Source organism: Cajanus cajan, chromosome 6 (genome assembly GCF_000230855.2).
Source record: "Cajanus cajan strain Asha chromosome 6, NIPB_CcT2T_4, whole genome shotgun sequence".
NCBI lineage: Eukaryota > Viridiplantae > Streptophyta > Magnoliopsida > Fabales > Fabaceae > Cajanus > Cajanus cajan.
Window position 1 is genome coordinate 2082489 of NC_138522.1, and position 144179 is coordinate 2226667.

The 144179-nt window shown below is 30.7% G+C and overlaps 13 protein-coding genes and 4 non-coding genes across 20 annotated transcripts; 8 read left to right on the forward strand and 9 right to left on the reverse strand.

The window, feature by feature from the left end:
* Positions 1–2252: 2252 nt before the first annotated feature.
* Positions 2253–4701, forward strand: LOC109796675 (putative mediator of RNA polymerase II transcription subunit 26c). Of its 2 annotated transcripts, none has more exons than XM_029270798.2 (9): positions 2253–3082; positions 3185–3253; positions 3347–3429; positions 3533–3600; positions 3695–3744; positions 3834–3867; positions 3955–4007; positions 4192–4279; positions 4377–4701. In XM_029270798.2, exons 1-9 carry the CDS (start codon positions 2672–2674, stop codon positions 4499–4501), a joined length of 981 nt encoding a protein of 326 aa, XP_029126631.1. In that variant the 5' UTR covers positions 2253–2671; the 3' UTR covers positions 4502–4701. The 2 variants fall into 2 exon arrangements, with proteins under 2 accessions (XP_029126631.1, XP_020212011.1); XM_020356422.3 differs by having other exon boundaries at positions 2260–3082; positions 3955–4073.
* A 17249-nt stretch (positions 4702–21950) lies between these two features.
* Positions 21951–26383, reverse strand: LOC109796744 (uncharacterized). The gene is made up of 3 exons (XM_020356519.3): positions 26010–26383; positions 23755–25360; positions 21951–23486 (listed from the first exon to the last, which is right to left on the reverse strand). Exons 1-3 carry the CDS (start codon positions 26311–26313, stop codon positions 22286–22288), a joined length of 3111 nt encoding a protein of 1036 aa, XP_020212108.2. The 5' UTR covers positions 26314–26383; the 3' UTR covers positions 21951–22285.
* A 5680-nt stretch (positions 26384–32063) lies between these two features.
* LOC109795685 (uncharacterized) lies at positions 32064–36835 on the reverse strand. The gene is made up of 3 exons (XM_020355180.3): positions 36421–36835; positions 34314–35874; positions 32064–34050 (listed from the first exon to the last, which is right to left on the reverse strand). Exons 1-3 carry the CDS (start codon positions 36746–36748, stop codon positions 32844–32846), a joined length of 3096 nt encoding a protein of 1031 aa, XP_020210769.2. The 5' UTR covers positions 36749–36835; the 3' UTR covers positions 32064–32843.
* A 2633-nt stretch (positions 36836–39468) lies between these two features.
* LOC109797371 (WAT1-related protein At5g64700) lies at positions 39469–53851 on the forward strand. 3 transcript variants are annotated; one of them, XM_020357392.3, is made up of 7 exons: positions 39491–40242; positions 40328–40396; positions 40477–40593; positions 42279–42534; positions 47803–47961; positions 48525–48676; positions 50451–53851. In XM_020357392.3, the coding sequence occupies exons 1-7, from the start codon at positions 40070–40072 to the stop codon at positions 50578–50580; spliced, it is 1056 nt and encodes a 351-aa protein (XP_020212981.2). In that variant the 5' UTR covers positions 39491–40069; the 3' UTR covers positions 50581–53851. The 3 variants fall into 3 exon arrangements, with proteins under 3 accessions (XP_082932620.1, XP_029126632.2, XP_020212981.2); XM_029270799.2 differs by lacking the exon at positions 47803–47961 and having other exon boundaries at positions 39485–40242; XM_083076494.1 differs by lacking the exons at positions 47803–47961; positions 48525–48676; positions 50451–53851 and adding an exon at positions 44336–47405 and having other exon boundaries at positions 39469–40242.
* A 10666-nt stretch (positions 53852–64517) lies between these two features.
* On the forward strand, positions 64518–69300 carry LOC109797334 (WAT1-related protein At5g64700). The gene is made up of 7 exons (XM_020357342.3): positions 64518–64860; positions 64954–65016; positions 65204–65320; positions 67951–68200; positions 68301–68459; positions 68614–68765; positions 68853–69300. Exons 1-7 carry the CDS (start codon positions 64688–64690, stop codon positions 68977–68979), a joined length of 1041 nt encoding a protein of 346 aa, XP_020212931.1. The 5' UTR covers positions 64518–64687; the 3' UTR covers positions 68980–69300.
* Positions 69301–70163: 863 nt separating this feature from the next.
* On the forward strand, positions 70164–76560 carry LOC109796651 (Chaperone DnaJ-domain superfamily protein). The gene is made up of 7 exons (XM_020356388.3): positions 70164–70689; positions 70971–71000; positions 72198–72296; positions 73604–73694; positions 74281–74581; positions 74683–74737; positions 76121–76560. The coding sequence occupies exons 1-7, from the start codon at positions 70564–70566 to the stop codon at positions 76193–76195; spliced, it is 777 nt and encodes a 258-aa protein (XP_020211977.1). The 5' UTR covers positions 70164–70563; the 3' UTR covers positions 76196–76560.
* An 812-nt stretch (positions 76561–77372) lies between these two features.
* LOC109796652 (uncharacterized) lies at positions 77373–78009 on the reverse strand. The gene has a single exon (XM_020356389.3). It carries the CDS (start codon positions 78007–78009, stop codon positions 77443–77445), a length of 567 nt encoding a protein of 188 aa, XP_020211978.1. The 3' UTR covers positions 77373–77442.
* A 3695-nt stretch (positions 78010–81704) lies between these two features.
* On the reverse strand, positions 81705–82686 carry LOC109797704 (uncharacterized). The gene is made up of 2 exons (XM_020357824.2): positions 82524–82686; positions 81705–82237 (listed from the first exon to the last, which is right to left on the reverse strand). Exons 1-2 carry the CDS (start codon positions 82605–82607, stop codon positions 81884–81886), a joined length of 438 nt encoding a protein of 145 aa, XP_020213413.1. The 5' UTR covers positions 82608–82686; the 3' UTR covers positions 81705–81883.
* Positions 82687–87611: 4925 nt separating this feature from the next.
* LOC109796748 (trihelix transcription factor DF1) lies at positions 87612–89826 on the reverse strand. The gene is made up of 2 exons (XM_020356522.3): positions 89454–89826; positions 87612–89339 (listed from the first exon to the last, which is right to left on the reverse strand). The coding sequence occupies exons 1-2, from the start codon at positions 89648–89650 to the stop codon at positions 88124–88126; spliced, it is 1413 nt and encodes a 470-aa protein (XP_020212111.1). The 5' UTR covers positions 89651–89826; the 3' UTR covers positions 87612–88123.
* A 2654-nt stretch (positions 89827–92480) lies between these two features.
* Positions 92481–95598, forward strand: LOC145958903 (uncharacterized). The gene has a single exon (XM_083076495.1). It carries the CDS (start codon positions 94931–94933, stop codon positions 95021–95023), a length of 93 nt encoding a protein of 30 aa, XP_082932621.1. The 5' UTR covers positions 92481–94930; the 3' UTR covers positions 95024–95598.
* TRNAC-GCA (transfer RNA cysteine (anticodon GCA)) lies at positions 93587–93657 on the reverse strand. Its single transcript has one exon. It is a non-coding gene; the product is annotated as a tRNA-Cys (tRNA).
* On the reverse strand, positions 94116–94187 carry TRNAT-GGU (transfer RNA threonine (anticodon GGU)). The gene has a single exon. It is a non-coding gene; the product is annotated as a tRNA-Thr (tRNA).
* TRNAY-GUA (transfer RNA tyrosine (anticodon GUA)) lies at positions 95089–95172 on the forward strand. The gene has a single exon. It is a non-coding gene; the product is annotated as a tRNA-Tyr (tRNA).
* Position 95599: 1 nt separating the features above from the next.
* TRNAD-GUC (transfer RNA aspartic acid (anticodon GUC)) lies at positions 95600–95673 on the forward strand. The gene has a single exon. It is a non-coding gene; the product is annotated as a tRNA-Asp (tRNA).
* Positions 95674–110904: 15231 nt separating this feature from the next.
* On the forward strand, positions 110905–114134 carry CARA (carbamoyl phosphate synthetase A). Its single transcript, XM_020358214.2, has 10 exons — positions 110905–111118; positions 111309–111441; positions 111527–111615; positions 111708–111768; positions 111874–111941; positions 112047–112175; positions 112265–112374; positions 112464–112811; positions 113350–113515; positions 113744–114134. Exons 1-10 carry the CDS (start codon positions 111001–111003, stop codon positions 113839–113841), a joined length of 1320 nt encoding a protein of 439 aa, XP_020213803.1. The 5' UTR covers positions 110905–111000; the 3' UTR covers positions 113842–114134.
* Positions 114135–116228: 2094 nt separating this feature from the next.
* On the reverse strand, positions 116229–119248 carry LOC109796015 (actin-7). The gene is made up of 5 exons (XM_020355615.3): positions 119047–119248; positions 117996–118066; positions 117503–117896; positions 116806–117419; positions 116229–116717 (listed from the first exon to the last, which is right to left on the reverse strand). The coding sequence occupies exons 2-5, from the start codon at positions 118053–118055 to the stop codon at positions 116652–116654; spliced, it is 1134 nt and encodes a 377-aa protein (XP_020211204.1). The 5' UTR covers positions 118056–118066; positions 119047–119248; the 3' UTR covers positions 116229–116651.
* A 21170-nt stretch (positions 119249–140418) lies between these two features.
* LOC109797550 (RING/U-box superfamily protein) lies at positions 140419–141406 on the reverse strand. The gene has a single exon (XM_020357615.3). The coding sequence runs from the start codon at positions 141355–141357 to the stop codon at positions 140668–140670; it is 690 nt and encodes a 229-aa protein (XP_020213204.1). The 5' UTR covers positions 141358–141406; the 3' UTR covers positions 140419–140667.
* Between the last annotated feature and the right edge of the window lie 2773 nt (positions 141407–144179).

Below are 144179 nucleotides of genomic sequence, written 5' to 3' on the forward strand. Positions count from 1 at the left end.
ATCAATTACATTGTCAAAATAATAATATCAGTAATAAAAAAAAAATAACTTCCTTACATACTTTGAAATCAAATTTATAACACACACCACACTTAAACCAAAATAAATAAAAAATATATAAATAAATTTCACATATGCCTCATAATCAAATTCATAGACAACAACTAATGATGTTTATGTCCACCTATATTACATGTGTTTGAGTTCAACAAATGAGAAACACATGTATTGTGCCAGAGATGCTTAACCAAATGAGGGACGACCAATTAGACAATTCGGAGTTAAATTGGATGAAATGTGGTGTATTGTGACAAATTCATAAAATTACACATAACTTACTCAAATGTCATTGTTGCTTATATATGTGCTCACCAAGATTACATGTCTTACATATACACATCCCCTTACATGTTGATACACATATCTAATGTGTACAAAGGATTATTTAGACAACCGTCCAATGAATAATATTAGTCATATTGTAATGAATCACAAATCTATCCCAATCCAAACAAGCAAAAATAAAAATAAAAAAAGGGTTGTCCAAAATCTTTGCATATAGACACATAAATGAATATGAGGAAACTTGATTAATCGAAAAGATGTTTCATGTATAAGAATTCAGGTCATACAAAAAGAAATTGTTCTTATTGTGTGGAAAATTTCAACCAACAACAATCATTTCCATAAAATATTCTATTATTTTTGTACCTTTCATTATGTTCTTCATGTTATTTTGATTTAAAGTCAATTTTAACAATTTCATGTGTTTTTTGAAATCTTAATTTTACTTACTATAATATATTATAAATATTTTTGAAAAATATTTTTATTTTCTTCTAATATATATTTGAACACACATGTTATACAATGTATTAATTATCATTAAAAAATAACACAATTATAATAAAAACAAATATATTGTAAAATAAAATTACAAATTTAAAATTTATTTATGTATTAATTAGTTTTAATAAAATATAAGTTAATAATTTAAATAAAAAACATTATATAAAAATAATAATATAAAAAATGAAATTGTGAAAAAAATTGCAATTGATAAATGGATTAGTGATTAACTAATTTCTTAATGCAGAAATAAAAAAATGAAAAATTTAATGTAAGAAATTGGTTAGTGAGAAACCAATTTTTCAATATAAAGAGTAATTGTAACATTGATAAATATATTTCAAGATATGATATTTTGGTAAAAAAAATTTATTTTGTAATATTATAATAAAAAAGTATTTGACATCGATTGTATCTTTTTTTTAATATTGGTTAATTCAAGTTTGAGTGAATCTTAATCTCTTAATCACTCTTTTCATGCTGTAGTGGATTGAAAATTCAAACTCGTTGCATTTGGTACTAGTTTGTTTTGTTTAAAATAAAAAAAATGAAATTCATGATTAATTACCTAAAAAGTAACAAAAATATTTAAAATTTGAAAAATTAAAAATCAACCAAGCAAACTTTTTATTTTATTACTCATGTATTGACAATTATGACTGAAAATGAAATGACAAATAATCAAATAACGTCTCCTATTATGTAGCAAAATAAGAGACATGTACTTATGTGCATCATGTAGTAAAATAGAAAATGGATCCTCTCAAATACGAAACATGCCCTTAAATGCATTAATTGTATCCCATTATTTGTAGTTGACAAATGCAAAGCACAATGCCAAATGCCACTTTAAAATGCGTAAATAAAATCAAGGGAAATGTCATTACATTATTACCCCTTCAAAGTTCAAACGATTCCAATAATTAAAAGTTAAGTGGACAACTCGACGAATCAATTAGATAGGACAAAATCGCTCCACCCTATTTCATCCTATTTTATTGATGGGTTAAAATAAATTAATTAGTTGAATCATCTAACTTTTACCATCACCATATAATCTTACTAACAACTCATTCATTTAAATGGTCTTGATTCAATTCTTTTAAGATAAATCTCAAATTCAAATTTTCTGTATAAAAAGTAATCAAGTGCAAAAAGATTAGAATATTATTAATTAAGATTAATATATGATTTAAAGAATTGAGAAATAACTGTGGCAGAGATTTTTTTAATTTATTTAATGATTTCAATTATGACATTTTTATCATTTGAGAAATAAATAAAAATGGTAATTGAAATAATTTAGAGAATAAAATAAAATAAAATATTATTTAGGATATTTGTAAAGAAAGATTTGATCCGATAGAAACGTGGCCTAAAGTGGGGAGGGGAGGGGCATGGTTGTATGTGTATGAGGTATCTGTTGATCTGTCATATCCCATAGCAAACAGTGTTTGGCTTTGGCAGCCAAGTAAGGAGCTGGTATTGGAACGTTACACCCTGTGCTGCGCCCATACCCTTCCTAATTACAATTAACAATACTAATCCAATTAAATTAATGGTAATTAAGGTTTTTCTTCCAGAATATACTCCTTCCTCATCCCCTTCTCCATTATCCACAACTTGCAACCCTTAATCAATTTCAATTCCACTCCCTTCAGATCTACGTCGTTTCGATCCACCCCTGCCGTTTCCGTTTAGATCCTCTCCTGTTACATTACAAACCACATCAAAAGATTCTTTCTCCACACAGAACAAACGCTTCTTAAGCTCCATTTATCCATTTTCCAAACCCTCTTCGCTCCTCGCGCGCGCTTCGGGTATGGATTTGGACGATTTCCGATCCATATTGGACACCGCGGGCGTCGACGTCTGGATGTTCATCGACGCCGCAATCGCCGTCGCCTCCGCCGACTCTGCCGCCGAATTGAGGCGTCGCCGAGACGGCATAGTCGAGCGCCTCTACGCCGCCACGGCACCGCCGCCGCGCTGCCGGAATTGCGACAACGGCCACCGCCTCAACGGCCACCAAGTCAACAAACAGATTAGCCCTAGCCCTAGCCCCGAACGACAACCGCAACATCGTGCCACCGCTTCCCCCGCCACGCCGCAGTCTGTCGACAACGACAACGCCGACGACGGCGGCGAGGATTTAGATCCTTACGGCGGCTTGTTCGACGACGAGCAGAAGAAGGTTCTGGAAATTAAAGAGCAACTCGAAGAGCCTGACCAGGTATTGTTCAATTCGACGAGTGTTTATTTTTAAATTTGAGATTGGAAGTTAAATTGGAAATAAATTTATGATTATGATTGCTTGTTTTGTTTTCCTTTGTAGTCTGAAGATTCCTTGGTGGAGTTGCTGCAAAACCTCGCGGACATGGATATTACATTTCAAGCGTTAAAGGTAAATTCTGTTTTGAAACGTTTTTTTTTTTCCCCTCTCCTTCTTTTATGGGTTGCTTAACGGTATTTGAATTTTTATCTCTGATTCCTGTAGGAGACTGACATCGGGAGACACGTGAATCGGTTACGGAAACATCCTTCTAACGACGTTCGGCGATTGGTGAAGCTGCTTGTCAGGTTTCGAAAGAGATATAATAATTTCGTGATTTTTTTTGTTGTTGCGGAAATTAATGTTGTCGTGTTGCGGGAGCTCGAGTTGATTTGTTTGTTAATTTTGCAGGAAGTGGAAGGAAATTGTGGATGAGTGGGTGAAGACGAATCGACAGGGAGGGAGCAACACTCTGATGGGTATTCTTAATTATTATTATTATTAAGGGATTTTGTGAGAAATTATTGAAGGGCATGTGAGATTGTTAATGGTAATTAATGATGATGTTGGCAGCTGATGGAGACTCGCCTGTGCAGAAAGCCACCCAAAATGGGCATCAGCAGGTTGAAGTTGAAGTCAAAGAAATGTTTTTCTTTGAAAGTTGAGGGAGGCTTGCTTGCTAATATTCATTCTTCTATTATTCTTTTTGCAGATTCCTGATTTCGCATACTCGCCAAATCCACACAGTGAGCATAGCATCTGATTCAAATCTTTTGGATACTGTTTGTTGTTTGCATTTGGTTTGATTCATATGCTGCTTTCGGCTGACGCAGATGGGAGCTCTGGCTCTGACCGGAACAACTCAGAAGTAGAACACAAACCCAAAGTAATTCCTCGCCCAAAACCCACGCCATCACCCTCAGTTTCCACCCCTGCTTCCGCCACTCAAAACGTACGGAAATTATTTTACAACCATTTTGGTGTCTCTGAAATATAAATGTGGTGCGGTGGGGTTTAAGTAAAAGGGGTGTCTTAAGTGGTCCTGACACAGTGTTGTTGAATGATTGCAGAGACAGAGAGAGAGCAATTTTGACGCGGATGCAAGGCTTGCTTCCGCGAGAAGGAGGCTTCAAGAGAACTACAAAGAGGCTGAAAATGGTGGATTTTTTGTTTCCGTAGTTTTCATTTTCCATCATGATACTTGTCTCGATATATATAACTGACGGTTAATTTGGTGTGTTTGTGGGGTGTATAGCCAAAAGGCAAAGAACGATTCAGGTGATGGACATCCATGAGTTACCAAAGTCAAAACCCAAGAATGCCTTCTTTGGGAAGAACAAAGGTGGTGGTGGTGGTGGTTCTCAGGGAAGGCACTGGTGAATGGTGATGATGCATATTTCCATTGTTCGTGCCACTTTGCTTGTAAAAAGGCTTGTGGGGGTTTCCGGATAAGTCAGTCCCAAACCCTGTTCATCATCATCCCTGTGGAATTTTCCTGCGCTCATAAACCTATTTTTTCTTCTTCCTTGTGGTTTTTATTTACTTAAATTAATAATAACCGAAGAAAAAACTCCTCAATATTTTTTCTTCTTGAAAGGGTACCCATCCAACCCGCGTTTGTCGGTTTGTTGAGGAGCACGTGATTTCAGGAAACAGGATAGGGATTGGACGGGGTAGGGCTAAAAAAGGTTTTTCGTCATAGATGCAAAACATCGTTTTCTGAGGGTCAAGTTTGAACTCTGGTGCATTAGGTTTAAAGGATGCATTACTCCATTAATTACATCTTAGCCTTTTTCTTGAAGAAAAAAAAGCAAACGGAAGTCAAGTAATGATCATACTTCATGATTTTACTCCGGGTGGGTGGGAATGTAGTTGCTGTGGGCAAGCTTAGGAAGTTGACACGATCACAAAACTTGGCCTCTCTTAATTATTGAGTTCGAATCCTTTGCCGTAAAAAATGTGTTTTATTTGGTGCAGCAAACCATGTATGACCCCTTTGTTTAATAGTTGAAACTCAACAAATGGACAAAAGTCATACGTTCCGGGGTACTTGTGTCAAAACAAAATTCTTGCACTGTTGGTCAAGTTACACAATTAGTCACATCCGAGTCATACGAAGTTACGTAACATGCTCCAATTCGACTTTCTGGTAGTTTTATTTTATTGCATGAAATATTGCACACTTTTACTGTGACAAAGTTGAATTTGGTGTCGAGGTGCGTGTTTGTTAAATTTTTATGACCAATAAACTATTTATTACATTAAATATTGCACACTTTTGCCAAAAATATCTTATATATTTTTAGTACGGCCTCTCTTTTGGGCTTAGTACTCTAATGTCGTTTTGGGCTTCTTGTTACACTTTTATTTTCATTAACGTTTTCCTTTGACAAAAAAAGGTAACATTTTCCAAAAATTACAGTTAAGCTTTAAATGTTACGTGTGTTGAGTCTTGAGTTGGCTGCTAGTACTAGTGAATAATTCATGCATTTACTATGTTAATAAATCATTTTTGCTTATAAAATAAGTCAATAATCCTTTGTTTTCTCTAGTCTTTTAAATTTTACTATTTAGTCTAATATAGTTTAAAGTATTTCATAATAATTTTAATACATATTATTTTAGTTTTTTTTTTTTAATCTTTATCATCTATTTTTAGAGAGGCGTAGGAAAAGTTTATCCAACTGTACAGACTAAATAGGGAAATTCATGCAATTAAAGGAACTAAGAAAACTTTTATGCTACTATAAGGATTAAAAGGAAAAAAATTGTATGCATAGGAACTAAAACATAAAGTTTATAGAATTATAGAGATAAAAAATAATTAAACTTAAAAAATTTAAATCTTAGGATTTAAGGAATTAAAATTGATGAACAGTAAGTTTACTTATTTTAAAATTAATCAATTCATTCCACAGTTGAAATTCATTTTAGGATAATGTTTTGTGATAAAATTACTTTTTATCAAATAAGATTTATTTTTTTTAAATATGAACTTGTATATCTTAACTGGTTTAGAATAAAAAATGTTCATGCATTATTTAAAAGGAAAGTTTTTATTTTCACATTGTTGTAATGTTAGAAAATTGCTAATAATTTTTTTCAAGAAATAAACATTTAATGGCAGTTAAATGGTTGATAAAATAATTTAATGGGGTTGTATTCATTGAGTAAAATAGTTTTATATTATTAAATAATTAATAATAATTATTGATGTGACTTTTTATTTATAAAATTTAATTACATACAATAAATGATGATTTGAGATTGGATGACTCGGTTTGTGCATCACTTATTTTCTTTAAATGCAATGTATAATTTTAATTAAGAATATTGCATTTTTGGAAATTAAGAATATTGCATTTTTGAAAATCACATAACCTAGAATATTTTAACTAGAATATTATTTTTGAGTATATTTTAAGAAAAATTGTTTAGTTATATTATAATATTCTTTAAAATATTATTTAAATTTTAAAATAATTTAAATAAAAAATAATTACTAAAAGAAATTACAAGTGTATTAAGATGTAATTTTTGATATATTTATGAGAATGGTATCTTCTCCCACCCTTAACATGTGAATAAAAATGTAAGAATCATGATAAAACAATATTCATGATAATAAACAATATCTAAGAATAATTTATTGAAACTCATAACAAGTAGAAGAATAATACGTTTTTGTTATGAAAATCAATACAAGACCATAAACTGTAATATAGAGACAATAGAGAGAAAGAAAAGAAGGTATAAATAGAAAAATATTTTTGTATTATTTTCAACAATAAGATAGTCTATTTATAAGCATAAATAGTTGCAAATAAAATAATAATATTAAGGTAAAATATAAACAATAACAATGGATAACTACCATTAAATATTCATAACACTCCCCTTGAATGTACATTGTTTGAGAATATGCCTCATTACAAAAATCTAGTGAAGGGAAAAATAGTATTATTTTTTAATAAAATATCATATACTGTCTTATTTAAAATCTTGCCAGAAAAGCTCAAGGATAAAATCATGATAAAAGGAAAAGAGTTCAGAATGTTCCCCCCTCATGCAGACAATCACGTTTAAGGAAAATAAAATCAATATTATTTATTAATTATTCAAAAATTGTACTTGTGAGTGACTTTGTAAAGAGATCTATTAGGTTCTCATAAGCAAACTTGTTGAATAACTACATCACCACTCCTTTGAAGATTGTAAGTTAAAAAGAACCAAGAGAAAATATGTTTTGCTCTATCTCCTTTAATGCATTTTTCTTTCAATCAAACAACAGATTCAACAATCTCTCATGCATAATATATCACCATATGTAAACAAATGCCTCGTTTGCGATTTATCATTATGAGGATTTGACAAAAAAAATCTTCTAAGATAATGAAAAATATTAATGACTTTGTTCCAATAATTTCACCTAAGTGAATAACTATATCTTACAAGTAAAATGATAACAAATTATATATCAAGTAATTTATAATCAACAAGATATATTAGTGTTTGTATAATACTAAAATATGTTACTTCAAAACCAAATAACACTTTATCCTTTTTTTGATATCTAAAAAGATTTTTGTGCATATCTAAAAACCTTACAATTATTGGAGTACACAACAAATGTGATTTATCCATATAAATATTTTTAAACATCGATCCTTGTCATATAAACTTATTAATGCACATAAAACTCCATAATTTAAATATTCAAAATTGTAATGATAAGCAAAACTTTGTTCGTTTTACATCCTTTAACTCGATCTCATCTTTATCAAATCTATAGCCTTTTGAATTTCTTCAAAAGTTTCAAAATGTTTATGTCATTTATACAAATAAAAATTACGATAAACTCAATTTTATATCTTTTCATAAAAATACATAAAAAATCATCGTTCTCTTAACATATATTTGTAAAAATTATTATACCACATCATCTATATTGTTAGTCCACCATGTGACTTAATTTGATTGAATAATTTTCTCAAGAGATTGTATCAATATTTTGGATATATTAAATCCTTCAAGGAGCTTTATATAAGCTTCACTATCAAGTGAGTCATGAAAATACTTGTAACATACATTAGAAGTAAATTAAGTTCTTTATGTATAACTTGACTAATTTAGTATAAAAAATACTTACATCCACTAAAAGTGAATGTCTATTTAAAATCAAGGTGAGATTTTTTTGTCAAAATCCTTGATTTTTAAGACATGTTTTATATCTCACAATTTCATCATCCTTATTTTATTTTTGCATAAGAACATTACACATGCAACTAGTTTTACATCTTTAAGTGTATCGACTACAAGTCCAAAATAATTCAACTAAACTATAGGTCCAAAAACCTTTTACTTTAACAAACAAGTTTAATTTTGCCTCAATTGAGTTTTTATATTATTTTTTTAATCATTTCTTTCTCAACAATCTTTGATAGATTGTGGTTCTTGATCCTTACTATTATTTATCATCTTTAGTACTACATTATATGCAAATATATCGTCAACGTTGGTTTTATTGTATTTTCATTTATGACATAATTTGAGATCTTTTTGTTTGAACAAATTTTAGGTACTCGAGTTCTTCTTGAACTTATTATTTATGTTAGAAAAATCTTTTGAACTTTCTATATCATTGATTTAACCACCTTGATTTTTAGCTTGTTTTCTAAATCAAGAATTTGTTATTTTTGGAACCAATAAGTTTATCACACTTCATGTGTATTTAAGACTTTTTACAATATTGTCCAACATGGGCATCAATTTTGTTGGAGCATTAACTATTGGTATACATGATTTAGCTATTCTTTTGGTTAAACTTTTGTAAATGAATTATTTTTTGAACTTTTGGTTCATATTGTTTAGTTTGAGGATCAATATTATAATTTATTCTAACTAATATTTTTTTTTCTAATTGCTTACTTTTTCTCCCTATTGTTGGAAAAAGTTATTTAAAATTAAAATTTGCATACCGAATTATAAATAGGATTTTTGTTGATAATTCAACATATTTTAATATAGATGTAAATTCATACTCAACGCATATTCTTAACCTTATTTGATGATTCATCTTGACATGTAGGTTAATAATTTAACACATTCAAAAGTTCTTAAATAAGAAATATAAAGTTGGTTACCAAAAATCAATTACAAATGGAAGAACTTATGATAACTTGTTGGTTTGATGCAAAATTATTACTATAAAATGTTAGATTATGTGTCCTTAAGTAGACATTGAAAGTGTTGATCTCATGGATAATAGTCTTGCAATTCATTTAGATGCTTAATAAATAATTTTGCAAGTCCATTTTATGTATGAACATGTGCTATAAGATGTTCAATATAAATTTCAATAGACATACAATACTCATTAAAAATAAGAGATGTAAATTCATTAACATTATCAAGATGAATCTTCTTAATTTGGAAATTAGGAAAATAAACCTTGTTAGATTAATTAAGGTAACAATCTCGCAAGCATCAAGTTGCAAATTGACAACAGACAAACATGTGACCATGTAGTTGATTCATCAATTAAAATCATTAGATATCTCAATGGTCTATATGGTGCATGTATTGATTTAGAAATATCACCTTGAATTCATTTTAAAAATATAAGAGTTTCCTTCCTAATTATCCGGGTGATATTAACTTCCACTGAAAACAATATAAGGACATAATAAATTAATATATTGATGAATCTTTTGACTCTTTAATAAGTGGCTAGATAAACTTTTAATTATTTTGTCATCACAATAAACTTTGGATGACCTTACTAGTCATGCAAAATAATAAATTTATTTTAATTTGTAAACTTCTTGTTTAGGAGAATATGTGTTTTAATTGTACTAATATATGTGCAACACAAACCATAGGAAAAATAACAATTTTTCCAACATGTATTTCTTATTCAAGTAAAATCTCATGATTTCAAGATATCTTACATTATCTTGAACTCAATAAGTTTCTACAATACTCAAAATAATATAATATGTAATCAACATGTAACCTTGTTTCTCTATGTAACAATATATTAACTCTTTAGGAGTCTTCAATTATTTTTGTAATGTCATATAACATTAAATTCTCACATTATTGAATATGAGAAGACAATAATCAATACATTTTACCATTCACTTTGGGGAATGAAATAGTTCTAGTTGAAATGGTCTCATACATACAAAAAATCTCCTTATTTTGTCTAGTCTTCGAGAGACAATAAATACTTAGGATATGCTACATTTTTCATATGCCAAAATTATTGTAAAAGTGACATTTCTATTTAAGTATCTTCAAATGACTATTTAATATAAAAAAAGTCCACTGATTTTTATACCATAACGATGTATATAATCTAAAAATAAATGTTTCACACAAAAAAATCATTTATAAGCCATATCTCAATAACACTTTACTTTATCATTGTGGGAAATGAATGACTTGGTATAAACTTATAATAAACATAAGAAAAACAAGTGATTTTTTTTTTTGTCTATAATGATTAATAACAAAATGATAAAATAATTTAAAAGATATAAAAATATATTTATGTTAAAAATAATGCTAAAAATTAGGAAAATTATTTTCCTTATAAATGTTGTATCGAAAAAAAATAATCATATTTTCTTTAAATTCTATTATTCTTGTACAAATCATAATCAAATTATAAATGTAAAATTCTAAGTGATATGTGTTGATCTCCATCAATTTAGTAATGATATAATAATAAACATATAAGATAACATATAACATCAATTCCATTAATTGGATTTGAAACCAGGCCCTTTAAGATTTAATAGCATAACACAAAGATTTGATCACATAACATGTCAATTATTTCAATCAATTCAGTTAGGAATGATATCAAGTTACAAATGTAAGAGACTCATTGGTTGATCAAGTGTTTATCACTAGGCCAAAAGTTATAGTTGATAGTCAGAGTGCAACATCATTGTTGGATCAAGTGTTTACCACAAGTGTCACGTGTCTCGATTGTGACTTGACCCACCTAGGTCTTCGTCACGGGACAATTGATGTGACACAACAAACAATCTCCCCTTCAACAATTGTTCCCGCTAGGAATCAAGCATGCGATCTTGACTCTAATACTAATTGTTGGATCAAGCGGTTACCATTAAGCCAAAAGCTATAGTTGATAGTCAAGATATAACTCTTTCTACTTAACCATAGCAACTAAGTGCCACGTGTCTTGATTGTGACTTGACCTATCTAGGCCTCCGTCACGGGACAATTGATACCACTTGACAAACACTTATAACCCCTTCATGAAATCACACATAAATCTAAAAAGGTTTATAGATCCCTTAACTATCTAAATTTCTTATAAGTGTCCCAAATTAACATCACAAATATGACCTTGTTAAAATCATTTCACTTCTAGTGGTATTCTCCCTTATATCGAAGAATCAAACATAATATAGTATATTTCTATCATATTTGTAACTTTATCTATCCTTTTCTTTTTCACTTTTTGTCTTATTTTCTCACTTCTGATGAGAAAAATTATTTTTTCATTTTCATTTTTGTACCATTTTTTCACTTATGGTGGGAAAAAATATTCTTAAAATTTCTCTATTGACAATGTCTTCTAAATCATTGCAAAATTGTTCATATAATTTATTTTCTTGATTTTGTCTTTAAGACCAATTGTATTTAAATAAAATTCACAATCATATGAAAAATATAAATATTCTATCAAATACATAATGTGAAGAATATGATTAGAGATAGAATGTGATTTTAGATAAAATTGCTAACCTTGAAATATGAATTCAAAAAATATGACTTTCTCCAAGAAATTCTTCACAACTTTCTCTTACAAGTTGTAACATAGATTGAGGAAAGACTATCGTACTGATAACGTGTTATGAAAATCAACATAAAGTCATAAATTGTAATATAGAAGCAATAGGGAAAAAGAAGAGAAGGTATAAAGAGAACAACATAAAAGAGAAAATATAGTGTTTTTGGTATTATTTCAAACAATGAGATAGCCTATTTATAGGTATAAATGGTTACAAATAACGTGTTAAGTCAAAAGACGATCTTAGATTCTTTAGCTAAAATGTTTTAATGATAACAAATACAAACACTTTATTTGAGAAAAGTTTTTTGAAATCACTCAATAAGACGAATGCTCTTTGTAAGACGAATGCATTAAGACGTCCTGATATCTTGATCTAACAAACAAAAATACTTCATCTGCAAGACATTTTCTCTAAATTAATATCATTAATGATGTTTGATAACTAAATCAATATTTATGTAAAATATTCCTTAACAGATCCAAGTAAAATAACTTTCATTGTACCTGCAATGACAAAAGAGAAGGAAGACATGTTTTACGTCAAAAAAAGACAAGCAAATCTCGTGAATCATGGAATTCTTTAGAAAAAGCTATTTTGAATTGACACACACATGACTTCACCTGCTCGATACCTAAAAGGTGATAAGTAGCTTTCTTGATCAAATGAGAAATGACTATTTGGTAAAAATATTTAAAGCACCAACTGACACTTCTCTCCATAAGGAATGAAAATTAAGTCAGACAAAGCAAGCCTGCGAGAGTTGCTCAAGGATTTGCAACGATCATCTTCATTGAATCCCTATAAAAGGAATTTTGAAATTTAGAAAGAAAAGAGAGATCAATTATTGTAAAAGAATATATTCTTTCATTTTGTTAAAAGTCTCTGCATTTAATTTGGTTATATCATGTCTTGATAGTAAGATAAAGCAACATAGTTACCCAACTTTTAACTTTTTTATATTGCTTTTAACTTGGAGAGGCTTGATTATACAAGAATACTTATTTGTTTAAGCTTGGAGAAACTTGACTATAAAAGAATACTTATTTGTTTGAGCCTAGAGAGGCTTGACTATAAAAGAATATTTATTTGTTCGAGCCTAAATATGCTTACTTGTAAAAGAATACTTGTTGGTTTGAGTTTGAAGAGGTTTGTTTGTAAAAGATTACTTGGTTGTTAAAGCTTGAAGAGACTTTGTGTTAAAAGAATATTTAGATAGTTGCTTGGATTTAAGATTAACACCTTGCATTAAGAATAACAACTTGAACAAAAATGGCTAACAAAATCAAGTTTATTCATAGAACAAGAGATTCTTAGGTGTGTGATTCAATTCAAGCTTCAAAAATGTTTTCCAACAGAGTTCAAAAACCAAAAATCATAAAACGGGTAATTAGACCAGATTAAGCATTAAAGGAATAATCAAACACAAGTAATGGAACTAAATATCATACAGATCTAAGAAGAAACAGAGTTAGTAGTTACAATGAATCCAATCTAAGAAAAACTAGCCGTTCATGGTGAGGGCCATAGCAAAAACAAAGAAGAAATTACACAATAAAAGAAGTGAAGACGGGCCCTTGTTCCCAATCAATCCAATCTTCAAATCTAATCTTCACGTTCTCTTGGAGTTTCTTTCTCTATTGGTGTCTCTCTCCCTCTTTCCTCTCTCTCTAATCCTTTATATATGTTTTGTCCAAAACAAGGGAAAGTTGGGATTTTTAACCGAAGGTTGCAACTTTGGATCCATGGCTACGGCTCTAGAATGTACTTCAAGACGAAGAAAACTCCATATCTATAGCTCTAAAATGGGGGTCGTAGCTTTGGGTGTCTAGATTGTCCAAAATGCTCTATTTCCCAAGGCTGGAGCTCTGGCTTCATGGCTGGAGCTCTGGCTTCATGGCTGAAGCTTCAACTTTCTAGAATACTTCTTTTTGGCTCAGGTTTTATGGATGCAGCTCTAGCGTTGGAGCTATAGGCTTAGATTTCTAACTTCATCAAAATCTACACAAAAGAGATATTTTTAGTCAAAGAACACTACACTCTTGCAACTTCTTAGATTAATTTGAATTTATCTATTTAGGGGGTCAAATGCAACCAAAATTAATTACATCATTCCCAAAAAGAATGTTAAATTAAAGATAAAAATATGTAATTTAGGCACTTATCAGGAAGTCAAAAAGCACTTAGGTTTAAGTCAGAAGTGACTTGGTAAAAGAATATTTGTATATTTGCATAAGATAATGAAACTTTGTTTAGTTGAATCAATAACTGGATGTAGTCTTGGTGGTTAAGACAAACACGTATAAAAATACTTTGTGTTTGATTTCTTATCTCTTTTTTTGCACTTCTTCACAAAGTTACTACTTCATTATTTTTGAAAAGTGTAGATTTTCGATGGACATTATTCAACCTTTCTAGTGTCTCTCTTTTTTCCACATAAGGTAATAATATTAAGATAAAATATAAATGATAATAATGAAACAACCATCATTAAATATTCATAACAATTTTTATGTTTAGATTTTTTTAGAAAAAACTTTTATTCCAAAAACAAACACAGTTTAGATAATTAAAAAATAGAGTCAAAGTTTCATTATAAATGTGTTTTATTTAGAAAACACACGAATATTATGTTAATAAAATTCTTATTCATTTAGAATTGCTATAAAACTTTTATTTTACTTTCTCTTTTAAACTTAACTAATAAGTTAAAATTACATATAATAAGAATCAACACTTACTTTTATGAAAAATATGACAACACCAATTATAACTCTCAAATTAAAATAAATAGCTTAGATTAAAATATTATAAATAAATTTACGACGTATCTTTATTATTATTGTCACCATCTTCTTCATTATTATCATCATTGCTATCGCCATAATTATCAACGTTGATGACAATGGTAGTGTAAGGGATAGTACAGGTGGTGATGTGAATAACATAACTTATGATTTTACATTGATCTACCATACTTTAATAGTAAAAATGATTTATTTTAAAGAAAATGTTATTTAATATAATGACCTAACTCCTATAAAGTGGAGATAAAGTGTAATAATGACCACTGATTGTAAAATTAATAATTAATAATATATTTAATTTTAGATTTTATTTTACAAAAAAATTATTTTATCACAAATCTTAATATAATTATGAAAATATGGATATTTTTTGTTTGCATAGTTGAAAATGATATAAACATACATAACGACTAATTAAATGTAATTACATAACCACAACATAAACATTAAACAATACTTCAATGCATAAAGGAACGTAAAAATGTATTGATCCCCATACCATAATCTTAATGCCTACTCCTTTCTTAAATAAAAATAACAATATTTTTTTTATCATATAAGTAAATCTCAACTAAATTTACTCTATTTAATACTATAATCTCCAAAATACTCCTTTATTTAATTGAGATTTTATTTTTCATGTTTCTTATTATTCTTAATATCAAATTTCAATGAAAGGTACTTTAAGAAATTTTTTTTTAAAAAAAAATATGTGCAATTAAATGATATTAATTAACTTTCTTAACTAACATGATTTTTTGTTGCTTTTATATGTATAACCCCATAGAATATATTAGAGTCAAAATAAGTTAATTCCCATTTTTCTTGGTGGCAAATAGCGGCTAAGCAAACATTAGCCAAAACCTTAAAGAAAGTAAAATAGTGATTTGATTCACAAATAAACAAATTAAACAAAGATAAATCATGGTGAGCAAAACAATTTGCTACTTGATTGACCTCCCTTAAAACATGAGACCAGAATTGCATCCTCACTACACCTTCCATCTATTGAATGGAATTAAAAATTTAGGCATATTGGTGATGATGATCACTACCATTGCAAAGAAGGTTGATCGCATACTTGGAGTTAGATTCCACAAAAAATATCGGTAAAACCTCTACTAGCTAATAACTTAATTTCCATCTTAATGGCTATCAACTCAACCATATTAATGGAGGACACATCAATCTTAGTAGAGAAACCAAATACAACAGTACCATGAGAATCCTTGAATACCCCACCACAAGTTGCATTACCAAGATGAATCATAGAAGTGTCATAGTTTAGTTTAATGAAACCTTCAAGAGAAGGAACCCAACTAATAGAGACATTGCTATCAACAACAAAATTTTGGGTCGGTAAAACCAAGGTGGCTTAGGGAACAAGTTGGATGTTTGAAACACCCTTTTTAATTATTTATTTTAAGGAATTCGCCATATTCACAAAATTGGAGAAAATGAACTCATTTTTATTCTTCCAAATGGTATTATAGGAAACTCCAAAGACTGTACACCAATTTTCCATAGAGTGATTTATTGAAGTCTTCAAATTAAAAAGCATCCACTCATACAATCCAAACTAAAGAAATTATTTGACAGATTTATGGAGTCTAAAGAGAACCAAATGTGTTTTATCAAGGAACATTGAAACAAACAATGTAAAATAGATTTAACATGGGAGTCGCATAAAAAATACACCTTTGAATTAGCCATTTGTCTCTGAAACCTAACCTGATCTACTAGCAAAACATTGCGAGTATATTTCCAAGAAAGAGCCTAATTCTTTTTGGGTCGTGCCATTTCCAAACAATTCTAAATAAGTGATCTTTCATTTCATGAACACCCAATTAAGACCTATAGGCAATAATAAATCTCCAAGCAAGCACATCATCAACATCAATAATGATAGGGACCTAAAGCGTAAATAATGCTACAAGTCGTAGGGGATAAAACAACTTGTAACTTTTCTATGTCCCATCTCCCATTCACATCAACAAAATCGGTAACCTTTGCTTGAGTATCACATTGATGGGAGGGAATCTGAGCTCTGGACAAAAGAGTTCCTTAAGAGGGAACCCAATCATCCACCCAAAATTTAGTAGAGCAACCATTTCCGACAAGTCTCACCAAACCATTACAAACATTATCCCAATTACTAGTGACCCCCTGCCAGAAATTGGATGCCCTAGCTTTCTTTTCTATCTTGGGAACCTGATCACCACCACACTTATATTTTGATTGAACAATAGATGCCCAAAGATCTGCCTTTTAATGATAAATTTCCAACCATCTTTAAGGAAGAAAGCTTTGTTGGTTGTTCTAGTTGACCTCAAACCAAAGTTACCAACCTCTTTAGGCTTACAAATTTGATCCCAGGCCACATGCAATATGGATTTTCTTAACTCTCTCGTTATCATCCCACACAAAGGGTCGAGATTTCTTGTTAATTGCATCACATATGGATACGGGAATAAGGGCTGATTGTATAATATGAGTTGGCAGTGCTTGTAGAGCTAATTTAGCGAGGGTAACTCTTCCAGCTATAGAAAACATATTGGTCTCTGCCATAAACTTAGTCTTTTGTTCACCTTGTCCGAAAGAAAACTAAAAGTTTGCTTGTTGACTTTATTATGTAGAATTGGAACCCTTAGATATTTACCAAGATCCTAGTGCATTGGAAACCACTTCTACTTTAAATATCATTCCTCACATTAGGGGTGTGCAAAAAATCCAAATTGATCCGAACCGATCTATAACCGATCCGATCCATATTGAAAAATCCGATCTATTTTGAAAAAAAATCCGAACCGAACCACTTTATAAAACCGGTTCAGTTATCCGATCCATTTTTACAAAGTGGATCGGTTCGGTTCGGTTTGGTTTTTTAAAAAAACCGATCCATATATGAGTAAAAAATGGATAACTGCACCGCACCGAACCGATCCAATTTAAAAAAAACCGATCCATATTTTAAGAAAACCAAACCGATCCACTTTATAAAAAATGGATCGGTTAACCGATCCACTTTTATAAAACGGTTCGGTTCGGTTTGGATCGGTTTTTTAAAAAAACCGATCCATGAACACCCCTACTTCACATGTTGGCAAACATTCTTAGAGAGAACAACTTTAAATCCAGTTGTGTGACCTCAACTTGGTTTGGTGTGGCTTTAGCAAACAAAAGAATATCATCAACAAAAGAAGGTAGGAAATAGGAGGGCCCCCTGTTTATTTGAATTGACTTCCACGCTTTTTTGTGAATCGCAAGGTGAACCAAATGAGTTAGGCATTCCAGGCAAAGCACAAAAAGATAGGGAGAGATTGGATTGCCTTGCCCCATTCGACAAGTGTTGCTACACTAACATATTAATCGTGAAAGAGAGTACATGCACCCAGTGACGAATCCAGAAATTTTAAATAGTGAGGACAATATTTATATACAAATTTTTAGTAATAAATATATAATTTTATATTTTTTGAAATAAAAATATATTTAATTATTCTCTACCAAATTTCATATTCTAAAAATATTGAATGGTTTTTTCATTTTCAACATCTTCAAAATTATTTTTCTTAATATAAGTAACAAAACAATTATTTAACCATTCATTTCTCTCATTAAAACTTTATCCATTACCTTTTGACTAAGTTTATTTAACTATAATTGACATGACATATCATGTAAACATACATATAAATTTGCTAATTCACAATTATTATATTTTTAAAAAAAGGAGTAAGTTGACAAGTTACATTTAGGTGCATTTTAAAAATATTATTGTTATAACTTGTTAATATACTCTTTTTAAAAGAGATGTATATTAACAAACATATACATTTGATAACTTACATCAATTTATTTTTAAGAAAAATTAAGTTAGCAAGTTACACTCAGATGTATTTTTTTAAAAGAAAAATATACTTCAAAAATAAATATTGATTTTAACTTTTTTTTTTACAACATAAAACACAAAAAGTTATGAAATACTTAATTTTTAACATGATAAATAATATATTTTATTATAATATATATTAATGAAATAATTGATATAATAAAATTTAGTAGGGACATTTGTCCCCACTTGATTGAACTTACATTCGTCCTGCATGCACGCATGTAGAGAAATATGTGAAAATCATGTTCCCTTTATATAATTAAAATTTCATTCCATTGTTCAAATTTTGAATAAAATGAATGAATTAATAAATAATAAGTTCATTTTAGAACATACTTATAATCTAGATTTAATAAGAGAAGAACAAATATACTAAATTAAATGTGATAAAATACATGGACAAAATTTGGATGCAATTTCATAGATGTTAATCTACAATTAAGATTAGAGTTTTATCTTGATAATAAAAAATTTATTAAATTTTAACATAGATCGAATTTTTTACTCAAATAATACTATTTAATAAAAAATTACCCAAATAGCAACTGTGCAAATTTATTTCCCCAATTAGCACCATTCACTATTCACGTTCAAAACGTGCCATTTTGATATCAGAACGGGCCGTTCTAGATTAAAAATAACACATGAAGAATGAACCAAAATGGGCCGTTCTGGATTCAAAATTAGCACATAAAAAGTGGAACTGGAACGGCCCGTTCTGAATCCGGAACGGGCCGTTTTGGCCTAAAAATAAATTTGTTTTGGTTCAATTTTCACTTATCAAATGCCAAAACTCAGAAACTACCATCAAATAATTAAATTTATTGAATATTAACATTATAAATATAACTAAATAAATTTATTAAAATTCAATACAATAATAAAAATCAATGGTAGCGAAAACTGATTATGTTGTTCTCTAATGTCCATCTCTATTTTAATCTTGTTGGACTTTGACCGACCCGCTAGGAAACTTGCCGCAATCACACCATATTACATTTAGTCTTACTGTAAATCTCCTAGCGGGTCATGCGAGCAAGGGATATAAACTTTCTAGAACTTGCCGCAATCATACCACATTTCATTTAGCCTTACTGTAAATCTCCCAGCGGGTCATGCGAGCAAGGGATATGAACTTTCTGGAACTTGCTGCAATCATACCACATTTCATTTAGCCTTATTGTAAATTTTCCATCGAGTCATGCGAGCAACATAATCAGTTTCCCAGCGGGTCGGCCAAAGTTCAGCAAGATTAAAACAGAGATGGATATTAGAGAACAACATAATTAGTTTCCGCCACCATTGATCTTTATTGCTGTATTAAATTTTAATAAATTTATTTAGTTATATTTATAATGTTAATATTCGATAAATTTAATTATTTGATGTTAGTTTCTGAGTTTTAGTATTTGATAAGTGAAAATTGAACCAATTTTTTTTTATGTTTAGGCCAGAACGGCCCGTTCTGGATTCAGAATGGGTCGTTCCGGTTCCACTTTTTATGTGCTAATTTTGAATCCGGAACGACCCATTCTGCCGTCATTCGTCATGTGTTATTTTTTAATCTGGAACGGCCCGTTCTGATATCAGAACGTCCCGTTCTGAACGTGAACAATGAATGGTGCTTGTTAGGGAAATAAATTTGCAAAGTTACTATTTCGGTAATTTTTTTTTAAAATAATATTATTTGAGTAAAAAACTCACATAGATCACCAACATAAAACTCTAATTTTAATTAGAAAATAATACGTACAATATCTATGAAAATTTTTGTCCAAAATACATTTGATTAAATTTCATTTCGTCTTATTTGTAAATCACTCAAACAATTCTATATAATGTTCATTTAATTTAGGTTTACTTCATATGTTTTTCAGCTTATACACAATATTTTCCAAATATTTCACTGTTTCAAACTTCTCATAAACCTTTCATTTTTAATCACATATAATTCTTGAAAAACACAAAAATAATAACGTTTTACGAGAATTGTTAAAAATAGATTCTTTGACATATTATTTTTAACACATTTATTTATATTGGTTAAAATTTATTAGAAATAAAAATTTATGAGTCTCAGATCTTATTAAATGAACTTCTTATGATTTATATTTTTAATAAATCTTAATCATACGAAAAATATATTATCTCCGTCCCACAATGACTCTAGTTTTAACATTTAAAAAATGTCTTAAAATAAACAATGCTATAATTTTCAAAATTAGTATTAATTATTTTTTCCTAATTTACTCCTTTATAAATTATTCAACCACTACAATTAAGTAATGTATTCATTGAAAAATTGAGTTATTTTAATAAAATTGTATAATAAATGATACATTTATTATTTAATATATATGTAGAAACTTTAAAATGTAATCATTGAAATGGAGGAAGTATTACAGAGTAAAAGAATTCTCTCTATATTTCATTTTATTTGACGTCTAAAGTTTTAACATAACACTTAATAAATATAATTAATATGTTTTTTTTTTTTTGGTTCGTCCCTGGAGTATCCACCGCCGACAGCAGTGACTAATCTCCTCGCTACGTTGGAGGCACATCAAAGGGTGGGATAGCTGGCCCCAAGATTTAACGCGGCTGCATACACAATATACTTTTAAACTTTTGGATTTTGACTAATAATTAAATAATACATTAATATTGGTTAAAAGTATAAAAAAATAAAAAAAAAGTTACATTAACATTGTAAAATGACAATCTAACTCACATAGGCTAAAAATTCTAAAACATCAAACAAAATGGAATATTGATGACACTGTCATTAGCTTAAATTTATTGAAAATCACAAAATTTTGATAAATTTATATCTCATTTAATGACTTTATCCCCTAATTTAGTGGTAAAAAAATTAAAATTTATTATCATTTTCAATAAATTTCACCGATAATAGAATGTTCTGCATTAATTGAGTATTGTAAACATTTTTCATGCTTCTTAATAAAAGGTCTATTTTTGGCTTGCCTCCCCTCTTATAAACTGCCTCTCTTCCTTTGAAGGAAAGTGTGCCTTCCTATATTAAGAGTTTGAAATATTTTCTAGAAATTTACTGGAAAATGTAGTAACACACTTCCCATGATTTCTAACGTAGCTTTTCAAAAAAAAAAGTTACTGCTTTTGTTGTTCAATTGTATGTAACCCTAAACAAAAAGAGAAACCCAAAATTAAGTGAAACATCAAAACGCCACCCTGTGGTTTACATGTTTTAGATAATGAGGCAAATTTGCCTGACCATTTGCAATTTTTCCAAGACTATAATATGCTCCACTTTGCCATAAACCTGACGCATTATTATTTAACTTTCCCTTCTTTAAATATGTAGTATAGCATTCTCATTAATATTGTAATATTATAATAAGTTATTTTCTATATGTTGAAATTTAAAAATGAAACAAGAAATTTCAGACTACATCTAAAAGACTCAACATCGGATGCAAATAATAACTAAAACAATTCTGACCATCTCGTTGATATAAAAAACCATGGCCAGCTAAAACTGCAATAATTCTCTGATATAAAGAATCGTCCCACTCCCACCGTCTCATAGTCTAACTGTTGAGTTGAGTGATGAGAATCCCAAATTTTATGGAATTGTGAGACCAGAAACTCCTCATTGTTGCATCTTTGACTCATCTTTTTTTAAGTCATCTAATATCCCATGAATCATCCTTTCCTTGTTCGGCATGACAGGGTCAGCAACAAATGAATAGTTCTTTTGAGATTTCGGCATCTCTTTGGAAAGAGTACCCCTATGAGATCTTGGTTTCTCTTTCGAAAGGGTACCCTCTGTTGACTCGGTGGATGAATCAAAAAGATCAGCCAGAAAAATGCCCGAAACGTCAACCATGTCTGACTTCTTAACACTATTATTTCCTTCCTTGTTGCTTTGCATCAACTCCTGACGTTGCAAAAGATAACTTTCTTGTCCATTACATTTTGACTTTCCTTGCTCTTCTGGGTGATTTAAATAAGAGCTGTCTCCTTCAGATTCAGAAGAATCATAATCTGAGACAATGGGTTCATAATGAGGACGCTTTGATGTATCCAGTTCTTTGGCTTTCTGACTTAATTTTGACTCCAGATTACTCTGGTTGTAATTGTTGACAGAAACAGGACCTAATTCCTCCCATGGAGATTCCATATTATTAACTTGGGAAGCTGAACCAGATAATTCACTATCTGAGTTCGAGGCTGCATGATCATTGGTTACTTGAGTTTTGAGATTAAAAGTTTCTCCTTCAGATGCACAAACAGCAGGAAGAGAAGGATAAATATAACTGGACTCTACTTTAACTTCCGGCATTATCCGTAGTAAGAATGCCAACTTTGAGTAACCAAGCTCCTGTAAATCAAGATGATAGCCATACCTATCAACAAACAATCTTGGGAAAGAACTGAAATTATATCCTTCTGGGTGTTCGCTCAATATCTCACTCACAAGTTTCTGACAATCATCTAATATATCATGCCTAAAACTCTCTGAATATGTAGTCTCAGTTGCAGTTGTAGAAACTCTAGTATGAGGAATACTCTGATTGTGTTTCTCCACATTATGTTCCGATGATTTGTCCATCTTGGACTGTGATGCTCTGCTCAGAGAGAGAGAACACAAGTCATTTGCACTATGAGATTGGCACATCAATGAGTTCTGAATTGGTTGAGTTAGCCTAAAAGGAAATATCAGGGAGGGCCTTTCCTCCAACCACTTTTTTTCTGATATTAACGATTCCACCAATTGAAGGATATCTTTTTCAGTGAGAGATCTAAAAACCAGGGGTCCATCCTTTTGTAATTTATGTGCCATATCCTCCCTGATACAAACAAAATGTAGAATAATGTTTTTAAGTAACTCTTAAACAAGTAGCTACATAATGATCATCATAAAATATCAAAATGGTCACACAACTTTCAACAGAAACTGTGATATAATTAATTTGTTGCACTGTTTTCCTATCTTTGGCAGTTGATGCTCGGATTAGAACAAGGAAATAATGAACATGTAGAGGTAAAAGTTGGTTATTATTCATCAAAATAGGTGAGTTTTTAAAAGATTTGTACAAAATTAGTGTGCACACTTACCTGTTTTTTGACTGGGAAACAATAAATAATCCTTTGAGCGTGAAAATAAAAGATTCCATGTCATTCCAAAAGGAACCACTAGAAAACAACTCAGGCTTTCGAGAACAAATGACATTCTGTTCCAGTTCTGATAACTTGGATTCTTCAAAATCACCAACACTCTGGACTGTCTGGTCTTGTTCAGATGAGTAAGAATCCTCAAAATGACTAACCACCTTGTTCTGTTGAGCACTTGAATCACCAGATTTTGCATTGCCTTTCCAAAATTGCCACAAGCTTCTGATCCTGTCAAAGAATGTTGGACCTTTCTGATAAGTTTCATCACTTCCAACAGGTTTTTTATCATCCAGAGAGTCATCAACTGTTAAAGAATATGGGCTGTGACAAACTTCATCAACCTCCTTTCTAGTTGGGTTCTCATATTCATTCGTTGCACTAAAAATTCCAGACTCATAATTTGCAGTACTAATGTCTTCCACTGCTATCTGATTATTTCCAGCAGAATGATTCCTTGAAGTCATGTATTTTACCTGAACTTTATGACTTGCATCTTCAGGCCCAATAACGTCATCATCAGATGAGTTTTTAGAACTGACTTTTAAGAAATCTGGCTTAGTTTTGGGAACTTGGTTGTCCTTGAGTTGTGATTGAATATTTGACAGTTGTTCAGTAGTCATATCTACAACCTTCCCACTACACACAGAAGATTTCTGCAACTCATTTGGAGGCTGAGGTGCACTTCTTTCAACCAATGAAAGTGATGATTTAGCATCTACATATTCTCCCATGTGTTTGACTTGTGAAGTGACCAGTTGGAATGAATTAGAATCCTCATCCATACTCCTTTCATGAGATGAGGCAGTTAACGGTGTCTCATATGCTTCTCTAATCTTATTTTTATCCTCACCATTTAGCTTTGGAGTTGCTGTAGATCCCTTCTCATCAATCCGAATAGCAGATAATACTGATTCTACAGCAGTTCCTGGGGATTCTGTGGGGACCAGACATACATGAAATTTACCTTCACGTAAATTCTTGAGTTTTACATGTGGCATTGATAATAGTAAGCGAGAAAATGTTTTATGTCCACAAAAGCTTCTACTGAAAGACACCTTACGTTTCTTCAATTCTGCACGAAGATCTACAATTGACATACCTTCTGGATGTGATCTCAATATATGCCAAATCTGTCTTTCAACTTCTTTTGTATCATTGTGTAAATCTAAGGAATGTTCATATATTTCCACTTTTTGTGAAGATGTGGACTGCTCATCAGCTGAGAACGGTTTTTCAAGAGCCACCTTATAATTTCCATACCAAGAACCAAGTAAACCATCAGGAGGATGGTTAAAATGTTTTCCAGAAAGATATTCCCCCTTTAATAATAAAGACCATTGCCATATTATAGTTGCTGCACTGCATAGAACTTCAGGAGCATTCTCCGATCTAGCAAGCAATATATTGTAATTACTCATTCTTAAACGGTGTAACATTCCTGCAAAGTCTCCATCACCAGATATCAGAAAGAGATGTGCAGGCGGAGGATTTTGAGTAACCCAATCCATAAGATCAACAAGAAGAAACCTATCGGCGCTGTTCTTTCCACCTGCAACAAAATACTTAAAAGATAATAAAATTTGAAAAGCTAAAGATGTATATGAATGAAACATAGAAGTACGAAGCCATATGGACTACGGATCACAAACACTTAAAATGATTTTCTGATTAACGAATTTTCACCAGAATATGTGAATCAAGCCCTACAACTACAACAAACGAAAACAATAATTCAAAACTGCAACCAGACAGACACACAGAAGCGAATATATTTCACCTTACTCTTTAGATTTTAGGATAGAGGCAGTTAAAAAACTAATTTTACTTATTTTTCAGAAAGTGAATTAAGAGTCCAACTCAACTTTAAAAAAAATTATTCCTCATTTATATATACTATAGTGATATCTCTATTTGATGTAAGAACTTTAACACAGTCTCATAATAAGTGGTCTGACAAGGCCAACAACAATCAATGTTCATTAAGTTAGGCTCTAATTTGCTCCAATAGTATCTTAAGAAGGTTTATGAGTGAAACTCAACTTTACAAAGGTGAGAATTACTGGCACTTGTTATGGGCATATCTTTAGTCTCTCCGGCACTTATCTCTAACCTTTGGTTGGAAGTAAATTAAAAAAAGGTAAATAATAATTGTAGATTTAAGTAAAATAAAGGGTGAAAGAGTAGAGACTAGAGAGAACCAGGAATATGGGTGAAATGAATGCCGGTGTGAGCAAGTGCGAGCTGGTTGGGTCTGGACAATTGCAGAACATCGCCGAAAGCATTGATTCGAAGAGGTCCCTTAATCCCATGGGCTCTGACAGCCTTGGTGATTGCTGGGGCCACATCCATGGCATCCATCCCCATCGGCACCTGGCAGTTCTCGAAATCCCACCACACCGAAACCTTCACATTTCGCGATTCACTGTAACATGATGACCACTGCCGCGCCTGAACCCCAACACCGAGCGCCAATAACTGCTTCTTTCGGAGAACGAGCCTCATCGCCAGATGGAAGGGTTTAGGACAAACTACAACCCTCCCTCATTTTCGATGAACCAAATATCCAACGCTTTTCTAAGAAAAGTAAAAATTGAAAATGTTTGGAGAGTATTGTTATTTTTTTTTAGTTCAGCTTGCCACATTAATTTATCTTACAATTAAAGAAATTAAAAATTATGAATCGATCGATATATTAATATATGAGTTAATCATTTATACATTAACAATTAATTATATATTTAATTGTATCATATTATTATAAACATATTTATTTTTAACAATGACATAACATAATTAAAGAATATAATTAGTTGATAGTGTAAAAAAAATTTATATTGACAATGTATAAGTAATTAAATTTTAATATAATAAATAACTTTGAGAAAATTTAAGAAAGACATGTTTTTAATTATTGTAAAATAAGTAAATGTTGATTTTATTTCTTGTAAAAAAAAATTATTATTTTTTTACACTTTTAAAATTAAAATTAATATTTTTGACCAAGTTTTTTTGTCAATTTGGACCGTGAGATTTACAAGTTCTGTTAGCTTTAATGTTGTACCCTTTTTATTGAATACATTTCCTTCTTTTACCTTTTTTTCTTGAGTTAATCATCTATATATTGTTAGTGTAAAATTTTTTTACACTAGTAACCAATTATATCTTTTAAGAGTTAATCACTTATGTACTGCTAGTGTAAATTTTTTTTACACTGACAACCAATCATATTTTTTAATAGTACTATATCAGTTGCTCATTTAATGAAATAAAAATAAAATAAAATAATTTAAAAAATATGATTGGTTGTCAATATAAAAAACTTTACACTGACAGTGTATGAATGATTAACTCATCTTTTAATTATGTCATGTCACGATTAAAAATAAATGTATTTACAGTGACATAGCACAATTAAAAGATATAATTAGTTATTATATAAAAAAAAATTATACCGGTAGGTGATTAACTCTTTTTTCTTCCCTCTGTCATTTATGTATGAGGCAATGGCCAAAGTCATTGTCATTGTGACGACTCCGAGGAATCCTCCAACGACATCGACTCCTTAGGCGCCTTCGCTGCATCAGCTGCATTGCAGCTATCATCTTCTTAGTAGCAAAAAAGGTTTTCAGGAAGAAGCACCTTATCTACCTTATATAGATCGCAAGGTGCTTATCAGTGTATATAACCCTATTGATGGTGGTGTTAATTTGTCCGATGGAGATGTTCACGACGTCCCCGTAACTAACCACGTTGAGTTCCACTTTCCCAGTGAGGCTTCTCATGGGGTTGGTGACCATGTCCAAGTTGTAGGTGAAGACGAATTCATCGGGGCTAGATTCAAGAAAAAAAAAAAAAAAAAAAACTGGATCACGATACACTACTAATTATACCCAATCATCCAAGAATTCATCTTTTTAATATATCTAAAACAAATATCATTTATCTATTTTTAAATGAATGTTAAAGATCAAAATTAGTGATTTTAAAATTGAAAATAAAAATAAAAATTAAACAAAAATATTTTATAATGAACAAAAATATTTTTTTTTATAAAGACTAAAATAATGATTTTTAAGCTTTAAAATGTTGAAAAACAAAAGTTTCTTATATAGGAACTAAAATTTAAACTATCATTTTATAGACTAAACATATTTAATTTAAATTAGATTTATAAAAATAATAATTAATTCTGTCAAATTCGATGAACCTCAAGTAAAATCAAATCATTAAATATTTACTAGTAAATTTCCTTTTAGAAAATGAAAACAATTTTAAAAAAATAAACCTTCAATTCATACATACATTTATGATTTTTTTTTAAATACAAAAAAAAAAAGTAATCCATATTTACTTTAAAAGAAAAGAATAATATTTTTCTTATAATAATTTGTTAATAAGTAGCTTATTTTTAAAGTCACATGCAATACTTTTTTTATGAGTAAAATGATAGATAGAAAATGACATAACTATTTATTTAGTGGTTAATTAAAATTGAGAAGTATCTAATTTAACTTAAGCTTTTATTTGTTAAATCGAGAACCAATAGGAATCCACAAAAAAAAAAAAATTCACATGAGTCTATGACATCAAAGTCTCCTTAGGTTCTGACCACCCAAAGTAGGATTTTATAGTGAAAGAAATATCGAACTTGCGTGATAAGAAACATAAGACAAAATTTTATATTATTTGTGTGAGACCTTCAGTCTTTCTCTTCTCTCCCTTTCAACATATCACTTACAGCCTTCCTTCTTCCTCTCATTCTTTCTCTCCCACTCACTTTGACTTGTTCATTCTCTTATCTTGGTGGACGTAGGAGTTGTGTGAAGGTGTGGGAATGAAGCTGAAGCGCGGACTCTTCCTCCTCCGTTCATCATTTTCTCCGTTCGTTTTCTCCTTTCTCCTTCCCGGAAGCTCGGATTTCTTCACCGAGGTAAGGGAAGTTAGTTTTCTTGCTGCGTTTTGGTTGAAATGGGTTTGAGAACTCATTGGGTTGTTAAAGATTGTCGGATTCTTGGCTGATTGGGTGAAATATTGAGTTTTGGGGACTTTGGGATTTTGAGAAAATTCTTGGTTTTTATTTGATTTATGGATGCATGTGCGAAAAGGCATGATTTTTGAGCTTCTGGTTGAAAATGGGACACTTTGCTGGGTTTGCATGTGCTTGGTATGTGATTTTTCGCAGGTTTTGATGAAATCTTCGAAGCAGGTAGGGGTTTCCGTTTGAATTCACGCCGGGCGCAGTTATTCGCGCTGGGCGCGACTTGAAATGGGTAATTTCTGGGTGAATCGCGCCGGGCTCGGGGAGAACCGAGCCGGGCGCAATAGACCTTTGTAGGTCTCTGGTTGAGAATTTCGCCGGGCGCGATTTTAAGGCGCCGGGCGCGCATTGGTTTTTCAGAATTTGACTTTGCAGTCTTCATGAAAGTTGTAGCCTTGGATGTTAGCTTTCCAATGGAGCTGGAATCACTCAAAAAGGAGTTTTAGAACTCTAGATATGGCTGTTTTAGTGAAGAGGGGTCGAGCTGCTAGCTTTGTTTATAGCTGTTGCGGTTTTTATCATTTTTAACATGGTAGATGAAGGAATTAAGACTTGGTATCTTCATGAGAGTTGTAGGAAATTTGATTATCTTTCATATGAGATAAGGATGAGCATGATAGGAGTAGTATAACTCCTGATGCGCTGTTTACTGTGATGGTTGCCATTTCACATTTAGTGATTTGGTTAAGTTAAAAGTTGTTTTAGGTGCTTAGGTGTATTCTTGTTGTTTGGGTGAGTAATTTGACAAGATAGATGAGTTGTAAACAAGATGGTTGGGTCGTATTAGGTGTTGATTATGTTGTTTTAAGCTGTTAGTGAATGATGATATTGATGTGCTGCGCTGAGCGCGACCCTTGTCGCGCTGGGCGTGAGACTCCTTGGGAGTCTCTGCCTCGAGTGCGCTGGGCGCAATTTGGTTTGCGTTGGGCGCGAGACCAAGGGAGGTCTCTGCCTGGCCTGCGTTGGGCGTAATCGGGTATTGCGCCAGACGCGAGAGAGCTTTGGACTCTCTGACTAAGTCTCGCCGGGCGCAGGCACGCTTGCGCCGGGCGCGCTGGCCCCTGGAGCCCTCTGGTTGTGCCACGCCAGGCGCGACCATGAGTGCGCCGGGCGCATATGAGGATGTGAAATTATATGTTGAATTGCTGATAATATTGTTTTATGCTGAACTAAGCCGAAATTGATGAATATGATGTGATGACTAGCTGAAATTGCTGTTTGAGGATGTTGAGCTGTGTTAGGTGTATATTGTTGTAAGATGCTTAGAAGTGTTGTAAGAGGATAGGCTGTACTATTAAGCTGAGCTGTGCTGAATGTTGTTTATGCTGATTAATGTTGCCAATGCCGTGTGATGAAAAGTTGTGTTGTGCGGTATGTTGTTAATGATGTAACACTGAGTTGTGATATGTGATGCTAATGCTAAACTTTATTGTTTGAGTTGAGCTGAATTATATGCTGATAGTTGTTGAATTATGCCGTAATTGCTGAGTTGAGATGTAATTGATAAATATGTTGTGCTGACTAGATGTAAATGCTGAAAAATGATGTTAAGCTGTAATAGATGTATCTCGTTATGCTGAGCTGGGCTGTTATTGATGATTATAAATGCTGACTTATAATATGGTTGTGCTCTAGAATGATGAGCCGAGTTGTGAGTAGTAAGCTGTGTTGAATACTACTTAGCTGTGCTGTATGCTGATTTTGGTGTTGTGTTGTGTTGTGAGCTATTTTGCTGTGCTGTTTATTGCTGAGCGGTATGTTGTGTTTAGCCACTATTGTGGTGCTGTTATAGCCGCTATGTCGGTGCTGTTAGCCACTATTGTGGTGCTGTTATAGCCGCTAAGTCGGTGCTGTTATAGCCACTAAGTCGGTGCTGTGCTCCGTGCTGATAGGAGCTGTCGTAGGCCGTAAGGCTAAGCTGTGGTAGGAGATCTCCGAGCTAATATGCGTGACGACGCATTGTGTGCTTACTACTATTTATCGATGTGTACTGTTGTTTACGGTTGTTATTGCTAATTGATGTTCGGATAGCGGTAGCTGTTTACTATTCTTAAATTTATATATTTGTATGTTGTTTCTTTTCACTAGCTCACCCTTGTTGTTTCCATGTGGTTTGGACTGCGATGATCATACTACGTATGGGAGCAGAGCAGGGATAGGTTGGTGGCTTATGGCAGGTCTGCAGCTGGCAGATAGAGCTTGATTCTTGTGGATGTTTTGGTGTTTTAGCTACTAGGTGTAGTAGCGATTGATGTATTTTGTACATTTGAATCTAGTCAGACTTGGGCCATGTACATATGTATATTCTAGACACTATATATATACACTTGTTCCTTTCTGTCCGGTTTTCAGGTGTACTGTGTAGTGTGTAGTGACCAGCCGGGTCGTTACAATTTGTGTCAGCACATGATAGATCATGTGTAATAATTTGAGTATATGTACAGTTATTGAGAGTAAAATAAATAAGAAGAATCTGAAAACCAAATAAGATTATTCTTTGTATTATTAGCATAGATTTATTATTAGTATATATTAACATATTGAAAAGTAGAATAAATATTTCAAGAAAAAATAAAGTGCTCAAATCAGACTAGTTTAATTTGATTTCAAAATACACAACCCAATATTGAGCTCAATAAAGATCATATCATAATATATTTAACCTGATTTAATTCGATTATCAATACCAATCTAACTTATTTAGTCCGAACTAGGGTCAGAGAGTCTTTAAAACTCGATTCATTTTAAAATGAAATAATGTAAATTATATCAATACTCCATAAAGTTACATGAAATTGCACATAACCCTCTTATCTTTTCAACGTTTACCACAATCTCATTTAAAATGCTTTTGGTTAAATTGTCCTTTTTGATTCTTCAATTTTTTTTAATATGCAATTATGATCCTTTTATTTTAAAAGATATATTTAGTCGCTTAATTTTAAAATATTAAATTCTGATCCTTTTGACAATTTGATATGAGTTAACAGTTAAATTTTAATGTAGACATGTGACATATAACCATTTAATCGAAAACAAATAAAATTGTTCTGGTGCTCTATAGTGATTAGTGAGAAGTAGCGCAAAATTATAATGTTGTATTGCATTCTCAATAGGTAATTTTTCATTCAATTAATAATTATAACTCTACGTTCTAGCAAAGTGCATTTTACAATAGAGAATCCAAATCCACCGAAAAAAAGAGTCACCGCTATGCCATATCATACAAACATTATTATTCAAATTGACTAATTTAAAAAAGTAGTACAACATTCTCATTAGATGATTTCTACAAGATTTTAAAAGTTAAAAGTTAAACGGGATACTTTAAACTACAAAATACAAATAATTGAATTATCAATAGTTGCAAATAAAACTTTAACTAAAAAAAGAATTAAGAATTGCGAGTCATCTTAAATTCCTTACCTGACAAAATGGTAGCGGAATTGCCCGTTGACCAGAAAAAGGAGGAAAGAAAACAAGAGGATACAGGCCCTTGAATGAATTAAGCAGATACCGTCTCGTACGGCTCATGCTCCTTTGAAAGTCTTATGACCCATTGACATACTATGTATGATCAGATATCAAGACAGCACGTAAAAAACCAATATTCAACAGTTCCAGTAGTTATATCATAAATGAATATTTAAACAGAGAATTTCCATAACTGCAACCTGGAACCAACTGAATCATCCTCAATTTAAATGCCAGTATCATGGCCACCTGAAACTGTAATTCATTTTTCTTTTGTTGGTTTGGATGAAGAGTTTGGACCTTCAGGGTATGTCATATCTAGAACCTGAGACCCAACAATGGTATTGCAATAAGCAAACCAGACCAGGCTGTTAACAGACGAAACTGCAATTCATCGTTATGAAGCACTAATCAAATCTAGTTGTACAGTTCCTATCCATGTAACCATGAATGATGAGAATCCCAGATTAATGGGATTCTAGGAGACCAGGACCTAGGTAAAGTTCACACAAGGAACTCCTCAGTTTTGCATTTTTGACTTATCTGCTTTCTTGAGGGAGTTGAGGCCATTTAATATCCCATCAACCAGTCTGTCTTTCTCAGGTAACAGTCCTGGGTCAGCAACAAATGAATAGTTCTTCTGAGATTTTTGCCTATAATTCCCTGCAGGGTCTATGGAAAGGGTACCCTGGATAGACTCGGTGGATGAATTTAAAATATCCGCCAAAGTATTCCTCGAGTCACCATAATTGTCCAACTTCGTGACACTATTCTCTCTTTCCTTACTGCTGTGCCACAAATCCAGAGCTTGCCAGAAAGAACTGTCTTGTTCATCACATTTTGGATTTCCTTGCTTTTCAGGTCGAATTAAATAAGAGCAATCTCCTTCAGATTCAGAAAACTCATAATCTGAGACAATAGGTTCATAAACAGGAACCTTTGATGTATTCTGTTTTTTGACTTTCTGACTTAATTTTGACTCCATATTACTCTGGTGGGAATTGTTGACAGAAGCACGATCTAATTCCTGCCATGGAGATTCCATGTTATCATCTTTTGGTGGTGAATCAGATAATTCACCATCTGAATTTGAGACTGCGTGAACAGAAGTTTCTTTAAAATTTTCAGTTTTGAGGATAGAAGTTTCCCCATCAGAAGCACTAACAGCAGGACTAGAAGGAAAAATATAAGTGGAATCTACTTTAACATCTGGCATTATCAGTAGTAAGGTTGCTAACTTTTTATAACCAAGCTTCTGTAAATTAAGATGATAACCATACCTATCAACAAACAGTCTTGGAAAAGAACTGATACGATATCCCTTTGGGTGTTCCCTCAATATCTCATTTACAAGTTTCTGACAATCTTCTAATATATCATTTCTAGACCTCTCAGTATACTTTATTTCGGAGGCAGTTGTGGAAACTCTAGTATGTGGAATACTCTGATTGTGTTTCTCCACATCATGTTCAAATGACTTTTGCAACTTGGACTGTGACAGTTTGCTCAGAAAGACAGATCTCAAGCCATTTGCACCATGGGATTGATCCATCAATGAGTTCTTCTGAACTGATTGAGTTAACCTAAAGGGAAATGCTTCAGAGGAGATCTCCACCAACCACTTTTTCTCTGCTGTTAACAATTCCACCAATTGAATGATATCTTTTCGAGTGAGAGATCTAAGAACGAGGGGTCCATCATTTTGTAATTTATGTGCCATATCCCCCCTGATTCAAGTAACATGTAGCAGAATGTTATGAAGTTACACTTCCAAAACAATCATCAATTCATTATAAAATAACAATAGGATCACACAATTTTCAGCAGAAATTTTATTATAGAATTAATTTGTTCCATTGTTTTCCTTTCTTTGGTAGCTGTGGTTCAGATTAGAACAAGGAATAAACAAACGTCAAAAGTTGGTTATCAATATCCATAGCAGAAGGGAATTCTTTTTAAAGATCTGTACAAGCCTATCATGCACACTAACCTGCTTTTTGACTGGGAAACAATAAGTGATCCTTTGGGCGTGAAAATAAAAGATTCCAAATCATTCCAAAAGGAGACACTAGAAAACAACTCAGGCTTCCCAGAATGAATAACATTCTGGTCTGGTTCTGATACCTTGGGTTCTTCAAAATGACTAACAGTCTGGTCCATTTCAGATAACTTAGAATCCTCCAAATGACTAACTACCTTGTTCTGATGAGCATCCAAATCATCAAACTTTGCGTTGCTTCTCCAAAATGGCCACCAACTTCTAATCCATCTAAAGAATGTTGGTCTTTTGTTATAAGTTTCAGCAATTCCGTCAACTCTTTCTTCAGACAGATTCTTATCAACTGGTGACGAATATGGGCTGCAACAAACTTCATCAGCCTTAGTTGGATTCTCACATTTGTTCTTTGCTTTAAAATTTCCCAAGTCATAATTTGCAATACCATTGTGTTCCACTGTTGTGTGATCATTTCCAGCACAGTGATTACCTGAAGTGGTATGTTTTTCTACAATTTTATGACTTGCATCCTCAGACTTAAAATTGTCATTGCCAGATGACTTTTTAGATCTAGTTTTTAAGGAACCAATCTTAGTTTTGGAAAATTTGTTTTCCTTGGATGGCGGTTGAATCTTAGGTATTTGTGCGTCAGCCACATCCGCAACCTTCTCACTAGCCAGAGAATATTTCTGCAACTCATTTTGAGGCTGAAATTCATGTCTTTCAACCGATGAAGGAAATGATGATTTACCATCCACATATTCTCCAATGGTTTTGCCTTGCGAAGGGACTGGTTGGAATGATTTTGAATCATCATTCATACTCCTTGCACGGAAAGTGGCATTTGAGGGAGTACCATCCGCATATCCCCCTCTCTCCTCATTCTTAACAGAAGATGATGTTAATGGGACAACACTGCTGTCAAAAGGTTCAGGGGACTCTGATGCAAGCAAAAATACTCGAAAATTACCACTCCCTAAAGGCTGGAGCTGTATGTGTGGAATTGATAATAGAAAACGTGAAAAGCTTCTAAATCCATATAAACTTTTATCCAAATGCTCATCACACTTTGCCAACTCTGCACGAAGATCTGTAATGGAGATCCCTTTTGGATGTGAACTCAATATATGCTTAACTTGCCGTACAAGTGACTTTGAAACTGCACCTGACTTTAAGTCTAAGGAAGGTTCATTGATCTCCACATTCTGTAAAGATGTAGATGGCTCAGCAGCGAGGAATGGGTTTTCAAGTGGCACCTTAAAGTTTCCATACCAAGAACCAAATGGACCATCAGGAGGATGGTTGAAATGTTTTCCAGAAAGGTTTTCTCCCTTAAGCAATGAAGACCATTGCCACATTATAGTTGCTGCACTAAAGAGAACACCAGAAGCCTTCTTTGGACTAGCAAGCAAGATATTGTAATTATTCATTCTTAACCAGTGTAATATGCAGGCAAAACTTCTATCACCAGATATCAGAAATAGATGTGCAGGTGGAGGATTTTGGGATACCCAAAACATGATTTCAACAAGAATGTTGCCACTATTCTTTCCACCTGTAATAAAGTACTTCAAATATTATGATTCAAAAAGCTAAAAAGTAGATGAATGACCATAGTAGAAAGCCCTAGAGCTATACGAGGCATAAATAATAGTTCATGAACTGTAAAACATTTACAGTGATTGTCGAGCTGCACATCCATTTTAAGATTATAAATTGATGAAATTTTATTACTCTAGCAATTATCAAGCCATGCAACAAATAACCAAATAATCAAGCCATGCAACAAATTTTATTACCAGGCACACAAAAGAAGGCAATAGCTTTGATCTTATTCCTGAGTCCTAATTGCCAAACACATTTAGAAAACTACTTTTATTTATAACCTTTCAAATAAAAACTTATCTTCAGCCTTTCAATTCTACACTCTAGCCTGCTCCTTGCACCACCCTCCACCATTTTAAAAACAGATTACCCTAAGCTTCGACACCAGCAAATTTGAATGAGGCAATGGAAAAGACCCAGTATAAGGTCTTAAAAAAAAGGGAAATGAGTGGTGCAATTAAAAGGAGCGAGTAAGGGAAGGGTTTAGAAGGAAAACCTTTAGGAACGTGGGTGAATTGAATGCCGGTGTTAGCGAGTGCGTCCCGGTTGGGCTTGGAGAGCATGAGAACATCGCCGAAAGCGGTAATGTGAAGCGGGCCTTTGATCCCGTTGGCCCTAAGGGCCTTGGTGATTGCGGGGGCAACCTTCGATGGGTCTACGCCGGCGGGAACGTCGCAGTTCTTGAAATCCCACCACACCGAAACCCTCACGTTTCGGGAGCAGTCAGGAGAAGATGACAGCTCGCACGCTCGGAGCCGAAGCAGAAGCGTGCGAGCTGGGGACGCTGAGAAATGCCAGAGGTGCCTGCGGAGAAGGAACCTCATTGCTCGCTTCGATTCACCACTCTGCACTCTGCACTCTGCACTCTGCACTCTGCAGGTAAAGAGAGTACTGAAACTAAAAACCCTTCAGATTTGGGTTTCGGAATAAAAGGGTTTAGGGTTTAGGGTTTCAATTTAACAAAATTAAAAATTAAATCGTAATTAGTCACTCATTTTAGTATAACTTTATTATTATAAATGAAATTCTAATTAGTTAAATGTTATTTTAGTTTCTAAGTTTTATTATAATTAAATAATTATGATTTAGATATTTATGTAATAAAATAAATAATTAAGTTACTAGATAGAATGACTTATATATTCGAATCATATTATAAAATTGATATTCGATATTGTGTTTTATTTTAAGTATTTTTTTCATCTTTTAATTGTGAATTTTTCTATTTCTTTTATTTTTTTATTAACATAATTTAGATTACATAATATATTTTTTTATCAATTCATGGCCATGTAAACTCAATTCTAATTACACTATTAAAGTATATGAGCTCAATTTTAATTACATCATTAAAATTAGTTGGTGGTTGAGAAAGAAGTAAAGATTGTAAAAATAAGGGATTTTCATGGCAATTATTTCTATAATTCTTATTTTTTTTATTAAAAAATCAATTTTAAATACTCCTACCGATCCTTATTACTCACTTCATATCTTTTTAATTGTTAATTTTTTAAGTAAAATTTGTCTCAATTTAATTGTCATTTTTATAAATTAAATAATTAATTTATTGTCAATTATATTTTACATCTCATTCGACTTTTATTAATTTACACATTGATAATTAATATACATTTATTTGAGAGTCAAAATAAAAGATTATAATAGAAAACCTTAAAATTATTTTATGAAAAAACAAAAAAAAATATTAAATTTCTTGGTTTATTTCCACGTGTTGTTTGGTTGCAACTAACAAAAAGAGAAAAAATAGAAAAGTTAATTGTTTGTTTTCGGTGAAATTTAATTTTGAGAAAAGAATATACATAATTTTTTAAATAGGACTTAGAATTTTTTAAAATTGTGTATTTTATCTTATTGAAATCAATAGCTTATTGCTCTTTGTATACCGGAAGAATATTATGAATAAATCAAGTCGTTTGTAAACTCTATAAACCCTAATGGGCCCGATAACTTGATATAAATACTAATACTAGAGAGAGGAGAGACATTAAACCGAATAGGAACAACAAGAAGATTGAAGACTTCTCGATATAATTACACACAAGAGTTGAGTCGAGAAGTTCTCGACTCATTACAAAGACTTGCATAACTTGATATTATAGGCATTAACACTAATGGATCCTCTTATGGGTCTGTTTGTTGGTCTAAACCCATTAAAGATAGTATAAATAAAGATGACTAGTGACAAAAAAGATACGTTTCATAATTGTCAAGATTGATTAGCATTGATCTCTCCATCGCTGAAAACTAACTTGAGCATTAGAGTATTTTTTTGCAAGTACCCCACTTTCTCCTTGGACATGTATAAAGAAGATGAATGTATGAGAGAAGCAGTAAAATTACAGAAGTACCCTCGATCAGGTACACTTTTTAACTTGAGGATACGAGAAAAGTTAACATCATAATTTATAATGTTTAGGACTTTAAGAATTTCGAGAGAAAAAAAAGTAGGAAAAAGATGGATTTTACAAAAAAATATAAAATAGTAAGGGTTTGAAGAAAAAATTAAGATTAAAAAGTGAAAAAGATTAAATTTGAAAAAGAAATTGAAGAAGAAATAAATTGCACAAACATAAATTAATTAAGAATTTGGAGAAGGAATTAAGATTAAGAAGTAAAAAGATTAAATTTGACAAAGAATATATGGAGAGAAAAAGTTTGCAAATAAACTCAAATTATTGGAATTGAAATAATGGTTAAAAAAAAACGTTGATCCGTGAACATTGCTAGGACTTAAAATACGTAGAATGTTTCCAAATCCTAACCATGCTTGTTATAATGCTTATAAATATTTATAAGAAATAATTCCAAACTACCGATTACTATAACAGATTTTGATCGTGGATAACTTTTGTTTTTATCTCTACTATTATTTTTTAAGGTCTCAATTCTTCAAATTTTTAAATCTTTCATCACAAATCTTGTCATATCAAAATTAATTAAAAAATAATATTCAAACACTTAATCAAAATAATACAAAGAATATCATCTTTCAAAACTTAGTGGAAGTGGTCCTAAAAAACCAATTTTTAATAATATAAAAAAAAATGTTAGTGTTAACAAAAGTTCCCTAATATTTATCTTTAACTAAATAAGAAAAAGATAAATACTATATTTTTTTTAAAAAGAATTAATTCAATATCAGTATTGAATTTTATTCGATGAAACTTTGGTTTATTCTTCTTAAAAGACCATATTTTAATACTATCAAAATGCTATGATGTTAATAGAGTTTATTTCTCTTGAAAGACTATTTTTTGATAATATGAAAAAGTTTTGATTTTAACACATGTTTCTCTTTTCCGACATGATAAGGGTGGAAATAACATATCAAAATTTCTTATATTAAGCACCAAAATTCGTTAGACCAAAGTAGCTCAATACTCGTCGTGATTCTTACTCCATATTTTGCAACTTCAATCTATTGAATCATTTAATTATAATCGATTGAAGTATATAATACAACGTATTTATGATATTCTACAACTTTAATGGTTTGGAATTTCTAAACAATTAATTGGATATTGAAATTACCCAATTAGAAAAACAATGACACCCATACATACATATATGATATAGAATTTATTTATTCTCATATTTTTTCATTCAAATTAAATAATTTTATAATATTATTTCTTTTTCCTCTTTTTTATTTTTCTTATACAAAACAACTCAAATTTTCATTTTATTCCTCACCTATTTCTCTCTATTTATTTAAGAAAGGGAAGCATAATTGGTTCATTGTGAATATCATTCAATCACTCATTGGAGTGGAATACCTGAAATTCGCACAAGGTGTTTGCAAAGAGTCGTCCCTTTTGAAAAGGTTGCAAGTTGTTCTTCTTATAAAAAACCAAAAGATGAGATGCTATAATAAAGATTTATTTAAAAATAAGAGTGCTCATAGAATAGATACACCACTGAGATTTCTAATCCAACTGTAACTTCATTAAAGCATAAAAATGTCCCCCACCTTAGTAATCATGCACCGTTTTCATTTTGGTGGATAGGATCATTGATCAACCAATTTGAAACTATATAAATATATATATGCACTTGATTAATGAAAATAAAGAGGTGCAATTGCAATATAATAGACCATATACATTTTCTTTTTTCAGTGTGAAATGAGTGAACTAAAGCCATATCTAGCAATGTTTATAATACAATTGATGTATTCAGGGCTTACCCTGTTGTCCAAGGCTGCGTTTAACGGGGGAATGAATACATACGTGTTTATCTTTTATAGACAACTTACTGGAACCCTTATTCTGGTCCCTCTGGCCTTGATACTTGAAAGGTATATGTTTTTCTTTCCTAGTGTTTTCTCTTGATATGCCATATATATAACTGAAACTGACATGTATTTTTATTATATGGTCCAGAAAAAGAGCAGTGCCAGTGCCACTTTCATTTTGGACCTTCTGCAAGATTTTTGTGTTTTCATTTTTTGGGTATTATTATTCATTGTGATTTCTCATACTAAGACAGTGAAGCTTAGGTCCATATATAATGTTAATGTGTTGTTTTTCAGAGTGAGTCTGAGTTTAAATATACAAGCTATTGCCCTTGCTTACACGTCTGCCACGTTGGCCGCAGCAATTGTTAATTCCCTTCCCGCATCTACCTTCTTCTTTGCTGTGCTTCTCAGGTAATTATTCTTTACTTTTTAAGCCTTTTAGGTGATGGCCACTAACTGATCATATATTATCAGATAGAGTCTGTTTCAATCATAAATGGAAAATTTATGATTTGGTTTAATGATATTTTTCTCCATTGCTACTAAATAATACAATTAGTTAAAAGTTATTGGATTTTATTTTAAATGTTTTTTAATCAGTTGACACCAAAAGTTCAACTTAAAGGAGACCAAGAATAAAAAGTTATGACTTATTAAAGAAAATTTAAGTTTTCACATATGTAAACATAAAATTTATATATAATTAAAAAATTTATGGATAAAATATTAATTATATACATTGACGATATAAGGTAATTTTATATTGTGATCCAATTATAAATAGTTATACAAATCATGTATAATGTGTTTATTTTCTTTTACATTAAGTATCCTAAAAGTTATACTAAAATGGCATTTTAATGGACTGTTACCGATAATGTATAATCATTGAATCTATTATATTAATTACAAAAATGATATATGAAAAGTTTAATGAGCATGCATGGTGAGTGCAAAGTTTTTACATCAACAATTAATAAAAGAAAATCTTTAGTATGATAATTATTATAAAAATTAATAAATTTATTGTACATAATAATTATTGATTAAACATAAAGCAAGGTTTGGAGCATGCTAATTATAATTCAAACATGTACAAAAGGGTAGTATTTTTATGTATCATACTATTTGTTATATATTTTGTTTGATATTTCAAAAAGTTAAGCATTTATTTCAGTTAAATTTTAAAAAATAATTTAGTGTTTATTCTAAAATTGTACTATTTTGACTTTGGTTTGAGGTAATTTTAGAAACTCTATTTTCGTTATAAATACTAGTAGGAAAAATTATTGTTCATAATTGGAAAACAGTGGGTAGTTACATTCTTATTGATTTAATTTTTTATGTGCACAATTTTTCTGAATTTTATCTTTTAATCAATACATTTGTGAAAGAAAATTATAATATAATGAATAAACAGAAACGTTTGAAAAATAAAGAATTGGAAATCAAGAAGAAATATGCACTTTATGTATTGTTATATACTTATATTTCATATAATATTTTACGAGAGTTCTATCTCACATCTTTTATATTTATTAGTAGAGTCGAGACATTCGTGTTTCTATTAAAAAAATAATAATAAATATATGTTGATCTGATGTTATGATTAGTCCATTAATTTTAAGATCTTGATTTTTATAAAAAAATATTTTTTTTTTTATTTTTTTAAAATAAAAGAGTATAATGATTAACAAATATGAAGATTAAGATGGTTATTAAAAGGAATATTCCTTTTATATATTAATATAGATATTTTAATTTTAAAAAATTATAGTTTTATTGTCTCCAAATTATTATTCGGAAGAATATATTATATTATATGTTGTATTATAGAGACTTGCACGTAAAGTAAATAAGTTCTTTAAGAATGTATTCAGTACTCACATATATCAAACTCTTGTGAGCATGCACAATGATATAGATTCGTAATAGATCATGATTGATAGTGATTCTCAACTGGACGGACGACACTCATCATTATTCCAATTTAGTTCCCCCTTCAACTCTATTACAATAATTTAGTCATGAATTTTGTGGTTATTGGTTAACTAATGGCAAATATGATTCTCAATTGCTTATGGTATATATTGCAGAATGGAGAAGGTAAATATAAGGACGAAATCTGGAATTAAAAAGATAGCAAGTGTATTACTGTGCCTGCTTGGTGTAGCGACCCTAACATTTTACAAGGGACCCCAGTTAAGGACTACGCATCACGTCTTATCCAGATACCACAATCACCAAAATCCACACCATCAAGATCATTTTTCATCTGGCAAAAGATGGATATTGGGTTCTTTACTCTTGTTCTTAAGCGTCATCATTTGGAGTTTTTGGCTTACAATTCAGGTAAGCCACTTATCGAAATATTTGTGTTATTCTAAATCATATAATTGGTATGAAATATTTATTCTCATGAATAATAGTTTGTTATGCTTTATTTTCTGTTGCGTATTTTACGCTTTCTATTATTAGCTTTCTTTCTCTCTCCTTGTAATATATATGCACTGCTTTTGTCACTTTTTGCAATAACAGAATGTGCATCATGCACAGTGTATTTTCTCTTTCCAATCTTACTTCATTTCTTGTCATGGTATCAAGAGCCTGACGATCATCGTTTTTTCATTTTCCATCTTCATCCTTCTCCTCTGGTTTTGCCATTCTGCAACCATGAGTGATGAAGTTGATCCCTCACTGAATATTCATAGTTTCTTGTTTTTGCATCCCAATGAAAACCCTGTTATGGCACTAGTTTCTCCATCACTTGATTCCACAAATTATCACTCCTGGAGCATATCCATGCTCACGACTCTCAATGCTAAAAACAAAGTCGAATTTGTGGATGGTAGTGCTCCACAACCACCTTCCTCTGACCGTATCTATAGTGCCTGGAAACGATGTAATAATATGGTGGTCTCCTAGCTTGTGCACTCTGTTTCTTCCTCAATAAGACAAAGCATTCTTTGGATGGATTCTGCAGAAGAGATTTGGCGTGATCTGAAATCATGTTATTCTCAGGGGGGATCTTCTCCGCAATTCTGCTTTACAACTCGAAGCTTCCTCAACCAAGCAAGGTGACTTATCTGTCATTGACTACTTTACTCAATTAAAAATTATATGGGATGAGCTTGAGAACTTTCGACCAGACCCGATTTGTGTATGCATTGTGAAATGTATATGCAAAGTTTCATCTATTCTCGCTCAACGGAAATTGGAGGATCAAGCCATGCAGTTTCTTAGAGGGCTCAATGATCAATACGCAAATGTTAGATCTAATGTTTTGTTAATGGATCCTTTACCCCCTATTAACAAAATTTTCTCCTATGTTGCACAATAGGAACGCCAATTTTCTGTTCCTGATTCCTTAGCTGACGTTAAAAATGGATTTGCTAATGCTACCATCATGAACTCTACGTGCAATTTTTGTGGTTGAAATGGTCATACTGAAAGCACATGTTACCGTAAGCATGGCTTCCTTGACAAAAATGGCAAGAGTAGCTCTAATCGTGGGAAAGCTTGCTCCCACTGCGAAAAGAATGGCTATATAGTAGATACATGTTATAAGAAACATGGCTTCCCTCCTGGCCATCGTTTCTCCAATAACAAATCTGCATCTGCTAATAGTGCTTTGACCATTGAGGCGACGACCAATGAGAAAGATCTTTCTGCTTCCATTGAGCACCAAGAGATTCGTTTCACTCCTCAACAATATCAAGCTTTGTTAGCCTTAATTCAGCAGCCATCCCAGGCTTCTTTTACTTCACACTCAGCTCGTATAAATCAAATTGGTTCTATTACTACTTCTTCTGCACACACATCTCAACCTTCTGGTAGTGTTCAGCCTCTTATTTGCACCACACACTTCTTCGATACTACTCCTTGGATCATTGATTCGGGAGCCACTAATCACGTTACTTGCTCACTTCAATTTTTCACCTCTTACAAACTTATTGAGCCTGTTATTGTCAATCTTCCCGATGGTCATAAGGTTACAACAACACACTCTGCCACAATTTATTTTTCTTCCAATTTTCAGCTCACCGATGTGTTATATATATCTTCATTTGCCTATAATCTAATCTATGTTTCTAAGCTAGTTTCAACTACTTCCTATCAAATTACCTTCACTAATAATGTTTGCTTCATACAGGATACCAGAACCAAGATGAAGATTGGTTCAGTTGATGTGCAGGGTGGTCTCTATCAGCTTATACCTCATCATTTCAAACCTCATTTTATACATTCTACCATAATTCACCCAAAATGTGATGTAATCCCAATCGATTTGTGGCATTTTCGCCTTAGACATCTGTCTGATACTCGTCTTCATAATATGCAACAGTTATATCCATGTTTGACCATAAATAAAGATTTTACTTGCAACACTTGTCATTATGCCAAACAACGTAAACTTTCATTTTCATCCAGTCATTCTACTACATCACGTCCTTTTTCTCTTTTACATATGGATATATGGGGACCCTACTCCATACCTTCCATACATGGTCATAAATTCTTTCTTACCATTGTAGATGACAACACTCGTTTCACATGGATTTTCTTAATGATTAATAAATCTGAAACCCGCATGCACATTTCTAATTTCATTAATCTAATTGAAAATCAATTTAATACTCGAATTCAAACAATTTGAACAAACAATGGTGCTGAGTTTTTAATGCAGAATTTTTTTAATTCTAAAGGGATTGTTCATCAAACCACTTGCATTGAAACTCCGCAGCAAAATGGAGTCGTTGAGCGCAAACATCAACATTTGTTGAATGTTACTCGTGCTCTTCTTTTTCATTCAAAATTACCCTCTTGTTTTTGGAGTTATGCATTATTACATGCCACTTACTTAATTAACTGCATCACTGCACCTCTACTTGATAATAAAACTCATTTTCAAAAACTTTATGGTCAAACTTGTGATATCACTGAATTGAGAGTATTTGGATGCTTATTATGCTACGTGTCTACTTCCACTGCCAATCGAAAGAAACTAGACCCCAGAGCTCACCCTTGTGTCTTCCTAGGCTTTTCACTTACTACCAAAGGCTACATCACCTATGACCTTCATACTAGAGCCATTACAATTTCACGTAATGTGTCTTTTTATGAAAATCATTTTCCATTGTTGCAATCCATATCATTTGCATCCAATATTCCCACCGTTTCACCCATTTCTTTTGGCCTTCATTCTCCTTCTCATGACTTGATTTTTGTTTTACCCGATCCTCTCCAACACAATGTCACTTCTTCAAATCCTGTCACAACATCACATTATTCCATTCCTTTAGCTCCAGACTCTACTACTGCAAATTCTCTTCAACCAAATTCTTCTCTATTGCGTCGTTCAACTAGACTCTGCAACCCGCCCTCTTACTTGCAAGATTATCACCACTCTCTCACATCAACTGCTACCAATCTTCATCCAGGTATACTTTATCCCATTGAGAAATATATTTCTTATTCCCGTCTTTCTAATGATTTTCAAGCATTTGTGTCTTCCATTTCTGCTGTTTTTGAACCTCACTCGTACGCTGAAGCTGCCAAGCATGACTATTGGCTTAAGGCAATGCAAGCTAAATTAGAGGCATTGAAAATGAATCACACTTGGACTCTCACTCCACTACCACCTCACAAGCAAGCTGTTGGATGTCGCTGGATATACAAAATCAAGTATAATGCAGATGGTATCATTGAGCGGTACAAAGCGAGACTTGTTGCGAAAGGTTACACACAAGTGGAAGGCTTAGATTACCTTGCTACTTTTTCCCCAGTTGCCAAGCTTACCACAGTCTGACTCCTTGTTGCCCTTGCAGGTATTTTTGATTGGCATCTCAAGCAATTAGATGTGAATAATGCATTTCTTCATGGAGACTTGAATGAAGAAGTTTACATGAGTCTTCCTCCCGGCATGTGTCCAGCATATTCCAACCAAGTGTGCAAATTGCAACCAAGTGTGCAAACCCTATGGCCTGAAACAAGCTAGTCGACAGTGGTTTGCAAAATTATCTTATTTTCTTATTCAACATGGCTATCATCAATCTGCATCGGATCATTCCTTGTTTCTAAAATTTTCTGGTTCATCTACTATAGCCCTCCTCATTTATGTGGATGATATTGTTTTAGCTGGCAACAATCTTTCTGAAATTCAACTTATTACTGGTCTTCTTGATGCTGCCTTCAAGATTAAGGATCTGGGCAATCTTAAATATTTTTTGGGGCTTGAAGTTGCTCGCAACAAGTCTGGCATTCACCTCTCTCAGTGCAAATATGTTCTGGGTATTTTGTCTGATTGCGGAATGATGGCCTCTCGTCCTGTTTCCACGCTTATGGATTACACTTCACGCCTCTCTGCATCCTCTGGCACTCCCCTTATAGATCCTTCGTCATATCGTAGATTACTTGGATGCCTCATTTATCTTACCACAACTCGCCCAAATATTTCATATGTTGTCCATCATCTAAGTCAATTCATGTCTGCTCCATCCACTGCTCACTCACAAGCCATTTTTCGCATTTTACGTTACTTGAAGCAAGCACCCGGATCAGGCCTATTTTTCCCAACCAACAGCTCTCTCCATCTCAAAGCTTTTAGTGACTCCGATTGGGCAGGATGTCTTGATACTCGCCACTCTATCACAGGATTTTCCGTTTATCTTGGTGATTCTCTCATCTCATGGCATTCCAAGAAACAACCCACTATTTCTCGTAGTTCATCTGAAGCTGAATACCAGGCTCTCGCCACCACAACTTGTGAGCTTCAATGGCTCACTTATCTCCTCAATGATCTGCATGTTTCTGCTCACCAACCAGCTCTTCTTTACTGTGGTAATCAGTCCGCTTTGCATATCGCAGCCAATCAAGTATTCCATGAACGTACTAAACACATTGATATTGATTGTCATCTAGTTCGAGAGAAACTTCAATTTGGTCTGCTTAAATTACTTCCTGTTGCTTCTCCACACCAGCTTGCCGACATCTTCACCAAGTCTCTCTCACCTTCAATGTTCACAGCTTTATGTTCCAAGCTGGGAATGTTGAATCTTTATTCCCAGCTTGAGGGGGGGTCTCACGAATAATAGTTTGTTATGCTTTATTTTTTGTTGCCTATTTTACGTTTTCTGTTATTAGCTTTCTTTCTCTCTCCTTGTAATATATATGCACTGCTTTTGTCACTTTTTGCAATAACAGAATGTGTATCATGCACAGTATATTTTCTCTTGCCAATCTTACTTCATTTCTTGTCATTTATTAATTATATTAATGACTAATTTTTATTAAAAAATTTGATATATCTCCTAAATCTTTTCTCTTTTCTCTCGACTATTTTGTTTTCTATTTACAAAATTCGGATCCTAAATCTTAAATAAAAATACTAAATCTAATTTCATTGAAATCAAGCACTTGTTAGTTGTGTTATTCTAACTTATGCTATGGTCTACAATGATGGAAACATTGATGTTAGTTTGTGAATTCTCTCTGCTCTTTGGCATTTATCTTGTGTTTGGATGGTATTATAAATGGTTTGTATATTGTATACACGCACACACACGGCTTAGTTGATGAATTGATTTATGACTGTACTCACACTTATCCAAAAAAGAACAGGCTCAAATTCTTAAAAGCTACCCTGCAAAACTAAAGTTCACGAGCCTTCAGTGCCTATCAAGTTCAATTCAGTCATTTGGTATTGCTATAGCTTTTGAAAGAGATATTCAGCAGTGGAAGTTGGGTTGGAACATGAGACTACTCGCAGTTGTTTACTGTGTAAGTATCAAAGTGATGCTATATTATGCTGCCTGATATTTTTCCAATTTTAACAGGATGAAAGTTATAGTGCTGTGCCTTGTCACAAATTCACATTGGTGAAAAAATACCTGGTAACTTAGTGTGCCTGATCACCAAAGTTCTTTTGGCTATTTAATTTGATTACTTTCGTTCTTACTTTATACCCTGATATTTTACAAAACAAATGGTTTGTTAATGTTACAAAAGAAATAGATTTTGATTCATCACCAACATATCTTTTCTTTCTAGTATACCGTGAAAGATGTTTCTAGTTTAAATTGTGTCTCCCACTAAAACAACGCTGGAAGAGGGGAAAAATATAAAAATGAAAAGTACCCTCTGGTCATGCAGCAATGTGAATGTCCAATTCAATTGTCACTTCGAAGATTAATACTTGATAATCATGGGACTATGGCGACACATTGTATTGTATGCATGTATTTTCTGTACAATTTCCCCTCCATTGCATTAAATAAATAAATTATGCATATAAAAAAACATGTCCATGATTGTCCAATATGATAATATCGAAAATCTAACAGGGGGCACTGGTGACTGGGGTCGCCTACTACTTGCAAACTTGGGTGATCGAAAAGAGAGGGCCAGTTTTTTCAGCAATGTGGAACCCACTCAGTTTTATAATTGCTACAACAGGTTCTGTGTTGATCTTGGGCGAGCCCCTACGTTTGGGAAGGTTAGTTGCAATTCATGACCCTTAAATTTTAAAATTTAGTTCAATTGAAAATATTCCGACCCAAATTGAATTAAAGATACGTTGAAATGAATTGGATGTTGAATTGAAAATACTCTGATGAAGTTGAATTAAAAGTATCTCCGACGATAATTAAGAAAAAAAATTAAATAGTCATACCTTCTAATTTTAAAGAATAATTTTATAGAATATTAATAAATGTACTAGATAATTTTATTAAAGAAAAATTAAATGGAGAGGCATAAGAGAAAGAAAAGAGGGATAAAGGAGAAAGATAAAAAAGAAAGAAAAGAGAAGTTAAAAAAAAAAATGAACAACGAATCATACACTATTCACGCGGGCTAGCTTCCCTTAAACCCTCTTACTAAGAGGGTTGTGTGGGTCGGAAACTTTCATCATGCTCCCAAATTAGGCTGGTTAAAAACATTAGGCAATTATAAATATCTTACACGTTGCATAAAAATGTATAAATAAATGTGAAATAAAAAATATATACTTTTTGAAAAATTAAGGACATATTATTTTATTTTAGTTAAAAATATAACAAATACTTGTGTAATAGTTGATTGGGTAATAACTAAAGAAATCAAGGCTTCAATGACTAATAGTTGAATGGGTAATAATTAAATAATATTATTGTAATTTTTAATAAAATATATTAAAACACATAAACCAAATTAAACATCACTTTTAAATCTCATTATTCATAATATGCAGTATTTAGAATTAAACATGCTACTGAATTAAATACTACTTTTTCTCCTTAATATAAGATTCAAATAATTAATTTACTAAGATTAATAAAAGTTAGTTTTGTTTATTAAGATTAATAAATGTGTTTTAAATTTCTTTTTTTTTTCAAAAAATAATAATTAATTATAGACAAATATAATTCCAACAAATTAACTGGATTAAGCTAGTTTTGACTAGGTTACCCAATTTAAATTAGTTTAACTATATTACACCAGTTTTGTGTTAGATTAATTTTGTGATAATCTTAAGAGTCTATTTGTATAAATTTGTTTATAAACACTTATATGAGAAAAATAAGAAAAATAAAATAAAAGATATTTTTACAAAAGTTAAAACTTGTTTATGTATAAATTAATTTATAGAAACTCTCTTATATTAATTTCTTAAAAATATGATTTTTTTTTAAATTTATGTATAAACTAATTTTAACTTATGATTTTTTTTCATTTTTTTACAAAGAAATTTATCCAAATATATTCAACATGTATATTTGAACGTGAGTTGGGAGACTTAAAAAGCATTTTACTTACAAGACAATATTTTTTCCCCTTTTTCATTTTGTACGTTGAAATTTGGAAATGTACTTTATTAGAATTTCATAAGAAAAACACGTTACCAATATTTAGCGAAACGTAGCATAATAGTTGGACCGGCCAAATTCACACAACTACGTACGTTGAAACCCTAGAATTTATTATTTAAGCTTGCTCTCGTGGAGTCGATCGAGGTATTGTGATCCATTTCATGTGCATGTATAACCAGTTTGATGGGTTGTTAGATTTCTTTTTTGTCATACTCCTTAAACATCAGTATAATTTTATATGAAAAAAGTTAGGCAATTACATTCGTCGTAAAATAGTTCATGCACATATGCACTTATATTAATCAGCAAAAATCACGCGTACAAAGCCAAAAAAGAAAAGAAAGAATGAGGTGTAAAATATTTTTATATTCCGTTGTCCTAATCCTCAAAATTTTGGACGATCTCCTTTTCACTTTTCAGCGTTCTGGGAGGGATTCTGCTTGTTTTAAGTCTCTATAGTGTTTTGTGGCCAAAAAGCAAAGAAGGAATGACTCATCAAACTTCTTTACCCCTTCAATCAGTTAAAGAATGTGAAGAGGTCAAAACATAGAAGCCAGTAGCACGGAAGCACCACAATAAACACAGCTTTTTTTGTACTGATTTTTACACTATATACAATCTTTGATTGCACATGAACTTATCTTAATATGAAAAGACGTTGCTAAAGAATGTGATTGAGCCTTATGTCTTCAATTACTCAACAGGGGAAAAAAAGATATCCCAAGATACATTTATATGTATGTAAAGGTCCTTCAACCTTTTACATGCTGAAGTAAGATAATTATAAAATCCCTGTGTGTTTTTGTAATATTGCTGTCCAGTGTTTATAAAGTTTCTTTCATAGATAAGTAGATAATTTTTTTTATTTATCATTATTAGGACAGTGTATACCGAACGATCTACTTGGTCCGTATGAGTTAACGTTGATCTATGTTTTGAGATTGATCACTCTCCAAAATATTGATCAATTCAGTAAGTTTGATTAATCTTATTCAAACATGGAAGGTCTATTTAGAAAATCTCATATAAGCTGTCCAAATACAAAACATTCAAAAGAGTAAGGGTTATATATTTGTGATTTTGTGTAATAAAATTTCAAATTCTCTAAAAAATATTTTTCATAAATTTTGATATAATTACCTTTACCATAAGAAATATTACATATAGTAATATACAAAAAAATATCAATATAAATATAATATATATAAGCATATATCTATTTAACATATAAATATATATAGTTTTAGGATTAATTTTGATTATAATTTAATAATATATTTTGTATATTATTATAATTTATATTCATACTTATATATTAATATATATTAAATTTATTATGTTAATAAAAATAATTTTTAATGACATTGTGTTACTAACTTATATTGTTTCACACTATATAATAAATTTTTTTTTTGGAGTGATTTGATCTAGTGTAAGTATCTATAGTTTTCAAAATCAAATCATTGAATTTTTATCTTAACTCAAGTTGGTATGTAAGCAACGTAGTGGTTTGCAAATGTCCGATTGGATAGGCTTATTTGCTGAGAGGAGTAGGTAGTTGAACTTCTAAGTAATGGGAACTTAAAGAATTTAATCTGATAGGTTGGTAGAGTACAAATCCTGATCAATCTCGTCATTCATCGACCAATGACAATGAAGTTTGAGAAAGAATAGAGTTGTAGTTTGACTATAAAAGAGTTGACTGGGGAGGACTATTTTGTACATGTGTGGATAATCAATAGCAACCGTGTATTTGACTTTATCTCCTTTTCTTGCATGAATGCCTTTAATTACTTGCTTTATCAATTGGATGTTTCTTTGTCATCGCTTTCGTCCTTAATTGGGAAAAATTCATTTGGAACGAGTTTAGTTTGAGTTCCAATATCAATTCTTTGTCTCTCTTTTGTTAAAAAGCAGTGGAGGAAAGGAAACGATAGAGATTAAACTAAGTAGCCAAAGTAGTTTACGCGCATAGTTTTTGACGAGTTAGTCCCCTCGTATTTGGAAAATATGATTGCTAGTGTACCAACTGCATATACTTTATAGTTTTTGACTTTATATTAATTGAATTGCTTCATATTCTAATCATGCAAGTTGTGGTATTGCTAGAGAGGTGAGATTTTTCCATTTTAATGTTAACAGGTGACAAACCAACTTAATTATTGCTTTTGCTTTCAACCTTGTGGAGATTCATAGTAGGACCACAGAGAGTAAACAATTCTGAATTGAAAGAAATAAACAAGTCACTTCCGTAGGAGAATAAAACTAAAATTTTCTGCATGCACCTTAATTACACGTGTAAATTATCTGGTAAAGTATGGACGCTCCTCTTGTTTGAGGTGGCACAATATTGGATACTTGTACATTTTACTCCAATTAAAATCTTCTCTTATCTTTCTATACTCTATAACTTTTATACAAAAATACAACTATTTTCTTTCATAAATTCAGGGTATATATATATATATATGGCTAGCTAAGTCACACTCAATGAATATCGATCTTTCCAACATTTATAAGATGGTGTTGGATGTTGGATATTTCTTTAAAGTGAATACATTTTTCTTAAAAGATGGTATCAGAAAAAAATGACCTTTAAATCCTAAAATAAATTAGCTCATCGTTTTACTTTACATTTTTTTATAAAGGGATAATACAATTATATTATTATAAAATAATGACTCTTATATTATAATAATACTTTACGATGCTTTCATATATGAAATCCCGGTATTTTATATTTGAAATGTTAACCAAATCCAAGTGTCCATTTCATATCACAAGTACTCTGCGTCAGATTCCGTGTTTCATGAATAATATATCCTGCGAAGTATGCTCATCACTCGTATAAACGGAACTTTATTCTGCATTTCATAATGTGCTCAATGTGCTACTTATGTGTGGTTCAATTCGTTTTCAGAGAAAAAAAAAAACCAAAACACACGAGAAGCTGGTAACAACCTTCGTGAATCTTTTACTTTGCTTTTGCTGCACTTTATCATTTTGTTTCTCGTTTAAAACATTTTATTTACCCAGAACTTCTTTATAAGTAATTCATTAATTAATTGCTCAAAGCTGGAACATGGCATTGTTAAAGAAACAGAGGAGTCCGTACTCATGTATTCTTCTTCAATTATGAATACTGTTGAAAAAGAATACTACGCGCCTTTGTTAAAAAAAGAGAGAGAGAGAAAAAAAAAATTTATCCTGATAATTTGTACAATTATTAAAAGTTATGTACAGTTATTAAAAATAAAATAAAAAGATAAAAACGAGAATTTATTTTATATATTAATTAATAATATAGATGATTAATCATTCATCGTAAAACAGGAGGGAAAGTTGTGGTGGCAATTTGATTCATTCACCTATCATCCATCCACATCTGAATTCAGCACAATTGTTTGCTGTTTTAAGATTCTTATACGCTGTCGGAGTGCAATTATATATATATCTATATATATAGAGAGAGAAGAAATTCATAATATTTAGGAAAATGAAAGAAAAAAATATAAAATTAACATTTAACGATTAAATGGTGAAAAAGTATATGTACTAATTATAAGAATTTTTTTTTTAACATTTTGGTTTAATCACAAATAAATTTGTTAATTAACTCTAACAATAATTATCTAATAAATCACATCAAAAATAATTTTTAATTAATTGATAGTGTATAATTTAATCAATTGACAATGTATATATATTAGAATCTAAATCGAGTGGAAAAATAATGAATGAATGTGAAAAAGAAATAGAAAATACTATATTACATTTTTCTTTACGAATGAGAAACTAATTTAAAAATTCATAATATTTAGATAAATTAAAATTATATTTAAGACAAATTATTTTTGTAATTTTTTGTGTAAAGAGAAGCAGTTATTAAAGCGTGTTAAATGCTTCTTAACTAGTACTTATTAACACTCGCTAATAAAATCCAAAGTCATAACATTAAGAATGTAAAAGAGGAACATACATGGTCCACATTTTTTTTATCCATCTACATGATCTACATATATAACCAAGGTGATAAATACTAAAAAGAACATTTTAAAATTATCCTACAATATCTTCCTACAAATTTCCTTACCAAACAAAGAAAATATATTAGAAATATTTTAAATTTTCAAGACATCAAATTTCTTCAAAAAAAAAAAGATTAATATGAATTTTCTAGGATATTAAGAATATTAATAACAATTAATTTGAGAGAATGTTAACATTATTCTATGAATAATAAAAAAGTATTACAATGATAACAACGAGAATATTCATTTTACGTCAAACCGACAAACCCCCAATCAGTGTGTAGTGCCAATTAAAACGTGCTTATTTTTTCGTTCGAATAAATTTTTATTTATTAAATTTGACTACTTTTTTTTTAATGATCATTAAATTCGATTACTGAAAACAAGAAAAGCATGTATGAACACCGCTGATTAAAAAAATACATACAGATATAAGAAGGGGAGGGGGACTACTTTGGTTAAAACATAATCACAAAAAATGTATAGAAAACTAAGATAAATTAAATAAAATAATGTGTTTAAATTTTCAGCGATGGAGAGTTTGATAATTTACACAAAATCTAGTTTCTTAATGTCGTTTATATATGTAAAAACATTAAAATAAAATAAGAGTTAATCATCTATACACTGTCAATGTAAAGTATTTTTACACTGGCAAGTAATTATATCTTTTAATTGTGTCATGTTACTGTTGTGTAAAGTTTTTTTACACTGACAAACAAACTAATTATATTTTTTAATTATGTCATGTTACTGGAAATACATTTACTTTTAACAGTGACATGACACAATTAAAAGATATAATTGATTGTCAGTGTAAAAGTTTTTTACATTAACAATGTATAGATGATTAACCCTTAAATAATGGATAGCGCACACTAAGTGTATTTATTTTAGAGTTTAATAAATATGGAAATTTAATATAAATAAAATTATATTAACATTTTTCATATTATTATTCACTGAAATACTTTTTTTAATTGAAGTAATTAAGTATAATAAATGATAATTATATATTAGGTTAAATTTGTTATACTTACCCTATATACTATAGCGAGGAGTACTGGATTGAAAAACATGCAGGATTATTGACGTATCCCCATCTCTTTGCTTTACTAGTTTTAGCTCCAAAGGCAAAGCTATATGATTAATCATAATCATATGAAAAAGACAAAAACATTTAGTCCCTACAAATTAAGTTAACGGAAAGAAGAACAAAATATAAAGTTGGCAACATTCAAAATCTGTCTTGGCAATCCCTTGTGGGTCTTGTGGTGTGCGGAAATGGAAAGGTGAAAGGTTGCGTTTTGATTTTTATCTGTTAAAGTGGATCCTCCTTTATTTTCAAAATAAAAAAATAAACAAAACATTGATTTGGTGTTTAATATTACAAGAGTTTGTCAAATTGGTGTCTTTTACATTAAGAAATTAAAATATCAAAATATTCCCAAAATGGTAAAATAATGTTTCTTCTATTTCAAAATAATTGTAGTTTAAAGTTGTTACACACATATTAAAAGTTAAAATAAATATATTATTATTTATGTAATTTTTTAAATAACTTCAATTTCTTAATAACTGTATTATTTATTGTTGTGGTGGCGGAAGGGTTTATAAGAAGATAAATGAGAAATTAAAAAAAACTAATATTACATTAAAGTGACTGTTATTTTGAAAAGTAAAGAGTAATTAATTTAAGATTCTATATAAAAGTTTTCTCTTTCAATATACTATATAAAATTCACAAATTTAGTTATCTCATTATTTTTATTCATTGATTATTAAAATAATAACATTAATTATGATTTGAAATTAAATAAATAATATGATAATTTATATTTAATAATATTTAGGTTATTTTTTATCTCAATAAAATGATAAAATAAGATAAAAATATGATGAAAATGAAAATTAAAAGTACATTTTTTATTTTTCATTGCGAGTAAATGTGATAAAAAAAAATTCAAAGTATCTGACGCATGAACAAATTGTCGTAGTATTTTGATAATTCTGAAACATAAAAAAGTGCACCTCCTGTAAAACTGGGTGAAAAAATAATTCTTTTTTCTATTACCATCGGATTATTTTGCCCTCTCAACATTGTCTCTATATAAGACCATTATAAATGTCAGATTTTCTCAACAACAAAAAAAAATTGTCGAAGATGAATACAAATCTTCCTTTAATAAAGAAATAACAACTATTAAAAAATATAGGTCATATTTTCAACTCCTATTAGAAAAATCAAAAACCCTAAAATTAAATAAGAAAATAATGACTATTTAAAATTTTCATTATTATATTTATTTATTGTAATCATTTTAAAATTATCTCAACATAATTATTTCAATTTCTAAAATTAAACATGATTATTAAAAAAATAAAATTACAAAATGCATTTAAGAGGAAAAAGTTGCACTTATCTTTTTTATCATTTTAAAGATCTATAAAATGAGTAGGTTAAAACAGAATATTGTGTCTAAGTACATCTAGAGACTAGGAATCGGTCTCTAAAATTATTTATTAGCTACCAAAAAGCTTGTCAATTATTAATTTATTATACTTCAATTAGAGACTAAGTTCAGTTTCCAATTACATTTACATTATAGCCCAGATCCTTCAGTCTAAAGTGCTATATTAGCTACTGACCCATTAATGTATAAGAGATCATAATATATCAATATAACCTTATCAATAATTAAAATTTGGTCTTTAACTACATTTTAATTAGAAGCCAAAAAGTCGGTTCTGAATTAGTAAATATTTTTAAATAAATGATAAATAGAGTCTGATTTAGAGACCAACTACATTAGTCTCTAATATTTAGAATAATTTATGATTAGTTAATAATAGAAAACATTTTTATCAATAATAAATAAATAAAAATAAAGCTAAAAATTGAATTTTTTAGCTGTTAACATTTTAAATAAACTACCAGTATCCAATTAAAGGATTAGGGGGAAAAAAAGGTTAAATATGCGATCCACATGTTCGGCAGTTTGCTGGGTGCATGTGCGCGCCATTATTTCATAAAATAAATAATTGAAAAACAGACAATAAAGCACACAATTTAAGAAAATAATAATCTCTTAAAAAATAAATCAAAAGTAATGTCTTGCTCTAAAATCATGGTACATGATGTGATAGGTTTTCTTTTCTTGCATAGATATTCTCAAACCGATAATTAAAAACTATTTTTTTATAAATTAGCTAACCATACATTTTTCTTTTCAATAAAATCTTTTCTTGAAACATCTAATTTCTTAACCAAAGCACTTAAAATTTTTAAAAATTAAAATTATACTGTTAATCTTTTATAATTTTTATATGTGATTTTGGTATTTTTAATTCTTTAATTTTAATTTCACAAAATGCATACATGTTTACTTTTATATGACATTTTAATATTGACGTAGGTGGATAACATTAATGTGATACACCGACATCTTAGAGAGAATGTGACAAATCATGTGGAATGATATAAAATATTTATTAATTTGATTGATAATTAATTTTTAACAAAAATTAGATTAATTATTTTCAGTAAGATCTTCATTGTATTTTTTAATATATAAGACTCAAATTAAATATATTAATTAAGAAAACATAGTTTAATACTATTAAAACTAATGATTTATTAATATTTAAATCATAATATAAATATTATAATATCTATAATATTACATTAAGAGTTAATCGTATTTTAAAAATACTAATTTAATGTTAATCATGTTTAAAATAATAATAATAAATTTATATAAAAATAAAATAGGTAATTTATTATTTTATATATTTTGATACGATAAATATAAATATACCATTATTTATTGATTTTAATATAATATACTTTACTATTTGAAAATATATTAAATAATAAATATACAACTCATCTAGATTAATTTAGTCTCAGACACCTTTCTAAAAATATATGGATATGAAATATGTATATAAATATAAGTGTAATTAACAATAACTTTACAAATATATACAATATATGAGTAGTTATATAATAAAACATAATATAAATCTTAACTTGTTGATTGAATAACGTCTATATAAAGCTAGAAGTTACACGCCATTAGCATGATCACATAACTTTTATCGAACTCCAATTAATTTTGTCTTTTTCTATGAAAAATTCATTATTATCATAATTTAACCACTAAAAAAGATATTATAAAAAAAATATTTGAAAGAAGAGAACATAAAAATGCATGTAAAAAAGTTATAATACAAAGAATATTTATTATTTTAAGTTCAACATTCAAAAAGAACATAAGAATCATGTAAAAGAAAACACAAAAGAATAATAATAATTTTTTATTAATTAAATTAAACATCACAATTTTAAGGGAAAATTTACAATTCAATTTTCATAATATTTGAAATTTTCATTTTTTACATTGCTTAAAAGTAATCATGTTATGATAATATTTATCAATTTATTTTCAAATTTCGATCTCGTTAGCAAAAGAAGTTATATTAATTGTCATTCAAATTCGTTAAATGTTTAACTTTTCGTGCTTCCTTTTTTTAAGAGGACTTTTATATTTCCTTGAATTTAATTATATTAATCATATTTTAATGTAAGACATACTTTCATATATATATATATATATATAACACTAATTACAGTTAAAATAATGTTATTTTTTTTAAAAAAACTTTTTTCTTTGAGTTAAAATGTGATTATTATAACGACCCGTCGGGTTGTCACCCTGCAGAACAACACTACACAAAAGTAGAATATGCATACAAAAGAATATATATATAATTCCAGCCTGAGGTTCAACAGGTTAAGTATCTAATACTAACAAAATGTTATACACAAAATTAGCTCCTGCCACCACCTGCAGCCCTGCTACTACTCTTCAGCCTATCTCTACTCTGTTTCCATACACAGTATGATCATCGCAGTCCAAACTACATGGAAACATGCAAGAGTAAGCTAGTGAAAATAATCAACATATGAATATCTATAAATAGCCTTCAACTTAAGAGCACCATCATCATTCTCAACAAGTTCAACATACAACACATAACAACACACAACTCAATCACAGTTTCACAACACAACAGCACATATACAACTCATATCAACATCAATTAAACACATAAACAGCTTATACGTCGTCACACATTTCAACTCAGAGATCTGCTACAACATGAGTGAGCAGTTTAAGTGGTTAGGTGCTACCGAACCGACAACAAAAAACCTTTTTGGGCTTGCTAGGTAAACAACAAATTTGGATGCCAATCCACAACACGATAACGATTTCTCAGACTTTACCACTTAAACAATGAAGTATAATATTATGTTAGGATAGAACAACTGGGTTTAGGCCTACCACGACATTAGTTAGCTCAACTAATCCATCTATGGGATTAACCTACCGACTATCCTCCAAATACTACAACCTTCCGATACTCGGCTATGTACTAAGTTTCCGACTTCGTACTTTACTCAAATTGGCCACTTGTAATCGGTATAGCTCGACCTGACCCCTATACCATGGTCGCTTTATACATGTGTGCCTCGACCTTGCCCACACACGGGACCAACTAAGTCCTAGAGGAGAACAACACAACGTCCACTCCAAGGGACAATTTCCCAAGGAGGGTTTTCAACAAATTGGGCTCTCTAAGCACCACAGCTTTCTCAATCCATACAATGGGATGAACAACTTTGAAAACATTCCCCTTAGTCCTAGTGATCAACAACTCATCATCACAGCTTAGCTCAACAACTTAAACAGCATGATCAACTCAATAGCTTAACGGCTCAACCCATAATCTACAACTCAACAGCACAGCTCAGCTCAACAACTTAAACAACATGATCAACTCAATCAACATAAAATAATATTTTACAACTCATAGTGCAACATACAACTTTCATCACACAGCTACATCTTCTCATCATATCACAAAATTCAACATTTTATGAGTCATAAAATCAAACACCTTCACGCCCGGCACAAGTAAACTCACGCCTGGTCTGAACCCAACTCGAGAGCTCTAAAGATCTTACACGCCTGGCGTATCATCATTACGCCCAGCGTGTTGGGAGACAGAGACTTCCAAGAGTCTCCCAAGCCCGGCGTGCCAAAATCGCACTGGCGCAACTCAGGCAGAGACTTCACCAGGGTCTCACACTCGACGCGCTTATTCTGCGCCCGGCGCCACCCCAGGCAGAGACCCCCAAGGAGTCTCTATGCCCAGCGAGATCAAATCGTGCCTGGTGCCATATCAGTAACTCAAAATTTTGAGCCACTATCTGATATCACGCCCGGCACGGTTCTCCCCACGCCCGGTGTGATTCATCTAGAGACTTCCATTCCCAACCTCGCTCGGTGCAACCAATCTCGTGTCTGGCGTGCTTGGACAATGGAGTTCCCTGAGATGAACACATGTCCGGTGCCAAGAACTACGCCCGGCGTAAACTCAAACAGCAATCCTCACAACTTTGAAAATTTCAACCAAAAACCTGAAAATCAGCCAACTCAACACAAACAATCCATGAAATGATACACATTTACATCATACAACTTAAAAACAAGCTTTATTTCAACATGCAACCATCAAATGCATAAAAATCACCATATTTCCCAATTTTCCCGAAACCTCAAAAATGAGAAATTCTTCAAATAAGTCAATGATCCTCAACAAATTTTTTTTTCTCCAAATGAGTTCTTAAACTCACCCACAACCAACGAGTTCACAATCTAGCTTCCCTTACCTTAGAGAAGTAGAATCCGAGTTTTGGGAAAAGGAAGAAAAGAAGAAGGGTCGAGCTTCTAACTAGCTCCTCACGCCTCTACTCAGTACCTTTAATCACAACAATCACCACAAGGAAGCTTAAGAATTTGGAACCAAAGAATATGAAGTGAGGAGAAAATGAGAGTGTTGAGAGGAAGAAGGGAGAAGAACTTGCGGTCTTACAATTATGAATTTATTTAAATATTCATGTGGGATATTATTAAATAAAAATATTAGTGGAAATAATTAATAATATTTTTATATTAATCATTTGTTTTGATTCGACTTTTCTACCAAAGCTTCTTACGTATCCCATACACTACAACCAGACTGATTTTTACGCATCATTTTCAGTACTGTAGGACGAGTGGGAAATTTTTTTTCCGAGACAATGACCCTAGCGAAGACTTGTATATAGAATATATGAAACTTAATAATTTTTAGTTATATGACTATTTATAATTAATAACAGAGTAACAAATATTTTTGTATTATCATTCTATTTCAATTAAATTATAGAAAAATTAACTTTTCTCATTCTCATAAAAACAATTTTTTATACATCCTTTATCATAGAACAAAGATCAAATAAAACGTGTCGGTTTTACTCGTATAAAGAATATTCAACAATACTCAAAAAATATTATTTTAAAACTTCTATAAGACACGAGAGTATTACATTCCTTTTTTGCTTTCTCAGGAATGATTTTACAAATGAGTAAATAATTAATTTGATCTTTAAAGTATTATTCTCATTCTTCTATATATAGTGCTTAAAATGATAAAATTATATGAATAATATTCTATAAAATATTAAAATTTTACTAATTTAGTTTCTAGTATGATATATTTTATTAATATTGAGAGACTATATAATACGAATGATTTTCAATATTTTAAAGAATATATATATATATATATATATATATATATATATATATATATATATATATGTATGTGTGTGGATATATACAACATTATTTTTAATATTTTAAGACTAATTATATAATTTTATTACTTTAAGATTTTTTTTAGAAATCTGATCCATTATATTAATGTTATAAAAAATAATATATATAAATAAAAAATAATCATTATCTTTTAAATCAAATTTATAAAATTAAGTTAGGATCAAACGTACATTTATTTTTAAGATAATATTAAAATATTCATTATAAGACAAATTTTTATGAAGTTATTTAATTGTAATTATCATAACCTTTAGAAATGTGTGTAATTATCAAGAATTTTATTAACTTTCGTTAAGTTCTATGAGATTTATATCAGAAGCCGAAATAATTGAATGCGATTTATGTGCTCCATTGTCCACTCTTTCTCGTTCTGCTTTTGCTCTCTTCACTGCACACTCTTTATAACCCCTTTTAAATTGCTAAGCCCCCTCGACTTTTACCTTATTGCACTTTCGCCCTTCCACACTTGTTCTCGTCACGCAAGCTGCAAGGCATTTTGCACAACCTTCTGCAGTCTGTTACATTACATGTCTTTCACTTTCTGAATTTGTGTGTGGGGTTTCGCAACTCTGATTAGGTTAATCCTAATTTAAAACTCTAAATCCTTAAATTAATTGCTCTATTCAGTTTGTTGGGACTTGTAAATTGTAAATTTGTAATTGTAAGTTGCTTTTTTTTTGTAATTTTTAAACTTTGCCGAAAGTAATTGCTATATCTTCACTTTGTTGTAATTTTGTAATTGTTTGTAGGTTGCTTCGGTGTAAATTAATTTTTTTAACTGTCAAGATTAATTAATTGTCTCCTGACTTGACTGTATTTCATGTTTTCCAAACAATTATTAAAAGTAAAATAATTTTTTAAATATTTCATGATATAATTTTCATGTTTAAAATTATGATTTAATTTTATATTCTAAGTTTTTATCAAGGAAATGTATCAACTAATGAAATAAATTCTCAATATGAAGAGAAGAGGAACATAGGTGATAGTTGAGGATCATATTAGTTTGTAGTCAATTTGTTTTTAATTTTCAAAAAATTGATAGAACTTAATGTTAGTTTATGTTAAAAAAATATTTTAGATTTCTATTTTCAGAAAAGTGATTTCACAAGAGTCCTAAAATACTTTTTGTAAGTTTGTGTTATTTGATTTCTTTTACTAACTTTATTTTTTTAAAAAAAGAAGCTAATTGTACAAAAATATTATGAATGCACATAATAAAAATAATAAAATATGTAAATAATACCTATTGAAATATTATATTCACATGTATAAGAAATGATTTAAAAATAAAAAATTAAAAGTGTACTAATGGGTGTTAGATAACCCTAGGTAATTATCAAAGGTTAAACAACCTATAAAAACATTTTTTATATTAAGAGAGTTATATTACTAATACATATCTTAGGTTTGCGTCGCAGGTAGGTATTATGGTATGTGTTTGGATTGTTAGAGGTTAATTATAAGCTTTTATTATTTAATGAGATTACATAAAAGGTAGGTATTATGGTATGTGTTTGGATTGTTAGAGGTTAATTATAAGCTCTTATTATTTAATGAGATTACATAATTCTTATTATCTGTTAGAGGCTATCAACCCTGGTTACTTAATAGGAGTTACATAACCTGGTCCTTGTTATTTATCATGAGTTAAAAATTGTGATAACTTAACTAGAATTTTTAAATTACTTGTAAATTTTGAATTCTTTAAGAGTTGTTGAAAATTGTCGCTAACACATTATCGACAAATAGTTTGTTAGAGGTATATGTAATCCCCAAAAATGCATTTAATTATGACTATAATTCTAGTTAAATTAAAGATTAACCTTGTTAAATCTTTTTTTTTTTTTGTAGTGATCATAAGCTTTATAACAAGTATTGTTGAGCTTATCATTAGGTCACTTACTATTGGACTACTATCAAAGCACATGCGGATGTTTAGTCCTACAAATTTCACATTCAAAATGTATAATATATCATCGACATAAGGAGGTGTATAGAAATCTCATTGATATTACTAAAATAATGTATATAAATGAGAAACAAACTTTATTTTATAAATTAATTTTGTAAAATTAATTGAGTTAAACATATAACTTATTTTTTAAAAGACTATTTAGGAGAGATAAGTCTAGTACTTAATTTAAAGACTAAATTATAATGATTATTTAAAAATTACAAATTATTTGATGTTCTATTTCATTAATTATAATCAACATATAATGTTTTTTATAATTATCAATCAATTTGAATTAATAAAATAAAATATTAAATAATTTTTAAAAAATTTTAAAATTTGTAAAATTAATCTATATATTACATATTTTCAATTTAATAATTAAATTATTAAAATTTAATATAACACACGTTATTATTGAATTCCTCCTCTTTAAAGAAACATATCTTCTCTTTTATGTTTTCCATCGCATTCCTTTTATCGTAAAAGAAGTGAAGAGATAAGGGATATGAATATGGTTTAATGAAATAATATAATACTAGCACTATTTTTTACCTTCATCTTTTCCTTATCCTCAACACAAACACAACATACCGGTTTATTTTATTATAAAGAATGAAAAAGGCACACGTTGAAAACAAAGAAGGTCCCCCATAATTTGTTGTTGGGGCAACTAAAGGCAGCCACAGGAAGGTGTGAATGAATGCATGGGAATTGCAAAGAAGGGTAGTGCTACCTTCTTCAAGTCTCCAACACTAATAAAGAAAGCTAAGGTGGTCCCGAACCATATCATCATCTTCCCCACACACGAGTTAATATCCCTTTCATCAAGCTTAAAAAGCAGACCCTGAGTGCATATATATATATATATATATATATTTGTGTTGTTTTTAAACATCTCTCATCACTTAATTAGCAACTCAAAGCCACAAACCAAAAATGAAAGGAAACAATCCCTATTTCGTCGTTGTTGTCATACAAGCCATATACGCTGCTATGTTTCTTCTATCAAAAGCTGCATTCGATCATGGCATGAACAACTTCATCTTTGTCTTCTATAGACAGGCAATAGCAACCATCTTTTTGACCCCTTTCACTTTCTACTTCGAGTGGTATGTAGAAATGAAACATACTGATATCAATTCAATTTCTTTCTTCCGAGGCAACAATGTCGGTTTTTAACTCAAATCCATTTTTGGCTGTAGGAAAACTGCACCACCTATGTCTTTTTGGACCTTCTGCAAGATCTTCTTCCTTTCTTTCTTCGGGTATGTTCAAATACTGAATTGACATAATGCTTTAAAGTTGAAGATCTTTGTAGCTTATACTTTACAAGATCACATGATATATATTAATTATATGATTCAAACTATGGAGATATATATATGTTGTAGCAGATTTTCTTTAGTTTTTGTTTTCCCCCTTCATTAATTAAACTTGTGTCCTAAATTTCAGGATTACTTTAAGCTTGGACATATATGGTATTGGCCTTATTTACACCTCAGCAACTTTGGCTGCTGCTACTACAAACTGTCTTCCAGTTATCACCTTCTTCTTGGCGCTCCTACTAAGGTAAATTAAAGTAGTACAGAACATGATTGCTTTGCATTTTATTTATTCAAATCTAACTTTGAGTCCATCTCGGTCCCATTCAATTAAGAAAAAGGAATGGTGAAATCATAGCTTAAACAACACTTAATCAAATTGTTCGACCACTAATGACTTTTTAAAGGTGGCCAAGATTCCAGTCTTATTTCAGCAATTATACATACATAAAATGAACCACACTCGGACCGCACCTAAAATTAATTAATCATATTCCTTTCCTCTTGTGAAAGCATAAATTAATTAATCACATGTCGTGGTGTAGATCATGTCGTTTATGGTGAATATATATATATATATATATATATATATATATATTAGCTATTAGACATAGAGAACTTGACAGGTATATACTTTAAATACATGTATGAGACTGTACGTACCTTGACTATTGACATCAAAAGAAGAAAAGGAGAAAGGGAAAGCACTTCAAAAGAAAACATATCAGATTTGAGATTCCCTTCATATTTCCAACCTACCGTTAATGTAAATCTTCAAGTGATTCCACCTGATATTTATTTTTTTCATTAATATAATGTTTGCATATTTTGTGCAAAGGTGTTACAGTTATGTTGAGCAGGCATAACGCGGTCCTTATATATTAAGCTTAGCTCCCCCTCCAAATGAAACCAACAAATATATAAAATGCGTTGATATATATAGATCCATACCCATACCAATATATATATATATATATATATATATATATATATATATATATATATATAATCTCTTAGATCAACTTCAAATTATTTTAAAAATTTGAAGAAAAAAAATTCAAGAGAGGTTATAACTGATGACGATGCCTGAGGAGATTCTTTCCCATATGGGATCGATCCATCACATGTCAAACATTGTGGAAGCACATTTAAGAAGCTATGTTTGTAATAGGTTTTAAAATTGGGCTTCTCATAAATATGAAACACATAGACGTGGAAAGGGTACACCGACTTCAATTTTTCATCAAAGCAAGACGGATCAGGGCATCTTTATTCTTACAAGTAAAGAATATATATTACATAGTTTTTTCTCATTTAAATATGTGTCTGTTTTTATTTTTATGACGTACAACAGTTGATTACATCATTTCCTTCTTTTTAATGTAATTTTTTCTCTCTTTCATATCATCTACTTTAATTTAACCCTTTTACTCACTATGCAACAATTGCTTAATTTTAAGAAACTCCCACTAAGAATGTTCTTAGATACAAGTTTTTGAGACAAGACAATATCATTTTCAGATGTTTTGACAAGACGTCAAATTATTTAAAACAGGGAAGACACTACATTTCTTTTTCAACTTTTGGAATGTATTTGGTATCTTTTGCTTCCACATGTAATTAACTAGGATCAATATGTTTCATCTCTAAATTTACATTTTTAGATTTGGATATATTAATTGACAGATTTATTTTACCAGCAGAAAAAGTGAAAAACTAGTTATTTTTTTGTAGAATTGGAATTATAATTATTTATGGAATAAACGGTTAAAATTTTGAAAAACTACAGAGTATATATATATATACTCTGTCTTTATTTTTAGTCTTAACTTTTAATTTACAAAGTTGTCACTTTATTTTCAATTGATTCTCTTTTTTTTTCTTTCCAGAAAATAAATAAAACAAAAAAAAAATTTCAGTTTGTTTCCTGTTTTTAAATATTATTCTTTTTATTATTAATGACTATATATATAGCACTTTTATTTTTCTTCTAAACTAAGTAAATCATCCCTTTAAAGGAGCAAAATCACGTGAATTTCTAAGAGGAGAAGCGCCCATGTTATCATCAGGTGAATTTACATCTCCTCCATGCAATAAGATAGATCATGTGCGATACTGCACAGAGTTTGGTTGGGGCGCGAATGCTCTGATCCCACCCGAAATCCAATTTCGTACATTTTGGATGGAGTTGAATTTTGAAATTAATCTCAATATATTTTTTAGATTTATATTATGTTTCATGTTTTTAATTAAGTTTAATATATGATATTTTTTAAAAAAAATAATTTTTTATTTAGTTATTGTGTATTATTGATAAAAAAAATTATTTATTTATTAATATTTTTCATAACATGACATTAATTTATAATGAAATTATTTATTTTAATATATTAAAAAATATACCTCAATTAAGTTTTGTTCTTTTCTTAGTTTACATTTTAATTATATATAATATTTAAATTAGTAATGTAATTAATAATTTATTAAATTTAAATCAATTCAACCTTTTTCCATATGTTTTTGAGTTTTGATCAAGTAAAATTTGAGTAAGAATAAGTTTAACTCAATCTGACTCATGCTCACCGTTGGTTATATTTTATAAGTAAATATATATTTTTATTGTTATTCATGGATAATTTATCTATCCATTATAGGAGTTTTATAACAATAATTTTGTAAATTTTACATGCATCCAATAAATAATTACAAATACAAGTATTTGAGTTTGACCTTTATAGATAAAAATACTTTTTTTATTTTACACACAATAATCATTACCATATCCGTGAACACAAAACATTATTGGATATTAGTGATAAGAAATTTTATCTTTGACGTAATAAGCTATTAATCTACAGTGTGAATTTTGCATTTCAGGATCGAGAGTTTGAAAATAAAGACGAGGTCTGGGATGGCCAAGTTAATAGGCATTGTGGGATGCTTGGCTGGGGCAGCAACCCTTGCCTTTTATAAAGGTCCTCCGTTGAAACTTTTAAGCCATTATCACCTTTTGGATCACCATAAAACCCTACAACATCAAGGTCATGCCCCGTCTGGCGCATGGATCAAGGGTTGCTTCCTCATGCTTCTCTCCAACTCCTGTTTCGGACTCTGGCTTGTACTACAGGTAATTTCATTCCCCTTTAATCAATTTAGTGATAAATTCATCACATATTTATATGTCGCATAATATTCCTAATTACTTAATATTTGATCTTCCCATGCAGGCTTTTATTATAAAAGGGTACCCTTCGAAGCTGCTATTCACAACTCTTCAGTGTTTCTTAAGCTCAATTCAGTCTTTTGTCATTGCCTTCGCCGTAGAAAGAGACATTGAGCAATGGAAGTTGGGTTGGAATGTCAGGCTCCTCGCCGTAATATACTGTGTAATTCTCTTAATTCATCTTTCCATCATATCATTTATTAAGATAAATATTATACAAACTATTTTATAAATTGTTATATATACACTGTTATCTCAATGTGGGAAGAGAGTTGTAAATTGTAATCTATAATTAAAGTAATGAGTTATGGTGACAGGGAATTATGGTGACCGGTGTGACATATTACTTACAAACATGGGTCATAGAGAAGAAAGGACCTGTGTTTCTAGCCATGTCAACTCCACTTGCTCTTATTATTACAATCTTCGCCTCTGCAACCGTCTTGGGTGAAATAATCAGTTTGGGAAGGTAACACCCTAATTCAATGCTCTATTTATACATTTGAAATAACGACTAATTAATTAATAAGTGATTGGTATGTTTGTTGATTTTCAGCCTTTTAGGAGGGTTGGTATTGGTTCTAGGACTATACAGCGTACTGTGGGGAAAGAGCAGGGAGCAAATGGCAAAAGCCACCATTGACGTGGAGCAGGCACCGGTTTATAAGAATAATGATATGTGATATATATGAATGAGTGTTGCCAAAATTTTGCATGCCAAGTAACAACTAATGCATCGCAACGCTTTAAGCCTGCGGATATATATATATACCAAAGAACAAATTCAAATGTAAATGTTTGACTACTGGTCCCTTTGTGGCCCAAAAATTTGGGTTGTAAGCCGTCATTTTTCATTTCATTTTCATCTCTTGCGATATCCTTTTAGAGTAATAAGTGAATGTATTAATAGCTTAAAAATTCAATTATAAATCATCATTATGTATGATAATTCAGTCAGTTGATTTTTTAAAATAAGCTTAAATATATATATTTGTCTTAGAGCATTTATGTGATTTTTATTCTTATATGTCATATACGCGGATATGCTAATAAGTATGTGAAATGAGATAATGTAACATGAGAAAAAATAATATAAAAATGTTGGAAGTGACATTTGAACCCTTCTCCATCGCAACTCACCAAAATGCAAATGAAAGTTATGATGTTGAAACAAAAACTATATATATTTATTAATATTAAATAAAAAAAATTATATATAATTAATACTAATAATATTATTGATAAATTAATATTACTAATATTAACAATATTATTAGTATGTTAATAGATAAATTAATGTTTTAATATATATCACAAGGGAGACCTCTTATAGAATAACTTAACATCTGACAAAGTTCAAAATATTCAAAGAGTGCAAATTAGCATGTCCTAATCTTAGGGTTGGAGTTTATACTCATCTTTCATATATTTGAATCCTAAGATTTTAGGGTTAAGCTCCTAAAATCTCGTATTGACTGTCTCTGTATTCCTATTGAAGTAATGTTTTACAACGGCTTATGATATATACACCTCCATCTCTATGATAAGTACATCTTTTTTTAAAAAAAAAAATCTTAAAATATATTTAATTTTTTATTTTTTACTTTTAGATATCTAATTTTTAATTTAGTCTTTCTTTATTTTTATTTTTTTACATACATATTTCTCTTTCTTTGTTTGACTCATGATATATATATATATATATATATATATATATATATATATATATATATATTAAGTATACCTCCTTTTCTTTTTTTAATAAAAATAAATTCTTAAAATATCATGAACATATATAAATTAAATAATAAAAAAGTAAAATTAAAAAAATACAGGATAAAAAATTAAAGATATTTTAAAAAATAAAAAAGAAAGTGTACTTATAATAAAAAGGTGGTGTATATACCATCAACCTTTACAACCCATATATTGAGAGTGGCCCGTTTCGTGTTGAGAACATGTTATTTGGGCCTGATTGAATCTTTGGTGGAAAAAAATTGAGGCCCACATGTTGTGGGCGTGAGGCTGCTGTGCTGGGTGCTGATTCCATGATTCCTATGATGTAGGTGAGCCAGAAAGAGAGGAGACTAGCGAGACAACCTCGGCGTGGTTGTGGTTGTGGTCGTGGTTGTGGTTGTGGCCTTACCTCAAACCATCCAAAAACGGTTGTCTTCAAACGACGCCGTTGCTGCGGATTCCTTCAACTTTGCTCTCACTCTAACTCACGCCGATAGCAAACGCGTTTCAGTTTCAGCATCTCCCCCGATATGCATTTAGCACGATGGCGAAACTTCTCGTCTTTGAAGAATCACCTTATTCCCTCTGTTACGCATGTATCCGCGTTTCATTCCACTCCTTGCTCCTGTCACAATTGGAAGAACAAATTCAACTCCGTCAGTTTTTTTTTTCTTATTTCAAAACTACTTTTGTTTTGCGCGTTGACCTCTGTTCTTTTTCTTCTCAATAATAAACAATGAGCTGAAAAAAAGGGTTGGTGTTGTGGTGACAATGTGATAGTAATCGGAGAACTTTTACATTGGAGCTGTTTTAGTGTTGCCACAATTTGTTGCTAACTTGTTATGTTCTCGTTTCTAGTTGGACGAGGGATTAACTTTTTTTTACTAGGTATGAGAAAGTTTGCAAATGAATAAAAATGTTTCTTTTTTCCTTGCAGGATGTAAATAAAGGTCAACAACAATCTAAGGTATGCATTGGAGCATGAAACTTTAGAATTAGAAGTAAAAAAGAAAATATGGGTTCTTTTTCTTTAGGTGTTCTAGCACATATATTTCTGCCTATTTTTGGTGTTGTTAAATATAGGGAGTTTATTGACAGAGCATTTACCGGCTCTAAAACTGTAAAGTATTATGCATGGGAATAGGTTGTTAGTATTTTAAATTGTTTCCATCAATATATTGATTATCATGTAAACTGAATTTATACAAGTATTATCATGTTAATCTGTTGATGATCATGAAGCCTCGTGCATTTTGAATTGGAGATAAAGTTTTTCTGCTATGCATAGATTCAGTTGGTCCAGGCTTCCAGCTGCTTATGCCCTATGGTGAATTATTATGAAAATCCAATGGTGAAATGATGACAGATAGCATGTCTGAGAGTTTTTGATCTAAAGTTTTACAGATTTTTCTAATATGAAAATATGTGAAGTCTGAACAAAATAAATGGAGAGCAGCAATTTACGAAGATAGAGCAAGTTGGGAACTTCCGGTTGAATGCCTCTTGTACACATTCACACATCACAACACCTAAGTTAACTGGAACTTGTTAAGCTATTTCTGTATTGTGAAGAATTTTCTACCCCTTAGACTAGACATGCGATGAAACTGCTATTATCCTGTTGTAGATAATGGATTCAAAACAAAATCAGGGAAGGGTTGAGAGGGGGAAAGACATATGCACATTTTATATTCTCCATCTTTTCCTGGTTTCTTTGACTATTCAGTTTGATTAGTTGACATATGACCTCTTTTATTGTTTCTGTTCTATAAATCCTAGGACTTTCAATTTCAAACAACGGCAGATCACTCAAATTAGGTGCAAACTTGCCTTTATTGTTCGGCAAATCTATAGTCTTGCGATTAGAGGATTGCACTCCTGTGATCAGAATTCAGAAGTTATTGATTTCTCATTTCTTAAAATCAAGGATTTTTTTAACTATGAGATGGAATGGGATTTTTTTAGTGTCGTGCAATATCTGTTGGGCAATGGGGTTCATAAAAAATTTAGATAGAAATTTGTTTAGCATTTAGTTTAGGGCTCTGACATAGTTATGTCTCCCATGTGTTGCTTCATACAACTAATATGGGAAAACCTTTCTTGTTTGACATCAATATAATTATTAATATAGTTGCTTTACTGATGATGGAATTGTGAATTTCAGAATCACATAAAATACATTACACGTCAAAAACGTGCTGATGCAAAGAAAGCTCTGAATAGTCTTCTTTACAATAGTGGAGCCTCTAAATTTTCATTTGAGGTATGCTTTCTGATATCTTGATTGTATTGAGAAACTTTGTAATTTTGTTATTATTACTAATACCTTTTATATTGTTTACTGTCCCCAAGTTTTCTTAAAATATTTCTGGGTGAGGAGTTGTGTGGGTAAAGTCTGGATTAAAGAGAGGTGGACTACTGCAAGTGGGTGAACTAGTGGGTTTGGGAGTAAAATTTTTGCACAATTCATGAATTGGTCATGAAAAAATTACAAAAGGGAAAGAGTATGTGTTTGTAGCTTTTTAATAAACTCTTACTAAAAACAAGTGGGAGTATATTAGCAAGCCCCACATCATGTATGTGTGGGGGTGAGAGAAAGAGGAGGAAGGGAGTGGTTAATTTACGACAGTACAAGTCAAAATCACTCTTACATAAGCTTATCACTAACTTCATTGTTGGATTGAAAGTTTTTGTCATATAGACCTATAGACTAATATACAAAATCTTACATTAATTGACTATTTAGTATTTCTTTGATATATATGTAAACTAATGTGATATATACCTTTGAAATATATGAAAGTAATAATATTTGATTATATTATTATTCAATTTTAATTTTTCACCAACAGCCAAGGTAATATATAGTTACAGTTCAATTCTATTTAAATATAAAGTTCTTTATTGGTGTCAAAGTGTTGAGTCTTAAGCTAATGCAAACTGACCCCTCCTTTCTGTGTATGTGTGTGTCAAGGGATCAGTTTATACTAGCATAATCCATTCTTACATCATCAATAACTTTATATAGAATGCTAGCTTTATTTATTTAACTATTGAATTATAAACTATCCAGCCTCTCTCTTTCTACACACACATATTAAAACTAATAAACTATCCAGAAAGCTACCTCATGTCAGCATTTTGTGATCTGTTTACCCTCCAAATTGCATTTTGGATATTTGTATGAATAATAGGTATGTATTTTGGTTGTTTATTTGTGGTTTTTCCATGCTTAGCAGAGTCTCATTGTTCTAGTTGCAGTTAAAACTAATAAAAACCTACATGTGAGCATAGCCCATCAATCAATTTAGATTTTTTTTAGAAGTGGATTTAACCTCTCTCCCTCATGTGCCATGAGCAGTATTTGCAGAATTATCCCCCTGCCCCTCCAGCTAACAATCATAGAGATGCTTAGGAACTAAATCACCTTTATCCAAAAATGCAACTCATTATTTTTCACATGTTTTTAATGCAGTTAATACCTTACATTGTGTTCTATTTGTTCATATTAGAATTGCTATCTGCCAACAATTTTTTATGGTAATGTCTTTATGATATACATTCTCCTAGGACAAGTATGGATTTCAAGGTAGGTATTCCAATAAAGGTCAACCAAAGTCTGGTCAGCGATCTGATGGAAAACCACAGAAGAAAACTAAACGTGAGTTCCTTTTAGTTTACATTTATGGTTTGTTCTTTCATTTTGTTTAATTCCCTTACCCATCCTCAGTCACTTGCCTGTTCTGGTTAGAATTTCTTGTTCAGGAGATAAGTTAAGGACCTGGTAGCAAATTATTATGAGGAAATACATAGAACCCTGTGAGATTTTGAAATATTACAAATACACCTGGTAATGGAAACCTCTCGTTATAAATTTTAATATGAAAAAGCCACCCCTAGTTTCTTAGTCAAAGATTGCATTTCTTGTTTACCCCATTTTGAGTTATATTGTTAATATTTTAAATCTTGGTAAATATATGTATTCCACCCAATTATTTTTAATGAATGTTTTTGAAGTTAGGAAAGTACACTTTTCCAGCAATAAGTGTTGTCATTATAGTTAAAAAATTTATAATGTTTTGGCACACGTGTAGTCTTTACAATTTTTAAGGTTGACATACAAATAATCAGAGCATGCATTGAAAGATGTTTTGCTATGCCATCTGGGACTTCCGTGTCCAACTGAATGTTTCTTTAAATTAACACTTGCTTACTTTCCTAACCACTGATCTCCATTATATGTTCAGGAAAAATCAGAAGAGAAGGTTTTTCTGAGGACTTTGATGGCCATCCTGAGCAAATATTCGAGGCAACATTTGGTAACAGATGTTATACCTGGTCCTTTAACAATTGGAGGGGTTCTTCTTCCGAACATTCCACATCTGGGTTTGAATGGAGGGAACATTCAAATACATCAAACAAGTGGAAAAATGAAAGTGATGTTGAGGATGACGATGATGCTTCATGTTGTGTAGGATCAAGTTCTGATAGAACTATTCTTGGTCTGCCTCCAACAGGTCCATTAAAGATCGAAGATGTTAAAAATGCGTAAGTGCTTTAGGGTTTCTGTTCAGAGCAAGGTCTTGTAGCAGACATAAAACATAATATATACATTATAAACTGCTGATATCTGTTTATTTCCCATGTAGTTTCCGGTTATCAGCTTTAAAATGGCATCCTGATAAGCATCAAGGCCCTTCCCAGGTGAGTTTTAACTATTTGTTTGACCATTTTGTATCTTTAATACATGTTATAAACTTGGAATTGAAAGGAGAATTATGCATGACAACTTCATGTGTTAGGTTAGCAGTAAACCCACCCTACTCAAAACTCAATATTGGCTCCAAACTGTCTAGTTGAGTGTGGGCGTAAAGAATGATCCATCCTGAACTACCATTGATATCTGCCCTCTTGATGAATATATTTTAGGCACAAAAGTAGTTGCCATGTACTGTGAAATGGGCATTTTATACCATCTACATTTGTACAACATTTATGAACGATGAATAAAGTATAAACAGTCATCTGTCACTCTGATAAAGGGTGCACCAGTGGTCCTACTAATATCTGCCACTGATTAAAATGAGTAAATGACTTATGCATTGATGGTTAATATTCGCTAGCTGTAATTTGTGAGTGGGTTATTCTTAAAAATTGATATTTATAAAAACTAGAAAGTCTACCAAAAAAATGGAAATTGTTTACCATCCCTTTCAAGAAAAAACAATAGGAAAAAAATGTTAAGGAACAGATGCTCTGATGGATTTCTGAGCAAACAGGTATTGTGGATCTCTGTTTAGAGTGTGGTGGAGGGGTGGTGCGACTACAGGGAACAATTTTCAGGTGATGGGGTTTGGTTCGTTGGCTCTGATCTGGAAGGACTAAATGGTTTATACAGGTGGAGCAGATAGGTGGTGGACTTGTGGTAGTTGTAATGAGGAGGTTTCATGTTTGTGGTGAGTTCTAGGTTCAGGTACTACATTTGGGTGCCAGCTTTTGGAGATTGGTGGTGTTGCTCGGACAACATTTCTGGGTAGGTAGTGGCTTGGAGGTGATGTGTTGCTACATAGTATCTGTCTTGATTCCTTATTTGGTCTGGTATATCATGTGGTTTAGGATTCTCAAAAGAGAGATTGCGCTTAGTTGCAGAAAAGGTTGGGACGATGAGTTTAGATCTGCTTGTATGTATCATGCAACGATGAGTTTAGAGTAAGTATATATGTGCATTGTTTATTAAGAAACAAACAAGATTGAAATCTATTGTTTGAATCCAGCATAAAACATGAAAATAGAGTAGTTCATGTTCATTTTTACCGGTTTTCCATCAATTCTAGGCAGCTCTGATGGTTGATGGCTTTCGCTGTTTGCAAAGGGATAAAAATGGAAATTTATTTCAATATAAATAGGATGAATGAGTTAACATGAAGGTTATACTCTGAATTATATATACATATATATATATATATATATATATATAATCAGGTGTTTTAAGGTGCACCGTAAAAGTTACCTTTGTGTTTGTCTTAATCTTCATTGGTTATGTGCTATCAGTCTTATGTTTGCACTTTACCTTTTATGTGATGACAGGCAATGGCTGAAGAAAAATTCAAACTGTGTGCAAGTGCATACAAAACATTATGCAATGCTCTCTCCCCATCTTAGGTGTCCGTTTGGTTTGGTGCAGTATCCAAGTCGGTAAAGATATCCATCGCAATTGATCAATGTTGTACGATTCATTTTATTCTTTTGTTAGCATTTAATTCAAAATAAGGCCAAGTTTGCAACATTGAATGTTGTTCCATTAGTGCTCACTGACTGGAAGAGGAGTTAACAATTGTTCGGTCAGAGAAAGTAGTTTTCTAGAGAAAAATTTAATTCCCCCCAAACCAACACTCGGGATGCTCCCTTTATGATCATGATTCTTTTTTAGACAAACCAAATCAGCCATCTTATGCGAACTTGTTAACAGAATGGAATGCAAATTGATTTTATTATTTTCAATGAAATTGAAGTCGATTACTCTATAATCCCATGTATTTTCTGTTTTTAGAATTTAACTAGTTATATTGACATTAAATATGACCTGTCATGTATGGTGAAATTGTTGACTTTTGAAAGGTAAAGCGATTCGTCGTAGCTTTTAAAAAGTAAAAGTGGTTTCATTATTATTTTTTTTCTCTTTTACATCACTCACAAGAAATCAAATTCAAAGAGAAGAAGGGTGTGTTTGCATTTGCGTTGAAACGTGAAAAAATCACGTTTAACCGAAACAATGAACAATAATTTTAACATAAAATCATGCTGGACGTGGAAAGAGAATGTGTAGAAAAGTATTTTCAAACACTTTCAAACACACGAAAATCTTTCCTATCTTTATAAAAAAATTCAAAAAGAAGAAGAATCCACCAAAAGAAACAGAAAGTTGGCCTCATCTATAGCTAGTTTCGTTGCGCTAGTTTGGCAAAAGACAAGCACAGAAAAGCTATTTTTGACGATGTTTGAAGGCAACAAAAGAGAGCTCGCAAGATGGTCTGAAGTGATTAACAAACCCGGCGGCGTGATTCCCTTTTTGGTAGTATCTGTTGGTAAAATAAGTGGAAAAAACGATTCTTGAGAGCAAAGTGTGATCCTTGGAAGTAAATACAAAAATTAGTTGGAAGCTGCGTGATATGGATTATGCGTGGATTCAATGCGGCACGTATCTCTCCCATAGAAGCTGATTCAACGCGTTTTGAAACGTGAATAGATAACAGAATATACTTAGTCTTAGGGTACCATAAAGCAGGCACATAGGGTACTTTTGAGTGTTAGTTGGCAAATAAAAGCAAAAGAATCACAATGACGAGAAATGGGAATCGATTTGACGAAAGTGGAAATGAATAAGAAAATAGAAAATAGAAAATAGAAAATTAAAAACAAAGAAGAACGACAGAGGAAGAAATCATGAAGCCGTAGATGAAGATCAAGAAGCCGAAATGAAGGGCCCAATTCCTCTTAAACTTTCCGAAATAGGACTCAGGGGGTTCCTGGTAGTGAATCTCGAAGTCTTCGTCGGCGAGGGCGTCGTAGTCGGCGGCGGAGAGCCTGATCTTGATCTCCCGGAGCTTCTCGGTGGCGAGGCCGAGGGTGAGCTTGTGGCAGCGGCGCTGGTACTTGAAGGCGTTGATGCACCTTAGGGTTTGGGCGACGGAGACGTAGAAGATGAGGTGGGCCATGGAGAGGAGGGTGATGGGGATCCAGCAGTGGCGGCATTGGAGGCGGGAGGAGTGGGCCTGGGCCAGGAAGACGAGGCCCAGGAAGATGAAGAATATCTGGAAGAGCTTGTGCAGCTCCTTCTTCTGGAGGTCGATGGCGCGCTTCTTCTCCAGGGTCTTCTCGAAATGGAGCTGAATGATGGTGTTGAGGGCCTGGAACGCTGTTTCCTTCGACACCGTTTGTTGCTGTTGGTGATGGTGCTGGCTTTCGTACTCTGCCATGGTTAGCTACCTGTGTTTCGCTTCCTCTTCCTCTTCCTCTTGTCTTTGTCTTTGTCCCGACAAGAACGTTGGCACATTGTTGGGCAGGTTATTAATTATTATTGCTAGTTGCTACCCAAACAGTCATGTTAGTAACTTGCCTCAGTAATTATCGCAACCTCCAATCCAATCAAATTTAATACTAGTCGTACTAAACTTTATTTCCTAATTCGTTTTCTTAAATAATAAAAAATTGAGAATGTTTAAAAGAATTTAATTCATTAGAATTTTGTATTACGTGAGGGTTTTTGGGGGTGGTTGGTGGGAACAGTGCATGTTACTCTCGAATGAAAAGCAATCTCCATAGAATTTAAATAATGTATCATCAAACCTTTCGCCTTTTGCTCTTCGACGTCATTGTTTCTTCTTTTGTTCCGTTTCAGTTGGAAATCCACAATTTTATTTGTATTTTGATTGATTTTCTTTTGAAATATATCCATGTTGAGAAGAAAAACAAAATAGAAAGGGGAGGAATGGAGGATGATGAAAAAAAAGTGACAAAAAATGTCTTTCTCAGAAACCATCTTGGACGATAGCCAAGGTTGACTGAACAAGAGGGGTAAAGGTAAGTTGGAAAAAGGAGAGAAAGTGAGGGGAAAAAATAATAAATAAATAAAATATATGTAGTTTATAATAAATTTTGGATGTAATTTTAAAATGTTCAAAGTCAAAATTTTAGTGAAAACTTTATATATAGTTTTGAAGGATTTAATCAAATGAGAATGAGTTTGAAAAGGAGAAAAAAAAATTGAATTCTTTTTACTTTGGGTGAAATTTAATAATTACTATGTAATTGGCTAATTTTGAGTAAAAATAAGTTTAAAGTAACCCTTGAGTATGTGAATTAATTAACATGAGATTATTTTAATTTCTCAATGATAATATATATCTGGTTTAAATTCTAGGTATATAGTTGCAAAAACATTTGAAAGAAAAGTTTTATTTGCATGAAGTGGTCTTATCCAACCCAAATAAAATTTTCTTCTATAAAGGATATATCTAATATGTAAATAAAATAAAATAAAATAAGAAAGTAAAGCAAATTATTAATTGATTCAATTATAAATATTCTGAGTTAAAAAACGTTAAGAATGAGAAAGTTTTCGGTAAAAAAAAGTTAATGAAATGAATTAATCAAATAGAAAATCAAGAAATTAAATTTGCTGAAAAATTTTGAATGACTAAAACCATACATTAATTAAAATAAATAAAATAAAAAAATGCTCAATTTGTTTTTGTAGTAATTAAATAGTAATTACCAAAAACAAATATTGGAATGGAGTTAAATATGTATTTAAATAAAATTAATTTTAATTGTAACAATGCCATATTTTCTTATAAAATCCTCTTGTTATCTTTTCAGAGATTTAAGTAAAAATATATTTAATGTTGAACAAATAAATAAAAAAAAGTTCTTTATCTTACAGATAAGAAAAAGAAACTGCTGCGAAAGATTTAGAATCATTCTTTAAATTATTTCACAATAATATTCATAGATGATATTAAAATGAAACCAACAGCTGACCTGTCTTAATTGTAGCAGTGTTAAGTATTTAGAGTTTATTTGAATTAATTTTTTCAAAAATATTTATAAAAAATATATATATAAATAAATAAATTTTTTTATAAGTTAAAATTAGTTTATGTATAAATTAAATTTTCTCATATAATTTTTTTCAAAAAATTATAAATCAAATTTTACATAAACTAATTTTAGTTATAAATTTTTTTTTTCCTCTCAAAGAGTGTTTTTAGAAAAGTTTCATAACAACACGTCATTATCATATAATTAACATTTTTTTGGAGTTTGGATTAAAGACTCAACCATTTCTCCCGAATGGTTGAGAGAAAATCAACCCTTAAACAGAATTATTTGTCTCGTTTATTCGTTCAAGCAAAATTATTATCTTAAATAAAAAGAAATAGAATTATTTGTATAGTTGTTTGTGGTGGAATTCGTTTACGAGTTCTTTTCACTTGAACTGGCACGCAATTGTTTCAATTTAGAGAAGAATGATGTATACAATTAATATTATTTTTGAAAATCTCTTCATAGTGACAAAAAATTATATTTTTTATGAGATGAATCTCACCAATAATAACATAGATAAATAATTATGTTGATCTTAATGTGAATGATTTTATGTGATGATGAGCATTTTTTGTCAAATGATTATGTGTAGTCAATCATGGATTTGGTCCATCTTTTAACTTTAAACCCCTATGGATGATATATTATTTACAAAATATTGTGAATTATTTGTAAACATCAAAGGGAATGAGATTTTATTAAAGCTAATTAAAATAAATAGATAATGGTAACCTAACATTTATGATTGAAGATCTCATGAAGAAGGTTCAATGGGAAAACAAGTCACTTGTTAGTTCTATTGGCACTAAAATTAATTTTGTAATCTCTTTCCATGGTGTGAAAAAGTGCTAAAGTTGCATTAATGAGAGAATAATCTTTATAGTTGAACTTTATATATTATGAGAAAGTTTAACCTCTTATAAAGATTTTAATGATTTTCATATCTCTTATGAATGATATATGATTTGCAACATACACATAATGAAATCACTTATATATGAGTATCAAGTGAGGCAACTTGCATGAAATCTTGATAAGATGTTTAGAGCACTCATAAATATCAAGTGCGTGCATGGCCTGAAAGTGCAATGCAATGATTAACGGCAAGATTTTGGGGTGTATTGTAATTGGTTTACCTCTAATACACACCAAATGTTTTGGATCTAATAACTTGCTATACTCATTATACTGTGTATTAAGTTTTATCAATATAAGTTTAGTTCAATAGCTTGCTACAGGTTCAATTTATTACATCATACATGAGAACCCATAATGTTTTTAAAAACTTTTGAAATATGTATGGAATTGTTGTACAGTTTGAGATATTTCAAAAGATTAATTAATTTGTGAAATTATTTTATTAATTACCGATATTAAATCCTAATTAATATCTATTTTAATGAGTTATAATAATTTGATCGTTGTAATTTTAATTAATCTTAATGATCAAACGTTTCAAAATTAATTGATTTTAATTATCGTGATTAATTAAAGTCACAACGGATTCAATTGGAGTGGATGTATTGAACAATGCTCTTTTCTCTGTTATCTCTTTTTTTTGTTAAAAACTTGTTAGTTCTGTATTTCTAGTCGATCATATTGTGTCTTAAAAGACAATGCATTGCACACTTTAGGAATTTTAAATTAATTTATGTTCTCAGTATCATGGACTTACATGAAAGTCTGTAAATAAGTTTAGGGGTTTAGATAAATTATTTAGGATAATACGTTGCACGCTTTAGAAATTCTGATTAATTTGTGTTTTCAGCATCTATGAATTTACGTGAAAATATATAGATAAATCCTTTATGATAGTGTCTCAGTAAATTAATTTGTATTCTCAGTATCCATAGGCAACAAAGTTTGTGTTTGATGTTATGGATAATCTATTACATCAAAATTGATTTACATGACAATTATCTAATTATGTAGTGAAAGGAAGGATAAGTTTGTACTATATATATAGAGATATATAGAGAGAGAGAAAGAAAGAAAGAGAAGTATGTTGTAGAGATAGAAAGAAAAGAAAAAGAACTAATCACGTCAATAACCACAAAGACATGCATTTGCGTTGGAACTTGGCAGTGTATTGGAAAGTAGATCGAAAATGAGTAAAACAAGCACAGACTAATTTATTTTCAAAGTGTTCCAAACACAATGAACCAAAAATAAAAGAAGTTTTCCTCATCGAACCCATATTTTATCATCCAACTTTGAAGTCTCAATTAAAAGCGAATACGACAGCTAGTAAGCGATAGAGTCTGCTCTGGTGAGGCATCGGTAACCAATGTAAAGACCAGCAGCAAGAAAGGGAACAACAAAGTCATAAAATGCGAGGGACTTGGACCTTCCATCCTCTTTGATCACATAGGCACTCATCTCTTTGGTGTTAGATTCCTTGTCCACAACATCCTTCAAATCTACATCTTTAACTATGGCACCTTGGAGAACACCAACTTGGTACTTTAGGACCACGTTTTGCGCTGCTTTGCTATGTCCAATAGCATCAAACTCCTTTGTCGCATCATTCCCACCTACCTCTAAAATCACTTCTTCCCCTCCCGGGTGTTCCTCCAAGAACTTTGTCACGTCCAACACCTACACAACTTAAAACAATCAATCAACACCTTCAAATCATATATTAATCTTCTCATTCATAATAATCATTTACAACTTATGCATATTACTCAATTAAGAGAATTAAAATCTTTTTTTCCAATGATATCGAATTTAATACCAAGAGAATTTATAACAACTCATAGACCTTAGTAACAACTAGACTTTCCGGTATATGAGTTAGACTTATACTAAATGATATATTTATTAACTATAAAAAAAAATTGTGATGAAATAATGTATATATAATTAAGAAGGTACTACGTACTCTGCCATTGATGACCACCCAGCAGTCTTTGTTGGATTTGTGTTGGGAAACCTGTGAGAGAGTGAAAACCCTTCGTTCTGCCATGCTTCCTAATCAATGAGAATTTTGAGCGTAGTTCCTATGACAAGAATAAACAATGTTGTAGCTTGAAACAATATGATAGATAAGTTGCCCAAATTTATAAAAGGGTGGTAGATAAGTTGCACTTTCAGTTACTACCACGTTTTTTTCTTCCTCCTAACGAAAGTTGTCAACTACCAGTCCACCACGTCGATAGGAAGATCGAACTGGCACCATTTATAATTATTTATTCCATATCATCGTCGTCTAGAAAATCGATTTCGAACATATAAACTGATTTCTATTTAATTAATTTACTTCCCATACAATTTCATTGTATATTTTAAAAGATTCAGAGTTTTATTTTGTTTTTTAATTCATATGATGATGTTTGTGGTGGAATTCATTTACGAGTTCTTTTCACTTGAACTACACGCAATTGTTTCAATTTAAGTATTTACGATTTAAGAAGACAAGAGAAGGTAACTAATAGACATTTGTTTCCAGACTTTCATTAACGAATATTAAGCAATAATGTTCATGTACGTAAATACTCAAATGAACAATCAATATATTGGCAATACAAATCATAGTTCATTTCACATAAAGATCCAATTACAATATCAGGATTAAACTAACTACGAATTGAAACTAATTACACTAATCCTAAGAAAAACAAGAAAATGTGGCCAAGAAGTGGTCATACCCAGCAGCAATCTCATGCACGGATGCCATATGATAGGCAGAAAGTGCTTACAAAAGTGCGAGTATGAAATTTTCGACCCCTTTGAAGGAACAAGCTTCTCGTATTTATAGAGTTTAATCGAGAGCGGTTAATCTTGTGCAAGTACGTCGTGGGTGTGCAACTGCTATCCACTATGCTTAATGACGTGTAATTTCTCAACTGTTCTCCCACGTTCCTCAACTCTGCTCTTCAACCCTTCGACCAAACAACTACCTTAGTGTAACCACACAACCGCTCAAAAATCGCCAATAACTCCTTTTTTGCATTTCTCGATCAGTCCTCAAACAGGTATGCTTACGATTTCTGATATCCGTTTTTTGGTACCTCGTCCAACCTCGTCGTTTTTTTCGAGAATTTTTCAAATGCTTTTCGACTAGCCGTAACAATAGTAATGCATGATGAATAAATCATTGTTGTGCCATAAAGTGATAATTAATAGCACATCACTATTTTGTTGACTTAATGCCTCCGTTTTTTTTTTATAGTCATTTTGTCAGAATTTGTTATTTTTTTTTCATTGTCATTTTACTAAAATTAATGACTTATTAATTTTTTTTTCTTTATTTTTACCCTTGATAATTAATACATGTTTACCGAACAATGTATGTATTTATTTTTAATGTTTACTTATTTTTTCTCCAACTACCCATATAAAGTTAATGTGCATTTATAAAAGCAATATGTTCCCAACAAAATACTATAAAAAAATAATATAACCATTAATTAATGGACATGTATAATTAAATACAGTAGGTTACAGTTCACGTGTAATCAATGCATTAATAATTAATGGAGTAGATTGCAGTTCAACAGTCTCAAAAATGTAAAAAAAAATGGTAAAATAAGAAAGTAAGTAATAAATATTTTTATAAAATATCAGTGATTTCCTTAAGTCCCGTGCAAAATCTTAAACGACTATGAAAAAAAACGGAAGGAGTAAATGTAAATAGATTAACTTATGATAGAAAATTAGATACTCATAATTGATGTCAGACAATAACTGCAGACACAATACGAGCATAGATGATTGAGTGTCGTACAATTTTTTGTTCTTCGTTGTAAATATTTTTTATCATTGGAATTATTAGGTGTGAAGTTCAAGCTTACTCCTATTACTACTAAGTACTAACCGATATTCAAAAGTTTTGCTCATTTTTATTTCTTTAAATTCTGAAATGTTAGTATAATTATTATTCTCTATTCATTTCAACTACCTTATGTTGGCATGAGTATCAAGAGCAAATAGTTAAGGATCAAATCTTCACTATTGTGAACACAGAAACTAAATACTCCTTGATACTGGAAAAAAATTGATTTTTGTTTTTTTTTTTAAATTTTATTTTCCTCTTAAACGACCCATTAGTACTATTTAACTCCAGGCTCATCATATATACACCTCTTTTTTTTTAATAAGTACACCTCCTTTATTTTTTTTTAAATTTATAAAATATTGTTTTTTTTTTAATTTTCTAATTTTACACCTCCAACTTTCAATTTGCTACTTTCTTCTTTTTTTTCACACACTTTTTTTTTATAGTTTTTACATGCTACCAAAATAGGTGTGATGAAAGAAAAGTAAGGGAGTACATGTAAAAATTGAAAAAAGGAGGGAAGATGTGTGAAAAAAAAGTACTAAATTAAATATTGTAGATGTAAACTTAAAAAATAAAAATTAAAAAATTAAAAATATTTTAAAATTTTAATTATTTTTTTAAAAAAGGAGGTGTACTTATAAACAAAAAGAGGTGTATATATCATGAATCTTAACTCGATCATAATAGAACAAGATGGTCTACAAGAGAGAGACGGAGACAAAATGTGTAAAGGCCTAGAAATGAGAATGGAAAGGATGGCCCAGTGGGAATTGGGCTCAACAAAAAATAGCCCAATGCAGAACTCCAGGGACGCAGCTGAATGTGACCTTGTAGTTAGTTTAGTTGATAGTTTTTTGTTTTTTTAAGTATACAACCAGTATTTTTTTAGTCATTATTTTAGTCCTAAAGAATACAGGCTAAATATTTATTTTTTATAATTAAATGTATATAATAAATATTTATTATTGAATATATAAATCATATTGTAATTAAGAGTCACAATGTAAATACTTTTAATGTTTAAACTACATTTTAAATTTAAAATAAATACTTTGTATTAGGATACAATTATTTAAAATTATTAATTTCTAGTTTTTTTGAATATATAAATTATTTTTTTGAATATATAAATTATATTATAATTAAAATTCATAACAAATAAATACTTTTAACATATAAATTATATTTATAAATATAAAAAAAAAGTATATTTTGATATAAGATTATTTTTAATTACTAATAATTTTTAAAAATACTAAAATCCAATTTAAAAATAAAGATAAAACAATAAAATGAACATAAGGCTTAAGAGGTTAAATACATTCTTTCTTGATTATTGTCGTTGGAAGAATAATTTTCTCTTTTCTCCTCAAAACATATGGACAGTCTTGACAAATGTAGTTTGTTCACCTAAATATCATCCATTAAATAGCATCTCATGTCATATGAGATTTTATTCATTATGTATTGTGCTGTATAGGACTTTATCCTAGCAAAATGTCATTAAAGTTTAAACATATGTTCAACACATTAATGTCATTATTTTGAACCACAATCCCAAAAAAAAAGGCATGTTAAATCCATATGTTTTGTGATGCAATAATTTTAAGCATGATCCTAGGTTGGTCATGATCACCACGACCAAATTGTCTTTTTTATGTTATTGGAAAAAAATCTATTATCAATGCAAACAATTGGTGAAACTTAACATACTTAGAAAATTACGAGTATTTTCCATTTGCAACATGACTGATGGTGCAAGCATTACGATAGTTAGGTCGTTGAATCTCATGATTTTAAACATGAAAAATTCTTGACAAAATTATGTTTGGAGCCACTAATTTTGTTTTATTTATGGGTTTATTGATTTGGTTTTTACTAATGTGTAATCTATGTATTATCTTAGTCCATGGTTTATGTTGTTGGGTGGTTTGATCTTCATTGTATTTAATTTAATTGGTTTATGACTTGTCATTTCATTTTCTTTCTTGTTTGTTGATTCATGATTTTATTGTAACAGTGTTTGTTAATTTTCCTCTTCTTAAAATTGTTGATGTAGTTCAATTAATTTTTAATTTTTAAACGCTTATATTATAGAGAGCTTAAATTTAAGCAATCTGATTTTCCACCTAAACATACTTCAACAGGTGTTTTTTTAAAAAAAAAAAAAAAAAAAAGGTTTTCTTTTACAAAACACATTCTTATCTTTAAGAGATTATTGATAGGAGACTTCCTTTTACTTTCGTGGGCCTCCAAATCGCATAGCCTATTTAATTATTAGGTGCTTAAGTTCCCAAGAGTTTGAGTTAGACTTTTTGTTTGGCCCAAACTGTGAGACTGAAAACTCTTGTGGGAAAAAAATCCATTAATGTAATAAAGTGTCTCATTAAGATTATAAGCAGCTGTTTCCATGTGCAATAACGTGTCTCACTCTCAGTACACAGCACACACATTATTCAATGGAGACTTCAACTTGTCTTGTTCTCGTGCCAATACTACTGGTCTACTATGGAACTGCGTGCTGTAAGATATTGTTGGAAAGAAAGTAAAGTTTCACTTTTAAATAAAAGGATGTCCATTGATAAAAACATCTTTTGGATGATATCTAAAAATAAAATCCTGATAACTTAAATCCAAAATGAAAAATATTTTATCAGTGTGAAAACAGTCTACTTAACATCTATAATCAGTTTATTCAATCTATTATAGTTGAGTTCAGTTTTTCATATTTGATCAATTATAAATGTATATAAGATTGATTCAGTTTTGTAATATATAATAATAATCAGTTTATTGAACCTATTAAAGTCTTTATGAATATTTGACGCGAAATTAATTATAAGAAAAATATTCTACCAAAGGCAAGGAAATTCAGTCAATACAAGAGCATATTTGGGTTGGGTGTTCTCAAAAAACGGCCATTCAACGTTAATTTGGAAACGTTCGTTCTGGAACTTCCAATTACTTTGTCAAATCCAATAATGCCATAGTCATTACATTTACCAAAAAAAGCTAGGAATTAAGCACTTATTTGGTAAGAAACAAGATGCATACCCATCCAACATGATTGCCAATAGCCTTGCCCACGCTTGACGTAATCGTCCATTCCATTACTTTAAACAAAAATAGAAATAGTGCATACTTTATACAATTTATTCGAAAATTAGAAAGTGAGAAAAGATAAATGAATTGATAAATATTTCAAAATTTTATTGTAAAAATACTACAACTGAAACAAAAATGCACTTTCATTATCATTACAGGTCACTACTAATGCCAGTGTGCCTTTCTTTATTGTCAGAAGCCAACAAATCCAACCATTTCCTACCTGGTCACACATGGGTTTACAAACTTCTAGGGAAAATTTTATAATATTAAATAACACGCCAGTAACTTTATTTTTTACAGACAGACACATCTCTCTCTTTCTCTGTGCGCGTGTTCCGTTCGGTGTATCATGTTCCCTAAAGAAAATTAAAAAAAAAAAACGATGAAAAATGGAAGATACAGTGTAATGAAGCATTGATACATACAAAAAACGAACACCCTTGACCTTGAGATCGATTTGTATTCTATCTAAATCTAAACCAGGAAAGCAATCGAATCTACTCCTCCCTCTGGTAAATGATTGGAAAGTCAAAGGAAGGCACGTTTAATTTGTTGTCAGAGAAGAAGTTGTAGCATTAAAGAATCTCTTCAAATTAACTCATAATTGCTATAGAAGCAGGACTATTATCAACCGTCTGATTCTGATACCCACTTTGATCTTCATTCTGATCCGTGTTCTCTCTCTCAGCATCTTCAGAAGATGACTCATCCATGTGTTGTTGTTGTTGTTGTTGTCTCTCTTCTTGACTCTCCATGATATGCAACAACAACTCCTCAGGCTTCAACTCATTCCCAGAACTATTATTATTAGTATCACAACCACCAGACTCATCCACCTTCTTAGGCCTTTTACTATACAAAGCCTCGAGATGGTGGTAATAAGGACACGTTTTGGAATCCTGAGGCTTCCTCTTGTTCTTCTCCTTCATCCTCTTGAAGTACTTGTTTATGTTCTCCCATTTCTCCTTACATCTCTTGGCACTGCGATCATAGCCAAGACTTTTCATTGCCAAAGATATCTCCTCCCAAAGAGGCCCCTTAGACCCATTATTATTAGTAGTAGAATTATTATCATTATTATTATTATTATTCCCTTGTGACTGCACCTCTAGCTGTGTCCTCAACCTTATCAAAGCCTCAACTTCATCCTTAGGCCACCTTGAAGCAGTCACATGCACCAAACTCCCCACAGCAACATTTCCACATTCTTGATGCTTATCCATATGAGTCACATCATTCCCATTTTGTTGCATGTCCTTGTTTGGAACCTGAATTTTGTGGAGCAACTGCACCGTGCCTTGTGCTTCTGCGAACTTTCTAAGAAACGCAAGCACTGCTTCATCTTTTGCCGCAGCAATGGACCTTTCCTGAGCCAGAAGCTCACGCTCTCTCTTAATCCTTGCCAACTCCTCCTTCTTCCACGCTTCCTCCCTGGCCAGTCTTTCCCTCTCGCACTTGTCCAACACCTCCATGAAATTCTTCTGCAGCACCTCTTGCTTCTCTATCACTTCCCTCATCAACGCCTCCAAGAACTGCGTCATCTTCATCTTCCTACTCTTGTTGTTCCAAGTGGTGGAACTAGAGTGCTCCCCCGCGTGTGCCTCTCGAATAACAACATGAACATCGTTGTTGTCGGGCTGGGGAAGTGAGTGGTCTAAAGCTTCCAATTGCTCGAAAAATCGATAGGTTTTGGCAGCGTTGGATTTGCCGCAACGCCCTTCCTTGGTCCTCCTATGGTACTTATAAATGTTCTCGAATTTCTCCTTGCACTTCTTGGCACTACGATGATATCCTACTTCCTCTAGTTTCCTGAATATGTTGTTAATTCAATTGTTGAATTGAAGTAAAGTAAAGAAAAATTGTAGATTTATACAGAATGCAAGAGTAATTGAAAAGAAAAAAAGGAAGGTAATTAGTAATTACCTTGAGACTTGTTCCCAGAGAGGGGCTTTGGGGGTTGAATCTCTGAAAGCAAGGTCCATGTCTGACCTTATCTTGAGCAAGGCCATTGTCTCCTCCCGAGGCCAGCGGTGGACGGGGGAATTCCGGTGAGCGTCTTCTTGGGGATTGGAGGCGTCGGAGCGCGGCGCGTTGTCTGGTAAAGTTGAGATTTGCAACATGGATTTCACCCGAGTTACAGCTAAAGTGAGGGGAAAGGGTAATTGCCTTGTGTTGAAATTTGAAGAAGGCCTTGTACTTACTTCTACGTTCTACCATACCATTATTGTCATTTATTTACATTTTCAAAGGTGAATGACTATGAGATATCCATATTCCCACTTGTCTAAGTTTGACAAGTGCGGTCAATATTTGTGGGCTTTTTATCCTGGCCCTGGATGGGGAAGAAAAGGAACGAAGGCCCACAAAGCCCACATTCTTGTTTTGTACGTTTCTGCCTCTCCGCTCTCCGCTGGCTTTGCCCCACACCACACACCGCATTTTCTTTCGCCTGTCGCTGAAAAACTAAAATATCCCTTCCGTCAATTAGCCCACAATTGCATTTGCCTCTCATCTCACCTACAACCAACAATAATCCTTTCAATTTCAATTTCAATTTTCCTTCTTCTTTTTTTTAAATATCCCAGTTTATATGACTTTACTCAAAACAACTTTCACTTCGTTAAATAACCAATTATTAAAAAAAATTATGTTCCTATATAGCTAAACCATTTGAATTAAATTAAGCAAGTCCTTAGCCTTATCAAATAGCGTGAAAGAGAAGCTTATTGGCCTAAGGTCAAGAATTTAGCAAGTAGAGATGTGAGATATTTGAGATGGGAATGGAAAGGGGAGTGTCGTTGTCGTTGTCGTTATCGTTGTCGTTATCTAAGAGCATACTATTAGATAGTCTAATTTATCGGCGTGGTGTGCTTTTTAATTTTAACCCCTTCTTATTTGGTTGGTTGAGTAACTTTGAGGATGGTTACGGTGGAAAACGACAGCATTTGAGTTACGTAAACCGTTCCAACACTCCTCACGCCACCTCCACTCTCGTCCTTTTCTTATACTCTTTCATTTTATCTTTATCACCTCTTTTTTTCTTTCCCCCTTTTCAACCATTTTACTCCGACTACACATATAACCTATTATCCGATAACACAATATATTAACCAAAATTTCAATTATCATGCTTACACATATATGATCTCATAATTATACAAGTTTAATTTTACCATTATACAGGACTAGCTTAAGGGTGAACCCAACAAAATTCTTGCTTTAATTCCCCTTCAAAAAATATATATTTTTATATTTTAAAAGTCACTTTTTTATTTTTAAAATTCAATGTATCTCTAAAAAATATATAAATATAATTATTTTTCAAGAATTATCTCTAAAATATTTTTATTTTTTCATCAAAAGATGTTATTATTAATCTTTTTTTAAAAAATCTCACTTTAAAATTATTTTAAGCCTAATAATATATTGGACCAACTCTTTTATTAAATTTTAATTTTTATTCGCTAAATTTTATGATATTAACTGCTTTCCATTTCAAAATTTTAGTTCTTTTAAAATATTAACACATGTTTATACTAAGTGTAAATGAGTGATTAAGACCACTTTAAATGAGATGTTAATGTTATTTTGAGTGAAATTTGTATTAAAAATTAACACTAATAATGAAAGGGCCGTATAAAAGAAAGTGGTTGGGAATATAGTAGAAATTTGCAGATTAATAAATGAGGATAATTTAGTTTTAATGCGCACGAATGGAATATTTCTTTATCTATATATAAAATACTAGAAAAATCAAAGTTTTGGAATGAAGGAAGTAATAAAAATTTATACCGGTTATAACCTTTAAAGTAGGTATTATCTAAGTTAATAAATTTATTAAATATTTTAAATTGTGATATTTTTTTTTTGTAAAGATAGGAAAGATTATAAAGATAGTTGCAGTGAGGATTGAACATAAGTCCTCATGTTTCTAACTACCATAATCCCTTCCCACCCAATTACTATACTAATCCTAATCTTGATAAATTGTGATTAGATGAATATAAAAAAATTCATTATTTTACATTTTATTGCGCCATAACACATTTAACTCACAAACCACAAAGTTTGGGTCCAGTGAAAATTAACACATAAGAATGTAAGAATGTGGGCATCTAAGAGTTGATCCATTTAACTTGCTAGTTAAACAAGTTTAGTTTGCGGATCAATCTTTTAAACTCGCATAAACTCACGTAACACGTAAAATAAATTTTAATTTATTTAAATACTTTTAATTATTTTTATAAAATAAATTATGGAAGTAAATATTCTCGCATTTATTGCTACTGCACTGTTTATTCTAGTTCCTACTGCTTTTTTACTTATAATTTACGTAAAAACGGTAAGTAAAAGTGACTAATTTCGATTAAATATTACTTCTTAATATTAATATGACTCCCTAATTTTTATCAATATAATCAATGATTTAATAAAAAAAATGAAAAAGGTTTTCATTTTAGGGTCTTAGTCTAAAAAAAATGATCGGACTACAATCAGTGTAATCCAGATAGTAGAAATAGATTTCATTTCTACTATCTGGATTTTATAGAATTGCGTTCAAAATTTTTTAATTTTTTTTTGAGTTTCATCTACTTAATTTGTATTGATTCCAAGAAATCTGAAATAATCAAAAAACAACTCATATTCTTCCGATTCTAATTTTTTTAGATTTCGGATTCTTTTTACAATATCAATATCATTTAAAAAAAGAGGGAAGGGGTAAAAAAGTAGGAATGGGGGCTACGCGGTCCCTCATTTTCTATATAGGTAAGAGTCAGTTCATCGAAATAGAAATTTTACGAAGAATTCGGTTGGAATAGGAATAAATTTCCTATTATTTTGGATTCCCTTGTTGATTTTTTCAAAATACGAATAAATATGGGAATAATTCAAATATTTGTTTGATTGAAAGAGTATTTTCTATTTCTACAATATACATAGAAGTAGAACTCTGAAATGCAGATATATTTTTAATTTGAATCCAATTAATTAGTATAAATGAAATACTCTAATTCAACAGTTCCAAAATGTAATCAAAACCGGGGTAGAAAACACAAAATTGGTACTTTGATCCCTTAAACTCAATTATTAGTACCCTTATAGTCCACTTCTTCCCCATACTACGAGGGAAAGAGAAAATGAAAAAACTACCATTAAAGCAGCCCAAGCAAGACTTACGATATCCATGTAAATTTTGTCTCCTATCTCTATCAATATGAAGGAATTATTTCATTATTGTTCCAAAATTTTTCTTCTATTATTTTTTTTTTGTATTATTAACTAAAAATACAAGAATATAAAAATATTATAATAATAGTGAAATTGCCGGTACAGAGTCAAAAAAAAAATCGAATTAAATAGAATCAAGACATATTAATTTGCAAACTTATATTCTTATCTCTATTTGAAAAAATCCCTTAATGTCTCCCGATTCGTTCTCTAAAATAATAGGAAGATATCTTTCCTATCCATTTTTTTTACTAGAGGTTGGTGAAGAGAAAGATTTTTTTGATTTCTATTTTCTATTTTATTTCGATTTTATATTATAATATAGATATAGAATAATTTTCCAATTTTATTAGAATATAGGTATAGATATCTATATAGATATATATAGATATACTTTTAAGAAAGCAAATTAGCTAAATGAACTATTCAATCTAACTAATCTAACTAATATTGATTAAATGCAGATTAAATGCAGAAGCGCTCATATACTTTCTATACAAGGTTTTTCTTCCGCCCCTTCTCTAACTAAAAATGTAATTCTCTATACGACTTATCCAATCTAATTCAAGACTCGGTAAGTAGACGTACACTACAATAGTTGTGTAGTGAAAGAACTATCATTTCAAAATGGATCGATTCCTTTTCACTATTAGAATCTTTCCTTGAATTCGAGACGAAAAGATTTACAGTATTTTTTTTTAGAACAAACCTCCCGATTCTTATAATTTATAATCAAACAAGTCTTTCACTCGCTAACTTCTGTTGTAAAAAAGTTTTCTATAAAAAAAAACGTAATACAATATTTCATTTTAAATCTCTTGTCGATAAGGCGACACCCGGATTTGAACTGGGGAAAAAGGATTTGCAGTCCCCCGCCTTACCACTCGGCCATGCCGCCAAATAGATATATGAAGTGTATAAGAATACCCGCCCTTTTTTTTTTCTATTGAAATGAAAAAAAAAGCTTACACCTTCTGTCACATACGATAAAAATCTTGAGACAAATCGCAACCATTAACTATTAATTTATGAATGATTCTTGAATATTTGAATCTAGAATGGTTTTTTTTATTAATGAGATACTTACTTTTTGTTAATCTTTCCCTTTTTTGATTTTTAATAATTTTCCACTTTTTAATTAGAATAACTTTCTTTACTTTATTCGAATTCATTAAAATGATAATCAAAATTTCTTAGAATTCGAATTCTGAATTTCATTTTCTAATGAAATTCTACGATTACTTCATTTTTTTATTACAAATAGAATTCGAATTTTTTTTCCAAATATCAACAATATTTCTATTCTTCCTTAAAATATTAATACTATTGCCTGTTTTTTCTGAAAAAAAAAGTAAAAGCCCCTTATCGGATTTGAACCGATGACTTACGCCTTACCATGGCGTTACTCTACCACTGAGTTAAAAGGGCCCTATTTTATTCAATTCCTAAATAAGGAACTTGCCAATATGACTAGTACATCTATTTGTTACTGCATATACTTATTATATAATATATATTATTCTAAAATGAAAATAACTGGGATTTTAATCTATATCTATATATAGATAGATATATTATTTGCATAACAACTCATCAAAGAACAAGAAATTGGATTTGCCTAGTGAATAAAATATAGTTAAAAAAGAATTCATTAATATTGTATTTGATCAATATCAATGGAATGGATTATTTCCAAATGGATTCTTGCAGTCATTCTCATCATAACACCCAATTTATTTCATTTTTACATAAATGTACTCACCAATTCAAATGATTCATAGAATCATTTTTAAATGGATTCAATTTGTCCTGTCCCTAAACCAAATTTTGATTTCCCGGCTTAGTATGAGTGATAAATATACCTATCGAATCTTAATAATGAACGAAAGAAAGTGAAAGAAATAAAGTTTTAACTTAACCTCCCGTCCTTTCCAACAAAGCAATCATTCTTGCAAAGGCTTTTTTGTTTATTTGACTTTCTTTTACATTACTTATTTTTTTTTTTTCATTTTATTATTATTAACGATTGAAATAAAAATAAACAAATTTGAAATCTAAATGATGAATCCAAAATTTCTATGGAATTCTGAAAGATGGAAAAATTTTTTTGATCGAATCATATTATTATATTGACAATTTCAAAAAACTGTTCATACTATGAACGTAGTATAATGGCGGTCGGGCAAGTATGCCCCCATCGTCTAGTGGTTCAGGACATCTCTCTTTCAAGGAGGCAGCGGGGATTCGACTTCCCCTGGGGGTAGGGTGTTACGAAAGGAAGTTGATCATGAATTTTCAATAAAAACGGAAATGTATTCTTCCTGTTCCTGGGTCGATGCCCGAGCGGTTAATGGGGACGGACTGTAAATTCGTTGGCAATATGTCTACGCTGGTTCAAATCCAGCTCGGCCCAAGAATTTGCCGATCCACAATGAAATTATATAACCCATTTATTGTTCTCCGGAAATGATTGATGCGCTCTGATACGGAAGAATCAAAATTTGAAACATCCCTAAATGCTATTCTTTTTTTTCTTTATTTCATATTTCCACAAATTCGAATATTTCAAATAATCTAGATTCATATCAAGATCTGTAAATCGAAAATATAAGGAAAATAAAAACTTTTTTTATTGATTAAATTTTCAAAATAGATTTGTCAATAACAAACGTAATCTGTGTTGATCTCACTAAAGTGGATATCGATATATATCTATCTATATATAGATAGATATACAAAAATCCTCCTCTTTCATTTACAGCAAAATGGTTCGAATCCTAAATAGAAAAAAAGGTTTGAAAGATACCGTAAAAATGTGTATGCTATACACCCTTTTCCCTGGGATTGTAGTTCAATTGGTCAGAGCACCGCCCTGTCAAGGCGGAAGCTGCGGGTTCGAGCCCCGTCAGTCCCGATGGATACAAATCCAATCAAAAAGACATCCATTCATTTTTTGTGTGAAAGGGAATCAAAAGAATAAACAAAATCTTATTCCTAATAGGGATATCTTCTGCTTTTTTTCTTTTTTCAGGTAAGGTAAAGGTTTCGACAAAAAAAGAAAAGGAAATTTTTAATTGCGTCAAAAAGAAATGTTTTTTTGGTTTTATTTAGTATGGATAAAAGATCTTCCTATGGTATACTATTTAATTCTCGACGATGAGTCGATTTGATAGCTCAGATATTGTTATTCGTGATATTGATGCGATTTAATATCATATCATCGAAATCAAATTTATACCATTGTTGAATTTATCGATGAAAGATTTATCATCTATATTCTATGGGATTAAATCCCTAATTTTTATTATTGGAAATCGAAGAGAAATAAAACATTTTATTTTAAACAATTATCTTCTTCATCACTTCCTCTTTTTTTTTTATAAAAATTTTCTAGTGCTTTGTCTCTATAATTATTTTTTAATTATTTTTTTAATTTTTTCTCTCTAATAATTAAGATACTCGCAAATTCATCTTTATTATTTTTTGAATCATATATTTTTCATTATTAACTTTAATTTTTTTTAAAACCCTAATCTCTTACCTTATCTTTAATATTATATACATTGGGTATAAGGTTGTGAATTTTCTAAAGACATCATTTCTAAAGATATGACACGTTAATTTTACGATGAATTATTGATTACATACAATATATATTTTGTAATTATTATTTTAAAAATTGTTCTATCTAATTCTTCAAATATACTTTTAAAAAATACTTTATAAAAAAAATATTTTCACCCTTGTGGAAAATACATACTTTTACTCTTCGAAACAGTAATTTCTAAAAATATATTTTTATTCTTAAATATACTTTTGTATTTTTCGAGAGACTAAAAATATACTTTTAAAAAGTACTTTTAAAGAGTAAAAATATTTATTTTTTGAAATTTTTTCTCCCAAAAGTATATTTTTATTTTTTAGAATGTACTTTCTGAAAGTATTCTTTGAAAGTATTTTTCATAAATATATTCATGCTCTTCTAATTTGAAGGTGAGTGTGAAAATATACTTTTGAAAAGTACTTTACGAAAACTAAAAAATATACTTATGTGAAGTATTTTTTGAAAGAGTAGATTTATTTTCACACGAAAAGTAATTTCCAAAAATATATTTTCTGTTTTCCAAAAAATATTTTTCAAAAATATATATATTTTTCAAAAATATATATATTTTTCATTTCTAAAAAGTCATTTAAAAAAAAGGCAATTTAGGAAATAAATAAAAAAATAAAGAAAATGTATTTACCAAAAGCCTAAAATTAAAACAATTTCTAATTACCAAAGGGTAAATAACTTACATAAAAAAAAGTTATTGAACTAAAGTGAAATAAACTACTAAATTGTTGGGGTGGCAAAACGGGTCAGCCTGACCCGTTTTGGCCTGGCCTGCCAATAGCCCGCCAAAAATAGGTCGGGTCGGGCCAGCCCGTCAATGAAAAATGGGTTGAAAACGCTGACCTGCCTCGCCTAAGGACGGGCTGGCCCGCCAGCCCGCATACCACAAAAAGAAATTGCAAAAAAAAATAGAAAAAAAAATATTTTATGATCAAATATAAAAAATTGCTACAAATAAATAAATATAACCAAATGAAATTAAAAATGCATACATATTGCACATAATATATGTTCAATAAAAATAAATTACAAACTTAGAACAAAATCAAATAGAAATTAGTCCACTTACACCAAAATCAAAACCAAATTATAAACATACAAATTACTAATAATCTAAATTTTTTGATAATTCACAAAACAAGTTCATTACTTATGCAAACAATTGAAGCCCAATTACTTTTGCGGGTTGACGGGTTGTGACGGGTCAGCCCACCATTTGGCCCCACGGTTTGGGAGGTTTGGTGAGTTGAAATGATGGGTCCAGCCCGTCAATTTTTGGCGACCAACAAGCCAGCCCGCAGATCACAACCCATTTTGTCATCCCTACTAAATTTTGAAGTTCAAATGACAATTGATTGATCTTCCTGTGAGTATGTACATATACAATACAATGTCACAACATGTATGTTTTATTTTTTTTAAGTAACTATATTTTTTATGATATATGTATATATCAAATTCATTTAAAATTTATTAATAAGTTGGGTTGGATTTTCAACACTAAAATTCAATAATTAACCCAAAGAATATAAAATTTATTTGGGTTAATTTTTACCCCGAACACTAAGAATATTAGAGCCTAAAACTATTTAGGTTGAATAGGGTAGGGTTTAGCACATTTTACGATCTGTTTTTCACAAAATGGGAGCTAGTGCCCATTTAAACGTGAAAGACAGGCCCTTGGGCCTCTTCATTTATAGTCTCTGGATCGCATATACTGGATTTTAAGGAGGCAGATAGTAAATTTCTATTCTGTTTTTCTCATCATATTAAAGAGGACTAATCACATATGATTAAACTATCTTATTAATTAGTTGAAAACCCGATATTTATAATTCATAAATTATGAATTGAGAAGCTAAAAACTCAGATTATCTGAATGGATTAAAAATATTTGATAAAATTAGTTGATAAGGTATAAATTAGGCTAGAAACTTATAAGGTAGCTTATTTTATAAATTATTTAAAGTAATTTATGAAAATAAGTTAAAAGCTACAAAAATAAGTGTTGTACCAAAAAAAATATATTTTTAGTAAAATTATTATTTAATTTTTGTCAAACAAATTCTTAATATATATTCTAAAACATTTGATTACTAAAATAAAAATTAAAAAGTATTTATCACATCAAAAGTAATAAAATACGTAATATTTATTTTTTTCATAAATAAAAATACTTAATAAAATATGTTTAGCAATCAGTTTCTATGGCTAAAATATTGTTTAAAATTCTCCTTTTCTCATATATTTGTCTTTTTCAGGAATTATACATATGTTAAACAAATTACCAAAAAAAATATGTTAAACAAGTATTAATTACACAAACATTATAATATACTTTTTTTTTACAAAATTGCATTTACTAAAAAAGTTAAAATGTGATTATGCATCATTCAAATATTTAATCAAGATACTAAGGGCATCTCTAATGGAAGCAATTCATTTGAGTTGCTTCATGCATTGCAAAATGAATAAAAGTGGTCCTGAATGTGTTATATCAGTATTAAGCAACTCAAACACAAATTTACTCCGATGATAAGAAACTTTAAGAAATTCAACTTTTAAATTTTTTTTCTAATCATTTATGAACCAATTTTAAATTTTTATTAAAAAGAGTAATTGCACTACAATGAAAAAAAAATTACGAGAAAAAATACACAATAAGTAGATATTAAAAATAAAATAAAATAATAATAAATACATAGACATTATACGAAATTAATTTTCATCATTATTATTCCGAAATGTTCCTAAATATGTTCAATAAGATTTGTTTGAAATCTGGTAAGGAACGGTTGCTTGAAGAAGCAACTTTCTCTCCTCTTCAAGCAACTCATATTATCACATCATAGTCCTCCAATAATAAGAAACTAAAGCTTGAGTTGCTTCATGGACAAGTAACTCAAGTTACTCTAACAAATAAGAGTATTATTAAGAAAATAACTAATACTGAAGTGGCTGATAATTTTAAACCGAAGGAATATCTGTATGTGGTGTGTTCATTTTGGTTAAGGCTTCAAATTTTCACTTTTATACTTTCTCCGTTTTATCATGATTTTAACTTTTTTAAATAGTTTAATGTTATGATAAGATTCAAGTAAATAAATATATTTAATAAATTTATCATATTAAATAATTTTTTTATAAAAGAAAATTATATATCTAAAAATATATTATTCTAATCAAATATAAAATAAATAAATTTTTAAAAATGTTTAGATATTTTCAGTAACGTTTATAAATAATTAAACAAATTTTAATTATTTTTATGAATTATAATTCTAAATTCTTGGGTATATTTTTTTTTCTCTAACAAACTTTCCCTTGGAGTAATGATTACATTAATTACTTTAATTATATCATTAAAAAAATTATGAGATTTAATAAATACGCGACTCAGGTAAACTTCAATTATCAATCACTTTGTTTGCTTAGAAACTTTTAACTTTGACCGCTTAGTGCTACCTAGATGCCTGCATCTCACAATCATCATAAACAATACCTCTATTAATATTAATATTAATATTGTCCACAATCCTTTTTCCACATGACTTGTTGCAAGGAGTGTGTGCTAAAATAAATAAATAAATAAAAACTCAACACAAAGTCAAAAATTCCATATTTATGATGGTGAATTAACCAAAGAAATGAGAACAACTAAAATACTTACAAATTATAGTCAAAGAAATAAGAGAGAGAATAGGACTTTTTAATATATAGTGTTCTTGTATGAAACACTTCTCCTGATTAGCTCCTGGCTTCTATTTCCAACTGCTCCTTGACAAGGTGGGTAACTCCTTCTGCTAGTGGGGATGATACCTGCAAAAGGCACTTCGACGCTTAAGTAAGTATTCGATACAGAGCAAAGGTGGTTACTATATTAAATGATTGTACCTTTTTCTGTCCCATCACACACGTATTTATAATGACGTATTTGGGTCTGGTGGGCCTTCTGTCTTGGGATATGGGTAAGTAGGGTTTGTTTGGCTTTAATGTTAATTAATTAGGTGTGGTAATCATTGTTTAATCTCCTATCATGATTTGTCTTGTCCAGGAGGCGCCGAGTACCCCCTTCGGTTGGGCTTTTAGCCAGAGGGGTATTCGGCTTGACTTTTGACCGGATGCTAAGTGCGTTATGGTGTCCTTTTGCCTTGGTCACCCCTTCGTGACCTGCCAGGGCCAAATAGGGTACTCGACCGGGGTTGCCTTGTCTTCCTTTTGGTTAACCTTTGGCTTATTCCTTAGCCGAGGGGGTGTTTGGCTTTGATGGTGACTCCTTGGTTTTGGTCACCCTTCGGCTCACGCCTTAGCCGAGGGGGTATCCAGCTTTGATGGTGTCTACCTTTGGTTTTGGCTACCCCTCGGTCATTGCCAAGGTCGAAGGGGTATGTTCGGTGTTGGTTTTGACCGAGGTGTATGTACTCCCAATACATATAAGATTGTTGCAAAGGAAAAAAATATGATTTTGACTATTTGAGAATTATGACTCTTGCTTATTTTAATATAATAAAATTAATTAATGTCTTAGTATACAAAAACAAAATAATTGTATAAAAACCTCCAAAACTATCTTGGTAATTTTCATATGATAAAAAACATCAAAAACTACCTTGGTAATTTACATATAATAAAAACCATTTTGTTTTTACCTGCATTAATGAAAACATTGTATGATAAAAAAAATGAATAAACCCAAAATTAATAAGGGGAAAGACATGTAAAACAAACACACATGCCTTGCCTGTTGGATAACATCCTGGTTGTATGTCTACAAAACAAAATACAAAGAGGACTGAATTTGAACTATGGTGAAAAATGAAGAGGATAATTCTAAAAGATAAAAATAAAAAGCAAATTCAAATAACCCAAATTTTGAAATAGATATTGATTCCTATAATTAAATACATCAACTTTAACAAGGAAAAGAGATCAAAATCTTACAACAAAAATTGAAAACAACAATTGTAAGCAACCAAATATGAAATTATTGTAACGATTCAATGGGTATTTACATTTATTATAGTTCAATCATTATGTAACTAAAAATATTAAACAACATACAACTAACATAGAATTATCATACACGTTGATATATGTATAAAGTAAAATATTAAGATGTTTATTGTATATTTAGACAATCGATACAAAAGATACACAAAAGTATATAAATAACCTACTCGTTGGTTAAACGACAATATAAAACAAAACTACATTAGAGCAACTTCAATCAAAAGAATCACCACTAGCATGACTCATCACCAAAAACATTTAAACGAACTTGCTAATTATGTCTTACTCTCATACAAAGTATAATCATTATATTTTCAACCATAAGGAAAAGAGAGGTAAGTTTGTCAAACAAAAACAACACAAATATACAACATCGACTTACAACAATACAACATAAACAACTTGGTTAATATCTCATGCAACTCTACATATCAACTTTCGACTTATAAACAACATTCCAACAACTTACAACACCACAACACATCTTAACAACTTCAGCATTATAACATCATCAACATAGACAACAATAAGCAATTAATGTATCGTCATGCATATCAACTAGAAATATCTCTTACAATAGAGGTGAACAATTTAAGTAGTTAGACTCTATTGAATTACAATATTTGACCTATTGCAACCAAGTCAGTTATAAACAATTTCAAGTCTTTTAGAAAACCTGTTTAACAACTTATTTTGATTTCTCATATTTCGTCACTTAAATTAGGAAGTCTAGTACTTTGTGACAACTTTTAACTAAAGCTGTCAAAATGGGCCACTCGGCTGACCCGACCCGACCCACCACAGGTTGATCATTTGGTGGGTCAACCCAACCTGACTCATTTATCAGTAAGCTAAAAAAAATTGAACCCGGCCCGGCCCACCACGGATTGGTGGGTTACACGGGTTGACTCACCTTAAAAAAATATATTTTTTTCATCTTTTTTTATTAATTTACAAATTACAACTAAAGCCCAAAAAATTAAAACTTATTTTAAAAATTCGAGCTTATTAATTAAGACGTCCATAAATGAATCATTCATCCTAAACATTAAATGATAATTTTAAATACAATCAAATCAAATCTAAATAATCTCAAATAGATAAATATAATCCAAAATCATCTTAAACTTCAAATATAATCCAAAATCATCTTAAACTTCAAATACAATCCAAAATCATAAAAATTACAAATCATAATCCAACATTAAATCATTATTGTCTCATGTTGGGCTGCACCATGGGCCAATAATTATTGTATTTTTTTAATCACGAGTTGGTGGGCTAGCCTGACTCACCACGAGTTCAACCCAAGGTGAGCCATGTTCAAAATTGACCTGTATTGAATTTTTTTTTTCAACCCAACCCGGCTCGAACCCGTGGTGGGCTGGGTTGGCTCACCAGGCCGAGCCCACTTTGACAGCTCTACTTTTAACATCATTATATATCATCGTTCATACAAGTAATTCACCATACTTCAACATGTAAACTTAAAACATCATACTTCATTTCAATATATCATGTCTAGCGCCACTCTAAGCACGTTTGACACTATAGAGACAAAGAGGATTTTTGTCTCACCCACGCTCAACGGCAATCCTCCTGCACCCAATATGGGTGAGGCAGAGAACCTTTGAGTCTCCTACACTTAGCATGACAAAAACCCACGCCCAACCTCAATCAAACAAAGATTTTTTTACCGAACGTCACTCACTCTACACTAGACGTGACTTAGTCATGGGATTCCTCACTGATCCACGCTCGTTGCTACCAATCTCATGTTCGATGTGATCATGGTAAAAAGTCCCCTAACTTGAGTCATGCCGAGTGCAATGAAGGCATGTCCAGTGCAATAAAGGTGCGCCCGAGCAATGATGAGTTATGCACTTGGCAAAAGCTCATTTTAGCTCGACCCACTTGAAACTCGGTCACAATCCAACATGTAACAAGTAATACATCATCCATACAACATATCTAACTCGAAAACAACTTCAAAAGGCACATGCAACTAGGGGTGGGTAGATGGACCCAGGTCTGCAGACCGGTCCGTAAGCCCGCGGATTTCACGGATAATGGACCCATTTTTTTCAAATTCGTATAATTATGTTTGATTTTTGAGCCTGGCCCGTGAAGTCTGCGGACTTGGCAGATTTAATCCGCAGGCTCGCGGGCTAGTCCGCAAACTTCATTAATTAATATTTTTAAATATTACAATTTTAATATTAAGTTGTGTATTTAATTTTTTAAATTATTATGACATTAAAATTATATTTAGTTGGTATGTATTTGTCATTTGAATTATTTTATGACATCTTGATGCTTTTATTATTGAAAGTTTGGTACTATTATTTAAGTATTTTTAATTATTTTTATTTTAAGATTTAGTATTTTAAATCATTTTAACTATTGATAAATTTTAGTATGATATAATTTAGCTTATAAATAAAACAATATTTTTTTTCTTCTAATTTTATGTGTTTTATTTTTTAAAAATTTATTTTTTTGAACCATTATTTAGGCCCGCGGACTGGTTTGTTATTCGCAAATTTTGGCAGGTCGGATATAGACTTAAAAAATAAGTCTATTTATTTTACGAACCGGATTTATCTGGTCCGTATAAAACACGAGTTTTACGGACCGGGCCTTGAACAAGCTGAACCGATCCTATACCACCCCTACATGCAACTATCAAATTGCAAGGATCATCAACTATTATTAATAAGCAACACTTCAAGAAAACTCCACTTCATCAATCATGACCCTGTGGATTCAAATCATAACAACTATGAATCTAGCGATTCTAGACAACAATAATCAACATGCATCAACAAGAATTCAATTACAAGGCTTTCCTTACCTCTTATCAATCTGAATCAAGAAAATGAGAAGAGAAGAGAAAGAAGAGATTCTACGCAACCTCTAATGTGAGATACTTGGCTTCGAAAGCTTCAAATCTCCCCCTAGTCAAGTCATTCAACTACAAGGAAAGAAGAATGAAAGATTTTTAGTAGGGAAAAAATGGAGGAGTATTTTAGTTCAAAGAACTTCTCTTTAACTTATCTTTAATTTTCTTAAGACATGAACTTATAAAGTTCACATCCTATGAAAACCCTTATATATATTTCTTTAAGCTATTCCAACTTAACTCTGACTCAATTATCTCCGAGAGAATTTAACTTTTAAAATTCCTTAACTCTATAGTCCTTTATCAATAATTAACAACTAATCAATACTAATAATATAATTAAACTAACACCTCAAAATTAATAGTGCTACAACTATCATCGAGGATGTGACCAAAAAATAAAAGAAGGAAATTAAAGAAATACAAAATTGGGGGAAAAGGCTAGAATAGAAATAAAAGAGTTCCTAAAAAAAGAAGAAAAAAAATAAAGGGTCAGTTAGTTTTAACTTTTAACATTTTCCCCTAAAAAAATGTTTATTTTAATAAAATAAACTATTTTATTTTATTTTTTTAATGTATTTCTGTAAACTGTTTAAAAAAATAGTTTTGATATTTGTTTTATTTTAAACAAACTAGCTCAAAATATCTAAACTATTGTAAATAAACTAATTAAATCCTTCGAACGAATGATACAGAATAATGATTGATAACAACCAATCATTAAAACCATCATTTGAAGCCCTAAATAAATCTTCAAATAGATCAAGAAGAAAATATAATGTTTATACTTGCAACTTTAGATGATTGATGAACAATAGTTACAACAAAATGAAATAAAGAATAGATATATGGGAATAATATGATAGGTTAAATTAAATATTAAAATTTAAATTCAAATTCACTACAAATGAAATTTGTTTGGAAGGATAAAATAATAGATTAATGATAAAATACAGTAACATACTAATCCTCGATTTTAAGAGTTGGATTAATTATTTGATCCACAATTGCTGTAATTATACAATTAGTCATACAAATACATTTAATTTTTCAAATAATTTAATTACCAAAATATGAGTATTTTTGAGGAGAAATAGAAGTAGTAAATTAAATGAAAGATACTTACTGTCCAAAAAATAATGGTAAATTATATAAGATTTTATACTTATTTGTTTTAATTGAAATACTTAAAAAAATTTAATCACTTTCTACTTCTCTTCTCTTCATCTTATTTATTTTTATTTCTTTTTTATTTATAGATAAATTATAAAATATCAGAGTTGAAACCCTTTGTATTTTTTTGTATTATTTAAAAAATTAAAAATAATAAAAAAATAATAATAATAAAAATAATCAAAGAATAAAAATAACTGAATGGATAGTTATTAAAAGAGAATAATAATTACTGAAAATATTATTATTATTTTTATTTTTTAATAATAAAAGTATATAATAGTTTATAAAATATAAAAGTTAAAGATAATTATTAAAAAAAAAAGTGTATCCTCTTTATATTTCGGTATAAATTATAATACATTCTTTTCATAAGCATGACAGTTAGCTTTTAAAAAAGGAAGAGACAGAGGGCAATTTGTTTTCTTTTGATATACGAGGAAGGAAAAATATTTTATTTTAAATTAAGGAAATTATATAATGTTCATAAAAGTAAAAAAAAAATTAATATAATAAATTATTCTAATTTCTTATTTTTTCTTTTATTTTGAAAATATTGTCCCCGAAAACTTAACTCGTAAAAATATTCTTAAAAATGACGTGTATTTTTTTCTTCCAATTTTTTAAATTAAAATTAAAATTCAATTGAAATGATTATGTAAGTTTTTTTATACGTTAATTAATGTATATTAACTATGTAACACTGTGACATTTTGTTAACAATTTTGATTTTATTAAATTAATTGATGTTTTTGATTAGTTGTTTTATGTTGTGAGATTCTAAGAATTAAGAAATTTTTATGAGTATAGTTGGTTAGGAGTTATTTTGAGATGAAACTAAAGTTGACAAACCCTAGGTTTAGAAGTGTGTTAGAATCTTAACTGACATATTTCAAACATTAAAACAAAAAAAAGAAAACTTTAGGGATACAAACCCTAAGTTTGGAAGTGACCAATCAAGTAAGGTATAAGGTTGATGACTAAAATCCCTAATTAAGTATTAGAAGAGACACAATATTTGAAGGGTGGTCAGTAGACTAATTCTACACAAGCTTAACTATGTATGTTAAGATCGTAGTAGACTCATACTCAAATTGTATTATCCTTTTATAGGAATACTGAACTTTCCTTATTTAAGTGGTGAAATTCGAGAAATCATGGTATTGTGATTTGATATATAAATTTTTGTTGATTTATCAAGTTTAAAAAGATTGTGTTGTTAAGTTAGTTCAGTAGGGTTAAACTATTTAAACTATTCACTTGTGTTATAAGAGGTCTCTTAATTTAAATGTATGACGACACATCATGTTGCTATGTTGATATGTATTTGAAGTGGATGTGTTTTTATTGTTGTAGTGTTGTTTGAGTTGTTGTGTTGATCACATATTGTGTTGTCAAGTTTTGTTAATGATACATTATGTTATATGCTGAGTAGTTGTTGAGTTGCAAATCTATATTATAAGTTGATATATGTTGTTGAGCTAGACATTTAACCATCATTATGTTGATATGATAATATTGATACTATAACTATATTTTATTTCTATGTTATGTTACTTTGCTGCCTTTTAAGCTTATTTTTGCATTTTTTGATAATTATACTTATTATAGGAGTATGACAAAAATAGATTGAAGGATGAACACATTTTAAGAGTCATGTTGAAGGAAGACGATGTTGTGTTGGACTACTCTAATGTAGTTAGCTATAATTGTTGTTTGTCTGACAACTTAGTATTTATGTTTTTAGTTTGAATTATTGTGTATGTATATATATGTGTGTGTGAATATATGAATGTATATACAAAGATTGTGTTGTAGTTCTATCAAAGAATCTTTATGTTTTTCAGTTGATTACTTTCTTATACATATATATTGATGCATGTATATTTAAAAAATTATTTACATGATAATCCTATGCAATTAAAATTATATTTTTTTGCTACTTAATTATTAAGGTTTAAAGTTTAAGCTTTTAGCGATTTGTTACGAATTAAACTATATATTACTTATAAATTGAAATTTATCTAAAATTATGCATGTTGATGATACTTTAGATCCAAATTTGCAGGCCTTAAGGGCCCATAGATTCTAAAACAGATAGGTGCCAATTGATTGGGGTCCAACAAATAAATTATTAGTGAAAGTGAGTGTGGGACTTAGATTGTGACGGGCATCATTCGCGGATCAATCCTCGCTATCCTCACGCAATACTATTGCCACCTCTTTGTTTTATCCGATACTTGTTAATATTACACATTTTTTGTTTATCCGCAATTATTATTAGACACTTAGTGCTGTTGTTTAGTTTAGTTTATTTCAAAAAATAGTTATATTTTCTATTAAAATAATCATTCTCAAACATTATTTTGATTAGTTTAATTTTTATATGTAGTCGATGTAAAGATTTTTATATTATCTATTGATTATAAATTATTATATATATGATTTCTAAAATAATCAATATACACGTTAATAATCTTATCATATATAGTAATTTATGATTAGATAAATAAATAATATTGTGAAAAAACTTTTACATTTTCAGTATATTTTAATTAATTTTTTTTTGTTATTTAAATAATATGTTAGCTTGCGATAGATGTTAATTTGCTTGATTTTTCTCCTATGATACAAATATAAATATTTAAGTAAAATTAGACTTTTGATTTTGATTTTAATTTTTATTAATTTATAATTTTAGTCTTTTTATTTTAAAATAAAGATGTTAGGTTCTTCTATTTTTAAAAATATAAAATTTTAGCCCTATTATCAATTTAAAATTTGTTGATCGTTAAATTTTAACGTTATTTGATGACTTGTCATTAATTAAGTGATGTGATAAATTTTTTTTAAAAAAAAATAACATATACAAATATCTATCTGTATTTATTTTAATGAGTGATAAGTATTTATTTTGTTAATAAATTTTACTCGCCTATGTTTTTTTTTAGTTCTTTTTTATCTTCAACTGTTACGATTCTTATTATCACATTGCATAAGTATGAGTAATCGTTAAAACTTAAAGATTAATAAATGTCAATTTGATGTGAGGACTAAAGTTTTATATTTTAAAAAATAGACATATGAAAATAATCAAAAAGTACGCGGATTAATTATATTGAATTATTCTAACTTAACTGGTAATGTTCTTGTAAGAAACACTTCTTTGTCGCTTTCCTCCTTTGTGATTGATTTTCTTGGCCTTGTGATGGTGATATCCCAAATCTTTTGCTCACGTGGATGGGGAGGATACTTGCAAAGACACTTTGACGCTCAAGTGAGTATTCGGTATAGAGCAATAAAGGCTATAATATTAAATGATCATACCTTTTTCTTGTTCCATCATAGGTGTATTTATAGTGACGTATTTGGGTTTGATGGACCTTTTGCCGATGAGATGGGTAATTAGGGTTTTTAAACCCTAATTAAATCCTAATGTTAATTTGACGTGGACATCACTGTTTAGCTTTCCTTGAGATAACTTATGGCCCTGTCTCGGCTGACCTCTTGGTCGAAGAGGTATTCAACCTGACCCTTGACCGAATCCCCTTTATGCTCATTGGGTTGTCTTGGTTCTCCTTTTAATGGGTGGTCCGTACTCGACCTAAGCTAACATCGAATAGGGTGTTCGACCTGGATTTTAGGGTTTTCTTTGATACCCTTCGACCTAGACTAGGGCCGAATAGGGTGTTCGTTTTAGGTGGTGGCCGAATGGGATATTCGAAAGTGGCCTTTTCCCTTTCCTGTACAGGTAATTTTGAGTTTGAGTTTAACTATATAATTATATTAAATATTTGAAAGAAAAAATTGTTATCATCATTGATCTTACTCAACTTAAACAAAATTACATATAGTAAATGATACATAATTTTTAAATATAAATTTGTTATTTGAGATGTCAAATAAATTTGTACTCATGATAATATCAAACCTACTAAAACTTAGACTAAGAATATTTGATTTGATCGGATATGAACACGAATATAAATATGAGTAATACCTATTTTATTAAATTGAATACAAGAACGAAGATGGATATATATTTATTATTCCTGTACCCATCCTTGTTCTTATCACTCTTTTATATTTTTAGAATCTCAATTTACTCTTTTTATAATTTACTTGAGATTTATGTAATTTTTATAATATTTTAAATTTATGTTAAATTAATTTTAATTAACATAATTTTGTAATTGTTTTCTTATATTGATTTTTTTATAATTTTTTTTTTGTAAAAATTAATTTCCAAACGAGTATGAATATACTCAATACTCGACAATAACAAAAATAAGATACAAATTTCATATCTATCGAATATGAGAACGATAATTAATATACAGTAACTTGAAAATAAAAATGAGAATACTGAAACTCACATTTGTTACATTGTCATCATTATTTTTTATATATTTATATATACATATATCCTCAATAAATAAATAAATAAATAAATAAATAAATATATATATATATATATATATATTATCAGGTAATTTCATGTTGTCTAATTCTAATTTTAAATAATTACTTTAAAAATTATTATTTTTTACAAAATAAAATAAAATAAATCATTTTTTTTAAAGAATGGTTTATTGTTAAAATCTTTTATAATATCATTTCTTATTTATTTATTTTTTTAATTCATAGACCGTAGTACAACTTCTTATTCACTTTAATGTTTGTCAGAAAACAATTATTTATTTATAATTTTTCTAGAAGTTTTAATAACATAAGATTAACATAAAAACAAGTGAAAAAAAATCTTATTATTACAGTAGTATTTAATATTTTTAATTCCTTTCGTTTGGATGCCACAAAGGATAAACCTCATTTACAATGATTGTAAAATAAAAACTCTTTTACAATGGTAAATTTACTTTGGAAGAAAAAAGTAAAATAAAAAACAGTTATTAATACAAAAACTAACACCTATTAATGTGATGAAAATATATGCACATAGTTTGTTCATAAATAATTAAATTTTAATATTCTTTTTAAAAAATTATATTATAACATAATTCATTTATTATAATTTTAAAATATAATTTATATATTAAAAAATTAATGTATTTACAATATAATTTATATTTAAAACACCCATTCAATGTTTACAAATTTTATAAAATGAAAAACAAAGATTTTTTTTATAAAAACTAAAATTAATACTTACTTAAATAATATATTTAAGCAAAATTTAAATCATATAAACATAAAATAAGCATATATAATGTACATTACGCAAAGTAAAAAAAAAAAATTCAATAAACAACCACAATTTCTTATTTTCCCTCTCATGCTCAAATCCATGTATCAAAATATGAACCACCAATTGGAAATTACCCCCCCTTTTTATTTTCTTGAAAACAACTAGACTAGTGCCACCACACACTAGTTGCATTGCATGTAGGAAAATTTATTAAAAAAGCTTAAAAAAGGAAAGAAGACCATGAAATTGCAAAATAAAAACCTAAGTGACGGAAACCCAAACCAAACAGTACGACAGACAGAGAGAGATATCTGCAACACTGCTGCGACCTTCAATGGCGACAAAAGCTTTATCCTTCGCTCTCTCTCTCAATGACCTCACCAACCCCTTCTCTTCCAACCCACCACACGCCGCCACCAAAGTTTCCATCTTTACCGTCAGATGCTCTTCCGGTAACCCCTCTCTCTCTTTTTGAAACCGTTTTCTTTTCTCACGGACCCATCTCGTGCCGCATTTCGTGCCATGAAAAAGACCATTCCTTTTGCCCTTTTGATGCGAATGTCCCATGTTGGAGGGTATTGCCCATTTGTTACCCCTGCGTGGTTCAGACCATTTGACGCGGTTCTGTTGCATGTGACATAGGTAATGGAGAGAGGCCTTGGAAAAACTCAGATGCTAGACTTGTGCTGGAAGATGGTTCAATTTGGAAGGCAAAGTCGTTTGGTGCTTCGGGGACACAAGTTGGCGAAGTTGTTTTTAACACATCATTGACAGGGTGAGGAAAAGTTTGAATCTTGGGGTGTGTTGATTTTTTTATGGCTTGCTTGCATACTAATTATGTTTGTGTGTGTGATTTTCAGGTATCAGGAAATTTTGACAGACCCTAGTTATGCTGGCCAGTTTGTGCTGATGACAAACCCACATATTGGGAACACTGGTGTAAATTTTGGTTAGTTTTTATTTTTATGATTCTGGTGAGTGTTGAGTCGTTGTGGTTGGAAGCCATTTGAAAAATTGTGTTTTGGTTCATTGTTTTGCCAGATGATGAGGAATCAATACAGTGTTTCCTTGCTGGTCTTGTAATTAGAAGTTTGAGCATCAGGTTCTGTTCTTGTGCTTTGGAGATTTTTTTTTTTCCGTTGATTGAGCTTTTTTTTTTGGTTGTCTACTTACTCTTTTTGTCTTTTTGTGATGAATGTTTATGCAGTACCTCTAACTGGAGATGTGCGAAGGATCTCGGTGATTACTTGGCCGAAAGGAATATCATGGGAATTTGTGAGTGTTTTGTACAAAATATGTTTCGAGAAGAATGTTGCTCTCTGCATTCTGCATAACTTGAGATTTTGCTTTTGGTTTTGATGGTGCTTTGTGATGCAACAGATGATGTTGATACTCGTGCAATCACACGCAGATTGCGGCAAGATGGCAGTCTTATTGGTGTCTTGAGCACTGACAATTCCAAATCGGATGAGGAACTGCTTAAGATGTCTAAGTCTTGGGACATTGTTGGTATGGAAACGAGTCTTTGAGGTTATACAAATCAGCAAATGTTTCTAAAAATGGAATTAAATGGATGCTATTGCTATTTCATTTTCCAGGTATTGATCTAATAAGTGGTGTATCATGCAAAACTCCACATGAATGGGTTGACAAAACTAAGCAAGAATGGGAGTTTAGTTCCAATAAAGTGCCAGGAGAGACTTTCCATGTAAGTAATGCAGTATGCTGTTTGTACTGACTTTTTTTTAACTATTGGGTAATTTAATTTATGCTACATGCTGATAAATGAAATTGCAGGTAGTTGCATATGATTTTGGAATCAAGCATAATATACTCAGGCGCCTTGCATCTTATGGCTGCAAAATTACTGTTGTGCCATCTACGTGGCCAGCATCAGAGACTCTGAAGATGAAGCCAGATGGAGTCCTTTTCAGCAATGGCCCTGGTGATCCATCTGCTGTTCCTTATGCCGTTGAAACAGTAAAGAATATTATCGGAAAGGTGCCTGTTTTTGGAATTTGCATGGGCCATCAATTGCTGGGCCAGGCTTTAGGAGGTAAAACCTTCAAGATGAAATTTGGTCACCATGGAGGAAATCATCCTGTTCGTAACCTTCAAACTGGCCATGTTGAAATTAGTGCTCAGGTATGTGAACTAAAGGATGATTTTCTGTAACTTCTTATTTCTTACTTCTTGGTGTTTCACCATAATTATTAATTATACTTTGTCTATCTGATTCTGTTAGCATTACGTTTGCTGACTGAGATAAACATGTTACAGACCTATATTTTTTGTCTCATAAATCATAAGGGTTGGAACCTGTTAAACCAGAACTGATTATAATAGTGACTTGTGTTAGAAAAAAACTATGCAATAATTGGTACCATCAGTTCAGTTCCATGCTCCCGTTGTATCAACTCATGGTCATTATTGGACCTTTAGGCTTGTGATGAGTCAAAAATCAGCTTAACAAATTCTACATATTGCAGCAAACATGTTGAACTGAAAATAATATATGCAAGTCCAATTCCTACATTTCTTGTGTCAATCATGTCTCTGAAACAAAATGAACTGACTGGAGGTGGCTTCTGTGTTCCTTTCTTTAAAAGCTTTTCATGTTATGCAACTATGTTGTTGTTATATTTATGAACTTGTGTCATTATATTGCTGTATAAATTGGCAGAACCACAACTATGCTGTTGACCCAGCCACACTGCCAGAGGGAGTGGAGGTTACTCATATCAATCTTAATGATGGAAGTTGTGCCGGTCTTGCTTTCCCTGCTCAAAGACTTGTGTCTCTTCAATACCATCCTGAAGCATCCCCTGGGCCTCATGATTCTGACTACGGTGAGATACTTAAAACTTGAAGTTCATTAAAGAAATAAAAAAGGAAAAAGCTTGATATGATCATCAACCTACTGGCATTACCATCTTGAGAAATGTCAGGTTCAATGGCAGAATTGTGAATTATCTAGGATGTCTTTATTGCAATTAATTTCCTTTTCTCATTTCTTGATACGAATGTTATATTTGGATTTGATCCATAAATAACCAAAGTGATTGTTGATAATGCAGCTTTTAGGGGGTTTATAGAGCTAATGAAGCAAGGAAAAAACAGAACACCAAAGGAAAGTCTACACAAACTATCAGCGGTGCATGCTTTGGATGCATAGTGGTTGAAGCGTGCTGCTCCCCCTCCAGGGTAAAAGGAATAAGCATCTGCTAAAATATTATGAGTCTATTTCTATGATTTTGTAGATGAGTTTACCAAGGTTTCTTAGGGTTTGATTAAGATTTTCTTATGTTCATTTTCTGTACAAGGGTAAGCATGGCCAAGGCTGTCATAAACCTCAATGAAGCTTAATGTATTACTAGTCCTCGTAGTCAGCACCAAATTTTGGTTGCTGGCAATGGCATCACTAATTTTAAGATTAATAATAATTATTTCCTTTTAATAAACAGTAAATTTTTCCTTTGAGTATTTTAGGACTCGATTTTAATAATTAATACTATTGGTTAAACTTAAATAATTCTATATCAATTGATTATAATCAAATTCAATATTGTTAAATTGAAATAATTTTATATCAATTCATCTACACGTTTGATGGTAAAAAAAAGTATTTTGCAATTCAAAACAATGTTGCATCTTTTACTTGGCATTGAAGTATAAAAGTTAATTTTTTTATTACCAAGAAAGATTATGATGTCGGTAATGAAGATCAAAGGTAATAAGTCTGTTAAGGTGAATGTCGTTGGGCACAATTGTGTCTCTCTTGGCATAATCTTTGGTGTGTCCTCAAATAACCCTATCAAATAGGCCTGGGTGGAGTTATTAGGTATTCTGAATTATAGGATCTCTATTTATTACACAAGTGTTATTAGTTATTTTATGAGTTGAAAACTCATATATATCATGTGAAGATCGAGTTAAACTATAAATAAGTGCTACTTCCGTATTGATATTTTTTTGCCTCTTGAAATGCCTCTGCTTTCAAACTAGCAGTTCCTTGCTTTGCTCATCTCTCAAGACTACAGTCACAGGCACAGTTCCTGGCCTGGCCTCAATCTGCGAGGCTTCTTCACTTTGCCGGTGGCCGGAGCAATTTATTTATTTATTTATTTATTATTATTATTATTATTATTATTATATACATACACAATAGAACATTTTTCATAAACCTCCTCTCTAATTTTATTTTATTTTCTTATATGTATAATGCGATATTTTAGCTAAAAATATGGTTATTCAAATCAATTAACCCGAATTCGATTTCTGTTGTGTGCGAAACCAAATGAACCAAGTTGGTTTAGTTTGGTCTTGGTAAAAAAAAATTGTAAATTTAACCAAAATTAAACTGATCTTCATGTGGTAAACTTTTTTTCTTTCTCTAATGCCTTATTTGATAGAGAAGAAATGGGATGGTGAAAATGAAAATAAGAGTGAAAATGAGAAAGATTATTTAATTGAAGAGAAATAGAGAAAAGAGAAATTAAATGATGATGAATCTTACCTTTTTATTTATTTATTTCTCTCCCTTTTCTCTTATATATACCTTATCTTTCACACTTTTTTCACCTTTTTTTTAATCAAATAACCAAATTTCTATTTTTTTTTTATCTATTTCTTTCCTCTCTACAAAATACAAAGCTAAACCAAATCGACCAGCGTGCCCGTACTGGTCTCGTGAGAATGGAGTTTATTTGGTTGATGTATAAATCGAATAAAAATGATTACTTTGTTTTTTATCGAAAATTTTCGTTTATCGACCATCCTTCAGGTTTGAATGTAAGTTTTCTTTTATCCGAAATTACTTGCTCAACTAAAAACATAAAACGCAAAAGTGCAAAAGCATACACAGTAACAAGTTCATACTAAAACATTAAAACTCATCATACACATCATCGTTTCTTCTCTTCTTTGATAAGGACTTTACCATTTCTATTCCAATAGTCCCCTCCAAGGTCGTCACAAACGATAATCAACACAGATTTAATTCTTTGAAGTGAATAAAGATAAAAATATGTATTCTAAAAAAATAAGATTATTATTATAGCTCATACATAATTTGTTATACATACATGCACAATACATCAATGTTGATAATTTAATTAATATTTAAAATTATTTACTTTACCCTCAAATGAGTTGTTGATTATAAAAGCGCCAAATCCATCCAATCACCATATTTTGTTTTATGCTCAACGACAACCCGACTGTTTTCTCATTTTATAATACTGTATTGTATCGTCTGTCCGCTAGGTTTGAATGTAAGATTATTCTTTCGTAATCTGAAATTGTTTACTCCAATAAAAACATAACACGTAGCAGAGCATAATCATACACATTAATAAATTAATACTAAAATATTAAAATTAAATTTAACCGATTGTAAAATTAGGGAATATTTAAAACTTGTCCTTGCCTTCGTAATTCTTAATCAGGGATCTTGCTGGTACCCCTACCATTCCCGAGGAGAGCGATGAAGATCATAGACCAGTCATTACAGCTAGTAAGCGTTATCATATCAATAGCACACTCAACTTATAGGGCAAGTGATTTAAGAATATACTCAATCTGATAATTTATGAGCGCGAACTGACAATATTCTTTGCACCCTCGATACATGTAGCTATAGACATTCACATTAATGTTCCAAAGGCCAAAAATAAAATGTGAACTCTGAAAAAAAGGGTGTAAAAGGAAAATAAAATAAGCATCACAATCACTCCTTTGCTACAGACAACCTACTTACGGAGACATGGATGAATTCCAAGGCGAAAAATGCTTCTCAACCAACTTGCCCACCACATCCAGAGGGATGCCACACAAAATATGATACACTAAGCTCGGAATATACCCTCCAATGATCCTGTCCCACCCCTTATTCATCGCAACATAGTTCGCATGACATGACAGACACCAAAAAAGCAACCACAGCAAAAAAAATAAAATAACTCACCATTAAAGCATTTTTTGGACTTAGAAGCACTTCCTGTGGACAATGGATGGACCAGACTCGTCATATTCACCCTTCGATATCCACATCTGCAAAACCAAAACAAGTTTTAGAGTTCAATCTTAATTGGCAATTTGGCATACGTGGGGAAAAGCAAATTTGTAATAAAACAATCACCTGCTGGAAGGTGCTGAGGGATGCAAGGATTGATCCTCCAATCCAGACACTGTACTTTCTCTCTGGTGGTGCCACAACCTTAATCTTCATGCTGCTAGGAGCAAGTGCAGTGATCTCCTTGCTCATACGGTCAGCAATACCAGGGAACATAGTTGAACCACCACTAAGAACAATGTTGCCATAAAGATCCTTTCTGATATCCACGTCACACTTCATGATAGAGTTGTAGGTGGTCTCGTGAATTCCCGCAGCTTCCATTCCAATCATAGAAGGCTGGAAAAGAACTTCAGGGCAACGGAATCTCTCAGCTCCAATTGTGATAACTTGTCCATCAGGAAGCTCGTAGTTTTTCTCGACTGAAGAACTGCTCTTTGCAGTCTCAAGTTCTTGTTCATAATCCAAGGCAACATACGCAAGCTTCTCCTTCATGTCACGAACAATTTCCCGCTCAGCAGAGGTGGTGAACATGTACCCTCTCTCAGTGAGGATCTTCATCAAAGAGTCAGTTAGATCACGGCCGGCAAGATCCAAACGAAGGATTGCGTGTGGAAGTGCATAGCCCTCATAGATTGGCACAGTGTGACTCACACCATCACCAGAGTCCAAAACAATACCTGTTTCAGAAAGGATTTGAGTCAGGGAGAGAATAATGTGATCACAACCGCACAAATTGAGACAGATGGATACAAATACAAACCAGTTGTGCGACCACTTGCATAAAGGGAGAGAACAGCCTGGATGGCCACATACATGGCGGGCACATTGAAGGTCTCAAACATAATTTGAGTCATTTTTTCTCTGTTGGCCTTAGGGTTGAGTGGAGCCTCAGTTAGAAGCACTGGGTGCTCCTCAGGAGCAACACGCAACTCATTGTAAAATGTGTGATGCCAGATCTTTTCCATGTCATCCCAGTTACTGACTATACCATGCTCAATTGGGTACTTCAGAGTAAGAATACCTCTTTTTGACTGGGCTTCATCACCTACATAGGCATCCTTTTGACCCATCCCAACCATAACACCAGTATGACGAGGTCGGCCAACAATACTGGGAAACACAGCCCTAGGAGCATCATCACCAGCAAACCCCGCCTGTACACACATTATATAAACAAAATATTCAATAATGAAACTAAGACTAAAAGATGCAACAAAATTACACCATAGCAGAAGAAACTGCAGAGTACTAACCTTCACCATTCCAGTTCCATTGTCACAAACAAGGGGTTGAATATCCTCAGTATCAGCCATTTTTTACCAAACTACAGTAAGCATAACACAAATTGTCAATACCAACAAATTGAATAAAACAACCTACAGAGCCAGCCATTCACAGACTTTAGGATTAGGTTCATTTCAAACTCTCATTTTCAAAATGAGACACCGGTTCTTTGTTTATCTTAAGAATGTGAGTTTGAACCTAACTCAACTTTACAAAACCAGTTTGTAAGATGAATATTGCTTCCGAGTTATATACACTATATAAGCTATATCACTAGTTAGATGTGAGATCTCCAACACACTACCTTCATGTCAGAAAGCGGACATTTCAAGCATGAAGAAATTTGGTAAATTAAACAATTCAGTATATTATATGATCTACTTTATAATTCCATAGAAACATAAGGTACATAAATTGAGGTTTATAAAGAAAGAACACAATAGCAAATGCAAATAAATAATTGACAAACAAAGGAGGCGATCATTTGCATTTTTTTTAAGTGAAACTAGGAAAACTTAAAAAATGAGCGGAAAATATCGTAGAATACACATAGGAAGTAAGCATGTGCAGCTCCTAGTTAAATCTCAACATTCCTCTGACACAGGATATCTTAAGTTCCTAAATACCAAATGGATCAAATGGCGTATTACACGGAGAGATGAATAGTATAATAAAGAAAGGAAAACCAGATCAGAGCATAAAGGCATCGAACGCTGGAATACGGAACCGACAACTATCCACATTTGACAAATAAAAGCATAGATTAGATTATAGAAAGATGGGAGATCTCAGCCGAAGAAGATCGGAAGTAGAAGGACAGATCGCCACAATCTAGTACGTTTCATAAACATAGATAAAGAAATATGGAGATAAATCATGAAATACATAAACATCAAGATAGGATTCAGATGCGGCAGGTAGCATTCTCACATAGAAGATGCAACAAAAATAGCGTTGAACAAATCTAAGGAGAAAGAAGAGTGGAAAAAGCGGCGAATGAAAGGGGAAAAGGAGACTTACTTTGAAGCAGAGATAGGAAGGAGGCGAATGAGCAGAGGCGAGGTGGGAGAAGAGAAGAATGGGTGTGCAGGCTCAGTGTGGTTGAGGGCTACAGAAAGGGGGTTGATAAGAGAGAAAGAGAGAGTATATATATATGTGAGGAGAGAGAGAGAGAGAGAGTGTGGTTGGTGTGAGTGTAAGTAATGCATTTGAAATTAGGAGGAAAATTGAAATTGAAATACAAGGAAGGAAGGAAGGAAGGAAGGAAGGAAGGGAGAGAGGGAATCATTTCGACCACGAGAAAAGATGGATAGGGTGACCTGGCTGACAGCCTTTTCCTCCGCACACCCTCCATCAATTTCTTTTCTTTTTCTTCCCTTAATATATTTTTTTAAAGATATTATTTATACTTATGAAAATAATTTATATTTTTTATATTTTGTTTTAGTAAAATAATTATAAGCCTTAGGCAAAATTAATATGTTGTTCTTGTTCATTCTTTAATTTATTTTTTTATTTTCAATTTTTATCTTTTTGTTTGGATTTAGATTAGTCAATTAAGTAAAAAAGGATTTTGACTTGTCAAATTTGTCGATAATAGTGGGTTTTAACCGGCAAAAAAAAAAAAAAGTCTATTGTAATTGTAACGACCTTTTACTATCAAAATAATAAATTAGACTTCCACGGAAAATAATAAATTTGATTAAGTTGGAATAAAACAAAAATAGAAAATAAGTTAAAAGATTAAAATATTATGTTTTGAAATATTTTTATTGAATTACATTTCGTTTATTTTTTTTTAGTAGTTTTGTCTTGAAAATTATAAATGGAGTTTATCTAATAAATTTATATCGGCTAAATACTTAATTAAATTATTTTTTAAAATTTTCATAAAAAAAATATTTGTTAAATCGCAGCTTCTATAAATATATAGTATCCAAAGTCTATATCAAAGTCAATAATAAAATCACTTGAATCTACGTGATGGTAAAAGTTGGAATAGAATGTTTAAGTTTGAATTCGTAGTTGTAATTGTGATGGCTAAAAAAAGTTAATAACAGAACAAGTGTGTATTTAATTAGTAGTTGTCACAACTTTTAAGATAACAAAAAATAACTTCTGTCTCGTTATTTTGAGTTAAACTCAGGTTTAATCATTTCAAATGTAAAATCAAATGCATAGTGAGAATGACACAATTAGTTAAATTTTTTTTTTATTTTTATTAAATAAAATTTGTGATAGAATATAATTTCTCTCATAATTTATGTGAGTTTGCGTTTGAAATTCATCGATTCCTAAATCAAATTATGTTCGTGTTGTAATTTTAGAATTTTCCGATTATATAAATTAAGTTGTATAATTTATAAATGAAATTATATATATGTTTGTATACAAGTTCTGTTTAGATTGGATTAAAAATAGATCCAAATTTTAATTCAACAAAAATTTTGTTTAATATTTGAATTCAGGTTTAATAATTTGCATTAGATTTTAAATTGGTTTATGGAAGCCACAGAATAGAATCAATCGCTTGCTTTGGAGTTTTTAACTTGGCTTTACTTGGCATAACACCCACACAATTCAAAATTAGAAGAGCTCGCGACAAACTCTTTAATTCATCTTTTGTTATTTGTTAAAAACTGTCGGAAATTATGAAATGATGAGGGAAGCTTATCAAACATAAAGTGAGATTCATAAAAATTTATATATATATTTTTTATCAACTTCAACTGAAAAAAATGTTTATGCTATTATGATTCCTCATTCGAAAATATGTATCTTTTGGACATTTAAAAGAGTGATATTAATAAAGAAATTATTTTATTTAGTATACAAACTTTTTTAGACAATTTTATTTCTATAACTATCTTTCGAATTATTTCCTCTCTCCACCATTTTTTTAAAATTATTTTTACAACTACAATTATCTAATTCTAATTCGCTCATTGTTATTTTATTTATATTTTTTAAATAAATAATATGCGAGACATGGAATGTCTTTTTTACTCTTGTAAGTGTAAAATCTTTTGTTTTAATATTTATCTGGAAAATAACCTCATTTATTTTAATTTGAATTTTAAAAGATAATCACGTTTTGTTAAACTTTTCTTGAAGTTGATAATAACATAAGACTGACCCAAATATAAAGTTGAACAAGTCATTATGGGCCCGCAAAAAGTTATTTATTATTGATATTTTATTTCATAAAATCTTTAATTTTTTTTATTACTCTCTCTTAAACTTAATTAGTTATTAATTTTAATTAAATCTTAAATAAATTATCTCTTAACACGTTAACTTTCACTAAATTTAATATCATCAAAACATGCATTATGTATTGTAAAAAAAATAAATTCTTATACAGTGCTTCTATTTATTATTCTTAATTTTAATGAATGTTAACAAGCCAAAGACTAAACGAACATAATAAAAAAAATCATATTCAAAAATATTTTCTTTTCTGTCACAAATATTTCAACTTATTTAATTAAATAATACATCTATCTTGAAATCTTGGAATATTGTAACTATTGTGAGTTTAAAGAATTTTTTGTACACAATAAAGATCAACCTTACAATATATCAATGTAAAATGTCTAACGTTTGTAATAAAATGCCTCAACTTATCATATCATATATGAGAGACTAAAAGCATTTGTAATAAAATCATTGTTGCTTAGAGGATTTAAAATAATCAATTAATTGAATTTTTATTCTCTATTTTGATATGTTTTTTTATTGTTCATAACTCAATGGAATGAACACGCATAAGCAAGTACTGGTTAAATAAAATAGATTCAAATGGCCTTGTTAATGATCTCATCAATGGCAAACATGATAAAATATAACATCAACATCACAATGAGTGATTTTTTTAAAGAAATATTTGGACAAATTTTTTATAAGTATTTACAAAATAAAAAATTAAATAATTTTAAGCTAAAAGCTAATTTTTAAATATACGAATAAACTTATTTTATTTTCTTTTCCTAAATATGTTTAGGAATAAATTTATCAAAATATACTCTAAATAAAAACAAGTTTTCTGTGTAGTTTCCTCTTGCTGTTTCTGTTTTTTTTCTTCTTTTTTTTTAGTGGTCAGCTTTTCTATTATTATGGGAGTATGCAAAAAGTAGTCTAACACAGTAACACCTGTAACGATCCAGCTAGTCACTACACACGGCATCGCACACTAGAAACTCTAGACAGATAGAACAAGTATATAAATATAGGATCTAGAATATATAAATATACAAAGTTCTAGTCTGACTAGGGTTAAAGTGTACCAAAGAAAATTACAACCAAATGTTACTATCCCAAGTAGCTACTAGCAAAATATCCACACAAGCAAAACAGCTCCAAGGTCCGCCGGAGACTCACCACTAGACGCCCACCTATTCCTGTTCTGCTCCCATACACAGTATGATCATCGCAGTCCAAACACCATGGAAAAATAGTGAAAGGGTAAGCTAGTGTAATTAAAAATCAGCATACAAATAGATACATAGCAATGTAATTAAATTTCATCATTATGAGTATCAGCTCATCTGCACAGCTTATATCACGCATCAATACCAGCACCACGATGTGGCTACATCAACACTGTAGAACAGCAACAACAGCACCACCTCAAGTGGTTATAACAGCACCGCCTAGCGGCAACATCAGCACCACCTCAAGTGGTTATAACAGCACTGCTTAGCGGCAACATCAGCACCACCTCAAGTGGCTATAATGGCCTCTCAACTAGGCACACATCAGCACCAGCTAGCGGTTATTACAGCACCATGATAGTGGCTAACAGCACCGACATAGCGGCTATAACAACACCACACTAGTGGCTAAACACAGCATACAGCTCAGCAATAAACAACACAGCAAAACAGCTCACAGCACAGCACAGCAAAATCAGCATACAACACAGCCAAGTAGTATTCAACACAGCTTACTACTCACAACTTAGCTCATCATTCTAGAGTACAGCCATATTATAAATTAGCATTTAAAATCATCAATAACAGCCCAGCTCAGCATAACAAGACACATCTATTACAGCTTAACATCATCTTTCAACATTTACATCTAGTCAGCACAACTTATTTATCAATTTCATCTCAGCTCAGCAATCACAGCAAAATTCAACAATGATCAGCCTATAATTCAGCTCGACTCAAATAATAAAGTTTAGCATTAGCATCACATAGCATAACCCAGCGTTACATCATTAACAACATACCGCACAACACAACTTTTCATCACACAGCATTGGCAACATTAATCAGCACAACCTATCGTCTTACAGTACATCTAAGCATCTTATAGCAACATACACCTAACACAGCTCAACATCATCAAACAGCAATTTCAGCTAGTCATCACATCATAATCAACAGCTTCTCCTTAAACTCAACATAAACAATCTCTAACATCCATTAGTGAAGTCACATCCCCGCGCCCGACACACTCGTGGTTGCGCCCAGCGCAGTGCAACCAGAAAGCACCAGGGGGCCAGCGCGCCCAGCGCAAGCATGCCCGCGCCCGGCGGAACCCAGCCAGAGAGCCCAAGGCTCACTCACGCCTGGCGCAATACCAATTGCGCCCAGCGCCCACAAGGCAGAGACTCCCAAGGAGTCTCACGCCCAGCGCGACAAGGGTCGCGCTCAGCACAACACATCAACATCATCATTCAGCTCAATAATCATTCATCACTAACAGCTTAAAACAACATGATCAACACCTAATACGACCCAACCATCTTATTTACAACTCATCTATCTTGTCCAATTACTCACCCAAACAACAAAAGTACACCTAAGCACCTAAAACAACTTTCAACTTAACAAAATCACTAAATGTGAAATGGCAACCATCACAACAAACAGTGCATCGGGAGTTATACTACTCCTACCATGATCATCCTTATCTCATATGAAAGATAATCAAATTTCCTACAACTCTCATTAAGACACCAAGTCCAAATTCCTTCATCTACCTTGTTAAAAATGATGAAAACCGCAACAGCTATAACCAAAGCTGACAGCTCGACCCCTCTTCACTAAAACAGCCACATTTAGAGTTCTACAACTCCTTTTTGAGTGATTCCAACTCCATTGGAAAGCTAACATCCAAGGCTACAACTTTCATGAAGACCTCAAAATCAAAATACTCACGCCCGGCGCGATAATATCACGCCCGGCTCAAAACTCAACAGAGACGCGGCTTTAAATTGAGCCCGGCACGAAGAACTGAGCCCGGCGCAAATTCAAACTGCAACTGCCCCCAGATTCGAAAATTTCACAAAACCTGCAAGAATCAACCAAAAATCCACATGCAAACGGTCCAAAACATCACATTTTCATCAAACAACCCAAAAGTACCAACTTTTTCAACATGCAACATCAAACAAGGAAAATCCCCAAATTTTCACTCAAACCTCGAAACCCCGGAAAAATCCATTTTCATCAACCTCAGCTCAAATCATCCAACGTTCAAACAACAATGAGCTACTAGAACTCATTTTCAGCAATTAATCTGGAAAAGAAACTAGCTTCCCTTACCTTAGCTTGAAGATTCGAGCTTCGAGAAGGAAAACGAAGAAGAAGAAGAAAAATGAGAAGCTCCGCACGGTCCGGATCCAGAAGAGAATCACCTAGTCGGTACCTTGAATTTGAATGGAGCACCAGCAAGAGAGCACAAAGTCAGCCTCAGAGAAGTACAGCGAGAAGTGAGCGAGAGGAGAGGGTTAGCAATGTAAGGAAGAAGGAAATGAGAATGGGCCTCGGGGGAGAAGGAAATAATAAGGGGGTCTCACAACACCTATGAAATCATCTATAAGAACAAAACGAATCTAATAAAGTTGTTTCATAAATTGCATTGAACACATCAACCAATCTCAATAACGAATTACAAGCCTACTTTGGAGGTGATAGGACCATGAACAAATTACAAAATTCAATGAGATCTGATGAACATCGACTTTTCTTTGATCAAAAACGATTTCATTGCTGATAATCCAGATGCACCATATTGTACGTGTTCATCCATTACACCATCTACATCTTCTTTTACCTTATTTTCTACATTACAAACTAGAACAGAGTGTTGAGAGAAAAAGAAAAAAAAGCAAACTATCCACTCGTAGTCCAAAAACTGGAAACATTTTGATGAGTGGCAAAAGCTAAAAAGACACATAACTGTTGCTAATCTTTAATAACATTTCCTCTCATAAAATTCATTTTTTGTTGTAAAGTATTTCAAATTTGATAAGGAAGCACATTATTTGTTCAAGAGCTAGAAGTTGGAAACAAACGAAGAAAAGGTATCTGTTAATATCCAATTGGGTCACCTGCAATCGTTAAACTCAATATCCGTTTAAAACTTCGTTTAATTGCAAGTTAAACATTTTTCGACTTTTTTGCATAAAAAATAAAGATTATTTTTTAAGAAAAAATTCTTATAAATACTTATAAAATTATCCGAACAAACTTTAAATACTAACCAAATCAAAAGTGAACCATAAATAATTATTACTGGTTTATGATGAGTGAGCTTTTTTTTTGTCTGAATTCACCCAATGGCCAATACTCACGACTAATCCCATATTTAGGCATAATGTTACCTTGAGAAAAATAACATAAAAGCGTTATTTAATAAAATTATGATTTAATTATCACTACAAAAATTATATTGTCAATCAAATTATTCTTAATTAAACATCTTACATAAAGAAATAAATAATTATTTTAAGTTAGATCTTATAAATAGAAATGAAGGTAATATTATTTGTAGTCTTAATTAAAAGAAATAAATTAGTTTTTTTTCTTCTAATTATAAGTAACAACAATTAATTTTTAAAATTACTTAAAGATAAATTTCTCTTAACTCTTAATTTATTATTATTATTATTATTATTATTATTATTATTATTATTATTATTATTATTATTATTATTATTTTCATACATTCACGTGTAACTATCATTTAATATAACAATCATTTAAAGCAAAGAATATCCTTAAAATAAAATTTAAATTTATTATAAAATTAATTAAAAACAATCAACTTAATTATTTTTCTTAATTTTATAATTTGTCCTATATTATATATAAGACTTTGTTATATAAATTAAAATTAATGTATAATATATATATATATATATTAAATATATGTTAATTTAAAATAATGTAACAAATGACGAATTGGTTTACAAATTTTGTAAAACTTTATAAAGATGAGATTTTGTTTAAATTTTTTTATTCTAGAAAAAATGTTTTTTTTTAATGAAATAAACACTTTTGTTTTTAACGTGTTTGTCTACTTTTTTAATAAGTAATTTTCAATTTTTTTTAAATAAATGACTATCATTTACTTTTAAAAAATTGTTTTTTTTAAATGCATCTTTTGAATTTTTTAAAAGTTAAAAATAAAAACTCTTATTATTAATAAAAATTTTAATTTAATAATTAGATTGTTAAAACTGAATTTTTAGAACATAAATTATTCCGTAAATTAACTCTGCCCATAGTCATTGAATCATTTTCCTTTAAAAAAGACTAAATATGTAATCAATGTGTTTCAATGTTTTTTTATTATTTAGTTTTTATAATTTTTATAGTTTGTGTTCTTAATTAATTTTCCGACAGCATAATTAGACCCTGCCCTTAATTTTCTGTCAGCCAGTCGTACAAATTGTGTTTTTGAGATATTTGAAAAGGTTTATGTAATTTAATTCAGCTATATTCGAGTGTATTTATTAATGCGTTAAGATACAGTTATTTTGAGACGGAAATGTTATCAACAGAGTTAAAAGAAGAAAAAAAATACAGAACAAATTATGCTATAGTATGAGACACAAATGGATATAAAATATTAGATTTTCTTCTCTTTTATATATATATATATATATATATATATTATTTATTATTCATTTCTCTTCAACTAATCAAACAATCAAATTTTTATTTTACTTTTTACATATTTCTTTTCATCTTTTATTTTTTTCACTTTATTTCTCACTTATTTATTTTCTCTCTATCAAATATATATTAAGTGTGTCAGAACATTTTATGATGGATAATTTAGACATTTTATGTTGATTAAGAACACGATATAGATTTTAACGACATAGAATAACTATACATTTTTATAATGGGTCAACATCTAACATAAAAGACTCACATTTTGTGACGGATAGTTAACATATCTATCATAAAAGGTTCACATTTTATGATAAGTATAGTCACATTTGCTATAAAATGTGTAATTTTTTTTAATATGTTGTTCATTTTTTGAAATTTTCCAAGCTTGCAAAATAGAAATACATTCAAGTACATTTCAAATAGTTTAAATTAGCATATTGTTATCCAATTCAACACAAACCTATATAATATATAATATCTATCCTTTAAATTGAAATAATGTATAAATTAAATTTCATAGCAATTAAAGATAGTTAATTGTAAAGATAAAGTTAATGATAATTATCATCATTAATTAATATGTACTAAAAGGATAAAACTAAGACATATATATCTAACCAATGTACACAAATAAAACTAAAACAACATATAAAAAACATAAACCAACCTTGAGTTGCCTCAAGAAAAGATGTCCATCTTTTGTAGATATCTTCCATGTCTTCATGGGCAAATGGATGTGAATTTCTAAATACCAATATAATTAATTCAAAATAGAAATAATTTAAACATTAGTTGATTATTACATTATTGTAAAATCATTTAAAATAACTAATTTCATTTAAAAATGTATTATCTCACTCCATGAGTTCCTAATGTTGTCAATAATGATGGTGAGCATATGCTTCATTACATAATAATCACACTCATGATTACGAGTTTGATGTGGGCAGTATAATATAAAATATAAATAAATCATACTTAGAATATATTTTAATTGAACTCTAACTACTATTTGGTTGACAGTTGACTTACCTTTAGGTCAATATATTGAAGCTTCTTCCTAGCTACTAGAGCAAGCCTTGCAAAATCAAGTTTGCTTTCAAAGACCTATAAAAATAAATGATAAACCAGATATAGTTAAAGAATAAAATTATCATTTATTTCATGAAATTATAAAAAAATAATCAACAAAGAGTGAAAGTAGATACTTATAAGTCAATGAAGTGTCTAATAGGCAACTCAATAGATTTCTTGTGTAATGAACACAAGAAAACTACCTCAAAATAACAACGAGTAGCTGTCAATGTGGACTACATTTTTTAATATTGTTAGAAGTTGCTAAAAACTTAAAATATAATACAAGTACTTACCTATTCAAATAAGGTGTTAAGTACTAGGGATGGCAACGGGGCGGGGCGGGTACGGGTTTATGATATTCGTCCCGGTCCCCGCGAGTCAAACCCATCCCCGTTCCCGTACCCGAACCCGTCGGGTATATGATTTCCATCCCCATCCCCGTCCCCGTCGGGTATTGGATATACCCGTACCCGTACCCGCCAATTTTTTTATTTTTATATTTTTTTATAAAAAAATATGATATTTTTAATTATTTTGTTATTATATTATAATTATAATTAGCTTATTTCTCTATGTCATATTATAATAAATAATCACACATAAAAAATAATAAAATTCTTTAATATAATTAAATTAAAAGTGAGTATTAAATTAAAAATGGGAACGAGGACGGGGACAGGTACGAGTATGGGGCGGGTAAGTACATACCCGTACCCTAAACCCGTACCCGATTTAATATATCGGGTTTTACCTATACCTGTACCCGTACCCGGTCAAATCGGGTATTCCCCGTCAAAGTCGGGACGGGTTCGAGTATTACTCGCGGGTACGAGTATATTTGTCATCCCTATTAAGTACACTACTTTCCTCCTAATTTAAACCAGACAATCAAATATTACTTCACCTCAATGTCTTTGTTCCCAACACACTAGATGACAATATGGTTAATGAAACCATAATAAAAAGAATTTTGCATGGCCACGACCACACGATGAAGATACCTATAATTGTGAAAATAAATATAATATAAAGAATGTGTAATTGAATATATTAAATTAAGAACCATTAAAAATAATACTCACGTAATTCATAACTACATCACTGATATGGAAAGTAGGTCAACACTAGAAATTATGTCCAAGGCATCACATTGACATATAAAGAAAGAGATAGGCATGTCCCTGCCAATGACATCAAGAAGCATGTTTATCTGTACGACATGCATCCTAAGATTAATTGATGCCAATGCCAATTAATGGATAGAAGAAAGCTTAGAAGGCGTTGAATGTGTAGCAACAACATTTTTTCCCTTTCCATAGGCAACCTAAACATCATATAATACAAGTAATTAAGTTAGTAAAACATAATTAATTAATGACATCATTAAAAGATGGTGAATTGAAACATTGATTATCTTATGCATATAAACCTTGGTTAGCTTGTTTGGCCATAATATAAAGGTATCCAAGGCTTGCCCCATTGTCTGAACCTCTACTGTGGGCATAAGAACTCGAGCATTGTGCTCTCTAATGTTGATAACCTCCACCCGTAACATATCATCTACAATTGTGTAGAGGTAGATAATTGACCCCAACATGTGCACCTTGTCTATAACCACCAACTGCTCTAGTGTGCTATCAATGTATAATTTCGCATCAAGTTGTGCATCATCAACTGTATCCTTCTTCGAGCTGACATGAGGGGGAGGAGAAAGATAAAGAACATGAAGAGAAGGTTGTTGTGTCGTGGGAGCTATGGATGCAAGCTTTGTCTTCAGGTTCGAAAAAAGTTGTACCTTCGTGTCTTGAAACATGTCTCATCGAACCTCATCTTAAAGGCATGCTCAGTCATCATCAATAAGTTGTGATCTATTGATAGACCTATTTATAGGAGCTTCAAAGACATGATGAATGCTTCTATCCCGTCTAGTTGTATGCACATGATCATAATGCTCTTGAGTGTCAAGTGCAACTGTCAATATGTCTTGACGTTCTTCCTCAACAAAGGTCCCTTGACTAACTTATTATTCAAAATTGCCTTGTAACACAATAGCTTTATGTAAATAAATTTGTTGGTAATTGATGATGAGTAATCTATCCAATATATGAGAAAAGGATACTTACAATCCTCTATACTACTTATCGAGTGGAGTCATTTGTTTTCCACTTGGTATGACGAATGGGTCGGCTCTGCTAGCTGGCCCCTGATCCATCACCCAAATAAGTAGCAATCTCTTTCATCATGATGTCTTCCTCAAGCTTGTCATACCCCTATGAAATAATGTGTGGGTGTAGATATTAACATCCTGTAACTCTTGTATCCACCTTATCTTCTCCTATTTTATACATAATAGAAACAAAAGATCTATTAGTAATAACAAAATATATTAGTAAATAAATAATTTATATAATTGTTGAGTTGACTTAATTACCAAATAATCTGACGAGAGTCTACACCTATAGAACCTATCCTAGCCCTCGTGATCAATATATTGATAATGATGACAAGGTTTTTTTTATTTTTTTATTTTATTTTTTAATCTTTCTTGTTACAAAAAATGTACTCACTATTGAGTTGACTCTTAAAACCCCCCAACATTAGCCAACATAACCAACATAATTATTCCACAACCAGTCAATGTTTGAAATATCATAAGTGAGCTTCATATATTACAACTTTGTTAGTTAAGTTGGAATATATAATTAACAATAATTTTATATACAAAGATAATGTTTCATACTGTGATAGTTTGTCATATATGATTTTTCACGCTCTCGAGGACATGATCCCAACTCTCATAAGTAATGGAAGTCTTGCTCCTCTTAGTCAAGGCTACAACATTGTGAAACTGTTGCTTATGCGACCCCTAAGCAAGGTCTATCTCCATATTAGTGTCAACATGCTTTAACTTGCCTTTATTTCAACTAGCAATTAGGTCTTTCAGTGTGGTTGGTTGCCTAACCCTTTTCTTGGTAGGCTTACTTGACTTTGCATTTCTTAAATGAGATGGAAGAGGAGAAGGAAGAGGAGTACTTTCTGTGTTAGCCATAGGATTCTTAAGAAGAAAATGTGAGTCATATTAATAATTAAAATAAAAACATATATTATACACATAAAAGTAATAATATAAAATATTATAACAAGTAACATTATAAAGTAAACACATTATTGGTTTCAAGTTTGAATATTCTCTCACAATCCTTTATCATGATTATCATGTGTAGCAGGTACATCGTTACTATCGTTGTCCACTTCAATGTAGGCATGCGTGTGGAGAAGGAAGGAGTCTCACAAATGTCAAATGTTGAATCTTCATGGTCATGAGTACCATGCATGTTTTTTCCTTATAGAACAACTAACCAATTTTTGTTGACATGATTAATAACATAAAACACTTGTTTTGCTTGATCTGCCATGATAAATGACTCATCTTTAAAACCTTCGTTCTTCAGGTTAATCAAGGTAAACCCTAATTAAATCATCAATTTTGACTCTAGTGTTACTATCAACTCATTTACACTTAATTAAAAAGTGACACTCTAAAACTTGTATGATTGACCAACCATGTTTTGAATGGCTCTAAAGTAATATAAAGAGACTATAATCGGATTAGGATTTTTATAAGTTGATAAATGTTGTGACTTAGCCAACACGTTAACTCCACTGTTTTGCATGGTGTTTTTAGATCTTCCTTTTGGGTAAAGAACGTGTAATTATGGATATCGTAAGTCAATATTCATCATAAAATATTTTAACATATTTATAAATATGTCACTTTTTATGCCGTGTGAATGACAACCTATATAGAAAGTGCGTCATCGTCATTGTAGAAAAAAAATGTATTTTTTCATTAGTGACTCAATTAAACAATAAAATACACTAGAGTAAAAGATTAAAAGCTCATTGATAGTCAAAATTTTTAAAACTAATTTATTAAATTCTAAGTATTTAACAAAATTATTTTTAAGATATATAATTGATAAATATAAAATTTCATAAATATACATCTTTATATAATATTTTTATTTTATTGATAAAAATATATTTTAGGGTATAATGATTTTAGTTAGTTTTTTAATTAATTTTAAATTGATGTAAACTTTTGTTATAGATCAATTATTTGAATTACTTTTTTAAGTTTGAATTATTATATATTTCTCATATCGTCTATTATACTATTAATCCTATACTATTATACCTTAAAATATTTCTAAACAAGTTTAAAATAAAGTAAAATAACACACACTAAAGTAGAAGTCATACTTTCATCATGTAAGCGGTGAAATATAAATAATAATAAAAAATAAAGTTAAAATAGATCTATCGAAGTATAACGCTATAATAATAAAATAAACCTTTAAATTCTAGTCCATTTTTAAAATAAAAAACTTGAAAAGGCAAGCTGAAAACAAAAGATAGGGTCGTATCTAGAAATTTTGGGACCTTAAACAAAAATTAAGATAAAAGTCTATGTTAATAACACCTAATGATTTTTATGTTATTTTTCTGGCCTTTTGAGTTGTAAAATTATTTATTAAATTTTTATAATCAAGTAATTCTAACATCTCACTCTCTAGATAATATAGCTAATCCATTTAATTTATCTTGTAACATAGTTGATCTTAAATATGATTTAATCAATTTTAATTTTAAAAAACTTTTTTTAGCAGCTGCAATAGTTACAAGTAATGTTAATAATATTCTATAAGCAATGTATGTATTTGGAAATGAACATGATCTTTTTATATAGTTCAATATTTTTAATGGTGTGTTAATTTTATTTGTTAGAATTTCTTTCAATAACTTTAATTCTAAAAATAAATCAATACCATCAATATCAGAATGGTCCTCAAAACTCAAAATCTTTTCAACATTGATACAATATTTTTTCAATCCATCTTCCCCTAAAGTTTTAAATTTATTTGAATAAATAAAAACCAAACATTTTTTCATATTCTAAAAATTGTTCAAATCGACTCTCAATAGAAGAAATAGATTGATCTAATATACACAAAAAATAATTAATGCGAAAAGAATCTTCAGCAGAATGAGCTATCTCATCACTATCAATATGTCATCAAAATGTTTTTTTCCTATGAATCTTATATTTTTCATTGAATCTAGGCTCTATATCAATTTCAATAGCCATTTCTTTGGTAGATTCTAATGCAGATGTAAAACCATTTTTCCTATAAATTTTGAATTAATTTTTCAATTCTTTTTTTTTCTTCAACTTTTCAAAACCAGATACAAACTTTCTATTTGACATATTTTACTGATTGGCTAAAATAAAAATAACAAGAAAAATAATTTTTAAAATTAAAAGAAGATAACAATGAAACAATAAAACCTGGAAAGTGAAAAATTATATCTGTGAATGAAAATTTCTTTAAGCTATGGTTATGCACTATCGCAACTATGAGTATCCAAAACTGAAACCGTAATGACAATCACTTTGCGTGCACCTACAATGATAAACAATAAAAAAAAGTGAGATCTAAAAATTGTAATTTGTAAATAAAAGTTATGTACTAAATTATTTTTTCTCATGCATTAATAATTAATTTACAATATTTTAGAAGGGTTTGATCCTAACTTTTCAAAGACACACACGAAATCATGGAAAGAAAAAATCTTGTCACAATGAGAAACTTCAATTTCAATAAAGAAGAATATGTGCTGATCCTCGGGATGACCCATGACAAATTCACAATGCAATATCATGCAAGAAGTGCACTACAATAGATATTATTAATGATGATAACTAAGAAAATGCGTTGATGTTATTGAATCAACACCCAAAATTATACTAACTTAGCAGCTTTAAAGATCTTACAGAATAGGAATCAACCCAGAAAAAAGGTAGAGTAGGATCGTATTGCTCCCAATCAAGTTCTCAAATTAGACACGAAGAAGGACTTGAGAATGAGAATGGAGAGAGAATGAGAAAGAGATAGACTAGAGAAGAAACAAAAAAGTTAAAAATTTGTCATCTGTAAAAGACAAAAGTAAGTAGTAGTGACCGTTAAGTGTTGAATAACTTTTCATTTACAAAAACTAATAAATGAGTTATGATCTTTTAAGTAATTTTAATAATAAAAAAATATGAGATATAAAAAATATAAGATATGTGTCTTATAAAATATTGAGTCTTATATTAAATATTATTAATTTTTTTAAAATTAATTTATATCAATAATACTACTATTAAAAAAATTTGAAGATCTTATAAATTTGAGGACCCTAAACATTAACTTTAATTGCCTTATTGAATATCCGACTTTCACATAAGAGACTTTTTGTATACCAGTTTGATCAAAGCAAATGAAAATGAACGCTAGAGGAAACACAGTGCGTTTTAAGATATATTACCTTAAGCGTGTTGCCACCATCATTAGTAGCATTCTCTTTTTCAGTTTTCCCCATCGATCTTCTATATTTTTTAAAATAAAATTTGAGAATATTTGCAGAATATGTTACAAATACATTGCAGAATATGTTACAAATGCAGACAGTCACGTATGCTGGTACAAATAATTAACGTGAATAAAGTTATTCTGTAATCTTCCTAAAAGGTAGACCAACTTTGAACCGCAATAGAAATATAGCTATTAGTGTTCAAATTGAGTACTTATATTGGTGTGGTACAAATGATCACGTTAAAGAAAATAAAAATTTCTTACTTTTAATTAAAAGCTTACACGTGCTCACACATGGCAGCCACGTCCTTCTTGCTCTAACTATCGAAAGGAAGTTGTTGGGTTCGCATACAGAAGTATATATGGATGAGTAATGTTTGGAATATGTGGGTCAGTATAAATATTATTTGCGATAATTAAAAGCATGTTTTTGATAAAGTTGCATTATTTATTAGTATTTATTTAACCCTTTATAGTAAGTTGGGTTTCTCTAATTATGGTTAATAAAGTAGGATAGAAAAGGAGCAAGACTGCTAGAGAATATTAGTTTCTTCATGTAATTTTTTATATATAAAAATTAATAATTAGATGTGATATGATATGTTAGAAAATGCGATAATTTGATATCATATCATATCCAATTACTATTTTTTATTTATTTATTTATAGTAAGTTCATATTGAGAATCGAATTCGAAGCTTGTTATTTGATTGGTTGACATAAGAGTTCAGGTGAGATGTGTAGGTTGCAACCAAAAGATGGTGGCGTCAGATAAAGAAGGGTGGATTGAGGTTTAAAAGCCATAGCATACAGTTGACAAGGTGAAACTAATTCAGTTGCATGTAAAAGTGGATAACGTTGCTTCAAGATAACATGTGACTAGTTGTAATCTTACTCTAGTTTTATTTATTTTTCATTAGCATATAAGGAGTGAATGTGTTTCTTCCTCGAATGCTTTTAAAATATTAAATACTAACTAAACATATTTCTTAATTTATCCAAAAATGCTGCTCTTAATTAATCATTGTAATTTTACATATGTCATGTAAAAGTAATTATATGTAATAACAAGATTTTATAGAAATATATAATAATAAAAACATATTAAAAATGTTAAATTAATTAATTTGAGAGGCAAATTTTGGTACACTAGAGGATAAACGCCCAAATTAAAAACTTTTAAAGAAAGAAACGACGGAAACATTAGTCAATAAAGGTAAGTGTAATCAATGAAGAGGACTATGGAAGACATGCACTCTTGCTAGAATAGAACAACCATGTTTCCCTGAACTATTATTCCTTAAAACTCCTCCACAAGATGAAATGTCATCATTATGAGCCTCATCACAATTTAGTTTACGTTGTCCCACAATTAATTTTTTTTTTTTTCAAGGATGATATTCATGATACATAAAGTAAAACAAAATTTATATTTACAATGAAATTTTTTTATTTGATATTCATTTTATACCATACAAGAAAATATTACTTCCTCCACTCTAAAATTTTGGTTCTTCTGAGTTTTTAGTTTAGTTTTAAAACTTTGATTCTTTTAAGATTTCAAAACATTTTATATAGTTTTTCTCAATTATATCCTTATGTATAGTTGAGTAATTAAGACTAATTTAAACATTAATTAGATTATTTTGAGTGGAGCATTATGTTTTGCAGAAATATACATGAAGTAATTAGAAATCTTGTAGAAATTTATAAATTAATAAATAAAGTTATAAGGATATAATTTAATTCAAATATGCATAAATTAAATATTTTTAAATTTTTGTGTAAAAGAAAAAAAGAAAATCAAAGTTTTAGAGCGGAAGGAGTATTATCAAAGTTGTAAACGATATAGAGAGATAATCAATGACAAGCACTAGAAAATGAAAAACTTAGTTATTGATAATATTATTCAGTTTTAAAAAGGAAAAGAATCTTGGTTAACAGTTTTAATAATGAGTTTACATATACATAATCATGCATTTTCTAATGTGAACATAATCAATCAATATAATAATCGTTACTTGTTTGGAGGTAAAACAAAAAGGTGAATTCCAAGCAAAGATTTAATTATTAATGCAGGCTTCGGTATAAGTATAACTAGACGCTTAATGGTAGCGTACTTGTTAAGTGAAGAGAGATCATTGGCATAAGATATAAATAACATTTATCTGTCATTTGTTGGGTATAAGCATACTCATTTTCTCCAAGATTTAACTGCGGTTGTAAACTTGTACCTAATGTTAGTGTTAAACAGTCACCTACATGTTTGTCCACTACATCATTTGTTATTAGTGATTTTTCTCTATTATACGCTACATCATTTTTTTCCCTTTCTTTTCTAATTAACTTGTAGGTAATGCAGATTCTCCATTCAAAGCATATCTCTGTGACCGAGTCCTTATTGTACCAAGATTGTTTGCATCTTGATCACCATGGACCAAAATCATTAGATCCCGAGAATATCTTAATATCATACTTGGTTGCTCCAAGCCTTATTTCTTCGGTCCTCACATATCACACCACTTTTTATGAAAGATTTGGGTCACAAAATATTTTTGCAAAAAGGAAAAAAAGCACCTATGCAAGAAATAACATACAATACAAACACACTATAAAACAAAGGGAAACAATCACGTGACATATTAAAGGGGGAAAGATGATGAAGTATAAATAAAGTTCTATATCATTGAATCATGAAGAGAAAGAAAGATTTATAATGCACACATAATCTTTATTTGTAGGAAGTTTTTTGAGTAATGATAAAAAAAAAAATATAGAGATGTATACTAAAGTAAACAATATCTTATCATTGTGGAAACATATGTGTGGAAACCCTCTAATGCTAATAGCTAGTAATATCAAAATTGATGATTTCGACTAGGTGACAACTCAAAGTCTCAAACGCGTATTTGACAATAGAAGATAGTAGATTCAAGTGTGAGATCTCTTGTGTCAAAGGCCTTCTTGACAGTGTGAAAATGTTCCAATGATGTGAGATAACAACGATGCATTATCTAGAGTTGGTAGGTGTGACTAAAACTCTAAAGACTACTATTGAATACTTGTAAATGAAAAAAAAAAGATTTTCGTTGAATGAGAGGTTAAATCATGATCCTTTACTTGAAGAAAAGTTGGTTAGGTGTACGAACAAAATCCATATTATCTCTATCGATAAAATGCCTTTTAAGTGATGACAAAAAATAAAACTACAAAGACTTATGTTCAAAGTGAATAATATCTTATGATTATGGAAATATGTGCCCAATAAAAGTCACCATATATATGTGAATTAGCAAATGTGTTTATATTCACGAAAGAATATCCAAAAACCTCAAGGTTCCCTTTTACTTTTTTGGTTCAATTAAGATTTATAATTTCTACTTGCTAGATCAGTTTCTATAAAGATAAAATGTATTTCCTATCACAACCATGTGTCTTAAGTTAATAATCGAATTCACATCTTACGGAAAATAGTCTGACTAATATTTGATTACAACTGCAAGATTATGCACATATGTCGTACAATTTAGCTTTTCTTATCTAAACTATATGTATGGTCACCGTATATCATATGAGCCTATATATGTTGGAATAGTGCAGAGAAGTTCCAGAGAAAGATGTGAAACCTATAAGATGATCGGTTACTGAAAACGTCACTGCATCAATAATATGACTACATTACCGGTATCATGCGTAACCTATGGCAGAGATTATAGATCCCCATCCTTTTTCCTTTTTCATGTCTAGTTATGCATTGTATTTTACTCTGTATTTAATTTACTTTTTCACTGAATAATCAGTTTTCCCTATTCTTTGTATTATATAGGAATAGGATAGCTTTTTTTCTCGTGCTACAAGGTACAATAGGCCAGCATCAGCCATGATAATTCTTATATCCACAATACATATGCTTTCCTAGGTCTTTTTTTTTTCTTCTAATAATTATAGTTTATACATGCTTACCTATGCTATATGATATCTTAACCCGGTGTGTGGATTCTGTCATTAATTAACTGATCGATTATGATTTTCACATGTAAAAAGTGAAAGAAAAAAAAAAGGTGAAAGGGAATGTAATATGAAGTTTTTATTCCACTATACTTCAATTCATTCATAAAAGGCTCAATCATAAGCTAGATTCTGCCGCCATTACTTCACCCTATCTCACCTAGGATAACCTCAATGAAGAGGAATCATGCTTCATTTTACCCTCAGAAGTTGAAGCCATTTTTTTTTATATGGGTGCTTATTTGCTTTTTAATTTTTTTTTTCTTGGATTACCTTGTACTTAGCTAGCCTTTTTCTCCCGGTGTTAACTGAGAAAGGTTAGGATGTTGTGATAAAAGAAATCAATCAGGCCACGAATTATAGGTGATCAATTTAATTTTGCTTTTCACATCTCTCTTTTATTATGCATATGTATTTAATTTATATTGCTGTCTAACTTTCCTGGTTTGCTTTCCCTCCGAATTGCTCTCTTGCGGTTGGTACTATAATATCCTCACAATTTGCTTTAACGATAATGCTATGCTTCACCTATCAGTGTCCTATAGGCACACACATTTACCATATGCTGTTGCAAACGTAGTATATATTTATATAATGCGTTGAGCTTTATAGCAAATCAAATTTCAACCGTCCGGGGATAGTGTGGTTAGTCAGTGTTAGCAATGAAATGAAACACTTTGTCAGCTACTATGCTACAACGTCTCACTTTTAGTACACTAATTTGATTTGTTAGTTGATTAGATTAGTGGTTTCAGCCTCAGCCTCCATTCATTATGTGCTCCATTGACTGGATAAAGTACACCACTTTGATTTTTTTTTTTTTTTTTATAATTTGTTTTCTTGGTGCTAGTTAGCAATCAAGAGCCAATAGGGATACATTATTCATATGGAACTTGATAATTTATAGCAACCATATCACCAATTCAATTTTTTTTTTCCTTGTGTTTGAGTTGTATGGTATTGAAATTTTGAAATATTTATCCCGCAACTTTGTGGTCTTGCATGACCTTGATTTCAAGAAATTAATTGCCTTCAAATTACTTATTTAACTGGATCATGTTTCTGATGTCGGAACACACAATTTCATATTAACGTTAAGCTTAAATAAATAATGGCCCTTGAAGCTAAGGTCAAACATAATAAAAAATATCGTATCTCTTACAGGAAGTTAATCACTATTTAATTATGAGGAATGACTCCATTGGCAAAGCGAATTTTAAATGGATTTAGAGCCTCTGCTAATTTTAAAAAATAGGATATGGTCTTGTTCGGAAAAGACATTATGCAACAAGAATCTAACATGATTTGTTGTAAATACACTAGTTAAAATTGTGTCTTTTCAACAGAATCATCATATGTAATGTAAGAGCGGTTCCAAATACATGTGGTTAGAATTATACATGGTACAAGGAAAAAGTAACACACTTATATAGTGGCACATCATACGAGGAAAAAAATAACACATATAACATGTATTTGCATTCATTTATTTAGAGATTTTTTTTTATTTTTAATAAAATTAGAAAAAATAATATTATTCAATTGATCATAATGCCAAGCAATAATACACTTAATTTCCTTAAAAGGCATGGAATTACTATAGTGCTTGCCTGCTCAGCACCTTAATTTAGTTGCTTAAATTAATCAAGCCTGACTTCTCGAGCCATTCAATCAAATTAAATTTAGTGAAAATTATTTATCAAATTTTTTAGCGGTCTTTATCTTAAGTTTTGGCTATAATACGATAAACTGTAAATTTCAGTGTCTATGGATACATAAAAGTAATGTTTTGCTTTAACAACAGAAAAACCTTTTTGACAGAATAAAACTGCTGTAAAATCTTTTCAGCAGTGACAAACTGTCACAAAGAGCTAAAACATAAAAAATGCAAACAACTAAGCAAGTGAATGTTTAATCCTTATAGGTGCTGGTAAATGGTAAATACCGTGTTAGAGTAAGAACTTGGGACATTTAACGAAAAGAATGTAATTACAATTTGAACTAGTTTTGTACATTTAAGAGGGGAAGGGGGTAAAATTGAAACAAGAAAAGAAGATTCCACGCTATATACATCGATGATTAACCACTACATTAACTATGGTTGAGAGTGGTGGTCGGGTGACTAGTCTTAACCAGTTATAGCTGACCATTGATTCCACTCCACTGCAACCATTATGTCATTAATAACAGATAAGGACTAAAGTAAATAGTAGTGTGAATTAGCTAAGTTCCCTATAGTTACGCACCATACTTTCTGGCTCTAATGGCGCAATGGTTACAATGGTTTCTGGCACGGGTTGTTGTTGTTGTTGTGATGAGCTAGCTTGCTGAGTACTGCACCCTACAATCTTGTGACAAGTCTCAATTAGGCACTGTCTGCATTTGGGGCACGAGGAGTGTGAGCTTAGCCATTTGTCAATGCAGCGAACGTGGAAGCCGTGGTTGCACTTGGGCAAAATGCGAACCTTTTCACCGCTTGTGAACTCGGACAAGCATATCACACACTCGGAGTCCAAACTCGGCAGGTTCAGCTCGGTTGAGTAACTCACTGTGGGGAAAGTCTTGAGGGCCTTTTTCTTCACTCCAGTGTTGGCCACTCTCGCGGGAGGGCTGTTGTTGCTTGATGATATCATTGAGTCACTCACCACGAAGTTGGAACACCTTAGGGCACACCTTATGATGGAGTTGAGACCCAGTGAGCATATTAGGGCACAGAGGAGAACCGAGAGGACCATCACAACGTTTGCATCGAAGTTCCCGTCTCCCAGATATGTCTCTGTTGTTGAATCGTGGCTGCTTGTTGGGGGCTTTGCTGATTGGTTAAGTGGGGAGTGGAGGAGTAACCTTCTTGAGTGCTGGAACTCATGGACAAGTGGTGAAGTGAAGGAAGTAGCAGCAATAGAATTCATTTTGGTTTGTGATGTTGTGTTGATGAGTTAGTAGAACTTCTTGGGGGTTGGTTAAGGGGTTATATATTGGCAAGTTCACATGCTTGGAATTCTGTCTTGTTTTGATTGGACATGCCAAAATATTATAAATGTTTAATTTCTTTTAAATATTATATATTGTCAAACCATTAAGTTTGCCACGTGGGACTAGAGTATATATAATTTTGAATTTTGAATTTTGTTTATGTAATCGTAATTATAGATCTAAAAAAAATCTCTATATTAATTATTGGTTAAAATTATAAATTTTAGTTGATTTTTTTACTAAATTTATAAAAAAAAATCATTAGATAAAAAGTAAAATTTACTATTTTTAATAATAAAGAGGATTATAAAGTGGGTGTAGGCGAGGAGAATAGTTAGATGGTAATTAGAATATTCATAGGGTTGTGGTGAGATATCGAAGATTTTTATCTTTGTCTTTGATTAGTTATTGCTGTTGTTGCCTGTTGTAGATAGATGTCTTAGCACAAGGATCCTCCACTGACTATAAGAACCTTTTGTGATTGGTTTTCCTAACGGGATGGGCCCACTCAATCCCACCTTACACGCAGCAGGATTTGCCACGTGGCAGTTTAGTTTCATAGTATTACACAAGGTTTTTCTGAAATTTTGCCCATTAACTAAGGATGGTTCACCTTTATTAAATTTAACTAAGCATGGATGAGTGTGTATGTATATCTTTGTTTATTTAAAAAATAATCCCACGATGAGTCTTTTTTATTCTTTCATATACTATATAATGGTGTTCCCCAAGGGACCCATGAGCACATGAAGGAATTGGGAAGCTTCCTGATGGAGATAAGTTCGAAATTGAAAAATAAGATTTTGATTCCAAGTTCATTTATGTCCCCATCTTTTGGGTCCCATATAAAAGGATGAGGTCCAAATGTGCATTTATGTCCCATCTTTCGGGCCCCAAAATAAAAGGTTGAGCCAATTGGTTTTTATTTTTATCCGTACTTGCCCACAGGAAAGACTTTTTTCTTTGCACCTTCTTTTTGGATGAGCCTCAAATGAAACCTTGAAGCACTCTTGCATCAATGCCCCAAATGGAGGTTCTAAACTTGAACATCATCTTCGTATAGTCATGTGATTATTCCCTGCTTCGACATGACAAAGGCAAAATGAAAGAGAAGGACGTAGAAAAGGAAATTCTTTGTTGTGTAATTTGATCCCATATCAACTTTAATCAAAATGATGGAAATAATTCTATAGTATTTTGCACATTCCATTCTACACTTGTTAGTGATTCATTAGCTGGCAACATACTCGTAGTTCAAGCTTGATAACCTAGTTGTGTGTATAAAAAATCAAATACCAGTCTAAGTCCAACCTTTGTGTGTATGATTTTTTGTATTTGCACATAATACTATGTTTGCAATTTCTTAGTGATCTGTCTGTATCTATCGTATCATAAGATGTTTATATCCAAATTGGTCCCGTAAGTTTTTCCGTTGCCAAAAGAAATTGTTTTACAATCTTTACATCGTGTGCAAGTGGTTAGATCACAATCTCTTGGACTTCCCTGGTTGTGGTTCCTAATAAAAGCAATTTCCTTAACGATATAAATTGATCAATTAATTGGGCAAATGTATAAGCCAAATTTGATCTCAATCTGATTTTGTTTGTCTCAAACTAAACTTTTTTGGCTAGAAAACCACTAATTAAAGGTGGAAAGTAATTGCGTTAAGGATAAGATATTATAAAATTCATGGAGAAAGGTACGCGGAGACATGTCCAGGGACCTGCTACTTTCTTCCACTTTTTTTTTTCTTATTTTAGCTTTTGGGTACCTTGCTTTGGATTAAAATATGACTCTAGAATCTAGATTCTCTAGTCATTATTTGTACGGAAGTTAGTCACATAATATATTATCTAAAAACTAAAAAACAAACAGTCAATTTTTTAACAGTCCTAATTTAATATTTATCTGTACAATTTAATTCTCAAATTATTAACCGGGTGTTATATTTGAACTTAGATAATAAAAAATATGACTAACATGAAATAAAGTTAAGATTAAATCATTATATAATTTAAGTTGAAGACTGAATTACAATTTTCATTTTTAGGAAAGGGTACTTTTTGGTTCTCTCATTTCCTTCGGTTTGATTAACAATTTTATAGCAATTAGTAAGGGTATCGTTGGTGGGTGATTGTAAATGAAAAATCATACATGGATAAAAATGTGAATTAACATGATAATTTTATCTTTCAATTTATAATATATATTTTTTATTTATAAATTTTAGGGGTCATAAAATCATTCTTATAATATAAAATAAAAATGTCATTCAACTTTAATATTTGCATTGTGAGGATGATTTATGTAACATAAAATTTTGTGTTTAATATTTGTTATATATTAAAATCTTTTTAAAATAATGATAATTTCAATATTACGAGTGAAATTAAATTCTATTTTAATAAATTAAAAATATTCGTGGTAGAATAAACAAAATAAATGAAAAATGAGCATTGTTTTATACATGAAATGAGTAATCTAACTAGAGGTAGAGGAAGAGAAAAGTAGAAGTTGAATGAGATGATAGGGGTATATGCTTTTGCATTTTGGCTCTTGCTGTAATCGAAGTACCACTTAACTAAACATACATATGAATATCTGAGTGGGTTGGATCTCACTACGATGTGGACCAGATTAAGAATAAGATAAGGCCAAGAGGAGGAGATGTCACTTCAACACCAAAACAATATCTGCTTACATAACTCAGTAGAGCACCTCTAATATAATTACTATAAACAACCTTACTTGTCTAAAA

Coding starts and splice junctions, on each gene's coding strand:
- LOC109796675 (XM_020356422.3), top strand. CDS start 2,672: ATGGATTTGGACGATTTCCGATCCATATTGGACACCGCGGGCGTCGAC. Junction 3,083..3,184: donor AACTCGAAGAGCCTGACCAG/GTATTGTTCAAT, acceptor TTTCCTTTGTAG/TCTGAAGATTCCTTGGTGGA. Junction 3,745..3,833: donor CCCAAAATGGGCATCAGCAG/GTTGAAGTTGAA, acceptor TTCTTTTTGCAG/ATTCCTGATTTCGCATACTC.
- LOC109796744 (XM_020356519.3), bottom strand. CDS start 26,313: ATGAGGCTCGTTCTCCGAAAGAAGCAGTTATTGGCGCTCGGTGTTGGG. Junction 25,361..26,009: donor TCATTTCACCCATATTCCTG/GTTCTCTCTAGT, acceptor ATTTTGTTGCAG/GTGGAAAGAACAGCGCCGAT. Junction 23,487..23,754: donor GTTTCCCAGTCAAAAAACAG/GTAAGTGTGCAC, acceptor TGTTTGTATCAG/GGAGGATATGGCACATAAAT.
- LOC109795685 (XM_020355180.3), bottom strand. CDS start 36,748: ATGAGGTTCCTTCTCCGCAGGCACCTCTGGCATTTCTCAGCGTCCCCA. Junction 35,875..36,420: donor ATTCACCCACGTTCCTAAAG/GTTTTCCTTCTA, acceptor ACTTTATTACAG/GTGGAAAGAATAGTGGCAAC. Junction 34,051..34,313: donor GTTTCCCAGTCAAAAAGCAG/GTTAGTGTGCAT, acceptor TACTTGAATCAG/GGGGGATATGGCACATAAAT.
- LOC109797371 (XM_083076494.1), top strand. CDS start 40,070: ATGAGTGAACTAAAGCCATATCTAGCAATGTTTATAATACAATTGATG. Junction 40,397..40,476: donor TTTGTGTTTTCATTTTTTGG/GTATTATTATTC, acceptor GTTGTTTTTCAG/AGTGAGTCTGAGTTTAAATA. Junction 42,535..44,335: donor GTTTTTGGCTTACAATTCAG/GTAAGCCACTTA, acceptor TGCTTCATACAG/GATACCAGAACCAAGATGAA.
- LOC109797334 (XM_020357342.3), top strand. CDS start 64,688: ATGAAAGGAAACAATCCCTATTTCGTCGTTGTTGTCATACAAGCCATA. Junction 65,321..67,950: donor TTCTTGGCGCTCCTACTAAG/GTAAATTAAAGT, acceptor TTTGCATTTCAG/GATCGAGAGTTTGAAAATAA. Junction 68,201..68,300: donor GACTCTGGCTTGTACTACAG/GTAATTTCATTC, acceptor CTTCCCATGCAG/GCTTTTATTATAAAAGGGTA.
- LOC109796651 (XM_020356388.3), top strand. CDS start 70,564: ATGCATTTAGCACGATGGCGAAACTTCTCGTCTTTGAAGAATCACCTT. Junction 73,695..74,280: donor ACCACAGAAGAAAACTAAAC/GTGAGTTCCTTT, acceptor TTATATGTTCAG/GAAAAATCAGAAGAGAAGGT. Junction 74,738..76,120: donor AGCATCAAGGCCCTTCCCAG/GTGAGTTTTAAC, acceptor ATGTGATGACAG/GCAATGGCTGAAGAAAAATT.
- LOC109796652 (XM_020356389.3), bottom strand. CDS start 78,009: ATGGCAGAGTACGAAAGCCAGCACCATCACCAACAGCAACAAACGGTG.
- LOC109797704 (XM_020357824.2), bottom strand. CDS start 82,607: ATGGCAGAACGAAGGGTTTTCACTCTCTCACAGGTTTCCCAACACAAA. Junction 82,238..82,523: donor GGGTGGTCATCAATGGCAGA/GTACGTAGTACC, acceptor TAAGTTGTGTAG/GTGTTGGACGTGACAAAGTT.
- LOC109796748 (XM_020356522.3), bottom strand. CDS start 89,650: ATGTTGCAAATCTCAACTTTACCAGACAACGCGCCGCGCTCCGACGCC. Junction 89,340..89,453: donor CTCTGGGAACAAGTCTCAAG/GTAATTACTAAT, acceptor CAACATATTCAG/GAAACTAGAGGAAGTAGGAT.
- LOC145958903 (XM_083076495.1), top strand. CDS start 94,931: ATGGCGGTCGGGCAAGTATGCCCCCATCGTCTAGTGGTTCAGGACATC.
- CARA (XM_020358214.2), top strand. CDS start 111,001: ATGGCGACAAAAGCTTTATCCTTCGCTCTCTCTCTCAATGACCTCACC. Junction 111,119..111,308: donor TACCGTCAGATGCTCTTCCG/GTAACCCCTCTC, acceptor CATGTGACATAG/GTAATGGAGAGAGGCCTTGG. Junction 113,516..113,743: donor GCCTCATGATTCTGACTACG/GTGAGATACTTA, acceptor TTGATAATGCAG/CTTTTAGGGGGTTTATAGAG.
- LOC109796015 (XM_020355615.3), bottom strand. CDS start 118,055: ATGGCTGATACTGAGGATATTCAACCCCTTGTTTGTGACAATGGAACT. Junction 117,897..117,995: donor ATGGAACTGGAATGGTGAAG/GTTAGTACTCTG, acceptor ATGTGTGTACAG/GCGGGGTTTGCTGGTGATGA. Junction 116,718..116,805: donor CCCTCAGCACCTTCCAGCAG/GTGATTGTTTTA, acceptor TTGGTTTTGCAG/ATGTGGATATCGAAGGGTGA.
- LOC109797550 (XM_020357615.3), bottom strand. CDS start 141,357: ATGAATTCTATTGCTGCTACTTCCTTCACTTCACCACTTGTCCATGAG.